Source organism: Corvus hawaiiensis, chromosome 8 (genome assembly GCF_020740725.1).
Source record: "Corvus hawaiiensis isolate bCorHaw1 chromosome 8, bCorHaw1.pri.cur, whole genome shotgun sequence".
Taxonomy (NCBI): Eukaryota; Metazoa; Chordata; class Aves; order Passeriformes; family Corvidae; genus Corvus; species Corvus hawaiiensis.
The window spans coordinates 16,924,521-17,046,416 of record NC_063220.1 but is presented as its reverse complement, the minus strand read 5'-3'; the positions used below and the strand labels follow the sequence as shown (position 1 = coordinate 17,046,416).

Sequence of the window (121,896 nt, the reverse complement as noted above, 5' to 3'; positions counted from 1 at the left end):
ACTCTTGTAGAGTGGACCACAACTGGTTCCATAGGCAAGAAGCAAAATCCTATCTTTTTTGAAAAAACCAAGGCTTTAATGTCTTTCATTCTGCATTCTGGTGTATTTGAGCTTACTCCTGGTAGGGAGACTATTAATATATATTTCTTCTTAATCAAGTGCTGTTATTGACAAATATATTAATTCAATGGCAAGCCATTAAAATGGGGGTGGGAGGAGGAGGCTGAGCATATGACAGAGGAGAAGAGAGGCAAAGGAGGGCGGGTTTGCTTGTCCTGGGGCAGATGGGGTTGGGAGGATCCAGTTGCATTCTTTTGGTATCAAAAGGGGTGCTAGAGAGTTAAAGAGTAATTTCAGTAAACAGAAACTTTGTTAAATAGTAAAATTCCTTGTAGGCAGAGGAACAGGGACAGCCACTGAGGTTACACAGTACTGAGAATTAGCACGTACCTCTGTGCTGGTAATACCTGTTCACTGCTAGAAGCAAGCCAGATTAAGCAATGTTCCTCATATATACCCTTCTCAGAATTTTGGAGGTTTTAAGTGCTCTTGTGATTTCTGAACATGTACTGTGCCCTTGGAGTTGCTGTCCTGACAGTGGTGGGGGGAAATAAAAAGCCTCAAGTTAGAAGTCTGAGTTTTATGTCTCAATGAATTTCACTGGTTCTTTAAGCAAGCAAAATGAGAAACTGCTCCAATGCCTCTGTGTAATCAATTTCAACATTTATGACTCAGACTATGAAACATGCAGTGCTGAATTATTCACTCTGGACCAAGAAGAAAAATAAGACAGCTTCTCTTACTACACTGTGAAATATTGTCGCAGGACAGCAGTGGTATGTTGAACTCCTAAAAATCCTCTTTGTGTTAACTAACTAAAAGTAGCAAAACATAACAGGCTTGGCTTTTGGATATACACAGTTTAATTCATAGTCTTTTGGGGTTTGTTTTTAAAACTGCACTTTTCTTAAAGCACAGGAAAAGCTGAAGTGAAAATATGTGCATTTGTTTATCGGAACAGCATGATGTAACATGATAATTGTTATTTCTGTTGCCTTTGATCTTCAGCACACAAGACAGTACAGCTTCAAGGTTGGGCAGGGTCACAGTCCCGCTGGCTCCTGGGCCTTTGCTATGGATGCCTGAAGTCGTCTTCATTTGACACCTTCACAGTACCCTAAAACACTCAACAAATGATCTGTGTCCAGCTTGTGAATGTCTTGGCATTTTTTCAGAAAGATCATGCCCTGAGACAACCTTTTTGCAGTTTGACTAGCTGTAAATAACCCAGACCTAATGCTAACTTTTCTTGAAAAGAAGCTATGAGGGAAAGCATTTTTCAGCCAAAAAAAACCCAACTAAATCAGGTATAAAACCATTTCACTTGAATTTGTACTTACTGGCTCAATCCAGAAAGCATCATTATTATCATACCAATTTTTAGGCAAAATCACCGATTTTTTTCTTCTCTCCCTGACAGATTAGCAGTCAGCCTGAGGAAAGAGTTATGCAAAGTCTGTATGCTCAGCAAGAAGTTGCCTGGATGATTACCTGAGTAAAATGTCCTACTACAGGCTTCAAGCTTCAGGGGAAAGCCTTTTTGCAGAAGCCTGGTCCTGGCTCCTGAGGACACTTCCATGGTCCATTTCTTCAAAGAGTGGGCTACAGCTCACTGAATGTCTCAGAGGTGCACCTTTCCCATGGCAGTGGGTGGTTACTGCCCTTGCAGATAAAGCAGGGGCTTTACATTTGGTTCTCTTCTCAACTTGAGAGAATTTGAATCCATGTGTCCTATTTCCAAGGCAACCACTTATCCTGGAAGAACACCCTTCTCTCCTTTTGAATGTGTTCTGCCAAACCAAAATTAATTAAATGGAAAGAAAGCATGAACACAAAGACACAAAAAGGCTGCAGGGTTGTGGGCTACAGCTTAGGGCAGTTGTGAGGAAGAGGGGAGATGTTGGATTTGTGTAAAGGATCAGGTCAGTTGGTTCCTGCCCCCAAGATGAGTTGTGTTTGGCACTTGAACAGTAATGTATGCCAGCATTTCTGGCAGTGAGGAGAGTAACCAGAACTCCCTGCTCACCCTGGAGTGCCCTGAGCATGGTGAGTGCTTCCCTGAGCAGTACCATGGCTTCAGCTGGTGAGATGGGGAGTGTTGCCTCACAGAGGAGGAAGATGTCACCCAGTGACAAAGGTATCCTGCTCAGAATCACAGCTTTCTTGCCCACAGACAGAAGCAGCCAAGCATCAGATTAACAAATTGAGAGAACCCCACCTCATCCTCTGTTCTACAGGAAGACGGGAGCTGCCGTGGCATCTGTCTGCATCTCTGAGACTTGGAAACCAACTGCCCCATGGCTGAGTGTTTCCTGCCACCGGGCTGAACTAAAGCCCTGCTTCTGGGTGTGGAGCAGGGTGAAGCAGAGCAGGATGCTGAGCATCTCTGCTTACCCTCAGCTGAGGCAGTTCTGGATGTATAAAGTGGTGCAGCTCAGGGCACCTGGATGGGGAAGTGGAAAAAGCAGGTATCTGTCAAATTGAGTTTTCTCCAGTGCTAGGAGGCAATCACGCAAAGAGAGTCTGGGATCAGGTATTTGAGTCCTGCACAACTCTTTTTTATGGACTTGTATGCTTTTTTGGTCTCCCTCTCTCTCACTGTTTGGTTTTGGGTTTTTTTACTTATCCCAGGTGCCTTGGTCTGAATTACCTCATTTCAAGAATCCTAGCAGGTCTCTGAAAGGATAAGAATTTAAAGAGATTAGGTACTTTTAGTGCAACTAAACATACGAAGTGTCCTCTAGTATACGGAAAAGCTAGTTTAAAACCTGCTTCCAGTTCCTCCATTTAATCTAAAGGTTGTCTGTTCAAGAAGCTTGAGAGGAGTGTTGCTCGTACTAGTACATAGTGATACAAAGAAATACTGCTTTTGGGGATGTGAAAATTTGGCTGTAATGATGTTTTAGCCTGGACATGCTCAGCCAGGACATGTTACAGGAAGAGGGATCAGCATTGGCTCACTCCTGCTCATTGGCAGGCATTCCATGTTACTGATGTCTCTGCTTTTGGAGCCAGAGAGAGGAGGCTGAAATGAAACTTAGGATAGGCAAGGAAAGAGTGATGTGTAAAATCGTGAATCTCGGCATTCTAATCACAACCATGGTTATAATTAGTGATATGGCAAAGATAAAATATGCAACGTGCCTGAGGGACCTATATATCCACTGCTCCCAGATTGCTATCTGACAAGCTAATTAACCATAACAATGTTGAAATACATACTCAGAATGGTTACTTGGGACTGGACTGACTATTCTTTCATTACAGTGAGATGGAGAAAGCAAAGAGAAACTTAAGAGTAAGGGAAGTAGTGAAATGAAGGACCTATTTCTCAACCAGAATGAAGGAGTCCAGGCTAGCAAACCTGCATTACAACTGATGTTGGAGGTGAGTGATCTCCCTACCTTGAAGAGACTTCTTTTCTTGTACTTACATTTTGGAGTGTCTTCCATTTTCTTTTGCCCAAGAGTGGGCACTTTTGAGTCACCAGGCTTTCTGTGGATGCCAGAACAAGAGCATAAGCAGTGGAATGACGATGGAGCATTTCCTCAGGTTAAGCAGAATGAGGCTCCAAATTTGGCTTACTGAATGAACAGCTTTCTCAGCTGTAGGTGCTTGGGTACATAGTGCTGAATGACTACATTTAAATACATCATTATTGTTTGGTGTGTGCTGACAGGTTCTGGTGCAGAGGGAAGAAATCCTTCATCTAAAGGAGAAAAATGCAGAGGTGGTCATAAATGACAATTGCTCTCTCCTGTGAAATGCTGATGTATCAACATGTGTTCTTGTCCTGCCTGCTTGGGACAGAGAGCTGGGATAATGAATGTTTTGTTGGTTTTGACGTGTAGAAGATGTCAGTCATGTGGAAAGTGTTTTCTGGAAAATTTCAGATGGGTTTCTATATTGACTACACCTACAATGGCTTGGCAGGGCACCCTGACAATGCTTTGTACGCTTGCAATGCACTGCCTCACACTTGCTTACGCTTTTGGTCTCTTTGCTGGGCATACTTCAATCCCCTTCTCTGTTGCTCAAACAGAATGGAGTGTTCCAAGGTCTATGAATTCAAATTACTGGTTCTGTCCCCTTACTCGAATGTGGCAATTTGAAGCGGAAGCCGTAGCTCATGCAGGGAAGTTGCACACTGTTGAAACAGTATGTCTAGAACCTTGGAACTATTAAAGAATTGCAAGTGAAACAGGACCCTTGTAAGTGAATTGTAGATCTCTAGCCAGACCCAGTTTCACTCCTGCCGCAGGTGGAGTCTGACATGGCAGAGAAAAGGCCTCTCTGCAGGAGATGGCACGTCAAAGGGGTCTGTTGCCTTTTTCATTGAGAATGTGTATGTACATCAGTTAGAAGGGCTTTTGGGAGTACCTTTCAAACTTTCAACTTCTTTTCTGCATTATTAGCATAGAGATGTATTTATGCCTGGCCTGATGCACCTCTTGAGTGCCTTATGTTTTTGCAGGAGTTGGCTGTTAAAGGAGCTGCTTACAGTGACTGGGAGGCTTGTGGTGGAAGCTCCTCTCTGTATGTGAATGTTGGAGTTACCTTCATTTCCTGAGTAATTGATGAGCAAATGAGAACACTTCCTCCAAACTGAAAATTCATTGTAGTTGAAGTTTAGGGAGCCCCAATGATGATTAAGCAATCCCAAACTATCTCATAAATTGAGAATTGAATAAGCTCATACTTTGTTCTGCTAAGAGATAAATGCCTGCGTTTAAACAAAATCTTTACAATTCCACTGTTCATTCACCCAAGAGCACCTCAGCACATTTTCTGTCCCTCACCACAATTTCTTGCTCTCTTTTTAGCCACTGATACCCCATTGTAGTACCAAACCTGGAAGGAGGGCATGGAGGGGGATTAAGAGACCAGTAGAGCTGTACTTGATTATTGCAGATGGTAAGAAAAGGTCATCACTTGCTTTAATTTTTCTGCCTTGCAAAAGTATGAAATGTCAACATACCACCATATTTTGGTTCAATATTTAAAACTATTGAAAGAAAAGAGTAAGATGTAGTAGAGGTAGCTGAGTATTGATTTTCATTTTAATACATGGGGGATTTCTGATTGAATAACAAAGCTCCACAATGCCAATAGACCAAAATGAAGTTTTGGCACAAAAGGCACATCTTGCAGTGCTTAATCAAGAAAATATCCTAAAAATTCAGATGGAAATCTTGCTGCAGGAAGGATCATTTTTGGCTATGAAGTATAAGAACAGCACCTACATTAATAAATTTTGACATGATATACTTACTTTCTTCTTTGTAAATGACTTGGTTTTTTTGTTTGTGCTTATAATGCTAAATCTCCTCCTTCCTGCAGAACCACAGAGCTTGCTTTTAAGTCCAGAAATTGTTATTGGCTTGTTTTCAGCTGATTCTCTTGACAAAAGTAGAGAGATCTGCCTCTCCCTGGAATGCATTAAAGTAGTGGATATGAATGTTATAAATATATGAAGAAATAAAGACATTTCTTCAAAATAAGTGAGCAGCATCTCCTACCTCAGCAGACACCTTGCCGCCTCCACTCAGCAATAGACAGAAACATGGCTGTTTGCATAGATGCCCTTCTTCTGAGCTGTTGCCTTCCATTTCAAATCTAATCTTTCTAAAGGACTCAGTCATATCAAGTTAAATCTAAACAAAGGAAGGTCTTGAAAAGTCAAACAAAGAAGCAGTATCATTTTACTGCAGCGTCAAAAAAATAAATAAAATATTTGCTATAATTTTTTATCCCCTGTGCAGACAGAAATGCTTTCTAGTCAGTCATGGTGACTGTTTTCTTTTCTCTGGGCTTTCGTGTTGAAGGAGAGGCAGAGGGTAACTCGGGACATCGGTAAGTGGCTTTTCTTGTAACATGAGATTTTCCTGCAGCACACAAGCAAGCACAGCATTTGTGTGTAACTCAGCACAAGCAGTCCTGCAGAGGTGACCACACTTAGTTATTGATGGAAAGATGACACGGCTCCCAAGCCGCGCAGAAGCGGCTCCCCGATGGCGTGCGTTAGTTCACATAGAAGGCATCCAGACTATGTCACTGCCAGACAGCTCTGCCTTATTAGGATGAGGCAGTTTTCTTCTGAGCCTGCGCCTTCCTGGGTTTTTCAGAGCCTCATGAATGGGTGGATACCAATCTGACTCCCACCTTTTTCATGCCAAAGTGGTTATCCTGTTTTAACATAAACGAGAGCCCCTTTCTTTAAGCTGTGTGTTGGCATTTCCTTGAGCCTGAATCTGCGGTTTTCTATCTTGGGAAGGTACAGACTGTGTTCATCGCCATCTGTGGGTGAAAGCTATATTCTTCACATGTTTAGGTTCACAACAAATCCTAAAGTGCTGGTGCAGTAGGGGGAATTTCTACCTGAACCTCTTCTCAATCTGTCAACAGTGTTTTTTGTGACATGGGAACTTCCTGAGGAACCACTCTAATATTAACAAGCAATTATTATTGAGACTACTTGGACCAGGGCTTGAATGGTGCTGTGAAGTAAACACAGATATGAAATGTGGGCACTGCAACTTTGGCATTAAGAGCATGTCTGGTTTTTCACACCAATAAATTCTTTGCTTTAAAAACCTGCCGCAGCAGAAAAAAACTTTAAGGAGGTTAACTGTGGTCACCCATTTCCCTAAAGAAACACAGCATACTAAACATGCTCTTTTTCAACACTGAGCAGACCCTGCGTGTTATGCAAGTGACAGCATTGGTCTCCAGTTGCAGACACTGAAGCTCCATTTAACGTGTATCTGCAGGGCAGCTGGGCACTTCTGCAGGTCTGTGGGCGGAAGTGCTGGAGTCTGGCAGCTCAGCAAGGAGTCACTTTGCTACTGGGAATGCGCTAGAAAGCCTTGTTGATTGAACTTGATTCTGATTTCCACCGTTTGAGGCAGTCTGGCCCAAAATGTTCAGGAAAGAAGGTATCCTGATATTTGCCTCCAGCTTCAAATAGATGGTTTTGCTGAAGCTGACAATTTACTCTTGTTTGTTCTCTGCTCTAATTTTGCAAACAAAGCAGGACTTTCTGAATGCTCAGAAAATGATTGACAATATTGTTCCAGAATAGACTTAACAAGGGTAACTTCTGCTTTTAGAAAAAGAAGTCAGACACATGACTCCTTTGAACATTTTCTGAGACCACATTTGTCAGTAATGGCTCTTTCCAGTAGTAAGCGTAGGCTTTTACAGCACCACGTTAGGAGTGGCTCTGGGGTCAGTGGTGAGGAGGCCAAGATTTGGAGTCCCACTGTGTTCAGTCCCACTTATTTTGTATTAATCACAAAAGGCTGACAAGTTCCCCAAGTGGTTTAGAATTTTTTTTCTGTTGTCTGAATTCCTGTTACGTCTATAACTAACAAAAGAGCAGAATAAAAAAAGAAAATTCCTCTCATTTCTTCTCCAAGTGAGAAGACCCAGTAACTACTCTGGGGGAATCTATCATTGCTATAGCATTTCATTCATTTTTCTGCAATAAACTGTTAATTCCAGGAGGAAGATATTACTCTTCTAGACTCTCAGTCCAATAGGTGATTCGTTTGTCCTAAGGATTTATGTCAGTTCTCTTATCTAAATTTCCCACTTACTTTAGAGCTGTTGTTTCTGTAAATTTTGCCAGGGACATCCCACAACATTTCCTGTTCTAGACTTTCACCAAAGCCAAAGAGCGCAGCAGCTACACCCATAACTTCCTTAGACAGATTCCTGAGAGAATGCATCATCTCCCTTTTCTTGGCTTGCTGTAACATGCTTAACTTTTATAGGCATTAGACCTTTTAACACTTTCTAAATTTATGCTAGCAAAGAGATGGGCAGCACAGAACCCTGAACTGCATCCATCACATTGCTCTGTGTTAAATATACCTGAGAATGCAATGCCTCTCGCCTCTCAGAGATTCTACTTTGTATCAAAGACATGTACTCTTAATTAATAAAAACTGAGAGAAGACCTCGAGCAGAGGTGTTCTGTAAATCATTAAATTCTCAGGTCTCAATCTGCAGAAAAAAAGACGTGTTTAGACTATTACACTTGTGCAGAGCATGACTACCTCCTCTTCAAGGATTATGGCTTTTGGTGAGGAAGAAGCATGCAGGGGGTGTGAAAAAAAGGAAATCAGAGGTGAAACATAATGCTGACCTGCATAATGCACCACTTCTTTAAATATATATGTTTTTATTAGCTACAAAAAGCTTATTTCTCCATTGTAAAATATTTGCAGTAGCAGCCTTATTACCATAACAGAATTCTGCTTCTAGTTACACTTGTAACACTAACAAAAGCTCTTTATAGCTGCTTTTACAATGATACCTGCTTAAGATAAGCTTGAAAACTCTCTAACATTTCATTTTTCTTAAAGACCATTCCTTGGCTGTTCATTATACTTGCTTCCCCACACCTGTTTTCTTGGAAATTCTGTATAAAAGCAGCATATTGGTTTTCAGTTCCTTTTTGTGAGCTTTCCCTTAACTCTGTAGGGCAGAAAGGTTTTGGAGGTTTTTTTAAAATCCTTTTTAACGTTGATTAGAAAACCATTTTGATTAAAGAATTCTCATGTTTGGTCCGCAGAGAACAGACTATAGTCAGAGAATCAGAAGATATCTCAAACAGCTACTGAAGTTTGAATGACTTAGAGTAGATCCACTATAAAGTGTCTTCCATCTGATACTTGCCTTCTTTGGCCTCACAGAGGAATTAATATATTCCCTTATGGTTCCCAGGAAGCTGGGCACGAGCTGCATCAGAGCAAGTGCTTTATAAATTACAAGTTTTGAGGTTTGTTTGGGTTGGTTGGTTGGCTTTGCTGTAAATGGGTTTGCATCTAATCTTGTTTCCACTGGTTTTATTGAAAGTAATACCTGCTAGTTGACCAAATTACAGCAGTATAATTCCCGCCAGAATGTAAGCATTAGAATATATAAAAATTAAAATCTCAGGGTCTCTGAATAATACAGAGAGGTATCTAGCATAAGATAGATTTATGGTCCTATCTGTTCATTTTCGTACTAAGCATCCAAACTCTAAATTCTATTTTAGGTAATCTTATTGTGACCTGAAAACTTAGCTGTTTTCCCTAAACAATCACTTTAAAACTTGGAAGCACCTCCAGAATGGCAGTTAAAAACAGTTTTGATGGTGTTCATCTCTGATGTGATTTCCATGTTATCAGACACCTGGCTTCATAGCTTTGCAAATTCTTTGTCTGAGAGAAAGGGACAGATTTGCTGGTGATAATAACTTTCTTACTGTATGAAGTACAGACTTAATAACTTCCAGGTAGTAAGATAAGGTTTCTCTCCTTCCATTGCTGCAGTTCTTGGCATGGGCTTTGCTGTTGTAGAGGGTCTGTCTCAGGAGCAGTTCCTCAGGTCTCCATCACTGACTTGTAACACTTTGGTTACTGTCTGGTCCCATCTAGACTGTACAGTACTTGGGGACGGGATCCAGCTGCTGAAGCCCCTCTAAGTCCCCTGTGGCTGCACAGTGACAGATGGCTGCTTTGTAAAGCCTGGGTGCACAAATGCAGTCTGATCTCTGCTGGGGCCGTGGGACACCGTGGTTCAGCTCCCCACATGCCAGAGCTGCTGCCGCTGCCTGGGCTTGCTGTGAAACCTTAGGCCAAGGTTGCCCACCTAATCCTCTGCAGGTGGCTGATAAAGCCCTGAGCTGGTTTGTGGCTTAGCTTGACATGCAGAAAAATGGGAACATGAAAGTAAAGACAGCCATGTCAGCCCCATGGGGCTGCTGTGGCACGAGCTGCACGCCTCCCTGCCTGCTGCAAGGCCGATGGATCCCTGCTCCAGCGCCTGTCCACAACAGGAATAAAGGCATACCAGCAATAGTGCTGCTGCTGGCTGCCAACACAAGAAATCCACTGACTGAGGCTCTGCTCACCTCTGCCTGCCTCCAACACATAGACTGGGCTGGTAGTGGAAGAAAATTTTCAAGGCAGTAATTTCTAGTGGCTGTCACCAGTTAGTGGCCACAAACACAGAGGCAGAGCAGAAATGCTTCTCTCATTCTTCCAAAAAATAAATGCCTCATCCATTTACTTGGCCTTACAGTAAAAAAAGAGAGCCTGTTAAAAGAATTTATCTGAAATTTTCTGCCTCTGAGCAGGTAGCTGATATAAAAAGATCAACATTTTCTAACAAAACAGGGCAGGGCTGGCTTTCATTTTATAATTTCAAGAAAACAATCTTTGGCTTTGTAGAAATAAATGAAGCACAGAGAGAGGCAGGGATACTGGCTTTGCTGAGTCCTTTGCTCAATTTTTCCCCCATGCTTTTCTGATCCCTCCTTAATTGATTATTTTGCTATTTAGTGTGGTTATTTTGGTGTGTAGGACTAGAGGACTAACTGGATGGTATCTTTCTCCCCCTACTGCATTTTTAAGATCCTTTGGAGAGTTTTCAGAACATACTTTCATCTCATGTAATTTAAACAGAATCTTTTTCTAGTAAGATTTATGAAGTCTTGATTTTAACTCTATTCCTTTTTTCATGTTTTTTAAAAGTGACATTAGAATCAGCACCAAACTCAAAAATAATCTGAGGTTTTCCGTAACATAAGACAGGGAAAAAAGATTTCCCCTGTTACTGGCCTGCTCAAGGCAGCTGAAGACTTGTATGGCTTCTGATGTAATTTTATCCCAGGCTTTGCTTGAAAAATTAGGTCTTTCAACACCCTCAATGAAGCCTGAAGTGCAGTACATGAAGTTAACCCATCACCTGGCCATCTTTGTCTCTGCTGTCCTGGAAGGAGGGACAGGACTGGCATAGCTCCTTCATACTGTAAAGGTGGCAAATTTTGGTTGAAGTAAATAATGCTTTAACTGTGGCACTTCTGTACCTGGGGAGTTGCTGTCTGAGAATCTTAGCTGAGGCCAGGGTTCCTTTATCGTTGACACTTGACATTTTAAATTCACATCTTTCTATGTCATATAACTTTGAGCCACCAATACTGGCGTCAATTAGATAAGGAGATTAATTTGTGCTGTTGTTGCAATATCTCTCGCAATACTCCACTGGTTTTCTAAGCTGCATGACAGGGAAGAGAGGTTAGGTCTGTCTTTTTCATGCTTGTGTGTTATCTATGCCAGAATGGGACTAACAGCACCGAAGTCCAATAATGTCTGCAAAATACTTTGTCATCATTGCTTGGACATGTTGGAAATTATAATGGGCTTGAAGCAGAGATTTTGGGCCTGGGATTCCTCTCCTTTTCCCTACAGGTGTTGCACAAAGTTCTTGTATTGTGAGAGTGAACAGTCACCTCTAATCCCCGCAGACATGTTCCTACTTGCTGTGTATGTCCTTCTAATGTCAGAACCCAGTATTGGATTAGTGCCAGGGTTAACATTAACATGCATTTCCTTAACATGGAGAAGAGGGACAGCACATGAATATTAACTTTGAAATGCCCCTGGCAGGTTTTGCCAGCCATCTGTCCAAACTTTGCAACAACAATCATTTATTTAGACTGAATATGGTGCTATGGTTAAGATCTGTATCACTTTCCATGGGATCTAACTTGCCTCTCTCCACTGTAACCAGTGCATCCCAGCACAGAGCTTTCTCAAGACATGTGGAGTGCTTAAATCATGTTTTGTTGTGTTTCAGAAAGAGAAGTCTCTCACTCTGAGAGAGACTTGCTCCAGAATGGCCAGCAGCCCAGTGCTTAGGGCTTAGGCACCAGCCAGGCAGCAGAGCCAGGGCAAAACAAGGGCTCTACCTGATAGGGAACAAGAACTTGGCCTGGACATGCCACGAGTGCCTTGAATGGCGGGTTGCTGTTGTTCAAAAGGTTTCTCTCTTTATTTTTATCAAGCAGAGAAGCTTTTTCTTTCAAAGCTAAAGTAAAAAAAAAAAAAATACATACATATATATATAATCTTACTTTGGCAACTACTACCTAAGAGCCTAGCAGTTTAAATTCCCCTAATAACACCTATATTAAGTAGGGAAGGTCTGTTCTGCTACATTTTACAAACCAGGACATGAGAACAACCATCCTGCAAGGTAAAATAACCCTAATAAAACAGAGCACTGACACAGTTCTTCTCCTAGTTGAACCAGGCAAGGCCTCTCTTAGTCTCGTACCCTGAGTGACACAGGCTATAGGCCAACATGGTAGCCACTGAAACATTTATACCTAATCCCCCTCTGTGGTATATCCCAGCTGGCTGGAAGACCTTCCAAACTTCCACCTCAGCCCAGGTAATAGAGGAATCTGGATCTGCCCTCTCATGTCTGAACATGAATTCAGAAATCAGGCTTGTATATACATTTTGAAAAGATACTTCTCAAAATCTTCTAGTAAGGCAAGCTAAAAAGCTATGATTTCCACAGGAAAAAAACACATGAGGTATGTCTTTCAAAGGCCTAACTATAGTGAAGTGTGATAATTGCCAACATGTGTATCTTATTTTCAAAATGTAATCCAGCCAATCTCAGTTAATAAACTGGATCATGTATTTGTTCACAGTATTCTTCTTTTAAAAGAGAAGTCCCATTTATAATAATCTCATACACATGAAAGTAATTTTATTTATGTCTTATTGGTTGGTCATGTTTTTAGAAGATACTTTATTCCAGTTTCACTAAAGCAAGGAATATTTTAGTTATGAATCTATTATTAAAGAAAAATCAGTGACACTTGTTTGTTTTCTAAGCACTGCAGACAAAGTGAGAATTATTTCTGGGTTTTCTGTTGTTCTACAACACTGGTACACCCTGAGCTTGCCCAAGAGCTCTGCCACATGCCAGGTAAGACTTTGTAACTGCAGCTGAATAGCCAGTATCACCTTATTTTCCTCTTTTGTTCCAGTCTTTCCCACAGCAAGTTCACATTTCAGGCATCTGCCAGATGGAAGTGCTGCTTTCACCCAGCACAACCTTGTAAAAACATCTTTCAAACACTGCTCTCTACATTGTCCAGATTGCATAATTCCCAGGCAAACTAAGCCAAATTAATGACTTTCTTTTTTTTAATCCCCACTCCAAAAGAGTAGAAAGCCTGTACATAGGAGTTTAAAGGAGCAAGGACTTGCTGACAAAACCTGTGATGAACTTAACATCACATTCAATTGTTTCTAACAGTTGCAAAACAGAATGTTCTCATTTCCAGTTCATTTCAGTTTTACATCAGATTTACACTAAGCCATGATTGTATTAATAGAGGGAAGTAAATAGTGATGGAGTTTTTGCTGGAATAGATACTTTTTCATCATTGTGCTTCAGCTTTTACATGAGGAACCCTTTTCACTGATCTAGTTTTTGTTGGATTAATATATTTATGTTCCCTATTTTCCTGTATTTTGCAATCCCAAAATAAGTATTTAACCATTAATCCCAAAAGGGCTTTTTAATATTTCTGCCTAGTTTTGCTCCCCTTACTTCCATATTCCTAGCAAGCAGATCAACTGTGAGATATCCATATTCCCTCTGAGCAGTGCCTTGCTTCCCAAAATCTTCCTGGACACCAGTGGATGTCCTTGTTATGTCTGGCAGTAGCTACCAAACTGTGATTTACCAGCCCAGTGAGATTCTGGCAGTTCCAACAGGGCAACTAGCCTGACAAAAATGCAATTGTTCATATAATTTATATGGTTGCAAGCCCAACAGGAGCAGGATAAAATGAAGGAAAATTTGGGAAGGAAATCTAGGGTAAAAGCTAAATAGCTGCGAACACAAACATCACAATCTGGCTCTTGATCATAAACAGTGTTGTTGAATGCCATAGGACTGTTGCAGATGTTTTGTGATGCAAAAGAGAGAGGCAATCCTTGGCATTTGATGATCACCTGTGCATGCCAGGATGCTTCATTCATAAAAACATTAACTTTGCACCCCAGTGGCTATCTGCACATACCATTTCAGCTCTGTTGTAGAAATTGTGCCAGTAGCTTGTATGGGCAAATGGAAATTATTATGCCTTGGCTTTATTCAGCTACAATATCATGAAGGATTTTTCTTTATAAGACTTCATCCTACTTACACCATGTGTTCCCGAATCATCCTACTTGTTTGGCTGTTTCAAAAGAACCACTTTACAAGCTTATCCTTGTGGTTGCTAAATGATAGAATAAAAGTTCAGTTCAAATGCAGAGCTAATTCCACAACATTTCATTTCTTCTAGTTTATTGTTTCATCATGTTTATTAAATGTTTAAGAGGTCAGTGTCTTGTAATACCCAAAGAATGGAAGTCAGTTAAGATCCACATCTAAAACTAATAAACCTGTCAAAACCTATAGGGTCTGAAAATAAACATCAGGTTCTTTTGTGATAATAACTCCATCTTTACAGAAATCTGCACTTCATAAAACTGGAATTGAATTGTTAGATTCATGCATCTGATTACTGTGAACAAGGGTGCTGGGTGCTCAGGAGACTGGCTGGGGGAATGGGCTAGGGCATGCAAAGCCACCTAGTTCTCCATCAGAAAACTTAGTGTGGGTGACAAAAGGCCATATGGAGGTATTGAGGGAAAAGCTGTCCTGAGTATTTAGATCAGTGAAGTGCCACACTTGTGAATACCAATTCTAGAAAGTCAAAATTTTCTAGGTCATTCAGCTCAGAAGTTGGAGGATGAGCAGTGAAAGTCTGAAACTCTGGTTCCTTCCTCCTTTGAGGTGTTTCCCCACCTTTGGGCTGCTCAATGACGCAGAGTAGGCTGGAGAAATTATTGCCACATGCTCATAGTGTTCACTCTCTTTGGCTGCACTGGTCTTGCTTTATGCTGCTCTGGCACCACAGAGCAGCCCTCAGTGCCCTCACCTTGGGTATTATAGCAGCAAGAGGCAGGCAGAAGCCACCGTGAGCCCCTGTGCTGATCTCTTGTAGCCCATTCCCAGTGGTTTTTGTTATTCAAGTTCTCAAGGTTAGAGTCCACCTGGATGCTCAACCAGACTTCAAGAGTCAGGCAGAAGCCAGGACAGAGGAAGGATCTCACTGCAAATTGCACCTTATGGTCTGATGAAAGTCGAAAATGAGTAAAGGAACAGGAGGGAACTTGAAAGGGTGAAGAGCCTGGACTTGCAGGTTATTTTCCTCAGTGTGGATGTTGCATGAAAGAACTGTGGCAAGAGCCTCTGAAAGCACATTTGAAATGCTGACACCCCAGGCAACAGGTTGGACACATGGTTGTCCTGACCTCAGCTAAGGTACATGGAAAAGATTTCCAGCTTCATAATGCATGTCCTTCCATTTGATCAAATGACATAAGGCTGTGTTTTGGGAGGTTATCTAAATTTATTTGTGGCCATCAGAATGTGAAAGGAATGCAGATGGAAGGTTGATTTGTTTTGGGTTTGTTTGTTTGTTTTGTTTTTTTACTACAAGAGAAGTGAGGTCTAGTGGAAACTATTTACTCCGAAGTGGAAACTTTCGTAGCTCCAGACATGTAGGTGCCTAAGTAGACCTTGCTTCCTTGCTCAGGCAATGGATACGATGTCAAACTGACCTGGAGGATTAAACAGTATTTTGTTTAGGGGTACTGCTATGAGAATTTCCAGCGTGGAAATCAAAGGTGTCTTTGGCTTAAAGAGAAAGAAAACTAAGGATTAAGTGTTAGCAGCCTTACTTTTTTTACTAATGAGGACTTAACTGGTTAACTGTGGTGTTAACCCCATGACACTACAAACTGTAGGAGACACTGAAAAGTAAAAATGAGGAAATACAGAAATGAGAGCTTTAACTGTCAAATGAAGATGGGTTTATAGTATTCATGCAGACAATATAGAAAAGTGGCAGTATTTGCCTTTTGTATAGGTCCTGTTGAAATAATTAGTGCTAAAGAGATGAAGCTTTGGAGAGTCCTGATATGCCATGAAATATTCATTTCTAGTAAGTCATTTAAATTAGAAGCATTGAAAAGAGGAATTATTCCAAGACTTCTCACAGTCTGTTGAACTGTTAGATGGGAATAAGGAGGGGGAGTGGGGAAGGAAAAGTTGTTTTGGTTTTGCTTTCTTTTGTAACTCAAAGCCTGAGCTGTAGTTTACCACTATTATTGATGAATCCCTTGCTATTTCACTCATGTAGTCACACGATGCTGACCAAAACTAGGAAGGAAATGTTTGAAACATGTACCTAAGCCCCTTCTCCTGTTTCAGCAATTTGTATTGTGGGATCTAGAGTAATACCAACCAGGAAAACTGCCCAAGGTGTTGGTTAACACTTTGTGGAAGATTTATTACCACCCAAAACATGAGAAATTCTTCTCAGTTGACTGACATTATAGTAGTAGTGAGATCTCAATAGGAAAAAAAAGCATGTACTGTGGCAATGTTTGAAAAAATTCCCATTGCACTACTGTGTTGCCAGCCAATGTCATCCACATCTGCTTGGTAGTAAAAAAGATTTTCAGCATTTCTTCTTACTGAAATGAAACATTTTATATATATATATTTCATTTTAAATTATATCACATACATTTAGTTCTACTTCGAAAACAAGGTTCACACCACTTGTAGTTTGGCTTCACTTCCTATCACTCAATTCTCTCTTTTTTCAATCATCTTTACGCAGAAACTCCACTACGCCAACCAATTTTAAGCAGGATGCCTTAGATTAAATGGGCCCAAGCTTATGCAGCAGAGAATAAAGTGCATAATGCTACAGCTTTAAAGGAAATGCCATCAGAGGAGTTTCACCCACAGACTGGGAGTCTGGAGTCTGACCTACCATGTGAGCTGAGCTCACAGGAACTGCAAGTTCATCACAGTTAGTGCTTTGCCCACGAGGCTACAACAAGCCAGGAGAACAGTCAGGTGGTCACTGGAGACCTTTCCATCACGAGCAAATGGAAAACTACTGAGGCAGGGACATCTTCTGTCCTTGACCTGTGTTTCCAGCTGTCTGTTACCAATAATAATTCTTACTTGTTTGGGTTGGGACTGTGTTATCCTTGGTGCAGTACAAAGACTCAAGTGATTTTTTTTTTTCCTGCTTGAAATGCGTTTGCCTGTGGACACTGGCGGCAGACTGGTCTCTGTTTTATTCTCTTGATAAATCTACAAGAGAGCCAGAGATGCTGGATTTCTGTCTGCAGAGTACCACTGCAATGCTGAACTCTGGTGGGACCACGTTCAACCACAGGACAGATCCCTAAGGTTAAGTGGACCCTCCTTAACCCAGAGGTCACAACTTTGTAGCCATCCAACAGGGTTCCACAATCATTCATCAAAAGTGCTCATAGTTTAAGAGGTAGTGCTTCAAACTCATTAGATACCCATCAGTGTTAAGATGAATCTTCAACTAGACTGGAAAAAGACACTGAGCAAAGTCCTTCTATTTGGAAACAATATTTTTTCTAGAAAACAGTAAGTTTTACCCTCTCTCACCTTCCCTGCATATCAATTCTTCAAATGGCTGAGCAGCCCATAACAGAGTTATTTCCTTATTTCTATCTATTAGCACTCATTTATCATGAGTTGTATCATCTGTTGTATCACACACAGATTGTCAGCTGTCTTTGGGCCCTTCTATTCCAGCTCTGAACAACATTGAGCATGACAGATTCAGGGACTCCAGAAATAGGGAAGAATAATGTCTGTAGAGAACTCTACTAGCTTCTGAACTGTAGCTCTTGGAAGTGTGGACAGAAATCCAAATTCATATTATTTTACCACAGTTTTCCCCATTCACAGGGTCAGTAAAGTGAAACCTGTCCCTCCAAAGTTGTTGCAGTGCTGAGCCAGTTGCCCTCTCAGTAATGCTCCTGAGAAGAATGGGCACAAAATGAGTCTTTTGGGGTGTCACTCCTCATGGGCAGAATAAAAAACTGCCAACAGATTCCTAAATGTACCATTGTTTAGGAAAGACATGTTACCAACAGCTCCATGCAAATGTCTGCCAACTTGTTTTTGCAGACTAGGTATTGCACATGTGCATATTAAACATCATTTTTCTCCTGAACAGCCTTAAGTACTTCATGAATACTATAAAAGAACAAATAACACTTTTAAAGCAAACTTGGTGCTCTGTCACCCCTTTGTCCTCATAGTATACAGTTATTATAAACATAAAAGTGTGACAAAGTAAAAAATAATTAAAACCCCCTACATAGATGTCACTCTGTACTTTATTAAAATTAGTACCTATAGCATAAGCAAATGGAGAGCAACTTTTTCAAATTAACTATAAAGGTGATGAAACCTTTATCTTCATACAGGTTTTGGATTGTTAATTTTGGGAGCACACCTTTTAGATGCAATTATAAGGCTCATCTGGTTTTATAGCAAATAAATAATTACTGTGTGCAAATCTAACCCCAGTGGTGTTTGCATGGTGTTATGTTCTGCTGGACACACAGTTCTGTGCACTCAGTGGCCCTCTTGTACATATCAGATGTTGTCAACATTTTGGCATGGAATTCACTCAGTGCCACTTTCTGGATCCGTGCTCATGGCCCCGAGGTGCCACATTGCTCCTGTGGGCAGAGTGAGCAGACAGTTGCATCATCTTGCTCTTGCACCTGTTCTGGAGGTATTTATTTTCCTCTGCCTCTTCTGTTGCTATATTGATGCTCAGACAGAAAAGGGAGATGGAGTGATTTAACAGTAATGCAAGAGTATTTTACAACATGTGAGTATAAAAGCACTAGTTTTAATGAGTATGTCTGGAATTATTAAAATGCATAGCAGCAGAGACACAAAAGAACAAGTTATTTGTTTTTATTATAACTGGCAATTTACTAAGAAGCAGATTGTTGTTAATGAAACTACTCATATGGGTAAAATAGGCAGGAGTTGGCTCTACAGCTCTCTAAGGCTGAAATTTAATCACTTTGGTTAATTTGGTATTTATCCAGAATATTTTATTACCTTATTGTCCTTCACAAGTAACTCAGTGTGTACATTTCTCTGCTCCCCCTTTTCTGATTCTATGATTGTAGAACCTGAAGGTATCAATTTAAATAATTCAGCAGATGCTGCTGTCTGTAACCATAACTTCATACAGGATCTTGGATACTTTTTCTAAAAAGATTGTCAGAACAAGTCTTCTCTCCTGGATGCTCTCTTAAACCACAGTCATGGTGTGCCACCCAGAGTTGGGATGGCAGAGCCTGGGCACAGAGTAGCTTTGGAGAGAAGATTAGGTCCCTTCCTGTCAAGTATCCCATTTTTCCCTAGAGATGAGTGACTTTAAATACAGCTTAAAAATAAATGCATCTTCCCATGAAAAAACACAGGGAAGAAAACAAGATCTCCAGTAGCTACATAGATACAATGTGTGGGGGAAAATTGATGCCTAATATGGTGCAAATGATTACCTATGCATGTTTTATTTAGCTATGACTCACTTCTAAACAGATCATTCCTCATCCCGCAAGGGACAGAGTGGAGAGAGGGATAAAGAATGTCAACCCAGCCCCAGCTTATCTTGCTGGCAACACAAGAAGGCTTCCTTAAAATGTCCATTTTCCCTCTTCTGTGGTGACTTCTACTGGGACCAACATTCCATGTCCCCCTCTGCACACGATAACACTCTGCATTTCCATGTGCCCAACAGTATTTTTAGCACACGTTACAATTCCCTAGATGGGAAGCAAAACCACAATGCTGTATCTCAGTCCAATGGTATCACTTCAGGCCACAGCCATGAGCTGGTACTTAAGTCATACATCCTTAATTATATCAGATACATACTGGGATCACATTCTGTGCCCTGGAAGGTTGCTGTGGCATGTCATGTGTCAAATCACACCACGAGCAAAAAATATTCACTGCACCTTTTTCGGGCAGTTCTTGCAAAATACAACCTGCATGCACATTCCTCTTCTGTGCGTGTGTAGGCAGCCAGACACCAGCGGTGAACTTGGGCTCTGAATCCCAGGGGTGCCCTGTTGGAGTCTCTCCCAGGGGTTGATTTAGTCGCCCTTTCCTGCACAGCACTTACTTCAGTGTGGTGAGTTCCAGCCTTGGAGCTGGTGCCCGACCTTCAGTCTGAGCCACTGCTGAGCCCAGACCCCGCTCCTGGCCCTCACCATCTTTTCACAGATGATGTACCAACCTTTCTGAGTTTTTCCTGGGTTTAAGCACAACCAGCGCCCCACATGACCACAAAATATGCTCCTGCAAACACAGGGGAAGGTAGGATGCCAGCAGGTAGCTGTAGGGTGGAAAAGGGTGGACAGTTTCTTTCAAACCAGAACAGAAAGCATTCATGAAACTCCAGGTATTACTGACTATCAACAGCACGAGCAACCCACCAAAAATATCCACCTTCCATTTGTCTCACTTGAAGATAGGTACAGAGGAAACTCTTGAGAGATAGAAATCTCTGGCATAAACCATGATGTTTCCTGAGGGGAAACATTGCAACGAGACCTGATGTTCATGGAGGCTTAAGAGACACAAAAAGCATCTAGACAAAGCATGTTCCATGCATTCTTCTGCCCGTATATTTCTGGGTCGTCTCATTTTTATGCCCACTAGGGAAAAATACAATCTCTAAATTTTTATATCTATTTTTTCAAAACCAAACCCTTGTGGGTTTGGGGCTTTTTATTTTTTTAATCTGTGAAATTATTTTAACATTTTGAAATTACTAAAAAAATTCAGAATTTTACCACACTAAGGGTTATAGGATTTTTAACAAGCATGATTTGGTTCAACCTCCATGTTTTTAGAGTTAAGAATATGGACCCTGAGTTTTCTGTAAATAAGCTTTTAGAGAAATAATTCACAGAGTACACAATGACCAGAAAACATGTTTGCTATTTCACAGGGGCAGCTGTAGCGGGAGGAGAAGAGACTTCTGACCAGGTTCCCACCAAATGATGGTGTGAGATATGTGACCTTCCTAATAAAATTCTGGAGCATCTGTTTAAGAGTAAGCTCCCACTGGCATGATTTCAAATCCTGACCAGAAACTAGTTCTCATCCACAGCTGTCTAAAGCCCAAATAAATTAGCTCAGGTTTTTCACATTGCTTCATTCTGAGAGGAGAGACTAAAATGTTTACATATCGTGAGTATTGCAGGTGTGCAAATCTTGGCCACTAAATAGAGCTTGATATGGTTTCATCTATTATTTTGATACAGCTGAACATTTTATGAAGTAGATTTTAGAAGAGAAATTACTGCTGAAGACCTCCAAAAAGAGGTATAGCCAGTGAGTGTTGAAATTCTATCATTTCTCAGAGAAAATAAAATTACTGAGTATTGAATATGTACTATGTATGAGCAAATGTTTCAAGCTTATAATCTTGTGACAGGTCTTTATTCATATTTGGATCTTGTTTGATGCAGTGGAATGAAAGGGTCTAAATTTAAAAACATTTTTCTGCAACCATTGTGACAACTTCTCTTTGTTTTTTAAATAGATGGGGGATGCCTCCCCAAGAAGAGTAGAATAAAGAAGTCATGCACACTAGCTTGTACTGGCACAAGTGCTTTTACGAAGAGTAAATTGCTCACTGGAAAAAAATACAGCTATGAATTTGAAGGTTGTGTTAAATGACTAAGTTCAGCTGAAACCTAATCACAGTCCTTGCAACCTGTAAGTATTCTTAAAACTGACAAAATTAACAAAAACCTACATATCATAATATGAGAGGTTTTTATATATCAACATGATTGCAAATAATTGGATATTGCCTCCACTTGTTACAAATGGAAACTCGTGCTGCAGATGGATCTCTGACTGCAAGACCTCTGACTAGACAGGCCCTCCCTGGCTTTACCTTCCCCATCCTGTCTTTCAGGGTACTTAAAAGGAAAGAGGACAGGGTGTATGTCATGTTTACATTGACCTGCCATCTCCTGAAGCTGTTGGCAGGACATTCTGCAAGAAAGCTCCTGTGTTTCACAATCTCCTAGTTTTGTTTTCTAGTCTACCAGAGCTTAGTTTATGGCAGAGGGCATTCTCTGGCTGCACAAAATAGAGCAAAGGAGTCCACTTGTGGTTATATATATTTGGGTTGATTTGCTCTGTGAGGGGCAGTTTGTTACCACTCAGTGCTGTAGATCACTGAACATAAGTGATCCATACTACTACAAGTTTTCTGAGTCGTTATGCCTTAGACTTTAATGCACATACTCAATAAATACCATAGTGGAGGTAGAGCTGTACCCTGCAATGATTCCTGGAGGAGGAGGTTTCAGTGATCCCTGAAAGAAGGTCCTTCCTTGTCTAAATGGGATTGTTAGAAAACCTTCCCAGTGCTGGGGATTTTGCCTGCCTTTTCACTGTGCTATCAAGCAATATGTTAGCATTTTGGGTAGCATTTCAGATGTTTTCCCAATTATTTTTCTTTATGGTGACTCCATGAGGACAGTTCTGCTTCACCAAAAATTACCATTATTTACACCTGTTTCCAGGGCACACCATCTTTGGATTACCACTCTAATGTGATTACTTACCTTCTTATTCCTCACTGTTCAGGACTGTAATGCTGGAGAAGGGAGTAATGCTGGAGGAAGGTGACAGAGTAAGATTTTGTATAGTTAAAAGAGAGAGAAAACTAAAGGATCTGCAACCACTGCATAAATAAGCCACTTGACACCTTTAAAAGCTTCAACTTACTCTATTTTTGGAATAAATCTAGCATCTGTGCTGACAGCTTACATGCCAAGTTCCAGCTTGATGCAAATTTGAGAAATCCTGAACAAAAACTGCTAAATCTCAGGAGCATATAAACACTACCTGATCCTAACTGACATTCAAAACAGACACTAGCTAAGCTGCAGTATTTATATAGTACACTACTTCATACTCTGAAAGATTAGTTTCTATCTTCTTTAGGCTTGTTTTACCCAGTGTACAATTAGGTCACCTGAAAGGTTATTATAAATAGAACTACTTGGATAAACACAAATGATGTTATAATTTGTCACCACTGTCTTGGGAAGGAGCCTGTGCTCCTGCAATGCTCTCCAGCAAATCAGGCACCTTTATACCCAGTAACAGTAAATTCTGCACTATCAACTGAAAATGTAGGAGACTGTGTGTATTGGGTTGACCCTGGCTGGGTGCCAGACACCCACCAAAGCCTCTCTATGACTCCTCTCCACAGCTGGACAGGGGAGAGAAAATATAACAAAGGGTTCCTGGGTCGAGAGAAGGACAGAGAGAGATCACTCACCAAACACCATCATGGGCAAAACAGATGCAAATTAGAGATACTAACTGAATTTATTACTAACAGAACCACAGCAGGATAATGAGAAATAAAACACGACCTTCAAAACACCTTCCCCCAGCTCTACCTCCTCCCCAGTGGTGGAGCAGGGCAATCAGAGAATGGGCGTTATGGTCAGTTCATCAGACATTATTTCTGCTGCTTCTCAGGGAGAGGAGTCCTTCCCTTGCTCCAGCGTGTTTTCAAGAATCATTATAATTTATACAGGGAACTGGTCCAGCTGTTTGTTTTATTATCTCTTATTTATATTAGAATAGTGTTTTGTAACTCCAGGATTCTCTACTGCCTTACTGTGTGTCTCAGGAACTTCACTGAAGATGAAGGTATTTGTAAAAAAAAAGCCATTAAAATATTTATTTTTTTTAAGGAGAACAAGTGCAGGAAAAATTTAAAGGGAAAAAATTTCTTAAAAGATAATTTGGGAGAAAGTCAGATATGTGAACCCTATTATCTAGACCAGTTCTTTGCTTTTATAAAGTTTCTGCCCCTAGAGTCAAGCACTGTGGTGGAGTTTTTTTAATACAGGGATACTGTGTGGGGTAAGGACAGAAGATGGGATTATTAACCACTTGGTGCACATTTCCTCTGGAGGGGAGAGAAACAAAACAGCATTATTTGTTCATTTATTAAGTAAATTTAGTCACCATTACATTAGTTGTGTTTGCATCACTCCTTTTATCCCACACAAACTGTGGAGTTTTTGTGCTATTTTGTTGGACAAGGAGGTTTTACTAGAATAGACACTGTTTAGGAAGGAACAAATTTTGAGTGAGTATGATTATTTATGTAAAAGAAGCTAGACAATATCCATAAAACACATCTTGATCTTATTCACTTACATTTGTGCTTTTTTTTTAAAGGCCCTTGGTGAATGCACTTCTGCAACATGCACTGAGTGCTGTCTGTAGCCACGTGCCAGTGGTGCCGGGTGTTTGAGTGGCATCCACATTGCACAGTAGAGGGATGCCCTTGGCACTCACCCATAAGCAATTCTTGTGCTTCTGTAAAATCATGAGTTGTGTCACTTGCTGCCTCTGCTGGCACACAGGGAGCTTCTTGTGTCTGAGCCGACATTGACTGAAGAAATGTCCTGAAGCTGCTGCCTTCCCTCAAATCTGCTGTGAAACCTCAGGTGTACTCCTCAGAGGTATGAACATTTCAGTCTGTATGTGTGATGGGCCTGTAGTGACACTACAGAACAGCTGGGGTCTTGTTGGGAGTTCTCTCCCTGCTGTGATTTTGGTCTGTGGCTGCCATAGCACTGCATGGTGTTCCTTGTCTCTACTCTCATAGCTACTCCAGGCAAGTTGCTGAAAAGCAGCCAGTGGGCCTATAGTAGTGCCTAATGGGAAATTTGCAACTGACAGCAGTGGGGGAAAGTTAAGAAAATCTTGTGAAAGAGTTGGGTTTGAAACTGATGGTGTTTACAGGAGACAGGAGAGAGAGCCCTCGTATACTTTTAGAAACAACTGGCTTTCTCACACAGCTTGCCCTGAGCAGGGAAGATGGGAAAGTAAAGCAGCCATTGAAGAGGGAAGGCTGAGCCTAGGAAAGCCAGGCTGACATAGCACCCAATGGGTTCTGCTTGGCCAGGTGCTGAGCTGGGGCACATCAGTGCCTGTGCTACAATTCTGCAGGTGGATCCAAACAGACTCCAGCAGCACATGAGGAACCAGATTTTGGGAGGACTGTCCTCAGGGCTTGCTCTGCTTCAGGAACAGCACCACTAACACTTACAGAGGCCCCCATTCACTTGGGGTTCCCCTAGGTTTGTAACCATAGTTGACAAGCAGAGGTGATTTATCTTACAGACCAGCCTGAGAAGCATGGCAGGAAGATTGCAGATTCATTGGCAAGGCCTGCACCATTCAGTGGGAGGGCAGAATCTGCCCCAGCCCTCTGATTCTAGCTACCATCATGTGTGCCAGAGGCCTTTCTTCCTTAGGAGATTCAAGACCTCCACAAATTTAGACATCTCTCCTGTTTGTAGAAGTTAGCCATTAATAGGAAAGGCAATTAGAGTTAGCTAACCAAGATACTTGAAGAAGCAAGCACTGTATGCTTCCCACTTAGACATTACAAAGGAAATACCACATGATGCATTAAAAATGTGAAATTCTTGACAGTCTGCAAGCATCCAGCTCTTAATCCTGCCCAAACCAACATATGGGGTTAATATCGTCTATGCCAATTGACCTAACGGTTTCAAGGATACTCATGCAAATCACTGTGTACATGATCTTATCCCATATTTATTTTCATTAAAGCTCGAAATCTAGGTATTTCTACCACGTCAAACATGTCTGTGAGCTAATAAGTAATTTCCAAACGCCAGGAACCCGGAGCGCGATGCTTGCTCAGCGAGGCCAGCCCCCTTCCCTGGAAAAGCCGCTGTGCCGGCGCTGGAGGGAGCTGCAGCCCCGGCTACTGCCGCCTCCACCGGCACCCTCCGTTCGCTCCCCAGCACCCTCTGTTCCTCCAGTTCCTCCTAGCTAAAGAGGATGAGCATCTTGAAATTATTTAAATTGTATCTCTCGCTGTCACTTCAGTTCAAGAACGCTGTCTTTTTAAGAAATCGGACTTGATTGTTAACCACTAAGTAAGCGGATATTTGCAAAGCCATGCTAAGCAAATGTTAATTCTAACAGTATTTTACCATTTTAGAGGTCACATGACAAAAGGTACAGAAGCTACTTTCTGAATTAAGCATTATTACTGCTTCCTCATTTGAAACTTCTGTAGCATGGCATGTTTGTTTCTTATTTCCAATTTGAATAGAAATTGGATAAAATTCTGTGCCTAATATCTGCCTCTATCTCATTTAAAAATAAATTCCAGATCAGACATGACAAAGGTAGTGAGTTATCTCCCGACCTTAATGTCTGTCCCTTGCTATACCTTGAGAAAGGCTATGCTACTGTTATATTCTGTACAAGTGAAATTAACTGAAATTTAGATTGAATAACCAACACCAGCTTTCTGGATAGAAGAAATGGAAACCTTAGTGAAGTTGAGAGCTCACTAAGTGAATGCTCTTCATTTGGTGAGTTTTTCTCTCTCCATATCTTTCTTCCAGTGTTTGCATAAACTGCGTTAACACAGATAAGCTCACTCTGAAAAAGCCATTGCATTTCTAAAACAGAGGCTAATGATTTCTTTCAACCCAAAGACCCTGTTCGATGGCAGGAGGTAATATAATATTCACCTTATTCAGGCAGACGAAAATGAGTTAATAACTAACCTAGAAGATCATGTATAGCTTAGGTGCCAGAGTGCCTAAGCCTTTTTCAGTTGGCTGGTACAGCTGTTGTACTGCACCAGTCAGTGATGACAAGGAACCCAAAGTGAAAGCATAATGATGCAGACAAGACAGAACTTCTGATTACCTCTTTCTTCTCTGTACTAGGAATGCCCAAGCTGGATGCATCCCATCTGGTGATGTACCTTCAATCAAAAGTTTACCATTTGCCAAAGAGAAAGATATAATTGTCTGCCAAGACAAACCAACTTGCATGTAAGTGCCTCAGAAGATTATCTGAGTTCTTTGCACCATTTTTTTATAAATATTTATAAACTTTCTTTTAAAGGAGACTTTTCAAGTGCTGGAGGATGGCCAAAGGGTAAGCGAGAGCTATACATTAGTTCATCTAATGTTAGTCACAAGGGAAATAACGTGGACTTAGCTCAGGAGGGTTTGAGTGCACCTTGCATATGTGCTTCTGGAATAGAAGGAGCTTTTCTCTCTTGCAAATGAAGGCACATGATGACTAGAAGAGTCAGCCAAGCTCAAGGCTGACGCATTTTCAAATTTGCAGCAAGAATAATAAATCTAAATGGACTAGCTCGTTAGCAATGGCAGATGGATTCACAATCATTTGGACTCTTTTGGACAAAATTCTTTAAATGTATACCTTAGTCCAACTTCATGGGAAACAGGTGGCTGCAAATAGCAGAGGTTGGACAAGACTGGGGTCATCCCTTACAAGCTCTGAGGTTGTGCACTCTCCAAACAGTCATGACTTGTGAGTAGACACGAACTTTCATCTTCCCTAAAGGATGATGTGGGTAGGTGGCACAGGAGGGTACCACAGGGAGTTAGCAGGCCAGGGAGTCCAGAAGCTACGCTGTCTCTAATTTTTGTGATTCACATGGCAAGTATGGTGAGCTCTCCAACTGAGTCGGTGGAGTAATAGGTGGATTTTGGTGGCGTCTTGTCTGAGTTCTGCTAAAAGGTCACTGAGAAAGATGGTTCTTTGTAAAACATTTCCATTTCAATGAATCAGGTCTTTCTGTTGAAACAGAATGTTTTGCTGAAAACCTGTTGTGTTGGAAAACTCCCAACCATTTCTTTCTCTCCTACTCCCATAGAGAGGAAATGGGCTGTCTCCAGCCTTTGCTTCCTCTTTTAATGTTTCAGCCATTCTGTGCTTCCCCTTATGCCCACTCAGGGTCCATCTCACAAAGCACACACCTGTTAAATGGCCCACGTATTTTGTACTGGGAAGTGTATGAGACCTTCAAAAGGTATGAAGAGAAAGAAGGAGTACTACTCCGTAAGAGAGACACAGTACAGATGTGTGATGGGAGTACCTCAGCAACTGAATGGGAAAATTCAGCCTACCTTTCCTGAAGGTCATGCATTGCTTCAATTCCTGAAATACCAGTTTGCACTGGAGATGTTTGGCACCATTTGACTGCAAACACTAGTAAACCATTTGAGGACCAGGGAAAACCCTGTAACAGCCCAAACCTATCCCCTAACATTACTGAATTAAACCAGGGGCGATTTGGCTATAGCTGAATTTGACTTCTGACTGCAGAGAAACATGTGAGATCCAATCAATATTTGCCATTATGATACTAGGCAGGGAATTTAGCCCTTTTTATTTTTTACATTTGTGTATCACTCCCAAAGGCCAGTCTGTGTGAGTGTATCTATTACTTGTAAGCATTTACTAATCATTTGTGAACAAATGTTAGCATTTGGTTTGGTTCCATCTGTCATTCCTAGCAGCGGTCTGTGCCTGGCCACGTCATTGCACAGAGATGTGCCAATGACTTTTCCCCTTCTGACAACTCAAACTCCTTGGATAGAAAAGATATATTTGTGAAGCTTTTTAAAATAAGGTGTCAAGAAGGTCTTATTCCAGTTGAAAGGGTCAACATCCTGCTAAGGCAGGACTGTTCTTCCATGAATACGAGAAAATCATCCTGCTGTGTTCCCCACACAGTTATTCAAGGGTATTATTGCAGTGTGCATATGTTTATCAGAGCCAGCAGTGTGGTGTGCCAGCAGGGGGTCAAATGAGACTGCAAACTCCTCCAGGAACAGCAAGAACTGTAGACCCAGGCAGCATGTACTTGGGCATTAGCATCAGTTTTCGGTTGAAATTTACCTTTGCCCCTTTCACCAAAAGATATGGTGAAGTAGCTGGCACCATTTGATTTAAGATTTTTAAGTAGCTTAGAAGAGATGTAAAAAAAATCAAGGAAAGCGTCCTTTGAAATACAGGCATTGAGTGTGTTTGGCCCCTTGTCAAGGTTCCCAGGCTATCTGTCCAACAAATTCATGAAGTCTGTAAAATGGCAGTTGCATACTTCTGTTTAGTTTTGAAAATTGTGTATGTTGTGTATCCCACCAATCTTTACTGCTAGAATGTCTTTATCCTGTTTTCTGACTGCTCCATTGCCCACTACCCCAGTTCATCACTTTGGCAACAAATTACTACAGGGTCTACATGCATTGCCTCATTATATACAGCACTGCTGCTCCCAGCTAGCATCCATCCACAATAGAAAACTGAAAGCCAATTTAGAATGTCTTTCCCAGCTGTAGTTATACCTTTGACTGCCTTGTGGATCTATGAATGATCTTGAAGTACTTTTAGTTTCAAACCCTGGGCACCAGATGCATGCTAGCTACATTCCTTAGAAGTAGGGAAATCTGTTTGCTTCTCCTTCAGTAGACGGTCATTTTGCTTTCTTACAAAAATAGGAAGAAATTTTTCTTGTGCTTATTTTCATAGTTGTCATGAGTCAAAATATTCACCTGAATTCGTTTAGTTCAATAGAGCACTTCAAACAGCACAGGAAAGCACGGACAATAGAAGTTGATGTCTTTGATTTTGAATTAGCTTTTTGTGAGATAACCTCGGCAGAAAACTATTTCAGTGTTTCTGACACTGTCAAAAATCAGGCCTTTATAGCTCAATGGAACTGAAAAAAATATGAATTTGTTTCTATAATTGCCTTTCTACATATAATTAATTCTTTATTTCATCTCTCTTTGCAGGCTCAAGGGAGCAAATCCTTCCATGTTTCAAGCTGGCACAGCTCTACAAAAGAGTTGTGCCAATTATTTCTAGCTGGGGACTGCCACTGGGTGTAAAGCTGCTTGTACTGAAGCTGTTGAAATTACTATCATTATGTTATTTCTTGGCATGGAAAGGGAAAAGATGAATGAGTGTTTGGGGGGCTTTGTTTAAGTGAAACAGGCCACTTATTCAGGCAAACTGCTGAAAGCCACTGGGAAGTAAGCACAGTGAGGAGAGTGAACTTCTTGGAAAACCAGATCGCATATTTAATTTCGTAAGGAGACAAAGCCATTTCTTAATGAAACCTAAAAAACCTCCAGGTCTGCCAGTTTCTTCAGAAAGGAAAAGCCTTTTTGAGTGTGTTAGATTAACACTGCAGTATCCATTGTGCCTTTGCTTTTATGACTCTTACACAAATCTTTCCCACAGCTCCTACAGGAGCTACTTGCGTAGTGCCAATGCTCAGAAAAAACATCACATGGTTTTCCTCCATCTGAAAAAGAATTTTGAAGATTTGTTGCAAGTGGTCCATAATGCTATTCACACTCTGTTCCTAAAGCTGGGAGAGAAACTTTTCTTCAGACACAAAATTAGAGTGCTCAGAAGGAAACTTGTTTTGTCTGGCAGCTAGTGGTCTGAAGAACTTAAATTGGATGTAGGTTGGGGTACACAACATTGTCCCCCTCTCACGCACCAAGCTCCTGCAGCTGCACATACCCAGCCAGGTGGCAGGACAGTACCTCACAGCCAGTATGTGTTACAATCTGGTCTAGATGTTGTATTGCAACCAGTTCAACATAGCACCTCTTCTGAAGATGGTTTTTCTTCACACACTTGCAGCAAAGCTCCAGCACAGCCACGGAGCTGCACTGAGGGTCTGACAGTGGGTACCGCCTCAGGCTCTCCGAGACGGGCACAAACGGAGGGCCAGGACCCACCCCTGCACACCCCTGGCACCGCTCGGGCTTTGCCATCAGAGACAGCACCACACTCACACATTCATTCTTCGCGATACGGTGCAGTCCTTCGCAGTAAGGTTTTGACTCCACGACATGGTGTAGTGGGCACGGTGTTATTTGGTCTAAGGTTGGACTTCATCATCTCGAAGGGCTTTTTCAGCTTTAAAGATTCGATGATTTTTTGTGTTCTCTCGTTGGAGCGTGACCTGAAGCGGCGAGGGATGTGCCCTGGGGCGACAGGGCGGTGTGAGAGGTGCCACTGACAGCACGGCCTGGGCGGGAGGAGCACCACCCGGCGTGACGGGGGCGCGGGCATGCCTAGCGGTATCCGCCCCGAGGGCCCTTCACCCAGCTGTATATTTATAGATATATTTATGTTTACATTTATTACTCGTCTATTTCCTCGTCACCACTCTCGGGTCCCGTCAGTGCCCCACACCGGGCCCGGCACCCCTTGCCAGGGCGGCTGCGCGCGGTCAGCCCCAGCCGCAGCCCCGCGCCGGTTCCTGCGCCGCGGAGTTTCCGCCGCCGTGTCCTCCGCTCTCCCCGCGCCGCGCCCCGGTCGCCAGGCGCGTTTCCATGAGCCGCCTATAAACAGCATGGCGGCGGCGGCGGCCCCTGCTGCTGCCCGCGGTCTGTAGGTGGCGCGGCGGCCGAGGGGCTCCCGGGCAGCGGCTCCGGCGGCGCCTCGGCTGCGCCGCGTCCCGCGCTCCCCCTGCGCGCCGGGGCCGCGGCGGGGGCGGCCGGGCTGCGCTGCGCTGCGCTCCGCCCCGCCGCGCGGGGGTGTCTGGGCGCCCGGGAGCAGCACGGCTGCTGCAGTGCCGCGGCGGCCCCGCGCCGAGCGGAGGAGCTGAGGGTGCCCGCGGGGGCTCCTCGGAGGGAGGAGAAGAGGAGGGCGCGGGGTCTGGGCACTGAGAGGCTGCCGCGAGCAGAGAGGCGGCCGGGAGCGGGACCATGTCGCTGCAGAGCCCGCCGGCTGCCGCCGAACTGCCCCCCGGCCCCGGCGAGGGGCATCCGCCGGGCGCGGAGCTGAGCCAGGGCAGCGCCGCGGCCCCGTCAGCCGAGGAGGGCGGCGAGGAGGAGGAAGAAGAGGAAGAAGGGGAGAAGGAAAAAGAAAAGGAAGAGGAGAGAGAGAAATTGCCGCCCATCCCGTCGGCGTCCACGGCAGCTGCCGGGGTAGGTTCCGTCAGTGCCCGGGCAGCCGCCCGCGGGCCCGCCTGTGCCACTCCATGTTCGTTTGCCGTGTTTGCCGCTTTATTTGGGAGGGGAAAGGGAAGGGGGAAAGCATCATCCTCATTTTCTTTCATGTTCCTTTCCGCTGAGAGGCTTTCATTCAAGTTTCTTAAAAATAACAAGTGCATCTGTAAGCAATGACATAATGAAGCTATAAATTCTCCATCCGCTTATAGTTAACATTTTACAACGGTCTGCTCTGTCGGGTTAGTCATGACTGAGGGTTTGCAGCATCGTGAATGTTCATTAAGGGTTCTCGGGGGTGGAGGTTTTCAGCTCTAATGCACTTAATGGCAAAAGAGGTAGCTGGGAAATACTTCTGTATTTTTAGCTTTTTCTTTAAAAAATCTTTTCCGGTTTTTACTTTGTGTTGAAGCAAAGATGACAGAACATTTTGATGAAATGATGAATGAGTTAATGCAGGAAAAAAATGGGGAAAGGGTATTTGCCAGAATAACTTAATTTCAGAAACCTTTCTTCAGGTTTTTAATTTTACCAGAGTTGTGCTTTTCTTCTGCTGACCATACAATATTACAAAACACAAATTTTTCCAGGCATGAGTTGGATATCATACATAGCTTAACATTAGAACTTGTGGTAAGTTACTTCAGTCCAACAACAGAACAAAAATGTTAACTAATCCTGTAGTAACACGCTTAGGAGATTTTAGTTCAGCGGTTCTGATAAGCATCTGACTTACTAAAAATTATCATTTCAATTATCATTTATTTAAATTCGTAATTTTAATTGAAAAGATTGAGCATATAACATTTATGACTGTCAGGAAATAATTGTGGTGTTAAATTAAGTAATTGTGTGCAAACTCCTTGGAGCAATTCTGCCAATTTTGTGTTTTGCCTAAACCTTCCAATCTTCTGAAAGACTTTCAGCTTTGTAAATCTGTCAGAATGTGCAAGAATATGTTCATTCTTGTGATTCAAATACCAGTGTGGTGGGAGTAATGGACGAGTGCCCAGGAGTTATTTTTACCTTTGAATATCTCCACCTTAGACTTTGAATGGCAAATGTCAGTCCCTTAGAATAAAGATGCAAGTGCTGGCCTAAAACGTGTCAGGCTTAGCTCAGCTAATTAAAAATGTTTGCCCCTGCACGGCTATGTAGAATTCCAGCTGCCTTAAAGAACCTGGAATTCTTTGTAGCTGGACATCCATCATGTACCTCTGAACTGTCGCCCACAGGCAGAAGCTGTCTAAATGGAGCTGCTACAGAGGAGCTCAGACCTGGCTGCGTGTGGTTGTTTGTCAACTGCAGGGCGGGGTTTGAATTTACCAAGAGCCTTATATGGGGTTCAGTAGCATGTTACACGGAGAGAGGAAGTTTTGTGGGCAGATGTCATGGGCATTTCCAAAGGGGTGATAGTCTGGGTGTCAGCATTCAGATTCTGGAAGGAAACTTGGGGAAAGCTAAATAATTTGCTCCCTAATAAATAGTAACAAATAGAGACTTCTGTAAAGGAAAACCAGTCCAAAGTTACACCTTTCAAGCTACAGATGGAAGGGAAAATCCTGCTTCTTGTTCAGGCTGTTGCAATTTCAGTTGCCTTTTGGTGATCTGAGTGTACCCTGTGTGTTTTTGGGCAGGGAAGAAAATATTTTCATCCTCACTAGTCTTTGCTTGCCAGGTACATAAGGGCCTTGAGTAAGCAATGTTAGGGCTAACATAGGATTTTCAAGAAACTCTTCTAGATAGTCTTTTGTATCTTCCGACAAAGCAGTCTGTATGTGCTCTTTGTAAACATTTTGACTTGCTTTCACCATTGCATCTAACTTCAATAATGAAAAATACAGTTTTATAAATGCTAGTACCTTTCCAGTCTTATGGAGGGCTTAATGTTTTGGAGAACTTCCACTAAGAAGCCAGCAGAGTTGTGGGTTATTAATATGCTCTTAAAACAGAACTAAAGATTACTTTGATCCACTTACTCCCTTTAAGCATATTCATTCCTTATGGTGGGTGGGAGGGGGACTGTAGATGTTCAGTTTTCTGATGGCAGTGAGTTTGTGAAATCTTAGGCTCTAAAAGCTCAGTGACCTCCTACAAAATTTTTGAGTATGACATGGTGCTGTGCACTTGCCCTAGATTACTCCCTCAGGAGTTGTCAGCGTTTCTCATTAATGAGCATGAAGTTTCCCAGTATTCCTCCAGGGCCTTCCAGTAAAGCCTTTGTCCATGTGTTTGTCTAATATTGTTGAAACAGGATGATGGAGTTAAAGAGGAGATGCAATTTTTGTTCTTTATGATCACTGCTGAGGGAGGTGGCATTAAGAAGGAAGTTTTTTTAAAAATGTTCACCCATGGTATTTCAGTGGCATGGCTGGAGGAAAACCTAGAAAGCTAAGTCAGTCAAAAAGGCTGGCACAATAATTTATTTAATAAAAACTCCTTTTCTCAATTTTCTCTGCTATCTATTCCCTAATAATCATAATTAGACTAGTCTGTGCTTCAGAGCTTTTCTGCCTAGAGCACACATTTTATGACAGAGCAGATTAGCCTCACACCTGGGTTTCTTTAAAAGTCCTTTTTCAGTTACTAATGTTTGTCCAGGGTCTGTTCTTCTCCAATCATGTGCCAGGTGATTTTTAAGAATCATCTTAATGATATTTCAAAGGTTATAGACTAAAAGGAAATATTAATCTGAAAATTACACTGGTAATTACATTTTATTTTGGAATGTTTGTTGCATATAGGGAGTGTAGAACTAGAAATTGAAATTAGGTAAAAATACCAATTTTAGAAATTGAAATTTGATTTTTTTTGAAAGCCAGAAGTCCTGCTGATTGTTCAAATTTATAATTTAATGAGTTATAAGCCACAGAAAAATAGCTGTATGTGCCACAGTTATTTAAAATTCCTGGCAGTGTACCAGCTTGTGTACACTGCGGTGTGGTAGGTTTATGGGTTGTGTTATTACTCTTCTGGTGGTATTTCAGGATGTTGTGGTGGAAGTGAAGTGTTTTCCTTAGAACTTTGGCTGCATGTCTTTGTCCCTTAAAGGGAAAGGGAAATGTACTGGTTCAAAAATTTTGATAGGATATTGCTTTAATTATTCTAGAATGTGCATTCTCATTTGCTGAATTAAAGCTTTGATTTGTGCAGAAACGTATTTCTAACTGAGAGCACAGATGCCAGATATCAAGAAAGTGAGTGTTTAGGTTACTGTGAGGTTGCAAATCGTGATGTGCAGGAAGAGTGTGTATATTTTTTTGAGTTGATCTACCTTTTCCTGGTATCAGTTGGTGACTTGGAGCTGAGATGAAAATTAAAATATTCACCGTGAGACTTCTGTCATCTGGGCAAGCCTCTGAACCCCACCTATGCTTTGCAAATTCTGTAGTAAATAACTATATCTAATAGCACCTGGTGCTGATTAGCCAAACAGACTAATTGGCACAATCCTTTGAAAGTCTGGTGTGTAATTTCACTTCTGTTTGCTGTTGAAACACATTAGGGCTCAACACTTCCTAGCAGAGACTTGTGCAGGCTCCTTGGTGACAGCATGTACAGACAGGTGCTTAAGCAGGATGTCTTTCAGCACTTTGTCAACAAACGTTTGTTGGTCAGCCTTTTTTCAGTGGCAGGAGATGCTGACCATTTTGAATCACTAGTGAGTTTTACCCAGTAGTCGTAAATTTAGTATTACTTACTTTACTTAGTAGTATTCAATTATTATTAAAATTTAAACAGTATTTACATTTTTTAACAGGTTAGAATTTTTGGCCCCACATTTCAAGTCTTGGGAAATTTGTCTAAACTACTTCAATATATTGGGGCTATTTGGAAAAAGGAGTATGTGACACTTTCATGTGTTTAAACTGAGCTGGATGTAGTGAGGAAGATAAAAGTAGATAGATATTAGGATACAGAAAGTTAGAATATCATTGACAGCATTCTCATTGTGTTGTGTTTTCCTCACAGTAATCCAAGGATATCTTCATATCCTGCAAATTAATACTTGAGGTTTTTAATGTAATGGAAAGGAATTTTATGGTACCTCTCCTGAATCAATTTGAAACAAACTTGCAGGATCATTATTTATGTCTTATTTAGTTATTACCAGTCTGATTTCAAGATAAAAGTTATTTAAGAATTCTCTGTAATACCTCACTGGTAAGATTACTCTAGCAGTAATGTGTTGGCCCTTTAGAGCATACTGTTGTCTTAATTACAGGGGTTGGAGGAAGGAGCCAAAAATCAGTTTTCCACTTTCAGCAATTTCATCACAACTATCAACCAAAAGAAGGAAGGCATCGGAAACAGAAATTCGCCTACGCGACTTGTTTTACCCAACATCAAAAACGGTAAGAAAAACAAAGACCTGTGTTACTTAGTTCCCAAGTTTAGAAGGTGCTCAAATTTCTGCCAGTATTTGTATTGTGGTAGGGCCAGAAAATCTAGAAATCTAGATTTCATTAAATTACACTGTGTTGTACGTTGTACAGGCAGTGATATGTATGATAGTCCATAGCCGTCAGTAGAGGTTGTGTCATAGAGAAAAGTTGGATAAGAAAAAAACAAATAGACCTGGAGGATGAAATAACTATTTGAAGTTTTAGAGAAAGGTACTGATTCGGTTGTCTATCTGCAGATACTCTGTCTAGCTGCAATCAGGCAGTGCCTCCAGAAATTGTCAGAACTTTGAAGAAAATTTTTTATTGCCATCTGAATGATGTCGGGAATGAGGCAAGCATAAGGCTTTTCAGGGAGACAGTTGCTGTTTTTCAGTGAAGATGAAGGCCAGTGATGGCACAAAATAAAATGCACAGGCAACAACTGGTAAGTTCTGAAGAGCATTATAGGTGAGAAGGAAGGTGGTTGTGCTATGATGATGTAACAATACTTGATGAAGAGCTAGAAAGTGGAGCTCTGTATTCAATATGGCAGGCTAGAATCATGAAGCCTTCCAGGTCTAACCACAACATCATAAGATGATGTTGTGGTTAGACCTGGAATTTTTAGTAGGTTTTTGGGCTAGGATATGGAATTTCAGTAATTTGGAACTTTTCATAAAAGGCTGTACAAACATTTGTCAGGTTTGTGTTGATCTTGTCTCTGAGCAAGTTCCCTTTAGGCTTATGTGCTGTGGTTCATGAAGTCTTTAATAGCACAATTTGAGGCAAGGAAGAGACTGCACTGAGAGATCTCTGTATTGTCAGTTTGAAACAAAACTATTGACAAGTATTGTCAAAGTTGTGCAGAAAAAGGTGGCTTATAACTTGCAGCACTAGATTCTTACTAAAATAATCTTTTATTAGTGCTAGCTATATTGAAAAACTAAAAGTCAGTGCAAGATTTCTTTTTTTTTAGCAGTTTTTGTTATGGAGTAAAGAGGTGCTTTCTACTTCCAAAACAAGGGCAATCATTGAAACAAAAAAGGTTTGAATGATACCTCAGACAGGATTTGTGCTTAGTTCAAATCACTGTGTACTACACAAAGGAAACCACAGGGGCTGGAGATGGCCAGTAAAGAATTCTCCCCCTGCTGCATAACATACCAGAAATCTGCTTCTCCCCTGACCCCCCTCCTTTTTTTTTGGTATCTGGCAAGGATGATAAACTTTAAACACCACTCTCCTGAAGTGCCCTGAGTTTTGCTGCGAATAATGCTGTCCCAGTTGTAATTATTGCCTCATAAGTACTTAGTTGTTAATTTTCACCGCACTAATGCATGGCAATATTTATTACAGTCAAGTATATATTCTTGAAATAGAGCTCAGTGTGTTAAATTGAGCAGATGCTCTGGTAGTTTCAGGATCAGAGTAACCTGCCTGTATAAAACCAGAATATTTTTAGTAACAGTCAAAGGTGAATTCAAAATATTTTGAGGTGGTATGTGTATTCTGTGGAGACATTAACAATTGAAACAAATTTATCAGTTAAAAATGCTGCTTTTGCTAATCTGGCATTCAGGAATAATGCTTGGTTGGTGTTTTGCAGATGATCTATACACGTGCTATCTCTGAACACGTGTAGATATATATATGTGCATATACTGGTAATACTTCAGGTTCAAGTTCAAAGAACATTAATTTCATTGAAAACAAAGGTGTGGAAAAGCTAATGCTGGTAAATACAGCATGAAAAGTAGGGGGACTACATAGTGTCTACTTTGTGTGCTATATAGCTGCCACATATAGTGAGTCTTCTAATGTAACAATGATCTGGTATGAAATTTATGTATTAAATAGATTGGTCTAGTTCTTTTCTAATGTTGCAAATACAAGTTTCTTTGCCTTATCTGCCTTGAAAATTTTCATCTGCCAGCAGCTGTGTTGGTCACCACGAAAATAGCTGCAGTATTCATTTACCCTGACCTTCCCTGGACTACTCAATTCTGCTTTGTATCAACGAGATTTTCTTCACCAAAGTTTTTGGTCATTCCTTAAGCAGTCATGAATTGCTGAATTTTTTTACTTGATGTAACTGGGCAAGAGGCCAGAAACTATTGGTTTTTCTTGTCTTGTAATATTGTGTTTTTGCTGTTTATCAACTCAATACATAAATTTTCCCATTTCTACTCAATGAAACTCAAGTGATGGATCTTAGTTAGTATTCTTTACTGGCAGAAGAGCAAATAAATCTATGTACTAATAAACTTGAATGATGACAAAGCATACTGAAGTTGGCCATGTGTGTTAAAGATATTATTAAAACCAATTTTAGTATATCTAAATCAAACTGCCTATATTTCAAAGAAAACTGCATTGCTGACAGGGTGCAAGTTACCAGCGTAGCACCTGCAGCCTCAATTTACTGAAGTGAGAAGCAGCATCTGCCAGCAGATGTCTCTTCTACAGAAGTAGAAAGAATATTTTCCTCATTTCAGTGTATTCAGTTGATTATAACTCAATGTTTAATCCATTTAAAATTGAGAAGACAGAATGAGAGTTAAATCAAAAAAGCTTGTTACTCTCAGAGTATAAAAATAAGGCAAATTCTTAGATTCTTTAAAATCAGTCCATCCTGCTTTCAGAGAGTGATGTGCATTAAGAGAACATTTGCTTGGATGGACTGTTTGGCACCTTGGCTTGAATTAATTTATTATCTGTGTGCCAGCTTTGGTTTTTTTCAGTTACTACTCTTCCCTTAAAATAGTTTAAATTCCAGCTGTGAGAATGGCAAGGTTCCATATCTGTAATCGATGCCATTCTCAGAGGATTGAGGGCTGGTCTGATCTGTTATCTCATGAATGGTGGCTGAGTTAAGTCACAGGGACAGTGTCTCTGTCATGAGCATGAGTGAAAAGAATCTGCTTTTGGATTCATGGGATTTTTTTAGCATCTGTTTGCCTGCTGTGATAAATGGAGTAGGCAGTGGAGTAGTGATACTACTTTGATGTTTAGTTAATTTAAAAAAAAAATCTTTGAAAAGGCTTAGAGGGGTCTTAGAAAATCCTTCATAGAGGATTTTCATTAAATATGTTTGAATTTTGAGGACACTTTTATTTTATATAGTGTATTTTATCCCAAACATATGTCACAATTCATATAAATGCTTTTAAAGATGAGCAGTATAAATCAGACTACAAGAGCGCTTTGAGGATATTTATGGAGACGCTGTCGGTAAAATGCGTGTTGGAAATGCAAGGGAAAATTTTTTTTCATGTTTTGGGTGGGTTTACCTTGGCTGACTGCCTGACACCCACCAAGCTGCTCTATGGCTTCCCCTCTTCAACAGGACTGGGAGAAAATAAGTTGAAAAAGCTCATGGGTTGAGATAAAGACTGGGAGTCCACTTCCCAATTATTGCCATAGGCTGAACTTGAGGATATTAATTTATTGCCAGTTAAACAAAACTCAAAACACCTTCCCCTTCCCTGCTTACCACACCTTCCCTTGTTCCCAGTCTCAACTTCTTGCCAATTCTGCCAGCAGCCTGATCAGGCAAGGACTCTTGACTGGCTGCAGGGGAATCTTTGCTCCAGACCCTGGAGCACCTCCTCCTTCTCCTTCTTCTCCACTCACGTGGGTGTGTGTAGGGTAGTTTCTTTCTTTTTTTTTTTTTCCTATTTTTTTTTTAAACCTTCCTCTCTCTCAGCTGCTGTGCAGGTTTTTTTTACCCTTTCCTAAATATATTGTCACAGGGGTGCTACCAGTGTCACTGCTGGGCTCAGCTTTGGCCCATGGTTGGGTGTGTTTTGGAGCTGTGTTGGATGCAGAGGCAGCCCCATCTCTCCTCTCACAGTAGCTGCACTGTTGCCAAGTCTTGCCACTCTAATCTGATCAAACAGTCTCAGATCAAATAGAAAGTAAGGAGTAGAATAGAAAGACTTTGGCAAAGCACTGCCAGTTGTACTAGAATAGGCAGCCAAATTTATTGAGAAGTGTTCAAAGATTCTGTTTCACCACAATTCTCTGTAAGACAAAAAAAATTTGCCTTTCCCATTTAGTTTTTTGGAGAGATTCTTTAAGGAAGCTGTAGATGATCCACAGTCAGCTCTAGTTAAAATTATATATCACAGTGTAGAAAAACAGACTTGAAGTCTTGTCCTTGTATGACAGTTGCACTTTGGCATGGTTGTGCGTGAGATTTTTCTTAGCTGTAAGGAGCACCAGTGTTGCAGTTTGTATATTAAATATTTACAATCTATATTGTAAATACAATAACGGGCAACACTGCTATTTTTATCAGTTAGCCAAATTTTCCACCATGTCTGCATGTGCACATGGTAAGAGAAGAATGCTTTTTTAAAGAACTAGAATCAAACAGTGTGAGTTTTCTTTTTTCCCTGGTACCTATATATTTGTATTAGATGCATTGTATTTATTCTTCTTTGCCTTTCTTTTAAGGGAGAGACCTACCACCTCTTTGCCTCGATGTAAGGCAAAAGCAGCGCATGTCTATAGACACGTTACCCCAAGAACTGAAAGCACCATTTCCTCCTGAACCTTCCCTTCCAATTCGAACCAAAACTGTGAAAGACTTTCAGTAAGTTATACTGGTGTTCCTAGAGGTGTATTTTCTTCCTTTCTTTGGAATTCTTTTCATTTTGACCTAATTCATGCATTTGATTTTGTTAATCTCAAATGAGGAAACAGTTTCAGTAAGACTGACAAGGAGTTATTTTGGCTATGATGGTGGGATTGATAACGCTGTTACTGTGAAAACTATCAAAATATTTTTTCTAGCTTGAAATGTTGTTCCACACAGAAAATGGCAAAACATATACTTCAGAATTAGAATTAGAAATGCGGTGATTGTTTAGTTTTGGAAAAAAAATACGTATGGCTTATTGTAGGCTAGCAAATCCCTTGCAGTCTTAGATGTTTTGGTTATAATGGGAATTATTTCTCTCTTCCACATTTGAAATTTTGTGCTTCCAGTGAGGAAAAGGAATGCTTTTTGATTATTCAGTGTATATTTGGTGGGAAAGGAAAGAGGGTATAAAGGAAAATTTGCAAAGAGGTGATCCTCTGCTCATACTCAGGTGATCTGAAGAGCTGAATTTTTTTTCCATATTCAGATTTTTGGATCTATTGACCACTGCTTCTGGACAACCTGTGGCAGTGTTTCACCACTCTCATTGTGAAAAACTGCTTCCTTATATCTAATTTAAATCAACCCCCCTGCAGGTTAAAGCCATTAGCCCTTGTCCTGCTCCTTTGAATCCCCAGCTGTGAGCCCCTACCACCTCTCCATTTCCCCTCTCCCACGATTGCCAACCTCCAGGCAGGGCTAGGTGCTTCTCAGTTGGATCTGGCAGCTGCTCCCTGCACTGAGCTGGGTTTGGGTTTCCCCATGCTGAGGATCTCTTTCACAGCCTGCAGCAAAGCAAGAGGAAGCAGCTTTCAGGGGAAGGCCTTGCACAAGTCCAGGTAGATGATATCATTCTTCCATCATCCACCTTCCAAGATCCACTGTAACCCTACTGGTAGAAAGCCACCAAATTTGCCCTTAGTGAAGCCATGCTGACTGTCACCAGTAACTACCTTGTCATGTGCCTAAGATTAAATTCTATTCGAAAAATTTTTAAAGAAGTAAAATTTTGTAGAAATTCTAGTGAATTTGAGTAGTTTAGGAGCCTTCATACTTAAAATTACTCTGAGAAACTTTATCATGTCAGTGTAGCTGCAGCTTAATTCTGTTCTGTTCTGCTAATTATTTGTCCTAACATACTGAACTGTGACACTGTGAATTAGCATTTTGAATAGAAGACATTGCTCAGGTGTATCAAACACAAACTATGCTTTTGTTCTCTTACAGTACCATGATTTTTAAATGACAAGGAAGATGTTAGAAAGCTACGGATATTATACTTGTCTGTCTTCTAAGTGTGCTTAGTGAGAAAAGCTTAAAGTTACAGTGCATTTTAAAGTCTAAGTGGCTGGAAAGATCAAACCATTACCAGTATTTGATTACATTTTCTCTAGGGATGATATGGAAAAGTCGAAGGCATCGGGAGATTGGAAAGCTGTACATAATTTTTATTCTACAACTTTTGATTCTTTCTTGGAGATAAATGCTGCATTTAAGGTAGAAAATAATTCCTAATGCTGTTTAGTAATTACAGTGCTTTGTATCTTCAAAATGTTTACAAAAATATCATTTAAAGACTTGCAGACAGGTATTCAAGACCACTAAGACCAATTTTTCATGACCTCACCTGCCTTTTGTAGACAATCTGTTATTGCATTGATTTATTGATTCCAGTTTAAGCAATTGTATTTGGAGTTTGTGGAGCTTTAAAATTGCAGTATGTAGGTTTTTTTGTGACACTGTGACTGTGTAGGTACTTTCTACACAAATTACAGTTTTAAAACCTCCAAGCTAATGCGGGGGCCCAGGCAAATCTGGAAACAGAAATTCCCTATCCCTAAAAAAAGGTGTGATATGGGCTCTGTTATAGCTGTTCATGTGTTATGATGGCATACTTGGTTTTCCTAGGGAATAGTTATATTTATGTTTCCGAGTTCATGCTAAATTATTATTTCCTGCCTATTACAGAGCAAAATGTGCTTATGATATTTGATATGGATGGTAGGGCCTAACCCATGGCTTTTTGTTATTTAACAAATATTGAATGCTTAAAATTTTGTTGCCTTTGTCTGATAATGGATCAACAACAAATGTGAAAGATGAAAATTCAATGTAATTCATTATTTGAAACCCTCTTACATTTTAAAAATAGAATGACTATGTAAGTATGTGTAGGATTACTATTGTTTTGCTCCATCTTTAACATACTAATTAAAGAAACTTACATTCTTATGTTTTGATTATGAAAATACTTCTATCTGAATGTGTTTTCCTAAGCTTGCTGTTAAACTTATATTTTCAAAGATAGCTATAAAATATTCAAAATGCTTCATTATTATCTAACTTACAGAAAGATACCAATTCTCCATTTAATACCATTGAGGACTCTGGAATCGATGCAAAATTTGTGAATGTTGTCTATGATGCCTTATTAAATACTGTAAGTAGAAGAAAAGAATTCATGTTTTATACCATTTATATCAAAAGTTTTTCCCAGATAGGCACGGTTTCTGAAGAATCTCTCAAAACATACTTTAAATGATCCCATGAGAAGTACTGCAGAATCATGACAGCTGCTCTAGTAAAAGAGGAGGAAATTTTTCTTACTAGTAAAGCATAGTTTATATTGTGGTAGTTCTTAAAGACCACATATCTTAAAGATATGACATGGCTGTGATGGGACACTGCATGGGGGGAAATAAAGAAAATGTGAGGATGGGGATAGTAAAAAAGTAGGCCCTGTGCCTAGTATACAAAGGACAGGAGTAATTTAGAAATCATACTTTAGAGTTTTTAAGTTGGTTTAAGTGTTGAAAGGCACCATTGGCACAACCCCAGACCTCAGCTAGTATATCTGTGAGGAAGATATTTAGGAGCTCAGCATCATAACACAAAAGATTTCTTAGCTGTCTTGAAATGCAAGCAAAGAAAACTTGCTTGTTTGTACAAAATCTGGTATTGAATATGTATAATTACTTCAGATATGATTTTTCCTCTCCTTTTTTGATAGCCTCAAGATATTCAGAAGTCAGTCCTAAAAGGAATAATTAATGGTCTACTACAAGAATGGACAGGGTAATTATAATAAATGTTTGCATCAGTGCTGTGCCAGCACTTCAATCTGCTATACGTTTTGTCTTTATTGTTTTAGACAAAGAAAGAAAATGTTGTGATGCAACTTACTTGATACATAAGAACTTAATCCCTTTTGGCAAATCTGCTGAAATACATCTTGAACTCTGTAAGCTGACGTTTAACCTCTGAGAGGCAGATCCATACCCAGCCATACATTCCTTCTCCAAATCTCAGCCGCTTGTTGCCAGGGCATTTCTTTGGACATCTTAATTGCAAGATGAATTAAGGAATTTAACTAGGGTAGAACTTAACACTCGTTACCTACCCCCCACAGCAACTAGGACAAATCCCTATCGACAGTTTGCTTCACAATAGTGTTCATGTGTGGCAGCACCATAGAAAGAACAGTGCAGGATGCAGAAGGAGATAGCCCAAAAGCAGGAAGTTTTCGTGGAGGTGACGTCTTAGCATGAAGAAATAGAAGTGAGAATGCATGATGTAATTCATAAAAAGGTGTAGCAAGAGACAGTGGCTTGTTGTGACTCACATGTGACCCAGGTCTTGGCTACCCTTGTCTCCAACTTATGCTGCTTTTTGTGCTGTTGCTGGATGTGCTTGTGGTTATGCAAAAACCTCGATAAACACAAAGAAGTGCAGAGGCTGCAGTGGTAGAAGTGTATGGAGAATTCTTGCAAGACATACTGAAGAAGGGCAAATAAACAACTCTGGTGTCACTCGAGATAGAAAATAATGTGGAATTCCCTCTGTGGAACATCTCTGGCTCTTCAGTTCTGACCTTTTTTTGGCCTTCTCTCATGTTTTTAAACATGATGATAAATAGCCTGCTGCCTTTAGACAATTGTCAGAATCTGTAAATGGCCTTTTCAGTTTTTGAGAGCAGTGAAGATTCTTAAACATGGTATTGTATATATATTGGCAAAGCAAAATAAAGTTATCCATGATTTCATGACTCTTAATGTCTGTAAATTATGGATATATATGGTTCTGTTTATTATTTCATTTGTTCATAGGCCACGAACAAAAGATGATCTTAGAGCATATTGTATACTTCTACAGGTAAGAAAAACACCGTATTTTCATGTAAGTACCTGTGTGCTTATTGTATAATCTATAAACCAGTATACTGTGCAAACAAGTTTGTATAGCTGAGATACTTCACATCCAATTTATTCTTGTAAGAATGTATTAAAATACGGGAAAAGTGTAATGCATGATGGGAATGGGAGCTTAAGGGAAGACAGTTGATGGGGAAAGTTGCATAGATTAAAATTGTGCACTAATAGACAAGTAATTGTTTCCTCTTATTTTCTGGGTTGAAAGAATAAATATTTTACCTACTTATTTGTTTTTATGTCATCCTCATTCCCAGATTTGCTTTATTAGGATGCTGTAACTCTGAAAGTTTTAGTATATGTGCTTTCGGATATTGCTGTAACTTTCTCCAGTGTTGCATTTTATCCAATCTACCTGGCTGACTTTCTCCATTCTATCTGACTACATTGTCTGATTTCTGCCTGTGGTCACCTTTTACCTTTGCTGCTATAGATGGCTTGCATTTGTAGCAGATTTCCCCTTTACATTTTGCTGGTGTAGATAGCTAACACCTCTGGACACAAGAAGCAGTTTCTGCTGTTATTTGAGAAAATCAAATGGCAATTTAATTTATCAAGACAATAGTTTTCTTCTCTGGGGTGGTATACTAGCTGTGAATTAAAAAGAGTATCTCCTGCTGAAACGTGGGAATGTGTGAACACATGGAATAGAGGGAAGATTAGTTTGGATTGATGTGGGATAGAGAGGAGCTATAAGAATTCGTATTACTGATATGAAAAGCACATCACTCAGAGGAGTGTAGTTTTTGTTACAATGTAAAAATTAATCCAGAATATTGAGTACTGCCTTTGGGCTACCTGTGGGCTTTCTTTTGGGGGGAAAAAAAAAATCATACTTTCACAGTATAGCAGTTGGGTATTTTTTATTTGGCTAGAAGTTGTGAGTTGTTTTTTCCCATAGTTTTACCACTGTCACAGCTATTTTGTGAATTACTTTCATGTGTAATTGTACTGGCAACAACAAACATAAGAAAAGATCCTAATGACTTTTTTCCCTTTATGCAGTTTATTAACCTAACACTTTTTTTAATCTTTTTCAGAATCCTCAATTTAGTAACACTTCTACTTATGTCATCTATGCTCACTTGCTAAGACAGATAGCAGCCTTAACAGAAGCTGACCATCATTTCCTAGTGCACTGGTCTAAAAAGTAAAAAAAAAAACCAAAAACCCCACATGACAAATTCCATTTCTAGGATTACGATTGTTACTGTATTTCCATTGATGTTGACTGTTTTATAAATTACATGAAAGTTGATTTAATTGACTAAAGAGATTGTTTTTGTTGCTTTCAAATACATATGGACATAGTCCACTAAGTGATACTGATTTATAGATGCAAAATGTATATAATGTATAAAAATTATTATATTCATAAGAAGCAGCCTTAATCACAAGTAACTTATCAGAGTTATTTTTTGATAACACGTGCAAAATAACTTGTGTGTAAATTTTTAGTTATATTTTTATGTGGTATTATTAAAACAAACATCTTTATGATTTTTTTTTAAATTAAGTTTTATCTTGCATAACTTGCAAAAGATACTGTAATGTTACTACATTGTACAGAAACCACAAAGGAACTAGAGTCCTTGCTTCCTAGTGTGATAGAGGTGGTGAGAGTGTGGTTAGGGCATTAGATTTGTAATTAATTGAAATAACTCTAATAACACCTCCCAAAAAAACTCTAATAACACCAAGTTATGGGGATAACTGCCCGAAGACCAGCCCCTAAGATTGCCTTCCATGTACTGACTGTGCAAAAAGTTAGTTTGAGGTAAAAAAAAGTTTGGCCATATTCACAATTTCCATATCTCCTAGGAAATCTTAATTAAGGATTTTCTTCTCTGCAAGAGTGGTAATTCAATTTCCCTCCCCTTCCTTATGTCCAGATATGCTTAAAATTGTGGTAAAATATTATTTCATTTGAACTGCATTTGCAAATAAGGTGTCCACTTTTGGTTAAGGATGCAATAGACATATGCTTTTAGTCTTAAAGCATTTATTAGAAATGGAAGCCATTAAAATAGGAATGCTCTTGTTTAGCATAGGCTATTTTAACCTGCCTATACATATATGTGTATTGTTGTGCTATTATGGAACTGGTGCAGCACGTAATTTAAAATGTGCACCTGGCACAAGCATATGAAGCATATGCCACTTTTTTATGTAAAAGGACCAAGTATCTCAAATCAGAATTCCTTAGTATTCAGAGTGTGGAGTGAAATAGATAAGGATTTTTTGTTTGTTTACTTAAAGTCAAGAACAGATAATGATTCTGTTGCTTTGAAATCTGTTAACAAACTCTAGTGTAGACAGTAATCACAAGAGACTAAGTGCAGCATGTTTGTTTTAGGATTTCACAGAAGAGGTTCAAGCAGGTGGTGGATAGGTTACTGCAATTTATTTCTTTACGGCTGTTTCCTGCAAAACCTGAAGAGTTTCCACCTATGGTGAAATGTACCTGGTGGATTCCATCAGCAACAAAAGTCCTGGCTTTATTTAGTAGGTATTTTGCTTGAACTCTGTATGCATGTATATGTTTATATATGTATATTTGTGTGTGTATATAAGGTTTGTTTTATACAGACACACACATATTGGGTGAGGATAGTTTTTACTGCTCCTCTTCTGGGGGAGACTAACAATGATTGTGGCATAGTATAAACTACAATAAAAGGCTAAAGAGTAGTAAGCAACAGAGTCTTCTGTTGTAAATCTTCCTACTCTCTTTCCAGTAGAGGCTCATTGCTGTGCACAGTTTTCCTGTGACAACAACTGAAGATCTGTGGATACTGAAAAGCTAGAAGCAGAGAAACTCTCCAGCTTTCTGAGTGTTTTGTGAAAGTCCTGCTTTCTCACGCAGGCTAGCTGAAAACAGTTTGGGTTTTTGTAAACCAAGACTTTATCTAACACTTGCAAGCTTGTTATGCAGTATTGTTATGGTACATTGGAGAAAATGTTTTGAAATGGGTGTTGTAGAGTCTTAACCAGTCATTCTGGGAGGTGGTTGATCAAGGGACCAATAATCTTATGCCATTCTAGTGAACCAAGATATATAAATGAGTCTGTAAGTTCGTAAAGGGTTCTCTTCTTTCGGACTTAGCTCTGTGTCGTTATTCTCGCCGTCCCTGGTACAACAGTGACATCGATCATTCAAACAAATCTACACAAGTGACCAATGGTTAAGGCTTCCCTTAGATTTATAAAAGAAACTCTTAAATGTGGAGCTGCCAGAATTTCCTCTGTAATTCACCTACCCCCACAGAACTATTTAGCATCTAAAGAAAGTTAGGCAATGCATGTGCCTCTTACATCCAAAACTACATCTTAAAAAAAGTATAAATCCCTGTTTGGCTCAACATAGAGCACAGCAAATTTGACTACTGCAAATGTAAACCTTCTCAACTGCTGCCAAATGGTGATTAGAGCACTTTCTTTCTCCTTTTTAGGAGAAGACAAAACCAGAAATGAAAATTAAAATTGGAATTAAAATTTTTTCACTGTCAACTTAAGACTTTTACTTAAAAGTATTCTGCACAATCCTGCAGAGTTAGGTGCACAAGCTAAATTATCTAAAACAAGAGACATGTTTTATAATCATCTATGAAAGAGTTACTAGCTCCTTAATTCTGGAAAAAGAGCTATTTAGTAGATGAAAAGACACTACTTTGTGTCTGACAGACCAAAATTAAAGTATGCTGAAGTGTTAATAGAGAACTTACTGGCCATTTGACATTATGTGAATGTCATTGTATAATGCGATAGCTTAAATGTGAATTGGCTTTCTTCCTTTGGTCAACTACTTAATTTTTGTGCAGGTCTAGATGGTATACTGGAAAAAATGTAGATTTTCTAGCCATAGCTGCTTGAAATGATATGGATTTCTTAAACACTTTCATTTATCAAACTGCTTTTTTCATCAATTTCAGCAGAACATAGTATCCTTTATCCATGAGACCTTAATTGAGTGTATGTCAGTTAGGAAGCTAGAATCAAACTGATGCTCCCTTATCATAAATGGGCAGAACTAGGGATTTACTGTTTTCTACAGCAATTAATGTGATGTCCTGTGGGGTTACGTTGTAGCTGTAATTCTGTAGTTAAGACTTGAGTTCTGTAGCTAGGTTATTAATTTTTCAGTATTATTTTAGACTTGGCTTAAAGTTTCTGAGATCACTGGTGCTCGTGATGCCAAGAAATGAGATATGCTGAATCCAGGCATTGTTTTAAAAGACTTCTGTGTTCTTTTTAGATGCTGCAAATAGTCTGATTAGTCCTCCTATTATTTCATATACGGATTTCTATAATTCTACGCTTGATCATATTGATCTTATGGAAGAATATCATAACTGGCAATGCTATGGGAATTCTCACAGGTAAGAGGAATAAGTGCATGTTTCTTGTTTGAGTAGTACTTCAAAGCACTGTGTCTAGTATATCTATATTAAATATAGTGGATGGATAGTGTCTGTATATATGATATGCATACTGTTTATGTGTATGGAGATCCACATTAAATAATGTATTTTATTGAAAAATATAGCTAATATTTACTTGCTGCTGCGTGGATGTGAGATTGACTGGAATAAATCTCATTCTGTCTTTTCAAACTGGAGAAAATACGTAAAATATGGATGATAATAAAGTAAGTTTATTAATTACTGGCATAGACTTCTAACTGTGTCTTACTAAAGACATATTTTAGCCTCCAATACATTCATAGGCATTTTCCTTGCCTCTAGCAGCGGTTGGGGAAAACTTGGAGACCATAATTTGCTCCACTGAATCAGGTATTTCAGGCTACGCTTCTGTCTGATACCTGATAGTCTTCTTGAGAAGGAAAAAACCAACTAAACAAAACAAACCACACAAAACCCAAATGACAAAAGATAAGTATTATTAATTTCAGTTTCTAGCAGTACTTGCAAATAACAGTTTGTTCTACTGAATCAATTATCTCTATAAACAAAGTGGAAAAAAAAGCAGCTATTTGCAAATTATTGTCAGTGGAGGGATTAGTTATGAATGATAATTCACTCCTGTATTCTTAAAATGAAAATAATATGCTAGATGCTAAAAAGAAAATATTTAATCTTCTTTTCTCTTGTTAGGTTTTCTTTCTGTCAATACCCATTTATTATTTCTATAGCAGCAAAAAAAGTTATTATTCAAAGAGACTCAGAACAACAAATGATAAGTATTGCACGGGTAAGTCCCTCAATGATAAATGTCTGTGTCTCATCCCCACCACAAGTATTTGTCAGACTGATATTACACATGACCTGTCATTACAACTTCTAGAATTTCTGACTACCCTGAAAAAGAACTTAAACCATTTTACTATGAATAGTCTACAAATGTCCATGCTGGGTTCTCTCAGTATTTTTTTTTGTGTACTTAGTTTCAGGATCCTTATAGATAGCAGTGTTGTAGAGAAAGAGTAATTGACTTACTTTTTTTCCTCTTTTGAGAAACCAGCATAACATGCTAGCATGTTAAATTAACAAGATGATTAAGGAAGAAAAATTCTGTGAAAATTTTGGACTGTTTTGTATTTTATTCTTTGAAGGTGTGTTGTCATGGAAGACCAAGATTCAGCTGTATACTTTCAGGTCATGGAAGAGGTACTGCTTCTGGGCAGCCTCTTCAGTTTGGAAAGAGGCGTTGTCTGCCTCCCTCAGTGCTAATTTTCTACAGGTGACAGGTGATACTCTTTCCCTCAGTGCTCTGTGTGGCAGCACCCCCACCTGTGCATTCCGGTCTTGCTGGATATGCCTTGTGAAGAGCTAATTAAAGCACAAGCCACTTTCTAGAATCTTATAGGTATATTTTTAACAATTTGGGAAGTAAAAAAAATTGTTGCACAATTGCCACCTTCTTGTTAAACCTCCCAGTAAGTTAGTTCAAACATAGTGTAAATGGTATCTGTAGCAGGAAAGAAATTTCTCTCCATCTCCTAGAAGATACTGAAGCAGTTACAATGTTAGGGAAATGTCTTTAATGCACAATACTGAGAAGTTTTTACAGTTAACAAGTGTGACACCTTTTTTTGAAATGAAGATACTGCATGTGTAATGTTTCCTTCTCATTCAAATAGCAAAGCCTTGTGGATAAAGTCTCTCGAAGACAGAAGCCTGACATGAATATGTTATTCCTAAATGTGAAAGTGAGGAGGACACACCTTGTCAGTGATTCACTTGATGAGGTAACAAAAAAATATAATTAAACTGTGTGTTGCTGCAGAGTAGCTATTGAACTTAGATTTCAATTCAGTAAGTCATATTTAAATCTTTTTCACTAAGAGATTGGGAATACCACTACATAATACTAAATAAAAAGAACTTCATTACTGTCAAAATTGCAGTGCTGCAGGACAGATTGGGCTAGACATTTTGAAATTCGTTTCCTATGCTCATACTGCTCCATAGCTAAGCCCATAACAAATATACATACTCTGCACATGGTCTGTATTTGTGTTAGTAATTTTTGTGTTAAAAATACAGTGCGCAATTATCAGATTATGTAGGACTTGAGTCCATGAAGCAGCATGAATAGGATGTGACTAATCACTAATGAGGTTGTTCTGTTCTAATTCTTGGAATTTTTTATTCTTTTCCTTCTCTATCCTGTAAGAGTAATTTTAGGCTTTCTTTTCTTAAATTCTTAACTTGATTTTAACTAATTTGTCACATTCTTGAATGTAACTTTCCCTTTTTTAGAAATAAAACAGGTGTTTCCATTAAACTAGGCAATTGTTCAGTATCCACTGAACCTTGCTCATTAACATTATGTAATGAAATTTAGTTCTGTCTCTTTCTCAACATTGAGAACAGCCTGATGATACTGAAGAATAAGTCCAGGTAGTGAAAACAACATCACACAAATTATGATTACTCATGTCAGAAAATATAAGTTTAAGCTTTATTCTCCTATTTTAAAACCCGTCTATTTTGGCCTTTTCTCCTATGAAGAAATATGATTGGTAGTATTGCTTTCTCTCAGGCATTGTAGGCTTTTTACCACACTAAAATAACCAAGAGCAATTTCAGAAGTTTTTATAGTCAAAATATTCTCCTGTTTATTTCTGGTGCTTTCTTCTACCCATCTCAGAGATAAGTAAGAACATATTATAGATTCATATTCTCAAAATTATGGGGAATGGCATGTGGAGAGGGAAGATGTCTTACTTTTATTTCAAATTTTAAAAAATAATTTGCAAAGAAAAATCACTTCAGATAATAAATAGCTTGTTTCAAGTAACACCAATACCTATAGTTACAAAATTTGTGTAATAGGAATTTACTTGAGCTGCTAGCAACATGGAGATTATTTTATCACAAGCATACTCTTGACTGGTTTAAACATTTGCTCTGGAGCTGGACAGTAATTAATGTTTTAAAGAAAACTTGTATGGGGACTCAGTCTGAAAGATCACTGCTAATTGTAAAAGGCTGTAATCTAATTATTTGCAGGTTTTTTGTGGTGAAATGCTGTCTCTTAGGAAAAAGCAATGAAAAGAGCTTGTCACCATTGTCTGAAAAACAGTTTTATAAAGCAGCTGATACTTGCTGGCAGGAATCTTACACAGAACCAAATGGTGTCCAAATATTGAAAGTTTATCTTATTCCCTTATTTCTAAATATTTCCAAATTATGTCTAATTACTTTTTAAATTTGTCATTTCTTCCTGGTAGCACATCTTCTGTAAAAGGTAAAAAATTATACAGGTCTGAAATATTCCAGACAGACTCAATTCATTGCATCTAATTGCTTGTTAAGTCTATTTGTACAGCACCTAACTTCTTTTCAAGCCCAGAGAGTGACACCATGTGCAAAGTAGTTGATGGTGTCAAGTAGTCATAATTGTCTTGCTTCGGCAATTCAGTCATTGTTTTAATATAGTTTTGACCTATTAGTAGAAAACTATGCAAATTAATAGTTTAGGCAAAGCAAGAGCAGTAGAATAGAGGCTGAGGTGTGTTCTCTATGGCTAGAAGTAGTGACAATATGTTAAATCTCCTTTTTCTTCTTCCCTACCTATTTCACAATAGCTAGCAAGGAAGAGGGCAGATCTGAAAAAGAAGTTAAAAGTCACATTTGTAGGAGAAGCTGGTCTTGATATGGGTGGCCTGACAAAAGAATGGTTTCTTCTTCTGATTCGGCAGATTTTTCACCCAGATTATGGTGAGTCCTCATAAATATTCTTAAGTACAATGTGAAAATTTGTTCAGACTCTTGTGTAAGCACTGCTCAGCAGTAATAGAAAAGTATTTGCATTATAAACACTGTTTTCAGCACAAATCCAAAACATAGCCTTGTACTAGCTATCAGCTACAAAGGAAATTATCTCAGCCTAAACCAGCACAAGGGTTTAGCAAATATTCAAGTGGAGATAAGGCCAAATGTATTGGTTTATCATCTACCATCCTTCACTATTTCTTCACATGCTGCATTTTCTCTTTCTGCCCTCAGTTGTCTTCATATTGCTAGTTTAGAGAGTTTTCCTGGTTTTTGTAAGTAGCTGCAGCTGGACACTGTTACTTTGGTCAGTTCTGGCAAACTGCTGACCTTGGTCTCCCATATATCCATGGGGTTTTTTTGGTGCTGATAGTTGCACTGAGAGTGCCTGCAAGTTCTGGTACTGTTTCTGTGATTAGGATAGGTAGAGGTTAGCTTTTACTTGAATCGTTGTCATCATATTGTCTGTTTGTGGTATCTGTGTGGCCAGTATTCTTAAAGGGGTCTGAAATAATCTCAGGAAAGAAAGGTCTTTCAGTTAGGAGCAGAGACAGTATAGGCAGGTGTGAGCCTGAATGAAAAAGCCTCCCTCTGCTGTTACCAGGACCTGTGAGCCTGTAATGACATGTCATGCCCAAGGGAAAAAAAAATAAGACTTTTTGGTTAAGTAGGAGATTGTAAGACATGAATGAGCAGTCATAAACAAGCAGTTCCATCCACTTGTGTTACAGTGGTGTAGATGGATCTGGGTGAGTTTTATTCACCACTCTAATGAGCTTTCCTTTGGGCGTGGATACATTACTGATGACTTAGTGGGTTGAAGTGTGACCCGGATGGCTTTTAAATTGATTTCCAGGGACTTGAGCATAACACCTGAAAATCATTGGTAGAATGCAAGAGCTTGCCTGTCTTTGCCTGGAAGTGTTCATGTGCCTTAAAATCATGGTCCTTTGTTGTTTATAGGACTACTTCTAAAGGTACAGAATTTTAAGTCATAAATATGTCATCGTATCTGCTGAGATTGTTATTTGCCTGTACCCTTTTTGTAGTAAAAAGGGGTCTGTGTCGAGACATGACGTTGGTGATAGCAACCTTAATAGGAAACAATTTATCCTGCAGAAAGCGTTCTGTAAGTTTGACAGTTCTGTTAGTAAAAATGCTGTCAGCAGAGCTTGGTAACTGATGAGTTTGGAAACATTCAGAGTAATATATTTTTTCACTATCTCTGGCAGGCTTCCTTACTTTAAAGTGTAAATTCTTTCATTGTTACGACTATCAGCCAAGTGTGGGAGGAGTTCAGAAATATTCTTGTCCCTTGGAAAGGGACTGTATCCTCTGCTGTCTTTAATGTTGAAGATGCAAATAACATGTCAGAAGCTTGGAAGGGAAAATGTCACTGTTCTTGCCCTTTCCAGGTTAACTGATTCTTCAGATTTAGCTGTGGAATTTAAAAATTCTTAATTAACTCAGCGGCTGCTTGTGTGTTTTGCAATGCTTTCTTTATCTTGGTGTGGACAATTAATAAATGGGATTCAAAACCTACTTTGTTCCAGCATCCCTATAATCTTTTAGTGTGTGAACCTTGCTCTGCCTTACATGCAGCTGTTCTGTTGTTTCTGGTAATGGCAGTGTCCAAACCTTTTGTGATGAGCACCTTTTTGAGCTGGAATTCAAAAGATAAATTGCTCAGGAGAGTGGGGGGAAAATCATGAAGGCAGTTCTTTGTCTGTAATTTGTCATAAGAACTAGATGTCCCTGAAACAAGTTGGATTTTCAGTCTTTGTTTTTTTTATATCAAAAGGACTTTATTTTTTTTCATTTAAATATTTTTCACCAACTTTATCTTCAAACAGGGATGCAGTGAGCTGTTGCATGCAAGATGTGCTTAGAAGTATTCCTTGCTTTGGTTTGTACAGACCATGGCAACAATAATAAACTCGGCCCATTCAATCCCAACAAACTGAAACAGTCCATCACGTTTTATCCCAATTACTTCTGCATTAGAGGCACGCTTGTGTGGAGTGTGTCTTGCTTCTCTGAGCAATACTTCCTAGGCATTTCAGAGCTGTTATCTGCTTTCATTATGTAGGATTTTACTTTCTGCCACTCTTTAAAACAGAATGTTCTGTATCTGACGCAAATAGCAGTCAAACTCATCTATACTCATGATTTGAGTAGGATCTAGCTTGTCATTTAGACCCATGAGTGGCTTTTTTAGGGTACATGTGGTTTGGGGCTTTTTTAACTTTTCTGGTATAATTTTTTGATAGAAAATATGAAACATACCCCTTTGCTGGTAGTGTGTGTATAACATAAACCATTTACAGTTTTCTGTTCCAAGAAGGTAAAGCTTACAGTATTTGTATCATGGGATTCATGCCAGCATTTTTAGGGATTGTCATCTGCTACTGACCTAGGAAGAAAGGAGGAGATAAGTGGGTTTACATTACAGTAAGTAAATTTTTGGTTAGACAGTTAAATGTTTATGGCAGTACAGATGCTGGAGTGCAATGAAGAAACAGATTGTACAGACAGTGGAGAATATCCACAACTGGAGGCCCTGAAGAATGTGTTGCACCAGCACCCAGCAGGGCTGGTGGGCTTGAGCCCACTTGCTTGCTTCAGGCTTGGCACTGCCCTTGGTGCTTCCTCCCAAGCATCTTCCTGCAGACTCCTGCCGTGGTGGGAGCAGGGTCCTGGGAACAAGCATGGAGATGTGGGCACTCTGAGGAGCACTTCTAAGGGTGCATGGGTAAGAAAGGTGAGGCTTTGTACGACTTCTTACAAAGCTCAGGCTTTTTAAGGGCCACGTTGCCGTTGTGCAGGCATGTTCACCTACCACAAGGACTCGCACTGCCATTGGTTCAGCAGCTTTAAATGCGATAACTACTCGGAATTCCGTCTGGTTGGAGCCGTATCCTTTTCTGTCCGCTAGAATGTTCCGAATGACAGCCATTCGATGAGCTGGTGTGGGGAGGAAATAAGGCACTGGCTAGAGCTCCTTCAAAGGTTGTATATACTCCTGTGTTCCATTTAAAATGTATTTTTTTGAATATCGTTCAAGCAAGAACTAAAAATAGGAAGAAAATGGTGGTGTGTGGGTATGTCGTACATTTCACAGTCAGAAAATGCTAAATCGACGTTAAACATGCATCTTCTTTGTGTATAAGTTGTAATTTTTTATGTACTTAAGCCTCTTCAGTTTCTTTCAGTAAATATTAATGTGCCTGTGTGAAATAATACTTAAGTCCCCATTGAGCAGTATGTGGCTTTTGCCTATTTTATTACAAAATGGAAGCCACATGCTATTTTGAGCACAAGTTTATTTTCTAGGTTTTCTATTGTGCCTGTATATGAAAACCTAAGACAAATGATTTATGGTAGTATATGCTTATAACTCCACTGAGGTGAGGAAGTAGTGTCCATTTACTGATTGCAGTTGGATCAGATGATGGTTGTAAGTCTCTTCTAACAGAACTATTCTATTCTTGTGAGAAGTTGAATTGGGATAGTTTCAAATTTGTTTCATGGGATCCACTTAAATGTGCTAATGGATGAGCTGTAGTACCAGTGCAGGTTTTTCTTAATGCTTTTATATTTACTTAAAAGAAATAGTGCTTTTTTGAGCTCTCACTAAAAAATACATATTTATCTTTCTCTGTTTTCATAACAATACTTTGGAAAAAATTATTGTAGATATTCTTGTATAGACTATTATGAAGAAGATTCTCAAGCATTCTGTCAATGTGCATCATTTGAACCGTGTTAACCACTGCTTAACCGTAATGCAAAACTGCATTTAAAATTGTCAGTCCAGAAAAAATTAAATAATTTCCATTCCTTCTCTTTGTGGAGCATGACTCTCAGAATATTTTTTCCAACCTGCAAAAATACTAACTATAATAAGGATGTGTCAGATTTGCCCTTAACATTTGACATATATAGCTTATGGGACTTGCTGTATATAACAGCATCACCTTGGATATTCGTTTCCCACCTTGCTGTTACAAGAAATTATTGAGTCCTCCCATTGTTCCCTGTGATCATAACACACTTGTAGGCATCTGTGGTGTCACATTAGATGACCTGTTTCAGATTATGCCTGTAAGTATTACATTTTTTAAGAGAAGAAATTATTGATATAAAACCTGATTTATTTATATTTAATGCTTGAGTTATGAACTATTTGAAAACAGCTTTTTTTTCAGCACAGGCTGATAAAGTCTCCTTTTCTTCTGCTGAAAACAGAAAATCTCAATGTTTTCTAGCATAGCATGCAGTTTAAATGTACAGCTTTTTCCAAGATACTTTCTGTATAAAACAATGCTTCTGGCACATGTTTGCAAAGTGCATCACTTAGTTTTTTAGATTTACTAACAAGTTTTTTTTTGTATTGCAGGAATTGGCGCATGGACTAAGTGAACTTCTATCCTATGAAGGCAATGTCGAAGAGGATTTTTACTCAACCTTTCAGGTCATTAAGTGCACCAACCATAAGTGCTTCTCAACCTCATTCCGTGATTTTTCCCAGTGTTAAAATGGCAGTGGAGTGGCTCATTGCTGTGTGATTGCTGATGGTTTGGAATATAACTGCACGGAGATCAGAGCTTGCTCCAGGGGCAGCGCTGCCCAGGATCTCTGGCTCCGCGATGAGACTCTGAGCTGTTGTTCCCTGGCAGCATGGGTGGATCCCAGTGCTCATGGCCAGGGTCACTTGGCCAGCTGCTGGTGCATTTCCAGCTCTTTGCTCTCCTTGACACCACCACTTTGCAATCAATGACCAGGCTTGTGAAATTCATCTGGCTGCAAGACAATCCCTTTTCTGTCTAATGCAGAAGATAGTCAAAGCTTACTTGGTTATTTTATGCATTTTGTCCAGGAAATCTCACTTCAGCAGTAGCCTGTTTTTACAGTTTTGCCTGACCTCTGTGTTGTAACTGCTATTTCAGTTAAGGAAGCCTTTTTCAGTTACTCTTCATTTCAGAACACACATACTAGTTAATGAAATTTCATATTGGTGGTACTTAGCTCCTAGGTGAACTACATCAGAACAAATACCTTCTTAATTGTATTTGCTGTTCCTATACTGTTCTTTTGTATGCAAAACTCCATGGCTCCAGAGACTGCAGGTCAGTTTGACATGCCACTATGAAACAGGGTTGATATTCTTTGAATACTAATTTTCTGAGCAATGTGTTGAAAATTATAATATTTAACTTGTAAAAACCTCACAACTCTCAGAATTGCAGCATTTGCTGAAGAGAGAGAGGAAATACATGACTTCATACAAGCTTTGTTGTTTGTAAGTGTAGTTCATTTTCCAGTGCTGACCTTGACTCCTCTTTTTCTGTAGGTTTTTCAGGAAGAATTTGGTGTTATAAAATCTTACAACTTAAAGCCAAATGGAGATAAAATTCCAGTCACAAATCGGAATAGGAAAGGTACTTCAGTGTATATTAACTACACATAGTTTGCAGATTTAAGTTTGTCCTTTTTCTCCTTTCTATAAGCCTAGGTTTTCATTAATGAAGTGTGAAAATGAAATGGCTGTAGTTCTTTCTGGTATGCCTACCAATTTAATGGTATCTAAAATTAAATGCATTCATTTTTCATAATTCACTACAATTTTGGAAAGCAGAACAGGTGATTGATTAAAATTATTATCGTGTAACAATTTTTTTTTTTTTTTTAGAATATGTGCAGCTCTATGTTGATTTTCTTCTCAATAAATCAATCTACAAACAATTTGCAGCTTTCTATTATGGATTTCATAGTGTCTGTGCTTCATATGCATTACTGGTAAGAGTAAAGTGGAACATAACTCTTCACTTCTATTTCAAGTATTTGACAATGACTTAACTAAATTAAAACAAATTGCCCTGGATGATTTTAAGACTTGGAAAGAGTCTTGATTGATCAACAGACTTGATTAGTCCAACATAAGTAGAAGAAATGAATCAGGTAATCAACTGCTCTCTGTAGTGTTTTATTGCAAAGAGATAAAGCTCCAGAAGACAGGTTTATTACTATGTATTCACAGACACTTCACAGGCTCTCCTGTGAATGTTTACAAGGTTTCTTTGTATTCCCTACATTTAGGAACTGCAAAACAACTGTGTCTGAGGGCTCCTGAGTGACTCCTCTGAAAACATCTATTGCTTTTTGCTGGAAGAACACTCAGTAAAGCTGAGATTAAACATTCTTCTACTTTCAGTCCTGTTTGGCTGTTGGAATGATTTTGTAATTTACAGCATCCCTTCTGCACTGAGAAAGAAGAGGCAGTTTCAATTTGCCTGGTATTTTCTAAATTCCAGTGACACCTGGCAGCAAAGCAAGTTTTGCCCAACCACAGGGAAGGTTCTGGAAGGACAGTGAGATTCCATTGAAATGCCATGACATGCATCCATGCAGCTTGATGAAGGGGTAGTAAATGAATAAGTAGGTTCTGCAGGTGTAAGTTTAGTGGGTATTAAACATGGTTTATTGTTATAAGGATTCACTTTGCACAGCAGTGTGTACAACTAAGAGTCAAGTCCTGTCAGCCTCTGCTGCTCAGCTACCCACACTAGGACTTGTCAATGAAGTGGAAGTTGAAATCAAAATTGACATCAAGACCCTCCCTCTGGATTCCAGATGTACAAACTTAATTTTCTTCCCGACCCATTTGTAGTCTGATCAGATGACAGGCAAGTCAGTGTAATAATTGTAAGAATGATGAAGAAGTGAAGAGCAAAATATGCTGAAATATTGTGTTATCCTGTAATTAAGCTTTCTACTATATACAGCAGTAAGAGATTCTTCAAAGTGCTGAGGGATTAATTTTTCTATAATCAGTGTGTATCCAAGTTAGAGACTTAAAATGAATGATATTCTGTTAATTTTTCTATAATGACAAAATAAAAATGTAATCTTAATCTAGTAGCATAATTTCTCATCTTTTTAAAAAAATTAAACTTTTTTCCTTGATTTATGGCAGCTACTTCGTCCAGAGGAGGTTGAAATTCTTGTCTGTGGCAGTCCTGAACTGGATATGTCTGCTTTACAGCGAAGTACCCAGTATGAGGGCTACCAAAAAACTGATCTTACTATACGGTAGGCCTGGGTTTTTATTCTAATTACCAAGTTTAAAACATCATGGAATGTTAGACTTCCAGCAGTAATCTCTTCAAGGGTAATCTGAGAATGACTGAAGTTTTAGAAACCTATTTCCAAGTAACACAAGGACACTACTAAATTATCATAAGTAGGAAGAATTAGATCCTTAATGGTATGTGTTTACTGAATATCCTTAAAAGATTATGAGCACATTGAAGTAGAGTAGTTTGAAAAGAAAAGCTCCAAATCCTGCATATGAAATCTCAGTATTTTTATTATCCAATCTTCTAAAAATACTTTTTTTGCCCAATTCTCTTTGATACTAAGGACATTTATATTAGTGAGTAGAAGGCATTTATATTTTTATAGATAAGTGGCTTGAGGCATCTTTTGGCAAGACATCATTCCAAAATTAATAAAACATTGTACTTGTCAATTTGTTGGGAATTTAACCTTGTATATTGGGGTACTACTGATGTCCTATATATTAATTAAATTATTGGTAAGTGATATTTATCATGTAGAACTTGTGGTTTTATTATCATCTTCATACTATTTTTTTACTATGTTGCATCTTTCAACATTTTCTTCTCCCTCTGCCCTGAGCATAGATACTTCTGGGATGTAGTACTTGGATTTTCTCTAGACCTTCAAAAGAAGCTGCTACATTTTGCTACAGGAAGTGATAGAGTACCTGTGGGAGGAATGGCTGATCTGAATTTCAAGATTTCAAAGAGTGAAACATCCACTAATTGGTAAGTAATGTTTTGGATTTTTAAATTTTTTTTCATTAACCTGTTTCCCAAGAGCCCTTATTGCTCTTGAATGTCTTTTTAAAGAAGAGTAAACTAATGTGCTGAAACATAGATTTAGAAGAAACATAAAGATTTTAGTTACAGTCTAGCTGTGTTGAGATTAGTTAGAGTAGGATGGAATTTGGGCCCAGCTAGAGTTAAGAGAGCTGGACCTGAAATGGGTTTAAGATGTTAGTAACTGATTACCAAATAACTGATGACCTGTCATTTATATGTTTGCTTAGCTGTGCTTAGAACGAGGAATAGAAACATTGATAAGTTGGTTTAGGGAACAAGGACAATCACCAATTTCCTCCCTTGGTGGGAACCTGTTCAAAAGTCACACAGGAGGAAACTTAGAGGTCACTAAAGTAACTAGGATTGTTAAAGTTCAGAGAGGCGAAAAGGTCAAACTGAGGAAGATGAGTTACTTCATCTCTTTAAGACCACTGACCCAATTCAAGACCACCGATTCAATTCAGAGCACACACTACGCACGCTTAATGACATGTAAGCTCATTTCCATACAAAGCGGAGAATGGGAGATGTTAATGTTATGAATATGCATTTGTATTTTGGATATTCATAATGTTTGGAAATAAAAGGTATTGTGTTTGCTTGGATCGGGGCCCTGCATCTTAGGGAGCTATCCCACGCAGTGCCTGGCGCCAAATAAACATACACTTTCTAACTCTAAACTGTTAGAGAGTTTTTGTCCGTCTCAGTTGGATATCGATATTAGATCGATATTCAGATTTTGGTAAAGCAGTGCAAGGAAGAAACTGCATGGACTCCTTTAGTTTGCCTTCAAGTATACCCATTTATTGATTGCATAGATTTAAAAGTTGTTTTTCCAGTCAATGTTTACATTTGAGGACAGTAATTATTTATAGTGATTATTTACATGTTTTCAATTCAAATAAATTATGTATTTAATCATTCCTAACATGGCAGCTGACCTAATGAAAATATACCTTGAACTACCGTGAATTTTTCTGAATTTGTTGCGTTTGATGGCATTATTTATCACAACCTCTGCAGTTAGAGAAAATGCTTGCATTCTGTCTTGATGGTCTAAATAAGAATTTCAGCGTGTGGCTGTGAGGGTGTGCAGCATTCTTTAGAGCCTCTGGTGAGTGGCTGATACAGAAGGTGCTCAGAAGATACAGGAGCAAAGCAGTTTTGCAATTTCATTGTGATTAATTTGTTCATACCAAGTTCATATGCTTCTGGCAGCGTTTTATTTTGTGTTGAATTTACTTGGGATACACTTTCCTATTAGTATTTTTCTTCTTAAGACTGGAGAAAGTTTAAGCGATTTGAAAACTGTATGGAAAAACTTGCTGCTCTGAAGCTCACTGTGAAGCAGTAATTACTGGCTTTATCTAGATTTCTCAAACATTTAGAGTAATCAAAATACTTAAATGGAACTATATTTTTCAAAGTCTGAATTTTGCTGGGTTTTCTGTGAAGAGCTGATCTAAATGCATAAACATAATACATTTTGAGGTTTTTTTAAATTGAATTTATCTCATTACTGAGGTATTTCTAATGCTTTTCTCAATGAGCTAATGACTGGTTCCAGTAACATTAAAGGAACATGAAGATCAGATGAAAAATGAAGAAAAATCAGTCAACATTGAATCACTCTTTGTTTCTTCTGTAAATTGTTCTTTTTCTTAAAAATGAGAAAATGTGTTTTGAAATAGTGTGCATTTTAAACGGCTGTAGGGTCTGTGTTTTGCAAGATAATTGTTGCTGTCAGACTGCCTGCACAGGAATGAATGTAGACACCATCATCATACTGCTCACACAATAGGATCAAAGAATTTAATAGCAATAAAAATTGTCAAATTAATAAAAGCTTCTCAACTTCCCAAATTCTGAAGCCAAGACTCCAGTCCAGTTAACAGATCTTTGCTGATCATTTAAAGGGCAGGGAGGGGAAAGTAGCTTGGGTTTCAAGACTTGGGGGTTCCACCCCCTTTTGAGAGTGTTTGCCAATGATCAAAGGCCAAGTTGGGGTCATTCAAAAGACTGAGGGATTAAATTAAAAGAGATCTAGAGGGCTTTTGAGTCACATAATAAAATAGGTGTGTCCAAATGTCAGATTGAGCTTCAGCTCGTTGTCTTTCTCCTGTCTCCGCCCCTCAAGTAATCTGCTGTAGGAGAAGTCTATATCCTTGACTATATCCGTGTGTGTCCTCCAAGTCACTTGAGAATTTAAAGGGCAAGGAGTTCCTGTAGCTTTTTATCACCTGTGGTTCATCAACTTAAGCTATTCTAGGGAGAAATAAAGTTTCCAGTGTTTCAGTCAGGCATTCCTTAGTCCTACCTGCAATACGTATATTCAAGCTCTTTCTCAGGAGAAACTTGGAACTGAAAGTGTTGGTATAGCTGAGACCAGAATTTGTGAACTGTTGTTTTTCCAGCATTTCATCATTTCTTCAGAGCTCCCCACTTAGGTCTGTAAAGATGTGTTCTACCAGGCTGTATTCGGTATCCTCACAGATACGTAACTGTGGTTCTTCTAGGTGTGTCTGTACCTACTGCAGGACCCAGCTTCCTTTTCCATGTTGTGGATTCTGACTATACCCAGATTTTGTGTTTAGAGAAGTCATGTAGTACCTGGAGTTTCCATAATCCAGAAGGGAATGTTTCCAACTTGAAAAAAAAATTAAGATGGGGGAGGGAGTTGCAGGCAAACAAGTTCACCTTAGGTACTTATGACCAGCAGTGGTGTTACTTGCATTCAACAGAACTTGAACCACCATTAGGATAAATGTTCCTTTTACAGGATTTCCTACTTAAAAAATAATTAACTGAAAATGTGTAGGCAATTGGCAGTGTTCTGGTTCTATTGCATTATTATTAAATGTGTTTTGTTGGGTATTTTTTAAATTATTTTAGGTTACCTGTGGCCCATACCTGCTTCAACCAGCTTTGTCTCCCTCCTTACAAGAACAAGAAGGAACTGAAGCAAAAGCTGATCATTGGCATTTCAAATGCAGAGGGGTTTGGTCTAGAATAAGATTAAATACTCCAAGAACAGCATTTTTATGTAGCATTCACTCTCTTCTGATTGTGCCTTTAAGCTTTTCATTTTTATGTCTCTTGATACTGTGCGAGTTTTATCTCATTTAGTTAAATTTTTTTTATTAAATATGAAGTGTATGTTTTTTCTTGAATGGCAATACATCTACTGCTTGCTTTGTCACAGAAAGTAGCTTTCTTTGTACAAATGCTCGTCTGTTTGAAAAACAAAACCCAACTAAGACAATTCCCAAGTTTTAGGTTTTTCTTAATAGCACTTTATCATTAATCATAATTCCTTTACATCAAGGTATCTCACTGGGAGATAATATACAGAATATTTCTCTTAGTTAATCCCAGTGGTAGATTGTTTTCAATTAACATTAATAATACAAAAAAAAATAACATCAGCATGTAGCCATTTTTTTCACAAAGGCAAATAGGAATTTTAGTCTTTATAAAATGTATGTAGTTTTATTATTCTGGTTTTCCTTCTCAGTGAAACCAGCTGTCTAAGAAGTATGTAAATAACTGCCTGTGAGGAAATAGGGTTTTGATAGTGCCATTTACTGCTATAAAATTATTTTTTATGAATAAGAGGTTTTAGATGTTGTATATTCAGCTTTTACACTTGACTGTACAAGAGAGTTAAAAGGTATTTTTTCAGCTTGAGGGGATTCAAGTTCAAGCTACAGGTATTAAGGAACTTGTGTGTTCATTCTTAATAGCAAACTAGCCAGATCTACTGTAGCATTATAGTAAACAAAACTAGATATTTAAAATAAATTCCACATCTGGTGAAATGCTTTAGGAAGAGAATTATATCCACAACACATGGAAAACTGATATAGTGTATCATGCTATCATTTTTTGCAGCAACTTTGCTGAAAGTCTTAAATAAGCTCTGACAAAAGTGAGTACAATAACATTGCAGAAAAATATTTCAACTTTCATTAACTTGGAGATCAGCATTTAAAAACAATGTTTTGTGTTTTTCACTGCACAAACTACGTGAAAAGAGTTCTTGGTATGTCTGCTCTGAGTTAGTAAATTAGCAGCTGGGGAAGAAATAGTTCTAAAATACTGAAATAATTGTAAGTCTGGGTTTTATTCATTAAATGGAAAGAATTTATGAGCATGCAGTATTGTATTTTTAAATATGCATAGCTACTGTGTGTTCTGTAGATTTTTCTTTCAGCTGAATAAGGCCCAGATCATTTGAGACACTTAGGCATCTAATTTGTCAGCTTTCCCCATTGACTTCTGCTGGGGCATGGATGCATAAATATCTTGTAGTGTCTGTTCTCAAATACTATATTAGTCTTCTTTTCTCTCTCTGTATTATTTACATACAATCAACAGATTTACAAATTAATCTGCCTAATTCATGCTTTCAAAGCTGTTGTGGATATTCTTCAATAACTAAGTGTAAATTTTATTTTTTCCTTTCTCCTAGAAAAGTTACTGGTGATTTTACTGATTTTAAAGGCAGAGATAAATATTAGGATATTTTAGAATATTTGGCACTTTATTCGTTGTGCTGTTCTTGATACAAATAATAAAATTTCCATTGACTTTAGCCTGGAACTATACTAGGTTAGCACAAAGAGTGTTAAAAGCAGTGCTGAAAAATTCTGCATTTTTACATTGTATGTCCCAAATGGAGATTTTAAAATAAATCTTAACTTGCAGGATTTCAGGTGTTAAGAAATAAATTAAGCTTTCCCTGTTGCACTGGATGAACTAGATAGCTGCAAGCAATGTTAAATTTCTAACAGCTGAATATGGATGTAAGTAAGAAACCTGGAAGCAAACACCTACCCCCATTTCTCTCTCTGTAGAATTGGATTCATAAAAGGTTGGCTTATGAATAAATAGCTATATAGTTTATCTGAAAACATGGCAAATTAGCCAAAATATTTTTTTAAGGCTTAAGCCCACTTTTAATAACTATTTCTCTACTATTGTTAAAATAAAAGCTTTATCTTTTCTCATTTTCACTGAATTGCACTTTGCCTTCTGTTTAGTTTTATTTATTGGAGCTTTTTTTGAGATAATGTGTAATATTACCTCAGAATTCTAAAAATGCTATTGTATTTGCATCAGTTTTTAAATCAGATTGTCATTCAAAGACATTTTATATATTTCCTGATGTTGATAAATAGTAAATTTTGTATTTGTTAAATGAAAGCGTTGCACTGTATTTATGAAATAAGCCTCTGATAATTTTAAAACTTTTATTCAATGATGTTTTGTTGTTCCTGTGTCTTGCCCTGTAACCTAGCAAATCTTTTTTTATCTTCATCATTGTTTTGTACTGTACAAAAGAAATCTGGTTTGTACAAACTTGTTCATTACTAAGTATCTATTTTTATGTATCAAAATTGTCCAGTCATTAAATCAAATAATTCAATTGCTGACCTCACTTGTATGATTTCAGATTTTCAAAACTGGTCATAATGGGTTTAAAATTATGATCAACCTCTCTGCTTTTGGTTTATTTTTCTTTTGAAAAGTTCTCTGTACCATAACTGTTCCGCTAAAACATTGCATGGCTCACTGAAAAGAAACTAAGTTTCAACAACCAGACATACACCAAGACTTATATTTCATATTTACAGTCAAAATTACAGATGTTCTGGTGTATCCCATGGTGTAATAATGCTGTAAAATAGCGTGGATCCTCCTCATGGATCCAACAACTGGGGTTGTTCCACGGGGAGAAGAGAAGGCTCTGGGGACTCGTCATTGCAGCCTGCCAGTACCTTAAGGGGGCTCATAAAAAGGAGGGAGAGGGACTTTTGATATGGGCAGATAGTAAGAAATGGTTTTAAACTGAAAGAGGGCAGTTTTAGATGAGATGTTAGGAAGAAGTTCTTTCTTAGTGGACAGATGGTGAAGCACCAGAACAGGTTGTCCAGAGAAGTTGTGGATGCGCCATCCCTGGAAGTGTTCAAGGCCAGGCTGGATGGAGCCCTGAGGAACCTGATCTAGTGAATGGCATTCCTGCCAATGGCAGGGGGCTTGGAACCACAAGATCTTTAAGGCCCCTTCCAGCCCAAGCCATTCTATAATTCTGTGATTCTAACTTAATTTTCCTTATTTTGTTTACTACCTCGGTTACAAGATTACTTGGAGGTGCAAGAAGAGGCAAAGCCACAAGCTGTTGTATGTTTTATCTTTCTTTTTTTTCTGCCTAATTTGAACATTAAAATCAGAAGGGACAGGTAACAAGACCATTGTGCTTTCATCACAGGTCCTGATCACAGAACTGTTACCTTTGTACCACTCAAGTTACCTACAGATGGCAGCAAAGATGAAGACTGAAACAGTTTGAGAGGTCAGACGTTCCTCTTAACTAACAGTAGATATTATAAATGCACATAATGAAGAAAGAAGTCATATCTTATAAATGTATATCACAAATAATTGCGGATTTGCAAAGTCAGCAAATATAAATTGGTTTTTAGCAAACAAATATGGAGAAAGGAGAAGCAGCTTCTTGGAACTAGTGCTGGGGTTTGAAAGTGTCTTTTCTTTCCATGAAGAGTTCTGTAATGTGTTTTTGAGACCAGTAAAACTCTGGCAAAACCTCAGAGAGGAGATTGATTCTAGCTGATCTCTGACCAGTCAACAGCCTCAAGACTGATATTTGGAAAGAGCTTAGCAAGCCTGGCTTGCCTTGTCCTGTTTCAGCCAGGGATCGAATGGCTGGTGCTGGGGCTTAGAATATTTGATTTTTTGGCCAAAAGTGGTGAGATTCCTTCTCTGTAGTTATAGTTGGTGTTGGTACTGGTTGACTTGCTCCAGAAGCAAATATTATACCCACTGTTAATCTTCATAGCTGTGGTATTTAATATTCTTTCAGAACCCCTTCTTGAAAAAATTAAAATATCTTAAAGGTCCCTCAAAGCCTCTGTTTTCATGTCCTGACTGTCAGACAATAATGTGTTTTTCCTTCTAGAGCACCTAGTTCTCTTCCAATAAATTTGTTTGGGTCAAGTAACTTTTCAGTCTATTTCTAATTTATTCTTTTACTTCAGGGTCTGTACTGGTATATGTGTTACTGAAATTCCTTGCACTTTTAAATATTCATAGTGTATAAGAAAGTAATAACAAGATGGCCTGGACTGACACAGCTGTTTCACTTGTGTTAGAAATGTTCTAATTAATAGTGAAGTAGGTTTTGTTGTTAAATTAATGAGCAAAAATGGCCCCTAGCGATCTGCACCTTTCAAATTGTTAATTAAGTTCTTCCTGAATTCTTTAAACCCCAATGGCTTTATGTAAAATACAACAGATCAAGGAAGATGGAGAAATTTTTTCTGATAATCTGGTGAAGTAGTTGCTCATTAGACCCTGGAAGAGTGGGAGAAGTTCACATAAGTTGGGCAAACTAAGTTCTGGACTCTTCTGCACTACAAGAGTTAATAACTATATGCATAATAATAGGATATATCAATGAATGTCGTGTGTTTTGTATTCTACTACATCAAGGCTTCATTTACCACTTTTCTTTCTGACATCAGTTTAATGATTTGGTACTTGCAGTGAGTGATGAATAGACTTTTACTTTTTGGTGCAGTATTTTCTTCCCATGAGAGTCGTCCTAGATTCTGTAGATATATGGTGTTCAGGTTTAATTTAAGGGCTTATTTATTTTCTGCTTTAGTTCTATAACATGATTTCTTATTAACCAGGAGAGATTAATCTGTTCTCTCAGAGTTGTTAGTTATCTTCACACCAGGATCTCTGGCTGCTTCTGTACTATGGATAATAACAATCTAGCCTCCACTGGCATTACCAGAACAGAGCTATTTGTAGCTATGTGTATGTAATTCAAACATCTTATCAATGGGTGAGTTTACTCAGTGTACATTCCATCTCTGCTCTAGCAGAGAGCTAGAACATTAATTTCTTTTGCTATTTGTTTTGTGTCAGTAGCAATGCTGTGGACATCAAGAACTGTGTTTTGTCCTCTGGAAAATCAATCCAGCTGGATATAAAGTAGCTAAAGCACAGTCATTTTTGAAAGCCATGGGGTTTAAACTCAAACATGTGGGTCTTGGGTTTGGTTGTCTTCTGGTAAATGTATGTAACCTCACACTCCTGGTTTCCAAAGACTGTGGTGGCAGCATCTGTACTGCTTGGGAGTTTTAATAGTTGGCCTTGATTAGGAGTAATGTGCCACACTGAGCAAAGAAGGAACTTAATTTTGTCATCTTGCTCATCTGCTTTAAAGAGGGATCTTTTCCCAAATCTTCCTACATGCCAAGATGGAGAAGTATCCTGCTCAGATACTTGAACACCCTGACAAGACATGTTTTGTGATATTAAATGCATAATATTAATTCTTTAACATATTTTAATAGAAAAGTTATTTAATCATATCAGATAAATGTGGTCTGTGTAAAACATAGATGAACGCAGTAGCAGAATAGGAGAAATTTACTTTGTTAAGAGAGCATTTTGATGGAATTGCTTTTTAGTTGGAGAAACCTAATTTTATTTCCTTAGATGGTGAGGTTTAATTTTTCTAGGGTACAATATTTTAGAGAGTTTAAGAACTGAAATTATTTTCTTTAATTCAATAGCTATGTTAGATAAAGCTAAAATTTGAGTAAACAGTAATATTTTCCTACACGTACTGCTGTGTAGTGCTTATTGCATTGTCTAATTGTACTGATATCAATAAAGTGTTCTTCATCACTTTTCTTTTGAAATTCTGACTTTTCTGGCAATTTTTACCATGGAAGAAAAGCTCTCCCAAGCACTGAAAGCAGTTGGTATTCATTCAAACTGAAAGTTTTAAAGTAATACCAGACATTTGTTCCTGTTGCTTATAAAGAAGCTCATTCTGTTTTGGTTTGGGTGGCTTTGCTTTAGGATTCAGAATCTATTCAATATCATATTTCTGCATATTGGTTGAAATGCATTAAGCTGTTACATCAAATAGCACATTCTGGAAGGTGAAAACTCTCTTTCCAGTAGCTTCTGCTGCTGGAAGTTACTGTAAATATGTGAAAAGGATTCCAAGTTAATAATTGCTTTGTTAGTTGCCAGATAGGGGCTGAAATCTCCTGGGGTATTACAACCAAGCTGTGTTTGAATTACCAGGGGGACGTTTGCTTTCATCCTATTGATCATCTCCTTGCCCATGCTGGCCCAGTTTCTACTGGTGATGGGTTTCACATCCTTACAGGGGATGTTTTAATACATTTCTTACACTGACAAATTTAACACCCTTTAATTCTTCATTACAAAAAGCGAAGCCAATTTCTTCAACAGGCTATAATGTTGGCCAAGAAGTCTCAGGCACAGAACTAAAATCTCAATTAAATTAGTTTAGAAGACATTTATTTTCCTATATGGGATTTTAAACGTTAAACACCATCCTATAATCAAAGGTGTTGAGGCAACATCAACAGCTGTGTCTTCTGTTCCTCATTCCCTGGTTGTTTTTGCATAAACTGCTGTAGGCATGTCACAAAAACATGGGAAATGTGTTAGGAGTAAGTTTTTACATGAAAATGATAGCGTTGGAATTTTTCTATCTCTTTGCTTTCATCCGCATGTGGTAGCTGTAGTTGTGTGTGGTTTTCATTTGTAACTGTTGGCAGTGGGTACACTGCAGCTGGGAATCTGAAGGTGTAATTGCTTCCATCGTTTTTCACATCATTGCTCAAAAGAAAAAATGAGCTTTCTGTGTTTCTCTTCCCTGTCTTCAGGGCACCTTGATGCATCGAGACTTTTCCATTTTATGGTGCAAAGGTATTCTCAGTTTATCTTTTTTCCTTGAATTTCTTAGTTAATGTGTTGCTGGTTTTATTGTTAGGGCTTATTAATTCTGTATGACATAAGCATGGCTGCTATGCTTAATCATACATTCAGTTAGCATTTTCATACTTGTAGGTGTACTGGGAAGATGAAATTGCTACTTTCATGCAGCACAACCAATCCTTGTTTAATTTCTCCTGTCATTACTTACAGCAACAATCTGCATTACTTGTATAGTTCTGCTGCCCTTCACCATGTTCAAGATCTACTGTCATTCATAATACAGTAGGAATGTAATTGTAGAATGATAAAGAAATAGAAGCTTTCACTTTGAATTTCCCTAGATTATAAAATCACCTCTTTGGTTATTTGTGACCATTTTTTCTAGGGGTTTAGTTTCTTTTTCTTCACTAGATACCAGGTTTTATTTTGTATTTTCTCAAGACACAGGGTAACTTAGGGGAATTTAACAGGCATTTTAGAACTGAGTTGTCACTTGCACTCATTAATTATTTGACTTGTCTGTCCTTATCCTAGCTACATGCAGTGTCAATCCTCTATTTGCAGCACATTTTCATAAATCAAAGTGAGTCTAATATTAAGGAAGGATACATAGGTAGCTGCTGCAAAAAGATAATGACTTTTGTCTGTAGGGTGCAACTTTTAAATATATCTCTGCCTCTTCAGAGAAGAAAAGAAAGGCTGATTAAAAACAGTGATTCAAGGTGGTGGCAGGGGGAAGTGGAGAGAATTGCTGTGCTGCTTCTCTCATTTTTGAGGAGCTAGGCAGAAGCTACATATTGAAGATATCCTGGAACAAAAATCTCTGAGGGATAACACTGCGAGCTTCAGATCAGTCATTGTAACTAAATCTGCTGTTCCTTTTTGTTGCCACTAGCTTATTATTTGAATTACCTTGGGGATGTTTGCTTTTTTCCCTGCTGATCTTGTCATAGCCCATGCTTACGTAATTTCTATTTGTGATGGCATTCTCATGCTTTGATTGTCAGAATTGAGCCCCACTTAGGAGGTGAGAAAGAAGCCAAGGCTTGTCTTGGACATGGGATATGAAATCCCACCCTTTTCAATAATATGTAGAAAGCTAAAGAGTTTAACAGAATCTATCTCAAGTCTGTCTAGAGGGACCTGTTTGTGAGCCAGCCAGATCAGTGCTGGTGGGAGACCTTGTTTGCTGAGCCAGCACAGAGGCTGCAGCAGGGCTTGGCAGTGCAGCAAGCCAGCTGCAGCCCTTCCCTTCAGCTCTGAATGCTTCCCAGTTTTTCACTTTGAAGTCATTGCCACTTGTTTGTGTCACCCAGTTAATGCAGGCTAGATCCCAGCTGAAGCTCACTGGGTATCTCGGCTCTGTGTTCCATTCATGATTTCTCAATCTTTATCAAATGGGTTTTGGTAGAAATTGATAAGCGGAGGTGAGCAAATAAATTTGAAATGTAGGCTTGTTAACAAATTGATAGGATTAGTAGGTCAAATACTAGTAATTTATTTTGAAGAAAATAATTATGAAAAGCAAGCCACAATTTATCTGCCTTTTTTAGGTTTCACTTGCTCGTGTTGTGTTTTATGTTGCCAGAGAGCTCTCCTGTAAAATACCCTAAATGCAAAACCCTGGAGTGCTAAATTTCTGCCATTAGCATTCTTCCCTAATTAGGTCCATATAAGTATCTCTGCAATTACTTCACTCAATTTGAACCCCAGTTTCTTTTCAGGTTGAGGGTTAGATGAGAAAACCAGGAAGCAGGAGATGCTTGTGTTTTGGATAGATCAGGTACTACTACCAAGTTGTCAAACGAGTGGTTGGTGACTTTTCTTGGGTTTTTTAAATCAAGACAGTTTTGGAAATGTGCAACATTGATATCATTGCTTCATCTGTCTCAATTATTGCAGGTTAAAGACAAAACATCTGCACCAAACACCATCTTAGAGCTTTTTACTGGTAATAGCAAAGAATTTTTCACATAGCTAATCAAACCTAAAAGCAGTGACATAAAAAAAAAATGGAAATTTACTGTTTAGATCAGAGCTTCATCACAATTATTGACTATTACTAGTCCAAAGCAGTTAAATAAAGTAGTGTCATATTACCTTAACATATGGTACATGCTGGGCATTATATGTCCATTATAACTTACAACCCTGGGTAACAGCTTTCCCAATCTCCCTCACTATTTTAGCATAGGCAGAATGTGAAGAGACAACCACAGAAAATACCAAACCACATTGGCAACTTGCATGTAAAGAAAGCAGATTTGTTCATTTTTTATGTATGAAAGGGCAGGCTTTTTGGATTTGTTTTGTTTCAGTGGTTTTATTGGTGGGGTTCCCAGACTGCCCATAAGCAGAGCACAGGCTGGCTATGGCTGAAGGAAATTAAAAGCTGAGGTAACTCCAGGGCAATGTCCTACTTTGTAACTGCCCCTGACCTTCAGTACTACCTCTAGCCAATAGTTTAAGTGCTTATTTCACTAATGACTTACTTTTGTAGCAAAGGTGTCTGATTTTTGCAGTAAGATAAATACAGATATATAAACAATATACATCAGAAATTACATTTTATAAATTGAGCATGCATAAAATACAGCTACAGGCTTTTGCTTACTTGCAGCTATTCAAACCTATAGTAATTGTCTCTTGTGCATTCAGACCCTACCAGAGGTTTTCATTTGATCGACAATTGCTGATAAAATTTAATGGCTAATTTCAGCTGATGAACTTTGTGGGGAGAAATACTTGATTTACAAAGTGAGGAAGGTGTCATGCTTTTCTGTCTGTCCCATTCGACACTCAGATCGTCAGAGCATTTACCAATGATGGGGGGAATTGGCATTCCAGTCTTCTGAAGGCAAGACTTGAATCTTTGTTGTCCGTAACCCCTGAGTTCCTAAATCTGTGGTTTGAATCAGGCAGAGGAAGGCTGGGCGTCTCCTCCTCTAGGTGAGCACACTGAGTCATTCAGAGAGAGCAGGGCAGGGTTCTCCCACCATCATGAGTGCTGCATGAGCTTTTAACTTCTGCACTTGCTCTTGTTAATCATCTCCAAGTGGAATAAAGGCTTCACTTCTGCTTCAGTGGGAACCATGGCCTACTTCCTCACCTCAGGAAAATAAAATAGCCCCAACTGCACTTTTATTTTGATTTATCTTGGGACCCCACCTGGAGTACTTTGTGCAGGTCTGAGGCTCCCAACACAAGAAAGACATTGACCTGTTGGAGTGAGTCCAGAGAAGGGCCACTAGGTTGATCCCAAGTCTGGAGCACCTCTCCTATGAAGACAGGCTGAGAGAGTAGGGGGCTGTTCAGCCTGGAGAAGAGGAGTCGCCAGGAAGACCTTGCAGCACCTTCCAGTACCTCAAGGGAGCTGGAGAGGGACCTTTGACAAAGGTATGAAGTGATAGGACAAGAGGAAATGGCCTTAAGCTGAAGGAGGGAAGGTTAGATTAGATACCGGGGAGAAGTTTTTTACCGTGAAGGTGGTGAGGCACTGGAACAGGATGGCCAGCGAGGGTGTGGACTCCCCATCCCTGGAGATGTCCAAGACTGGGCTAAATGGGGTTATGAGTAACCTGCTCTAGTGGAAGGTGTCCCTGCCCATGGCAAAGGATTAGGAACTAGATGATTTTTAAGGTCCTTTTCAGCCCAAGCCATTCTATGTTTGTATGATTTGATAAAAATCTTTCTTTCCTGTAAATCTTATGGTTTGTTAGCTAAACCAAAATACTAATCATGCTCAGGAGTCATGCCTGAAACCCTCCCTCCTACTTACAAGGCAGGTGTGAACCATGGACAAAAGGGACTGTTAATGGGAAAGCATTCTGGGAAGTGTGGTAAGTCTAACAACTAAATTACCATTCTTCTTCATGTCTCAGTGTGCAATTTGCCTGAGCAATGTGCAAAAATAACCAGAGCCAGAAATACCTTATTGGCTGAAAATACAGAGAATACTTTGAAAGCCATCATGGAAAATCGTCCAGTTATTACATAGCACTAACTTCTTTCCTTATTACTGAACTCTGAAAATTACATGTTTTATCCTAATATCAGCACTACAGTCTTTGGGCTGCATTTAGCCTTCAAACCTTCATAAACCTTTGAACAAGCCTGAAAGGATTATTTTCTCTGGAGTAACTGCCTTCTTTCTGGGGTGCACTGGTGTTGGGTCAGGCTTGGAGCTCAATAATCACTAAGTGGAGCAGGCAGGGAACCTCTGGGTCCCACACTCATTTGCCCTTCACATCAGGTGTGGGATTTATTTCCTCATGCCAGTTTATTATGTGAGAGAAAGAGATCTTATCACCAATTCTTACTTTTACTTTTTAATATTCAAGTCCACATCCCACACTTGATAGTAATTCTGTGTGAACAAGTGAGATTTAAGGCATCCTAAAATTTCCAATTCTATAACATATGGAGATATTTGTAAATGTAATTTCTTAGTGGGTATTTGCAGGAGCCATACCAGCTAGTGAAAACTCATGAATGCTTTCTAGGCCATTTGGTCTGCAAAACTCTCTGCTGGATTGCAGATAATTGAAGAAAGAATAAGTTTAATTGGTTTTTGCAGATTTTGTTAGTAGAAAAACCTTTGCTTTTCATGTGCTGGAGGAGACCATTCCTATGGCACTTTAAAACTATCTCCATCACTGAATAATAGGCTATTTTGCACAAAATCATGCTTAGGTTTGAACCCAGCCTGGATTTCATGACTTTTGGTTCTCTGTTCTACTCATTAGCTGGGTTTTTTTTTTTCATATAGGTAAAAGAAATACAGAAAGTCTTGAAAAATACTATTTTGAAAAATACGCATTTAGAGCCTCAATGAGGCTTTGATTTTTTAATATGCTGAAAAATTCTAAGCTGAAAACAATCCACTTTGATTATAAAGCTTCAAGCAGTTTTGCAGAGATAGGTGTTGAGAATACTGTGTCATTTGCATTATGGAGCATATCCTGTTAAAGTACTTATTCAAGCCCATGAAAATGTTCACTGATTTCAGAAGGCTTTGGATGAATCCCATACTTGCCAACTTGTAAAAATGCTGTCATTACAGAACTCAAGTTTTGACTGTAGAAATTTCCATTTGACAACTTGATTGGCGAAGACTTTAATACAACTATTTATATACTTGGTGGTTTACAAAATACATTCCCCAAACTTCTTAGTTCTTTCCTTATTTATGGAAATCATAACTTCGTGCATAGACTTGTAATCTGCACAATGAAAAGGCATATTTCAGTCTTTATTTTCTAATATTTCTCCCCTTTTTCAAACTTGGATGTTTTGTGAATGTTTATATAAAGCATAAAGCACACCAAAACCACATAAAGCTGTTAGCCCCTCTGTATATTCCTAAATTGCCCTATTATTAAGTTACTTCTTATAATACCCTTGAAACACAAATACTTTCAGTTTTAATTGAGGAGGTGTTTGTTTTCAGGTAAATAGCATTCCTGTAGGTTTTCCCTTCTGCCTTGAAGTACTATTGCACCGAATATTATGCATATTTTCCAAGGAACCTCTCATTTTTTAATGAAGTGATTTTGGTCAAGACAAAGAAAATAGATTGAAATGGACCAGTAACTCTCCAGTCTGAGGGAGGGACCATAATCAGCTGCAGGAACACTGTGGTTCTGAATATGCTACGAAGAAAAAAAAAACCAGCATGAGCACTTCTGTGTCTGTTTCCCATGGGTATTTATGCAGCATATATTTAAACATTTTTACATGCATCCTATTAACTTAAGAATTAACAGTACCATGAATTAGCTGCTCCAATTCTGTGTTTGGGCTTAACTGTGCCTACTCACATTCCAGTATAACTCCCCTGGCTCTAGATGAAATTCCCTGGGGTGCGTTTGACAATTCCATTCCCTTCCAGAACTCCACATCACTGGTGTGCAGTTGCCCTGAGTATGCCAACAGACCTGGCACTGTTCTGCAGGCGGTGCCTTCCTTACAAACACTCTCTTCCAAAACTGTTGACCATTTTTGAATGTTTAGTTTGGAATGATGAGGCTGAATGAATGAAGTAAATAATTGTCCAGCATGTTTAACTTTTGCGGTTTCTGCAGGTACGTGTTTTTATTGGTGTCTCAACATGGGCTTGTATAACTCATCACCTTTAACTTCATCAAAATCATATTTTGGAAATACTTCCAAGACAACAACAAAAAAAGACTACTTTTCCAGTCTAACTGGTTTTTTTTCATTTATTCTGAAATAGTTGCGTGTTTGTCCACTAATCACTTGATCTGTTGCTTTTTTTTCCCTCTGTTTCAATAGGAGATGAGGTGTTTGCCAGTTGTCCTCTAAACTTGTTGAAGAATTTTGACTCAGTCCAAGGCAAGAAATGCTGTTGATAGGTTGGCATGGAGTTCATGTGGAGAGCTTGCTGGAGTCGTGTGTATTGTCAGCACTAAGAGCAGTGATTCACAGCAGTAGCAGAAGGACATCTATTCAAACAAGCAGAGCCATCCTCCATCATAAAGGTGCAAGTTCACACTAGAATCAAGTTCACACTAAGAATCTGCCCCTAAGGCTTTATCTCCACATAAATCCTCACTTCAGTGTGAATGGAGTGTTTGCTCAGAAGAGTGTTGACAGTTTAAAATGTAAAAAAAAAAAAAAAAAAAAAAAAATCTGTTCTTAAAAACCCCTGAAAGTATTTCATCTGCAGAAACATATCTAGTCTTGCATTATAATTTTTTTAACCATTTTTAAATGTTTTCTTTATCTAATTCCCATTGACCGCCTAATATCCCATACCTTTTAAATATAATAATGCTTTCTTGAAGCACAGTAGAACTTCCACTTGATGCTGGGATTTGTACATTGGATTTGTGCATTGTGGACGTCAAACTACTTATAGTAGAGTAACCTGGTGTCTGGCACTCACTCTCTAAAGCTGGGTTTGTGGGCTCTGGACCCGCTGGTGGTCTGGTTCATCAGCAAGAGCTTTCTCCTGGCAGAGGGCTGTGCCTTCAGTCCCAGTCCCACAGTATTGTAAAACTGTTCAAATGGAACAATAATTTAATTTACCTTTATTTAATTTAGCTTTGTTAAAGGTGAACTCTCTCTCATTCAAGTGTGAAATTGCTGATTTTGAGGTGGTAATTTCCCTTGTTTGTGCTCTTTCAAGTCTTCTGGTAACAATCTGGGGGGGGGACAGAGGTAACCCAACATTGCTGCTCCGGGATGGAGCCAAAGCCTGTTTGTGAGCTGGACTGGATTTGCAGCTGAAGGAACAATTTCTTGTACCAAGGCTATCAGCCTCTCAGTAACAAGGCTCTGGGAGTAGTGTGTTAACATGACTTGGCAATCACAGGCATGCTTCAGGCAAGCAAAAGCACTATTTTGGATGGTTCTTGAAGCGCCTTTCCAATCCTCTCACTGTCATGTCTCATTGGAGACACTTCTCTTAAAGGTTACCACAGCAGCTTGCAAAGGGATGGGGAATGAAGCAGAAGAAACCAGAGTTTATGTTCTTTTTACCTAAAATTTCTGACTTTGCGAATTTAGGTTTGCATTAGGCCTTGTCTGTGCCAGCAACTGCCTCTGAGCCTCCATGAGCAAAGCGCATTTGGCTGAGCCCACTCCCCAAGGATCACACACTTTTCTGCTGTAGTCAGACTTCGGAGCATGAACAGACGGATGAGAAGGGAAATGGCAGACAAGGTAAAGTACCCTTTTCTTCCCCTGTGCATTCCCAAGTCCTGTGTTGTTACCAGTTCAGTAAGACAGCGAGTGATCACATGATTCAGAAGATTACAAAAGCCAACTCATCTGTCGGGTGGCAGGAAAACAAAATGAAAAAACAAAACCAAAAAGAACAGACTACCAAATGGAAATGCTTCACCTGCCACATGAGCCACAGCACATCGTAGGAGCCTGCTCACCCCCCTGGTGCCAGTTTACTGCTGAGGACACAGCGTCAGCATCTTGAGCAGCTGGTGCCAAGAGGCAGCATCTCATACAAATTGTAGGGTCATGGATGCAGCAATAACTCTGCAAGGATTTCAGTAGCAAGGCCTGTCCTGTTTCCATAAGACTGGCCATGTTGCTAAATCTGATCTGAAAGCTATGTATCTGTTGGTAAATTATCCTTTCCTAAGCCCTTTTCCAACTTCCACAAACTTTCTGCAAAACCAGAGGGGGATTTAACCACTGTTCTGCTTTTTCAAGTTTGCTTAGGATTAGTAGTATAAAAATCAAATAGGAATGTAAGGAAAGTACATCTTCTTGGCAAGGTACCTCTGGGGAATAGTCAGCTAATGCTGAGATTAAATTCAAAGCTGATACATGCATGATGAGTCTGGTTAATACAATTTACAAAATTATGTCATATTTTAACCTCAGTCTCTGATACATTTTGTGTGTCTGCCTGCTCTGGGAGATGAGTCTCTTGTGAACCACTGAGGTGCCAAAGTCCTTTCCAGCAGCCGGATGCTGTACGTGGTTATGTCAACCTGGCAGGCTATTGAATTCCCACCTAGGAATAGCAGGCTGTGGCGTCCACTGGTATATTGGGAGTGACAGTTGCTTACTAATGGCTCTAATAGTTTCATCACAGCTGGCATTCTATGAATAAAGATACAAATCTAGCTCCGAATGTAACTCATTTCCTGCTATGAGACATAAATATGTTTGTGGGAACTTAGATAACTACGTGCATTCCCATTACAGGTGTGTTTAATGGGTAACCATCCAAAGATACAAAGGTAATTATCTTTCCTATCTTGCAGTACTTCACTGAAGTGCATGTGCAAGGTAGCAAAAGAATGTTTTATAAAAATGTTCAGTTAGAACAATAATAATGAATGTTAAAGGTGAACTCTTGTTCTAATATGAAATTGCTGATTTGCAGAAGGAATAATTTCTCTGGAAATCTTTATGTAAGGTCCAAATGATAATGTATTGCTTTATAAGTGGACTTTTCAGGCTTGCTGCAGAAATCTCTAGCAGGAATACAGGTTTAGATGAAAAGAACAAGTAATAATTCTTGATAAAATTCTGTAGACGTCACATTATAATTTCTGTGGGACTCTTTCTATAAAACTCAGGCTTCATTTTTGTATTCTATGAGATTTTTCCATAAAGCAGTTTTTAGGGGTTTTTTTGTATTTTTCCTGTTCTTTTTTTTCTTCTCACAGGCAGTCATACACCTTGGTGAGTAAATGCAAGTGATTTGATGGAAAATGAAGGGGTTTTGTGATGAAGGAACTCCCCTGAACCTCCAGAGATCTGGAAAGGGCTTTTGTGCAGAGCACCTGGCTCTGTATCAGGGCTTTTGTGTGACCCACGGCAGGCAGCAGCTGGCACCCAGGTGCAGCCCTGCAGGGCATGGGGAGCAGACAAGACATATTGGACATAGAACCTGGCTCTGGGCAGAGCTTGGTGGCTCCACACTATCCCTCCCTGCCAGCCAGGAGGTGCAGGAGCAGTCCTGGTCAAGGCTGGGGGCACCAAGCAGCTCCTGGTGTGACCACAGCTCATGTTCACCTGGGTTTAGGCAGCCTCACCAGCATCCCTCAGACCTGCCCAGCTCCTCTTTATCTGGTGAGCAGACCCTCAGCTCCTGGGGCAGGTGTCACCTCCACTGTCCACAGCCTGCACACAGCAGTACCCACCCACCTTTGGTAGATCATGTCCCTTTCCCAGGATCCCATCCCAACCACAGCAATATTCCACTCACTCTCCATAGCTTTTTCCAAGGCTCCGGTGATGCTCTTCCCATCTCAGTGCAGCTCCCAGACAACTCCTCCAGAAAACGCCTGCATAAATGGAGGCAGCCACAGACCTCTCTCTGATAAAGTAAATGTGATCGTTTTGCTTTCGGGTTTAGTACAGCCAACTTGTTCCCTGAGCTGCATAGTTTGTGTCTGACAAGACTTTTGCAAACATTGGTGTGCTTTGTTACTGCTCTGGCTTGAAAACAAATGTTGTCAATTTTCTCAAATGAGGCTACAACACTGCTGGTAAATATTGACCCTACAGTATAGATAATCTCCCTAGGCTTCAGTTTTTTCCTATGAAAAAGTGAGAGCAATGTTTTATAAAAGCTCCTGATACTGAAGGACAGCAGACAGTGCCTTGTTGCTTGGTGACTGGTCAGGTAACCTCATCAGAACTAACCTTCCCCAAAAATATTACCTCTGCATGGAGGTTATTATTTGTTTCAAGAATGTCTATATATCTGAAAGGAATAATAATACACTGAGTAGAATTAAGATAATGCTGAACATAGAACAAACATGGCTGAGATTTCAGCTGGGATATGAGACTGTCTTGATGCCAGAATAAACACACTCCAGTTTTACTTTGGCCTTCCTTTGGAAAAACTAGCTGCACACCCTTGGCTGCCAGCTTCTGTTGGCTGAGTTGACACATTTCTCACAAGTACAGATTTAACTCAGCCAGTGATTACAACAGATTTTCTTTGCCTTTATATGGTTGGTTCACGTTTCTCTGCATCTAGCTTAGCCTCCTCCCAGTTACGTTGTTACAGCCTAAGAAATTTGTGTTTCTGGGCATCCTTTGCGATTTCTTGTGTGGCATTGATGCTTTTAGGCTTAAGGAGTGCTAAACCCACGACTTGTAGTCAGTTGTTGAAAGCTGATAGCATCAATAAAGAATTATGCTGCAAAGTATTAGAGCAGCCCACCTTCCCTCACAAGAAGTATGTTGTTCTTGATCACTTTCCCCCAAGACTGATCCATATTCAGGTTCTTAAAAAGTGTTATTAAATAAGCATCAGACTTCATTTATGCATGGAATAATTATTTACTGAAATCTGTACCATATTTAAGCAGAAGGTTGTTCATATTTCCAAAGAAAGTTTTCCCCAGGACAGTAGTCTCCAGGACTATTAGCATTGCATTGGCAGAGTAAGTCTGGAAGCTGGGACACACATCTCTGTGCTAATGACTTCTGGTTTGTACAGTAAGAAAGTGCAGCCTGTCTCTATACATGATGGTTGTTTTTTGCTACAAACCAGCATTATCTCAGGACTGTTTTGTTTCTTCATGGGAAGCTTTGCAGAGGGAAATAGGATAATGTCCTGAGTCGGTGAGAGACAGCATAATAATAACACAAACTTGCAGCCAGCCTCAACTTCTGTTATCCCTGGGTCAAAGCAAGGTGCTAGGCTTCCAGAGTGCTCCTCTTGTTCCTTTTTACCAAGTTGCCTTTTGTCTGCCACCACTTCCTTACCACAACAGGCCTTCCTGCTCTTCAGCAACTGGTGAGGTGCAGTCAGGTCTGCACTGTTTGGCATCCCACTTGCTGTAGGCCTGGCGCAGCTGTTAGGAACATTGGCACCACGAAATTCCCTCTTTGTAGTGACAAAATTCCCTAATAAGGATTTAACAGAACCAGAAAACAATGCTGGAAAAGGCAGCAAAGGGCAGGCAGGGTCAGGGATGTTTGGGAAAAAAATCCAGATGCTGCTTCAATAGGAAAAAGCTGTGGCCAGGAAAGAGTCCATCCCTGCTTAGCCAGGAGCTCATCTGTGTTGATAATTTGCACCAGATTTCTCTGCTTTCCATACCCTTGGGGATGAGGGGAAAGAGAGAGAGACATTGTGAACCAGAAGCAATGTGAACGTAGGTTGGCTCAGCCTCAAATCAGAGGGAGCTGCTAAAAATGAGGGTATTTTGATACCAAAGGTATGGCATAGGTACTCCCAGCTGGCTTTTCTTTGCCTGAAATGGCCGAACATTTGGTGCTTTCCTTTCTTTCAGCAATATATATTTACTTCACAATAAATATACAAAACAGTTTCTTTAGAGAACATAAACCTTATCAACGTTTTATCTTTTCGACACATTCAATTAATCCCAGTCAGAGCTACATTAATCCACTACTGGAACATTACTGTAATTTCTAGCCATACTGATTACACAGAATGAGGATTTTGGCCACTGAAACAAAAACACTTCATACAACTTTCCTATTCCTAACACTTCAGGAAGAATTGAGTGAGGTGCCTGCTTTCAGATGGCAAACACTTAACCAGGAGCACTAACAGCTCCAATCTAATTCAGAGTCAACAGGGAGATTCTGACTGGAGCCCTTCAAACTTCAGGGCTGCATGGAAGGTCTGCACTTGGAAGAGCAGTATCACTCTTAGTGTCTGTGTTTTGTGTTTGTGATGCTGTGGACCCTCTCTGTGTCTGAGTTTGTATCACAGCTGTGTAGCTCTGGGATAGAAATGTTCATTGCTGAAACTTAATTGAAAATTTATTGTTTATTGTAACTACCCAGAGTTGGCTTTGGTTCCAGTGTCAGTGGACGAAACCTGTGTGGTTGGATCACATGAACGGGGCTGTCTGCAACACCAGGCATCACTTTGGCTTTTTGGAGGAGAGTTTGTGTTTTCTTATCCAGAAAGTGAACCTATTGGTCCACATACCAGCTTTCTGGAAAATTCTAGCACCTTACCTCATGGCTCATTGCAAAATAATTCTAATAGATCAGCTGGGAGGATTGTATCTTTTCCTACACTTGCTATGAATGTTTTAAGCAACATAAAAATATTTTTCCTAAACAAAATCTGTTCACTTTTTTTTTTTACTGTTGTTAGATTGAAAAAAACTTAAAATATTCTTAGGGGGCTGAAATGACAATAGGACTGCCTGTCAGATAACGACTCCCAAGGTATTTCCATATTTAATAGTTAGTAGATATGAAGATAGAATGAAAGCTACTGTGATTCAATTTTTCAGCAATATTGCTTTTAAAGAAGTTTAAAAACTTGCTTAAAGGCCAGTTGAAAAGCTTGCTTGGGGAGGCAGGAGAAAAAGGGAAGGCCTCTAGTTCATGACATGGTTTTAGTTCATTAAACTGCGGAGTATTTACATTTTTGTTTGCTAAATGCAGAAATAACACATCTCTTTTAGCTGAGAGCCGAATCCAGGAAAGTGTGTTGAAATACAAAAAGCACAGAGCCAAGAAATGGCTTATTGTGCTGCAGCAGAGTTTTCCTGTGTGTTTATGGAAGATATTAGTGGGAGAACATGTTCCAAAATAGATTAAGAAAAAGAAGGTTCTCACATTTGAGAGCCATTTCATGTAGTTCATATATGGCACAGGATTTTGTCAGGAGTTGCATTTCTACTATAACCAGACAAGTTATCTCTGCTTTCTGCTGCAGAGGTCACAACAAAAGCTTACAGCTTCATTACCACCTCCTTACATGCCTACATTAGTTCTTTAAGTGTCATATCCTAAAATCCAAGTTTACACATGCTTCTGAACCAGGCAGATGGAATTGAAGCACTGTGTGTGTGCTAACACAGCTTGGTGGTGGCTGTTAGTTTTACTGAAAGCAGAGGTTCTTCATTCTGCTGGAAGTTTGCTCCATGGCATATCCAACACAGAGTCTGAAATTTGCTGCAGGGCTTCAGAGATCCCTGTAACATTTTGGTGATGCCTAGGGACCCTGTGCCTGAGCTAGACGAGTTCATCCTCTCAGTCCTAGGAATAAAGTCAGCACCTAATTATAAAAAATAAACAAACATAAAGTTGAACCAGTGGCACTTATCTCCAGCCTTGGAAGAGCTTTCACTGCTGACTTTCTTTTGAATTAGTGATAATTGGATTTAAATGTGATAATACTTTGCTAATAGGATAGCAGGAGTGATCCAGGTCATACATGAAGTTTATAGATGGGGTGAATACTGACATTCAAAGTCGCAACGAGTAACCTCTTAAAATACTGGCATTAAAGAGAAATTGTCAGGGGGGTTATTTTTTGAAAGGACAATCTGAGGTGGTGTTTTTGTAAAAACAAAGCCAAGGCAATGGTGACATGCCTCAGGGTCATCTAAAGTGGGTCAGAATGGGGATGGGGAGGAACCACGCAGGGCACACAGGAAAACTGCCAAGTGCCAGGACCTTGTTCCCTTTCCTGAAGCAGGAGGATCAGCCTTCAGAAGTTTAGGAAATCCTGCTGCAAATGAAGATAAATGGTTATACTGAGCTTCCAGACAAAACCTTCTCAAATCTGCATATTGGAAGAAACTACACTGAGAAAAATGGACCAAAAACTGTACCTAGTGTTACCCTTCACCTTCCCAGATGCAAAGAAAGGTATGTACAGTGCACATTCAGGCTCCCATTTGTCGAAGTACTACCTAAACAAGACTTTTGAAGCTCAGTGTGGACTAAAATTCTCTATTGCACAGTTGTAGCTGTCCACATCTGGGCTCTGTGGTACTTTCAGCATAAGCTGCGTACAAAAAAATGGTACTACTATATTGGGGAAAGAAAGGCAAAGAGGGAATGAGAATACCAGTGCCTTTACATGCCAGCTCCAGCAAGCAAATCTAACTTTTTGCAAACAACCTTCATTGCTTTAAATTCATCTTAGGAGAGCTGAGGCAGAGATCTGATTTTGGCAGCACAAGCAATCTGAGAAAAGACTTCGCTGTTGATTGTTCAGTCCCATCATGAAATGTCCAAATCAGCCCATCAGATATTTATTAATTAGCTTCACTATAGAGTAAATATCTTTAGTAAAACATAAAAAGTGCTTGGGCAATCCCATTTTAGGTCTAATCTAGACTTATCATTAGAGTAAACTTCCATTGAAATTTCGTGGGGGTTCTGTTTGTGGTTTTTGTGGGTTTTTTTTTTTTAACTTGAAAGGTGCTCAGAGAGGACAGAATTGTTTAGTGAATTGGATCCAAGAGCCATTTCATCATGCTCAAGGCAGATGTTATCAGGAAGGATCATTTGTATTGGCAGTCCTTCAAAGGTTGCCCTCTAACCATGCTCAAATCAGGTGAGTCCCACAGAGAACTCCTACTTGATTCTGGCCATGGCTTTGGAGTCTGCAGCCACACAAGCTGGAAGATAACTGTTAAATTTTAACAGACATTACATTTTCTGTCTGATCTATTAAACTTGGGTAACCTCTGATTGGTAAATACATATTTTTAGACATCTGCACGTTACTGAACACTAACTGAGACTGATTAAAAAATTTCATCTCCCCTGGGGCTTAAATGCAACTTTTTTAGTAAAAAATTCGAATGGTTTAGTTTTTAATGGATTGTAAGATGCTGGAGCATTTTAAAGTATCAGCAAATGTTATAAGTTAGCAATTCTTTTTCTTTTTCATCTCCTCTCTGCTCTTCTCCTTGAAGGAAGGAAAATTTTTAAAAGAATACCAACAACAATTATTTTGTACAAGTTGTGAGGTACTCTTTTAACTCCGTGCTGGGCAGGTGACCCACTGTTCAGCAGCCCAGGAAACTGGTACAGACTCTGCCAGTCATCAGATTCAGATTAAAAAAGAAATGGCAGTGCTTATTTGCACTTTTTTTACAAAATGAACTCTGTGGGTGAATCACATAAACAAAGCACCAGTCCCAGAAAATAATGTTGCTATTTATTTTACTCACAGTGGGTATTTAGAAATTTGCTCATGTGAGAGAGCGAGTTGTGCCCTTCCTGCACTCTTGCACCAGGGCTGCTGCAGCCTCTCCAGTTACTTTTGCTTGGGGGCTGGGGAGTCTGGGGGTGCGGAGAAGGGGATCTGGGACTCAATGCAGTTGTAACGGCAGGAAATGTTCTTTACATTTCTCTTTGTGTGTATGTGGTATCTTTGTTTGGTTTTCTGTTAAGGAAAGTTGAGTTGAAAGTAGAGGGAAAGGCTGGTGAGATGCCTTGGGCATTTTTGAGCCCTGATTCTCATGGACTCAAAGGTCTGTTCCAGAGTGCTCCAAGGCATTGGCAATGCACAGCTTTGCTTCTGTGGGGGGTGGATCTGCTATGCAGTCCCATCTCATGGGCAGGTCTGTGGCCACATTGATTGGGGTGAAATGCTGGAATCATGCAGATTACAAACAGCATCTTCCCCATCTCTAGAAAGGAGTAACATACCAGAGGGAGCAAGATCTTTTTTATTCTTTTCTCATGAGGGAAGCCTCAGGTCAACTCTAAGATTCTGCTTATAGGAAAGAAAGGTCAAACATACTTGGTGGTTTTAGCCAACTTTTACTTCTTTTCTTTTTGAAAAGATTTAGCACATACTTAACGTGGCTCTGTAAAGCTGAGAATCTTCTTTCCCTGATGTCTCCAATCTTCCTTCCTGAGCATCAATTTTCTGAAGCACATCACTTTGTCTTTATCTTGTCACTGACTGAACATTAGTTATTCTGAAAATGCCCTGTTTGTGTCTGAAAGGATTTGGTCTGGCTGCCCGACAGAAGGCTGTGAAAAACAGCCCCCAGCTCTCTCTTGGTCTGTCTCATGCCAGTATGGAGCCTGGGCTGTCACTACACAGCCATCCCACAGAAGATGCTGACAAGCTGTACCACCTTCACTTCTGAAAATTGACAGAGTCAGAGGGAGGGATGGGAAGGATATTCTGCTTTTCATAGAAGCTGGACATGCAACAAAGTGGGTGCTGTAACCTGAACCTTTGCACCACACTATAGCTGGACAAAGAGGCTGCACAGACCCAATCAGTGTGGTATCTGCAAGATAAATATTTGGACCGAAGCAGGCTCTTAAGGCTCTCTGTTCATGTGCCACAGACTGCAGGCACTGGCAGCTGTGCCAGTGACACACTGAGCTGGAAGTTGTGCTGCTCAGGTGCACGTGCTGCCCTGTTCTGAGCTAGCATGAAATACAAAAGATCTTTGTGAGCTCCAGTTCTGTGCCCATGACACCTGATCATCCTCTGTACTCAGAAGGAAGTAGGCACATTTTCCACAAATTTACAAGTATTACTGAAGTTGGGCATCATGGTTACAGTTGTGCTTTAGGAGATTCCTTCTTAAAAACTTTTTAAAACCACAGCCTAAGAGATGCACCAATACTTTCTCCCTGTGAAGACCAATCCTAAAGGGCAACCCAGGGAGAAATATTGCTTGTACAGGCTCTCTTGTGCTGTATTTTCTCTTTCAAAGGTATTTTTATTTATTTAAAAATACATTTGTCATGTTCAAAAAGCATATCCACTGGTCTTCTCACTGTAGGATTTTCCTACATGGTGACAATGCTATGCAAAAAAATGTATTTTGCATTCTTTCCATTTTCTGAGGCCAAAAGAATGTAATGAAAATCATGAGCTGAAAGATGCACCAAGATACTTAAATTCACTGGAACATAGATCCCATTCAGGAATGTATTTTTATGAAGTATAAGAATATCCTTTATATAGAATAGACCATTAACTAAAAGACCCTCTTTCAGTTTAAAGTCATTGCCCCTTGTCCCATCACTATATTTAGAATAAAGTCTAATTTTATTTTAAAGTTGATATTGATGGAATGTCCACAATAGCAAATTGCTACAGCAAATCAATGGTCAAATCTTTGCAGATTACTGAAAGCATTTATTATCAGCTCCTAGTTCTTCAATCTTGTCCCATGGATAAGTTTCTGGTCCTTCTATTATCATATTTCTGATCTTCATGTAGGCACTGAAGAATCACAAGAGGTGGATGTTGGCAGGGACCTCTGGAAGTTGTCAAGTCCAAGTCCTCTGCTCAGAGCAGCTGCAGCCAGGGCTGGTGTCCAGGGCTCTGCCTGGTCCAGCTTTGAATATCTTTGAGGGTGGACACTTCAAAATCTCTCTGGGTAACCTGTCCCAGTGTTTCACTACCCCCCAGTGAAAAAGTGTTTTCTTATGTTTAAGGGGAATTTCCTGTATTTCAGGTTTTGCCCATTGCCTCTGGTCCTGTCACAGTCCTGTCACTGTAGAGAAGAGTCTGGCTCATTCTTCTTTACTTCTCACCACAACTATCAGATATTTATCAGCAATAGTACAATGCTCAGTTAATTATTCCCTGTGATCTCAAATTCTGTTTAGAATCCATTTCTTTCCCTTTCAGTGACCACTGCCTAGCTTCTTCCATTTTGGACAAGTTCATCCCCATTTGTAAAAGTACATTAATCATTCATCTTGTCAGCTCATGCAGACTGAATTGTAGCAGTGGGTTTTCCTCTTTACAGTTTGCCAGTTTTCCATCTTCCTGGTAAATTGTCATAAATGAATTAAAATTTTTTATGTGTTTGAGATTTGCTGAAGTGGTTCAAGTGGAGGACCACAGCAAACTTGCTTAACTCTTGCTCTGAAATCCATGTTCCTAGCTGTGTAACAAGGGAGAAGAGTGGGAATGGAAAAAGGCAGAGGAAGAAGGGACACTGTTTGGATGACTGAATTTGGTGAGGGACTTGGAAGTTCATAACAATTTTCAGTCATTTATTGTTCTTATTTGGTGATTTTATACTAGGAGCAGAATTTACTTGCAAGATCTGGCAATAAGATGGTTACAATTTATTAATACAGCTTTGTTATTTGAAAGAGAGATTAAGATAGAAATGAGTTGACAGTCTACCCACAGTTGCACTTTACAATTCATAATGCCGTACACGAATAGGAGCAGTCTATTCTGTAAACTTGCTCAGGTTCCACAGATCTATAGATCTATAATAGACAGGCCAGTGACTCAAGGAAATCCTGCTAAAAGATGCTGTAGTCATGGCTCAGAAAAACCCACTGAAGTCACGACCAATGAGTATGAGTCACGTCAGTGTGAGCACCATGCCCCTCATCATGCACCAGGCTTTTATCTGGTTGCTTTCCTCTTAGTGGGAACTTGCAAAATGCCTCACCTCCCAGGAAGACTGGTAACTGCTAATATGCAACCTTAGATTGTTGAACTCAGCCTGAACCCAGTTTATTTTTATATCTGCAGAGAGGACATGAATTATCTTTCTGACACCAGATCTGAGTAAGCAGATGCACTCCGTGTGATCACACGTGTTTTATTGCAGGAGGCAGCAGCTCCAGCACTTCCTCCCAGCACTCTGCTCCTATATATATTCCTGCGTGGCATGGATAGGTTTGCATGGGCACGTGGGAAAAGGATTGCGTGCCCTGGGGAAAAGTGTGTAGGAGGGAATTCTTCTCACACAGCAGAGTCCACAGCTCACAGCTGAGAACGACCCTCCATTGATTAGCCACCACTGCAGCACTATTTACAGTGGGGTTTTCTGTTGCCTCTGTTTCTCTCATAAGAAACAAAACTGCATATGTACCATAGAAACTGTCGGGAGCAATATTAAACAAAAGCACACTTTAGAAAAAACACTAATTTTAGAATGATCATAAATATTTCTACCAGACCGACCATAAACAGCACCTTAGAGACCATGTTCTGTTTATATAAATCCCTTCTAATTTAGAAAATGTTGAATTGATAGACTGAGACAGCCATAGACAACAAATGCATATTTGAGAAAACTGCTCTACAGTCTCCTGTGACCAAAATTTCCTCATTCGTACAGTGTTCAGTTTTTGTTTCTGATTAAAACTACTTACATGAGTTGCATGCCATATTTTTTATAACACTCTATTCATTGTGAGTTTTCACATTAGAAACTTTGCTCAGGCCCAGAGGTTACAGCTGGCAGCAAACAGGCTGCTCCTTCAGCCCTGCTCCCAATTGTGCAGAGGGTTTCTGCCCAAGGCTGGGAGTCCCTCGGTGGGCGCAGAGCTCCAGGCTGCAAGCTCTGGGCACCAGGGACCACGCAGGGCTGGAGGGTGAGCAGACTGCAGCTCCCAGCAGTGAGCTGCTGCTGCTGCAGCACAAACCAGCTTATTCATTTACAGCAGTCAAGAAAGTACTGGGATTGCACATGGTTCAAAAGCACTGCTGTAACCAAACCCGTTGGTCTGCTGAAAACTGAACCCAGCTGAGAAAGAGCCTGGTTTGCCGCTCTGTTTTGCAGTGTCCTGCTCTTGTCACTGTCTGGTCCCACAGCTCCAGCAGAAGGCAGGAAACATAAAGGAGATGGAGGATGGCAGGGCAAATGCACCTTACAGCTGGACTGATTTAGACTTGTTGAGAAATCATCATGCTAGAAATTATTCCTCTAAGTGTTGCTAAACTTTAATCTTGGTCTCAGGCCATGTAAATCTCATTATCTGCCCAGAACAGATGATTATCTCTGGAAATATGTTCTGCCATCCACAGGTTATAATTGCAGTTGGAGGCTGCTTTCAGATCTTCTTAGCACAAAAAGATATAATTTAATGTTAGTTCTGTACAGAGGCTGTGTATGCAAGAAAACCATGCTCCTCATAATCTGTCCATTTGATTTTCGGGTTGCAATGGATTGTGCAGCAGGGTTGTCCGCTTAAAAATCATCTTTTATTATCACAGAATAAAGCCTGTGACTGTCTTTTTCTGATCAAAAGGAGAGGTTACCCATCTGTGAGCAGGTTCAAAGCTCTCAGATATGGGAAATAAGGGAGTTGCTGAGTTTCAGAATCTTCACCCAAGCCACTACTTGGAATGGCGCTGGATTCCCCAGTGATAATGAAACCACATTCCACAATACAAAAGTGTTACTATATAAATTCTACAAAAGTATTATTAATCTAATATTTCCTATCCTGTTGCAGGAAACAAGAACCCAGTTGAGCCAAAACCTTGTTAATGAGAAGTTATTTGCCAGATTTACATGTCCCATTAAGATGGCTCAGTATTTTATACACTTGCATTATTGTACTTTTCTCCCTGAGTTTGAGCCCAGTTTCCTGAAATAAAAGAAATTTCATACAAAATGTGAAGGCATGATGTGAGGAACAGTAGCTGAGGGCTCTGAGGACACAAATACCACTGCTGCATCTCATTTTAGTGACATGGATTGTGGGAAAGGGCAGCTCTTCTAGAAGGATTTATAAGTTTGTGTGATGGGGGCAAAGTGCAACTGAGCTACAGTATGTTCTGCATTTTCTCTCTGATATCCTCATACTCTGATATCCAGATTATGTTCAACTGTCCTTGGCCGTGCTCTGTGCCTTAATATTATAATAGCATAACAACATTCTTAGCAAATTTACCTAGTTAACCCAAATAAAGCCAAACTCCCAAGAATCTGCTGGTTTTGGTGGTTTGCTGAATCTCTGTTTCTATCAGAATGTTTATTTTGGTGTTTTGCCCATCTGCTAGACCTCTCTTACTGCTTTTTAACTTTATTACTCATTGTTGTTGCTGTGCACATAATTCAGTGATGGTATCATATGGTCTTGACTGCAACTTTTCTAAATATAACTGCTTAATATGGAATACATTGAACTCACTGGGTGGAATAATGAATTCTTCAGAGAACTATCCAGAAAGATGTTTGTCAAGAAGTGACGAGGTGAGCACAGGGTTGTAAAAAGCACTTCTTGAATGCTACTGTCTCACTGGTCCTTTCCTGATTTTCTGTAGAGAGAACGAATGTTTCTTATAGCATAGAATGTTGCCTTCACATGAAGTCTCTCCCTTATTAAAAGATACACTGTTTTTGGAATTCTTCCTTTTTTTGGTTATCTGGCATCCAAAGGAGTGAAGGAAGAGTTTGGATTTGTGTGCGCTGAGCTGAGGTACATGCAGGGGAATTTTTTAGAAGGGGAGGGGAGCATAAGGAGCAATCAGGGCTCACTGTCTACAGTGGATTTCAAGAGTAATCATAGAATCATTTAGGTTGGAAACGACCATTAAGGTCATTGAGTCCAACCATAAACCTGACACTGTCTAGTCCAGAACTAAACCATGCCCCTTAGCAACACATCTACACATGTTTTTAATACTTCTGGGGACAGTGACAACCACCCCTCTCTGGAAGCTGATCTAGTATTTCACCACTCTCATAAAAATTTCTTCCTTTTATCTAGTCTAAATCTACCCTGTTTTAGTTTAAAACTGTCTGTGGTTTGGAGGTTGAAATAAAGTTGTTGTGTGGAGCATAAGAGTACCTTCTGACAGTAGGAATGTGAGCTTGGGGCCAAGCTCTGGCATGGGCATGTGGAATACTTCTCATGGAAATCAAGTCCAGGACAAAGTGTTTTTAATGCAGCTCCAGCAAGGAAAACCTCCCACTGAGCAGAGCTGGTGGGCTGGGGATAGGAAAGGATGCCTAGCACTGACACTTCTGGCATTTCTCCTCACCTCTTAAACTGCTCTTCTATTTTTTTTTTAAAGGTTCATTTAGTTCCAGTTTAGTATCTGAGAGATATGATATGACTACTAGATCCCAAAAGCACACAGAGTCCAGAGGGCAGACTATAAGGCCTCATACACTTCATTTCTCAAAGATTAAAGGCTAGAAACACACCTGTTTTCTGACTCTGCAATAAGTTAAAATTATGGGTCCTTCTCATGTTCTTCATATCTATGCTTTTAAACCCACAACCTGACCCTGCATATTTTGGGGGTTTAGTAGTCTTTGTGCTATAGGCTGGCCTGGCAGAAGACACAGACCCCCTTTTCCCCCTCTGTTTGTGAAGACTTAGGTGGCTGTGGTGCCCAAGAGTCTGCCAGTCCCTAGGAAGCTACTGGGGGTACAGTCTTTTCCTGAGACATTTCTTTTTCATTACCCAATTCTGGGTAATACTCACTGCCCAATTATTCAGAAAAAGGGTGAGGTGGGATAGCCTAGATAAAGAATTGTGATATAAAAAATATGTAAATGAAGCTATAAAAACATTCTGAGTGTGTTCACCTTTGCTGTCAGCTCTCTAAAAAGAAGAGTTTTAACCAAAAGTAGGCAAAGCTCTGCTTGAGGTGGGCATAAAACAGTTTCTGTTATGAACTCCATAACAGAGGCATCAGCTGGAGGCAGGGGCTCATTAATCCACAGCTTGAGTAAGTGTATGTACATTTCAGATGATGTCTTATTTTTAAATTAAAAGGAAAATCCTGTTCATTGAAAATGAAGCTGAAATGTTGTTTAAATGTGATCTCTTGTGGGATCTCCTTGGAAATGTGGTAGTCATGTCCTTACGGTACTCTCTGATAAAGTGAATTTATGAATACGTATTTTGCTACATCAGCATCACTGCAATTAGAACAGATGACTGTGTTTTATTTCCTATTAGGGAAAACATTTTGTGGCATCTCAGCTACATTTAAACAAGGTATTTATCAAGAGCTTAGACACATGCTTCAGTGTTGGCTGTTTCTAGCCATTGTTAAATACTCAATAAATCTATACATGCTTGGAAAAAATGTAACTTTTCACAGCTAAGAACTGTATAGAAACTCTGCAAAACCATATAAAGAAATTTGCTCTGGTTTTTTTTCTGGAAAAGGCAAATTGTGTATGCATTTGAGAGAGAGATTCTTCCATTTTTCTCCTGTTGCAGGTAAGTGGAGGAATACATTCCCCCTGGAAAGCTTCAGGAATTGCTTGTGTATTTTATCCAATGGCAATTTAAAAATACTTAAGTGTTCATAGGGCAGGGCAAGGCAAGCTAATACTTTAAACAGTAGACTGTTATGATATATTCCTTTTTTTTATTATTATATGCAAGGCAGGTTTTTGTCTATAATGCATGGTGAAATACCCTGAAAATGTTGTTTCCAAGCATTTTCACTTAACTCCAAAGGGAACATTAGCTTGTGGGTCGGAGGTGCTCCTGGAAAATATTTATTTATTTTCTTGGGTTTGAAAAGGAATCAAACTGGATGTCCTCTACTGGAGTTGAGGTAGTTAGGGACAATCTAACAATGAGGGTGTAAGACACCAGTGGCTGCAGGAGCTCCCTCAGTCTGTGCTCCACAAGGCAAATTTTCCGTCTGAATTATCCTCCATTCCGTGTGGTCTCAGTGAAGAGCCAGCACCAAACTGGTGATGATGGCATTGACGGGCTCCATGCCTATGAATGCTCCTTACAGCACTGGATGCCTGCAGTGCTGTCAGAGTCCTGGAGGAAGGAAAAGTGCTGAGCAGAAACTCAGTAACTGTGCTTCCAGAAGGACCCATTCGTGGTTAAGTCCCTGAGAGGCAAAGAGGGAGGAAATGATCCAAGCTACCAAAATCCCACTTCCATTTAATCTAAGTCTCTCTCTGGTATCTTTATATCCCTCTTTCTGTTTCTTTTATTTGAGAGAAATGGGAATCTTGAAAGGAGATATGTAGGTTTTAATTCAGGCTTTTAGGAAAAAGACTGAAAACCAAAAGCATCAAAGCATTTGGCAGCAGTGACTTAAGAGAAAATTTTGAAGTACAATTTAGTAAAATGCAAAATAGGTTATTGAGAGGAGCAAGACTTGACACACTTTCATATCGGCTAACTTGAATGGTTTCCATAACCATGTAGCTTTTACAGAATTATTCCTGAAATGCCTTGTTTCCCCTTAGGAAGAGCACAGGTAGTCTCAGTTCTGAATTTAGGGAAAAGTTGTTGCATGTTTAAGATCCAGTAATAGCCTTAGCAGCTTTCACATCTGCTCTCGAATGTGACCCAACCACCCCCCGCCCCTCCCCGCATGGCCACAGCACTCTCATTCCACTCACATCTTTCCCTACTTGGCCTTCAGACAGTCTCTTCTGTTTACATTGAAACCCCAGCACTTCAGTTCTGATGTGTTCAAAATAATATCAGTCTTAAAGAGAATATTTGGAGAGTATCTTTATACTAAATAAATAATGAAATGTGATTTTGTAAAATTAGAACATCCATAAAATATACTGTCTTTATTAACATCTGCAAACTCTGTTCAGGGTATTACGCATATTTAGGAGATAAGGAAAGATTATCTTGCCTTGACCTTATAATGCACTGCGAGGACAGCATGTCATTGCTTCAAAATAGGAGAAATACGTTGTGTTGCATTCCTTAAGCCACAAACTAGGAGTTTCTTGTTCTTGTGTTGACCCTTTACTGATTCATCTTTTACAAAGAATCATGTAATTCCTAGGAAATTGTTTGGAAGGGGACACCAGAAGGGAAGATGCCACACCCCAGCTCCATGCAGACTAACATGTCTCACAGAACAGCCTATCTGTGCAGCCCAGTCTAGTGAGGGTTCACCCTCAGCCTCATAAAGAGCTATTTCCAGCCATACAGTGCTAAAAAGAAATTAGAAATAACTACATTTTGGAAGAAATTACTTTGACTTTGGTTTACACTGCTAATTACTGTAATTTATAACAAACACTAACTAAGCCAATCACACAGTTAACTGCTGGTTCCTTTTATGATACTGGTATGCAGTGCTGTTTTGCTCTTGTTTTAATGAATGTGGCACCATAACCCCATGGTGGATTCATTTTATAAATCAAATCATTTTTGATCAGACAGTAGATTTTAACTCTGCAGTTAGACTGACATCAGTACGGCACATCTGTGATACCTGATCAGCTGTCTGCTTCCAGTTCCTTCAAAGCAACCAATAAGCCAGAAACGCATGAGAACTGGCAGTGATTAAAAAGGCAGAACAACTGGAGAATAAGGTTTAATTGCTAGTGCCTCAGTTGTGCCAGAATAATACTATGTGCACTGACTCATCAGATTCAAATGATTTCTAACTACAGTGCTGTGTTTTGTGAGAACCAAGAGAACGTTTGACATGGAGAATAAATGTGAAATTTCTCACAGCACTTAGGTGCTATCCCTGCCCTGCCACAGTGATTCCATTTGTGGTCTAAGTATGATGGGATAGCAAATTTCAGAGTGCTGCAGAAAGCCTTTATGATGGCTGTCTTTTACACAGTGGTCTGTGATTGTGAAGCCCTCAACCTGAGGACCCAGGTGTGGTGATTTCCAGAGTGACGTTGCCAATAAAGTGTTCTGCTGAATCACCTCCAACCCCTTCACCACTGTCTTTCCTACAGATGAAGTGTAATTACTGCTGACTCACACTAGCACATACAGCCTGTGAATTTCAGGCAGTGCAGGAGGTGAGAATAGCTCCACTGCAAGTTTGGGAATTGAGGGTGTATGACAGGAAAATTGCAGGAAGCGCAAGAACAGGGGCAAGCACAATAGCAGAATTATTGTGTCCCCTGGCCAACAGAACTGAGAGCTATCCAAGAAAAATCTTGTTTACTGAATGTTCAGAATAGAGTTGGAAATTCAGCTGGAAATTGAAAAATAGCTCCTTCTGCTTCAGAAGCAGTCTTTGCACCAAGAATATATTTGCTAATTGTCTTTGAAATATTCAGGCCTGCAGAAACATGAAAACAGGTGAAATGGTTTCAATCAGCCACACCTCTATCTTCTACTCCACTCCTTGCTAAACAAAATCTAAGTTTGATTTGTAGCCCTGGCCTTGCTGAATGAAGGAGTAGAACGCCTGTGAAAGAAGTGAGGGATAAAAATGTATGTATTTCTCAGTTATATTTCCAAATCAGTGAAATTAGCTGGAGGCTCTCAGTACTCATCTCCCCATCACTGGTCCATCTGTCAAATGTAGGAGTAAAATAGATGTCTAAGAGGAAGCAGATGCTGGCAGTACAACTATTTCAGCATCTCCTTAGAGCAGAGGAATATTTCCTCTGGAAGCACTGAGCTGCAACCCAGCCCTCAGCTACTCAGCTTTCCCCTTATCCCTGTGTCTGGAGCTGACTGGGCTCTGCTTGGCAGCCGGCGTGGGAAGAGAGGAGCTGTGGCAAGCATCAAGGGCCGGATGGTGGAAAATATCCAGGGACTTCAGTCCACGATCTGTCCTTTTTCACTTTTGTGCTCCTTGCCGGTTTGAGAGGCAGTCACACATACCCCAATTTTATTGAAGGCCAGAGACACTTAATTTGCACCATTATGCAAAGGAAAATCCAAAGTGTCCAAGAAATCATGTGGGCTCATGGTGTTGAAAAGGAATGCCCTTTGGAGAACAAAAGATGCTTGAACATAAGGAGTGGAAGTCACTTTCAGCAGGACTGGTATGAGCTTAAGAGGAACTGCCCTACTGACACTTCTCCCTCACCAGTGTAGTCACAAACCCAGCAAATTCATCGTAACACCATAGGTTATTAGTGGGAGGCCAGAGCTTCAATTGGGAAAGAATGGATCCCAAACCTCTGCAGATTTGTCTCTAGAAAGGTGCACAAATAAACCCTTACATAAATTTCTTCAGGAGCTACTTTCTGTTCTCACAAACTTGTGACTCAGAGCAGGAAAGGCAAGAAATTGCTCTGACAAAAATTGAAACCATAGATGAAAAAAACCCACCACTGTCCCAAGATTATTTTAAACCTGTGGCAAATAAGCCTCTGGCACCTAAGCCTCAGGTTATGTACCTGTGAATGACACTGCTCTATTTACCAAAAGAACAGTATAAAATAAAGCTAAAATACTAGGAATTTATTCTGGTTTCTAGTCACACAAGAGTGGTGTGGTAACCCTGTTGTCTGAGAAAATCCTTCAAAAATGTCATGAGATACTTTTTTTGTAAGTACTGCTCTAATAGTTATGCCTTGAGGGTTTAAAAAATGCTCCGTAAACAAGACAAATTGGAAAATAGGTAGAAGAGTGTCTGGAAAATATCTGCAGGCCACTGCAAAAAGCAAGCACTAGAGCTGTTAATCATGTTCCAGTAAGAGTGGAAAAAATGCTCTTCTTATTCTCTTTATTGTTTTAATTAAAGATTTTTAGCTTTGTACATCAGAGACATCAAGTGAAAATCATGAGTTTTTACTCTTTCCTCAAACCACTGCATCACTAACAACTGCAGATATCAGTAAAGCTGTGACCCAATCCTTTCCCTGGCCTATAGACAGAACCACTCTTTTCTTGTCTCCTGAAATAACACTTCAACAGGTCGCCATGCCAGCAATGAGCATTTGACAAGGCTTTTATCCACAGCTTCCCTCTCCTCCAGTTGCTCCTGTAGCTCCAGAGGAACTTAGGCCTCCACCCCTCTGGGCTGCCCTGCAATGGGCTTTCTTCTCCTCACTCTGCTCACACTGCAGCTGTGTCCCTTCGGCCCTTCTGGCTTTATGTGCAGGTCAAGGACTATTTTCTCTATTGCTAATCTAAAAACAGAAGGTAGTAAATACGCTTTACATTTTTAATTCTGCATGTCAGCAATGCCAGCATTAAATCTCAGAGCTGAGAAGTCTTTGAAAAGGCTCCCAAGAGGGATAAGCAAACACCAGAGGGGCTAAAATAATCTATATGGAAGGGGGGGGGGAATATTTTATTTTGCATTTGGAACTCACTCTGCTCTTGCTGCCCTAACATGATAATTAACTATAAATGTATATCTCTGTCTAATTATTCCTTGTAAAGGCATTGCAATATGTTCACCAGTGGCTGAGGAAGTCTTACCTCTGAACCACAGGTCCTAAATGGTAAAATTCTCCTTCTCTAAGGAGCTTTTAGTCCAGGAAAGGTGACTGATTATATGAAATGACTACACGTGACTTCTCTTTGTGATTCTGTGATTCAGATCACCTCTCTTTGATTCTGTGATTCTTCATCACTGCCATGCTGACAGAAAGTAATTCCTTCCCATACTACCACAAGAGACAAGAAAGACAAGGGTGCACGACTTCATGGCCACCATGACCCTGCCCTGGGCATTATCCTGGAGCTGGCAGGAGTAAGATGGGAGTTCTAATAACCAGCTAGCAAGATGGCATCACAGAAACACTTTTCATCCCTCTTTTTTTCCCTCTTCTGAGTAATGACTGAAGCATGAGGGGGAGAAATCCAGCACAAACTTCTCTGTCAGTCAGCTGCTTGAGGCTGTAACTACATGACACCTTAACTTGCACATGCCCAGAATGTACACTTGTAGCATTTGTATGACATTTTATATTTGAGGTAGCGTATTTTTCACTGTATAGAATAAAATGCAATGTTATTTATGTAACTGGCCTTGAGAATAATAATACAATAATTGACATTTGCAGTTCACCAAAAATAAAAAACACTGTTTTTTTCTAATTACTAGCTAAAATGAGCATCAGAGTTGAGTTCTTTAGTATTCAGCTGCTTACAGATTTTGCAATAGAGGAGCAGACTCTTTTGATGGAGAGTATTGCCTGATTGCTCTCTTCCAGATGATAGGGATGCTCTGTACCATAGCTGTTACTCCAGCAGGGTCTGCACTGCATTCAGCACAGCCCCAGCTTCTTCTCCATTGGTGATTGACTTCATGTTTTCACCATAGTCCAATGCACAAAGTTGGGCAACTGGTCCCAGTACACCTAGGATGCAGAGATAGGGGCCTGTGAAACATGCCTTTTGTTTTTCTTCAGCATGATAAAGGTTTGATTTGGAGGGGAAGGAATGTAATTCTGTTATTTAGCAAATAACCACCATGTGTGCCATACAAGCAGCACCTGCTATGCCCATTTTTCTCAGGTGCTGCCAGTGCAGCACTTACCCACCACCCCAGGATGATACCAGGCTTGCAGGAGATTTGCTTCAGCAATAACACCTATCATGAAAGCATCATTTCCATCTCCTGCTACAGGAAGTGGCTTTTAGCTCTTGCCCTTTGGAGCTGTGACTGATCCTAACTCAAACTGTTTCGGTTTCTGGGGTCATCTCCACACCAGCAGATGGTTCCTTTGTGCTGGGATTATACCCTGCCTGGTGTCTTTCCTGAAGGAAGATGATGACAGATCTCTGAAAGTGATATTGTCTGGAAATTCAGACACCCATGGTCTTTCAGAACATTATGGCAGGTAAGAAAAAGAGGATTTTACAGCCTGATAGGAAAAAAAGGAAAAGAAACTCAAGGGCTGGGGAGGGTGGTTGGGAAGTTAACTTTTCCTGATTCCCAACGCAGAGCAAATTAAATGCTTTTGGTGGTGCAGCTGCTGAGGTGATAGTTACAGACACAAAGACCACGAGCTGGTTTGGACTATGGAAGAGTGTGACTCTTCCAAGAAAACAATAAAGCTGAGCAGAAAATATTAGGAGGTTTTCCATTACTTGCCTTTGCTAGATGGAGAGTTTGAAGGGTATCAATATTTGACATATGACTGTGTCACCTGAACACAAAAATCAGCTTTGACTCTCCCACTCCAACTCTGCAGCTCCTGTGTGTTTCTGTGCTGTATCAGTGTGTGGCCTGAGTTTCTGATGGGTAGAGGGGTGGCTGGTGATGATTGTGGCTGAACTCTGAATTTATGGACAGATCTGTTTTCCTAGGGTCAGTAGATTTGCTATGGTGCTCAGAGCCAAGTCAAAGATGTCTGTGCTGTACCATAACATTCTTTACACCTCACCTGATAGACCTGCAGTGTGTAATTAGCTTTAAATTGAGAACAAGGACTGGGGGTTTTGCTTGTTTGGTTTTTTGCTTTGCTGGTATATTTTGGGTTTGTGTTTGAGACCTCATGAGATTTCTTTGTATATCTCTATAAATTCTATTCACTTTTGGGCTAAAGTAAGCCAGCTGCATGCTTTGAGAATTTATTTGTCTCCTGATTCAATATTGATTTAGCTCCAGGCAAGGAAAACTGGAGGGAGTTTGTGAGTGAGAAGGCAGGAGAAAAAGACAAAGCTTTGTGAAGAAAAGCACTTAAAAAACGACAGACAAACAAAACCAAAAGAACCCACACAAAAAAAGCACCTCACCCTGACCTGCCCCTGATTTCAGTTAATGACACTTGCTGCATACTCTGAATTCCTCTGTTAAAATGTTGTTTTCTCAAAGAGATATCAGTAAGAGACATTTTCTGAAAAAAAGAATTGAAATACTTGCTTTTGGTATAACAATTTCACAGATGTGACTTTATGTTTAACTACAGTCACGTGTGTGATTCAGGGATGAGTGGACTATTTAGAGCGGGAGTTTTGCTGTGTGAAGGTTTTTGTTTTGTTTTCCCATTTCTGCAAGCCAGGGGAATTTGCCCTGACACTCTCACTGCCAGCAAGTCTGTAGCAACAGCTGCTTTTATGTTGTTCCTTAGAGTAAGGTTTGAGATGCTGCAAGTCCAAAAGCATATAAAATATTACAGTGACCTGAAATATGAAGAGATAGCAGAGGTTTTTCCCCAATAACACCTTTGAGGCAAATACTTTTTATTTTATTCTTCCTCATTTATTTCTTTTACAGTACAGTAAACTGTAGACCAATTTCTTTGTATTGCACCCTTACATAGTTTCTGCTATGCTATGTTTGATTGCTTTTTCAATAGTCCTTCCTTTCCCCTGAATCTGGTTGTTAGCTTATTGTAACCATAATCTTGCTGACAGTCCCTGCTGTCACAGAGCCAAGTCTTTAGCTGTTGAGCAGCCTTGTTTTTCCCCTGTGCTCAAAGAACGCCGGGGCTATAACACAGGTACACGACTGCTGTGTGTTCAGGCTGCAGTACCTAAGGGTATCTTGCAGTTACCAGGGACTGAGCAGCCCCACCTGCCATGTTCAGGCTTTGCCTTACCAGAATTAACCCTGGTGTTTTCTACCTCACTGTTTGAAAGGTGCACTTACCGAGATCAACACTGGGCCACCTGCAGTGAACACTGCAAAAACAAATGTCAGTCGGCCTTCTCTGCACCAGTCCTACCAAGCTCACATGAATTTTGTCACTGGAGCAGAGAATGCTGCACTTCAGGGTAGAAGAAATGAAAGCTCACCAACTTAATGACTATTCCAGAAAAGAAGTAAAACAAAGGCTGGAGTGTTAGAAGCAGTTTGCAATATAGGGAGGAAGAACAGGAAAAAGACAAGTGTTTTTAATGGAGGAAATGCCATCGTTAGAGTAAATGGTTGGTGAAGTGCATCAGTGATTCAATCTGCCCAGCTGTCATAAGCTTCACAGACAGGCTCTTGAGCACTGAAATGAGCTGTACATTCCCTGGGCCTTTCTGGATGAGATGGATGAAGTCAGCTGAGCAACAAAAAATGAGTACTGAGCTGTGCTAAGTTTTTCAGTGGTGATATTGAGGACCACACAATGAGGCTTTTGCCAGAGCTAGTCAAGAGTGATATTTTTGCATTAAGGAAAATCCAAAGCTCTAACAGGTTATTTCCAAACAAGGATGGAAAGACAAAGTACTCATCTTAATGAAATGAAGTGTTACATAGCCTAGAGAAGGGATGTGGGGAGAGGAGAGAAACCTGTTCTTTACTCTTAAGCCATTACAGGCTTTGGCAAAAAGAAATAGATGTTTCTTCTTTTGCCTATGCAGAATAAAACAAGAAGCTAGGAGCTTAATTTTAATCAGGCCAAGACCTGAGGAGACTCTTAAAATGAGGAAAGAATAACTGGAAGCCACCATCACTGAAGGGTTGTAAGAATAGGTTACATGAATGCCAGCCAGGAAAGGCTGAAGTACAGGTGGTTCTTGAAACAGGAGCAGAGACCTCTCAAGAGGATTTAGCACATTCTTGCTTTCTTTTATTTTGGCCTCACTGAAATATTTTATTCTTGATTACATTTCATTTTAAATCTCAGAAGTGTCTGAGAGAGATGGGAGTTGTTGCTTTATGCATATTTAATACTGTGACATCTACCACATTACCATTAATATACCAGATTTACCATATAAATTGTGGTAATTTGCTCAGCTATATTTAACTACAGAAAAAGACATTCACTAATTGCCCATGAAAATTCTAATTATGTTCTCAGGAAATGTTCAGACACTGATCTTCCAGGGTGATAGATCTCTGTTAATAAAAAACACCAGCAAAATTTAATTTAATTTTACATGGCAAAATTAGATCTAGCTTCTCAAAAGTGAGCACAGCTATTAGGAATCCAACTTGAAACACTCATGTTTGAAGAATAAAGTCTGTAAGTGCTGTGCCACCCATAGGCTATAACTGAAAGTCAGACACTGCAGAGGTGTAAGAGTGAATCCAGTTATTCACTGCTGTCACACTAGTGGTGGAATTACAGACCGACAGTGCAGCTGAAAAAGTGACTTCCTAAGAGAATGAGATGATGTCACAGGTTGAAAGCTTTTTTTCCAGGGACCACATCTGTTTCAGGTTTTGGGACAGATATGTCTGAAAGGTCAGCATCTAAGATGCCAAGACAATTTTCCAATGATGATGTTTTTCTCAGTGTTTGATAAAAGATTTGTAAGACTAGTCTTTTTCTCAATATACCTTAAGTGTTGCTAATACCTTTCTCCAGGAGCCTGTTACCTTTTTGATGGATGTGAACTTTAGCATTAAACAACATGAGCTGTTTTAAAAGAGCGAGGAGTGAAACTGTGTTGCTTTAGTAGGGAAAGGAGAAAGAAGAAATCCTTTGCCCTTTCAGCTGAGGGAGGGCTTTGAAGCTGCTGAGCAACACTGCAGTGCCACATTGACTCTCTGCTGGGCAAGTAGGACCTTGCAAGGCATCTTTGCAAAGCAGCTGGCTTAAAGACAAGGCTTGCTCAAAGGAATCTGTCTTCTGTTATTTTTAAGTGATTTATGTCTCAGTCAAGAGCAGGGCATTTGGGCTAGCTGGTCACAAAGCCTGGCTGGAGGATAAGAAATGCTGCTTTTCCTCATGCTAGAAGGCTTCTGCTTTACCCAGTAGCCTTGCATCTGGTTTGTTGAAGCCAAATTTCACATCGAGGCAGAGCAGCCTTCAAGCCATTTGAGTTACAAATCTCTCTTTAGTTCACTTCTTTGTTCCAGAGCAGGGACCTGGTGGTGCAGTATATAAGAGTTCCTGCCCACTAGGACCCAGTGTACTTAGTAATTGAGTCTGAGATTGGTAGATGGGCTCTGTGTCCAGCCATGTGGAAGCACTAAATTAATTCCTCAGGTCGGCAACTTGCTGTCAGCTTCATATCTTCTGCCTTTTGGGAATTGCTTTTTCACAATTAAAGCTAGATTTCTTGCTGGAAACCCTTGACTTTGTGTGCAGCAGACTGAATTAAACTGCATCTGGTCAGTAAGATAATGTCCTGAGAAATGTGCAGCTCTCCATGGCTGTGGAGGAGAAGCAGGGGTGCACCAAAGCCCTCTGCCCACTCCCCAGGGGACAGAGGGCCCTTGGAAACCACCCCCACCCTTATCTCCATTCTCAGTGCCTGTGAGGTTGGGGCCATGGTGCTGCATCAGAGGTGCATGGCTGGCTCAGAGCAGATGCTTTATTTTGCCAGGAATCCTCTGGTACTGATGGCAGTTCGTGGATTCCTGGGTACAACCTCCCACTGCCCTGAACAGCAGCATAGCTGCAGGAGGCACAATCACAATCAGCCAAGTTAAGGTGAAACCAAGCCAGAAAACATTTAGAGCTGCTGTCTAGATTCACCCATCCAGTCATCACATATGCTTTAGCTCAGCAGGTAAGTCTGGCCTTCAGATTAAGACGGACTCCTGCCAGACTTGCCCACAGCAGAGGAAGATCCTTGGCAGAATCTGTCAAACCAAAATATTCCAGGTAAATTTAGTGAGATAAAGTGTTTTTTAAAATTATACAACTTGCAAGGTGAATAGTTTTGAGGATCTCTCATTTAGTGAAGAGCTTGGATTTCATCTTCAGGGTAATGCTAGCTTCTGACCTGAGATGCCATACCACAGCCAGCTTTAGCAGATCCCATGGCACAGAACAAACTGCTTGTACCTTGTATCACAACTAAGTTTGTTTTACAGAAGTTGAGAAAACAGATAGATTGAGCTGACACAGTGAGAACCAGATGTATCAAAATAAAATTTATTCTTAAAATGGCTAGTTTACACATAACAGCAAAGGTTACACAAGGAAAAGTGCAATTAGTGGAGAAGGCTTATTTCACCTTAGTACTTAACATCTCGCTGCACTGCAGGTAGCTTCACACTCAGGCTATTATACTGCTCAGCCATGGACAAAAATGTAATTTATATTTTGATGTTAACACCATTTCTGTATAGTTAAAAGGTGTGCCAGTATTCACACCTGCTGAGCATGTACTGGACAATTTCTCACATAAGTCTTGCATGAAACCCAGACAACATTTAGAGTTTGACAGTTCAGAAAGCTAAATTATAGGCATACAGATACAAAACATATATTAGTTTACTAAAGTCTAAAAAAAAATAAACTTCAAAAACTGAGGTAAAATAAACCACAACAGTTTTCTATGTGCAAGCCTATATTCAGTCTAGAAAAAACTAGTAACAACCCCGCTCTTTTAAAGAAATTAGCTCTCACAAAGTGCAGCTAATTCACTGTCTTCAATATGAAGGACCTTGCCTCTGCTACTTGTGAAAAGTCATGGCTAACATTGCAATTAGGAGCAAGATACTCAACCATCAGATGCTTAAGATTAGATCAGGTGACGAGTGGAATCACCTAATGCTACTACAGACTAGGAAATTAACAGATTGCTTTGTTTTGTTGCCTAACCCTATTTTTGACATATTAGGGTGGCTTTAAAAAAATTTTAAAGGCACATTTTTATTTTAACATTGAAAGGCAACCATCTGCCTGCAAAGTAAGTAGGATGGTGAAGTCAAGGTTACATTTGTTATCAAATGCAAGGCTTCACAAAGACAGTAAAGACAGAGATGCCTTCTTAAAGCAGCACTTCTACTACTCACTTTCCATCATTTTCTTTAGCCTCCTTTTTATCCCATAGGTCTTTCTCTGAGATTTAGAAAAACAGCTTTGGAAAGAAGTAATTAGAACATTGCACATCTTCAAGTTATGTAGCACACTCTACCTCTTCCCCTTTTCCCACTTTTCCATTATCCTCTCCAAGTTTCTTAACATGTATTGAAGCTGCAAATCTTTGCCATGCATCCCTACCTGCCTTTGCTACAAGCATGTAGAGGGTCACAGCAAGCCTCCTGACAGCATCTACTGCACTCCTGATAGGTACAAAATGAGTTGTGACATTCTGTTACCATCCCTGTGCACACACACATACTCTCACACACAGTTACTACGGCTTGCTGAGATACCATTGCCTTCCATACTACTTTGCAAGTCTCTCTCCTAGTGACCCAGGAGAGCTGACAGTAGGAAGAAAGCAGCATATATTTGAGATACAGGCAAGCTATTCCTATAGTAGGTGGCATACACGAGTTGCACCTTGGTCTTCTTTCCTTCCAAGGATAAGGTTTGGCTAAGAACTTCAGGAGCATAATATGGTTTAACAAGTCCCACAGACTAACAAACTTGGGTTTGTTCAGACAGCAAACAAAACCTGCCAGGTGGTTTCACCATGCAGTGTGTGAACCAGAAAACTAGCACTGTTCTGTTGCCAAAGGGAAGGATGCTTCCTCGGTAGTGTGGATCACCAATATGGTGATGAATTTTCAGTCTGACCCAAGCTGTGCCACTGGGGAAAGAGGCCACTGGACAGCCTCGGACTGCCTAGCAGATCAGGTTCTCTCTCTCGTGCTCTCCTCGTAGTCTGAAGATCTACACAGTCTTCTGTGGCAGATGGTATCTGAACACCATCAGGCTTCCACTCTGCGTGTACAATCTTGTAATTCTGGCCCTGGTTATTGTCCCAGAAGGTACGTTCTCCACTTTGGTAAGAAATGCAAAACTCTATCTTCTCTTCTGAGGGAATGGCAGGAGGAAAATCAATGGTAAATGAGAAGGTATCATTTTCAAAATCACTGTAAACATTGTTCATGTACACACACTCAACATCTTTGTAGGTCTTCCATGTATCGAAAGTAATACGAACCTGAACCTTTTTTTCGAAGCTGACATTTTTTACTTTCACAGTGCCTGACAGCACCTTCTCTTGCAGGGTGCAGCTCTCCAGGCAAACCAGGTTCTTCTGCAGAAGGTTCCTGAAGTCCAGGTAGTCAGCTGAGGGCTGAGTGAAACCCAGAATCAAGTTTTTCTCCTCATGCAGTTTTAAGTCGGATGTTATGTCCTCAATGCCTAAGAGGTCAAACTGCAGATCCCACTCAGGGTGCTCTTGGAACTCAGAGAAGGTGTGGATCACTGTCAGGGACAGCCCCTTGGAGTCTGCAAACACAACGTGCTTCTTGGCTCGGGCTGGCGAGTGGTTCCAGTCGCTCTTCTGAGCTTCAGAGTCACGTTTCACATGAAGGCACGGCCGGAGAGGTTTGAGTCTGTTCACAAAGTTGTTTCTTTGGCAGTCATCGAGGGGGCTGAGAAAGCTCTTCAGCGGTGGAGAATGGGCTATGCAAATTCGCACGGCCATATCCGCAGGCATGATGGAGCTGGGTAAGGGTCTCGGGTCTAAGATCTGTATCATTCTGAACCGAGAAGAAACACAGGATGTTACCATTTATTACATCAGATAAGAAGCTTCTCAAGAATGCATATTTGCTTCATCCATTGTCTTAATTATTCATGGCCTCACCTCTGCACAGCTTTAAACAATACAGCCTAAATCAAAATTGACAGTTCTACCTAAGGAACCAGGGTGAGACTAGTCAGTCATTTCTTGCGAATCCTAAACTACTTCAAATCTATTCTTCTGTCTTTATCCAAACCTCTGAAAAATAGATTTTAGTGACAGCTAATTGAACATATTTTCTTGAAAATACAAAAAAGAACATTCTAGTACCAAGTAAAACAGATCCAGTTAAAGTGGAAGTGCTCATCCACTTGAACTTCCCTCTTAGAGGCCCTGAGTCAGGTCTTAAAATTCCAACAAGCTGTATCAGCTGCTTCATCTCTCAGCACAGACAGCACTATATTAAGCAAGTTGCCTACCCCGTCAGAGCATCAAATGGGATTCTATGTATCTCAATGCAGAACCATCATTCTGTGGCTCTGAACAACCATTAGATGATGTTTTTAGGTGCTTGTTTGGTTGAATAAAAATACCAAAGCACCTTTAGAAGTATTTTTTACGAGCTATGAACCCAGATCTAAGTAATAGGGCTCTTTGCGCTGTTAATGTTAACTGCTAAGTGAAGCAGGGGAAAAAAGTTGGAGGAGAGGGATATACTATCTTTTCACCTCATTAGGCTTCAAGAATTGGCTTAAAAACAACCTTTTATAATCCCCAAAGACCAGGCTGAAAGTCTACTGCAAGTATTCAGTAAGAATGCTACAGCTTTATTTGTGAAGTTACTCATAACCCTCCCTCTCAGATGATGGGTATCACAAATACTATGCAAGGACATAGCCCACTCAAGGCCAGATAGCTTGAATATTTGTAAAAAGGGGCTTCAACTGTAGCACATCCCTGCTGACACGGACGCAGTCCTTGCTGGAAATGCAGAGTTTTGTTGAGTCACTGAAAGGCATTTGCTTTGTCACTTAAATAAATGGCTTTCTGCTTCCCAGGGTTCTCACTGGTATTCCAGAGCCCTGCCAAAAATAAAGCAGAAGCTGTGCTGGCCTCATCTTGCTTTTTTTTATTGTGGAGATATTTACCATAATAAGCAGTAGGAGGGGAGTACTCGAATCAAATTAATCAACTTTTCCTTTGCTTTATTAGGAAAAGAACTAAGGTCTCTCTGCAACTTTGGTGACCCGAGCTTTTGCAGTGAAAGAAAAAAAAAAATAAAATAAAATAAACCCACCCAACACCGAAATGGCAAAGAACAGCCAAACATGCAAACCCCACGCCAGAGCCGGAGCAGCCGCGGGCAGGGCGCGGCGGGGCCGGCCGGCGCTTACCTGGTGCGGTGCAGTGCAGGGGCCGCCGCCGCTCCCGGGCCGCGCCCGCCGCGCCGCCGCCTTTATGGGGCCGGGCCGCGGCCAAGGGGCGGCCCCGGCCGGGCGGCTCGGGGGGGCTGCGGCCGCCGACCGGGCGGACACGCCCCCGGGCGCCCTTTCCTTGCCCGGGCGCGGAGGTGTCCCTGCTCTCTCGTCCTTCGGGAAGGGCAGCAGCAGCTGGGGCACGCACGGGTACGAGGGGGGCTCGCTGTAGCACGCGCCTCTTCCAGCAGCCAGGGAGCAAACGGGGATTCGCTCCACGGGCTTTCCGTGTGCGGTAGATGTTTCACATGCCGAAGTGGGGCTGCTTCAGGGCGCTGCTAAATGACCTTGCCCAGTGGAAAGAAAGTATGGAACAGAAGTGGAACAAAACCCATGTTAAATTATAGGCTTCTCAGCTTCGATGGAAAAGAGTTGGGACCCTAGGTTGTAAGGTAATGCTGCCAGGGCCAGAATTCCTGGAATATAACTGCCTTTGTCCTCAGTGAAAAAGTATTTTTGAACTTTTAATGTGAATGGTGTTGATAGCTTTTCACTTCCCACACCTGGTGATCTGTGCACTGTCTGAGGATGACAGGCCCTGCTATAGGTCCTACATTTTATCTACTGCCTTTTACTAGAAGAAAGGGACAAAAACTGGTGGAAGGCAGCCCCCGCAGCATCAGCCGCAGCAACACTGTGGCACTGCTGGTGTCCCGCCTCCCAGAGGCCCTGTGCTAGACGAGCCCTTGCAGAGGCTAGGGACAGCCCACAGGTGCCAGTGTGCTGTCTTCTGCGGGCTGTGAGTAATCCGACTAGAGAAGGTCCATCCCTGAGTTACTGCTCGTCAAAGATCATGTCCTGGTTGCTAACTGACTCTCTGGGTCTTCTGTGGATCAACAGTTCCACTGTCACCTTCTTGCTGCCCAGCTGCTCTTTCCCAAGAGCGGTAGATGACTTGCAGTCAACCTGCAAGATGTGATAGGGGGTCTGTGAACTGTGATTTTCTGAGTTCACAGCTTTTACCAGTAGAAGTGACCACATACAAATGAACAGCAGGAAGTCCTGTGCTCTACATGTATCAACAGTGATGAACAGACAGTATAGGATTTTTCTGTTCCTGATTTGTGAGCAAAAGAAATTACAAGCTCTGCTGCTTGTGTGTGAGAAGATAGGGTGTGAGCATAGCAGATGATGACAAGAACACTTCCATCTTGTATTCAAGCTACATACAAGCAGAGGGAACAAACAGTCATGAAAGGCTAGAGGCCCCTGCTGACAGATGCATGGCATAATGCATAATGAGAGTATTCACAGGACAGTAACACTTCAATTTCTTAGTTCTGCCCCTTGGTGACTGAAGTTCCTGCCTTTTGTGACAGTACATGACATTAAGTGTCACCCAGATGAAGCCTGAAGCAGTAACTGGCAATGCAGACAATGCTTTGGAAGGTCCTGCTCTATTCCCTGGAGCCAGTTACTCAGGATGACCTTCCCTGGTCCTCCACTTCTCAAGTTGCACCCCTGCTGCTCACATTGCTCCTTTCCCTTCTCTTATCTTTTAGTGACTGCTGGCTCCCTCTCAAAGGTAGATGATATTTTCTCATTGTTTGTCTAAGGAAAGTGATAGAAAACAGCATCTGCGTGTTGGAAGCTTTGCTACTAGCCTTACTAGTTGCAAGGGGTTTCTTTTTCTTTTGGAGAAGCTACAAATACTTTCAGCCCCAGCCATCTACCTGCAGTAAGCCAGGCCAAACATCCCCCATGGGTATAATGGAGGACTGGTCACATGGCTGGCACTTACCAAATGTCTTCTACTTACCCATCATAAAAAAATGAGTGAATAACTCTGCAGTTTTATGACCCTGTGCTACTTGAATCTTTGTCCACGCAGCTTCCCACACATACTGCTGTGTTATCAGGGGTCATGTGCAGCAGCTGGGGCTGCTCTATCACACTATCTGCAGGCAATAAATAAGAGCTGCTTGAAACCTGTAAAAAAGGAGTCATCTCAAGGCTTTGCTACACATATTTCTATGTTGCTATGTAGTAGCTCATTGCACTGTTGGTGCTATAAAATATTTTGCTCCTGCTGTGTAAAATACCTGTTTTGCCCAGCTTGGGAAACATCATGAAAGATTGTTTAAAGTGATACCTTTGGCAAAAAAACCAGTAGTGAGATCCAGAGATGTCACAGGCAGATCATTGCCCAAGTCAGTAAATATAGACTGGATACAGTAACTTTGTGCCTAATTGGTATCTGGAGCACATTCGTGGCCATGGACTGGTGTCCCAGTTCCTAGCTGCCAATACAAGCAGAGAGCATTGTGCAGAGCCAGAGTAACTCTTTCCTCATCCAAGGAGGCATCCCTGCATTGAGGCAAACTGACAGGGTTATCTGAGTTAGCACAGCAGTTTGTCCTGTCAGTGATGGTTCCCTAGCTGTGCTTTTTATAGAGGACTCAGGTTTCCAGATACTTTGGTTTGGCAGCTTAAAATGTAGATCTGTCAGTCTGTCTTACCTTTCAAATGGGGCTGCTAAAATGGGAACACCAGAGGAAAAAAATTACTGTCTTACTGTGCATTTGACAGCACTTTGTGGCATATCAGCTTTTCTGACACTTGCAGGTGCACAATGGCAGAAATATATTACTGGAAGAAGCACAGCTGATTATAAAATCAAGCCCCATCATAGGGGGCCGTACCTCCAACTGCTTCTGTAACAAGGAAATCCAAATCAATCACCCAGACTAGATCTTTGTCTTTTCCTGAAAAAGTGGCAAATTAAACGTAGTAAGTTAATTGCAACAAATTATCTATAGAAAACACAGTTTTATTATATCTACCATAGTTTCACTAAACCTTAAATGTATGTTTTTAAACACAATTTGCAGCCTAGATGGTCCAGATGTAATGTAAGGCACAAGCTCGCTTTGCAAGGCATTTACTGAGGTTGCTCGGTGACAAACAGGCAATTGGGTTCACACTGTTCCATTCAAAGACAAATATGTAGTATTAGCTCCACAATGAATGCTTTTATATGCAGATGGTCCTCTGGGTCTTGACATTCTTCATCTCACCTGAACTAACCAAGGCCTTTCAATCAGCAGTTCTGAGAACAGATAATGAGTGATTGTGCCTTCCTGTCACCTATCACACCGCAATGGGCTGCTCTGGTCATCTGTTTGCTGACCCTTGTCATTTTATGAGAATGAAAGAACTGCTTTTTTTCAGCCTCTGTTCTGAAACTGAGTAATTAAGCAAGGGTTTTGTGGTTTATTCTGACTTTATTACTTTCAGGTTGCTCTGCTTCTTTGCTATCCTCCCCCACAGCTTCAGAAGGGAAGAAAGGAAATATATTGCGGTGGAGGATATAGAAAGAGGAGCCTTTACCATTTAATTAAAACCTTTTGAAGCAAAGATAAGCAAATATTTCCTCAGAGCAAAGTTAAGTCATGACCACATTTATAGGTTAAAAAGCCCAGAGAGAAAAAAAAATATCTCAATTTCACTAGCATAGTAATGCATCTCTTGAGAAATTCTTGCTGTTTGCTGGGTGGGAGAGCAATGCTAGCTCAATGCAGTAACAGTATGCAATTGAGCAGGGAAGCTTTTGATTTGGTTTTGGGCTTGAAACTAAAATGAATTACTAGATCAGAGGCACTATACTGGGGTTATTAGAAAACAGAAAATGTCCACCTTATTTTGGCTGGTACATATTTTGTTCCTGCAGCATCACACAACACCTGTGAATGAGACAGATCTTTAAATAATTAAATTTAAAGAACAACTGTGTAATAGATAGGGACAATTCTGTCACACAAGGTTTACAGCAGCCTTTTTTTTCCTTGCATCAAGCTGTTCTGTTCAGTATTTGCTCTCTGCTACTAAGACTAATCTTTGTAAATGTGAATTATCTATGAAGCTGGGTTGCTTTCTTGTGACCATGAGGCAAATAGTAATTTTTCAGGTACATAGAAAGTCAGTTGAGCCTGTAAGCCTTTGAAAATTAAAAATTACTTTTAATGATTTACCTGATGAAATACACTGAGCAGAAGTCTTACTAAGTCTTACTAGAAGGTTATATTCCTTACTTGCTTCTCAAAACCGTTTGGTGAACTTTGAAAATTACTAATGGTTGGGAATATATACCAAGGAAACTAGTCCTGGGAAACTCTGTTATTGTTTTAGGGATTTCTTCAGCACCGGCACAGTCCATACAGGAAGAAATAAATTTTTGATATTTTTAGAATTTTTATTAGCCCATTTCTCATGATTGGGGGGGTGCTCAACCAGATCTAACATGCTACAGCCTTTGGGAACCCTTCACTGAGATACCTGTAAATTGTGGTCACTTGTTAATAGGCAAATCAGAGAAAGTCTGGGAAAAAATATTGCACTGCCCCCACTGCAATACTGCCACAACCATCCACTAGAGAGGGGCAAGCAACATGCAGCCAAATGCACACACAAAGATGGATGGGGTTTATGTTTTCTTACAGCAACAGGACATGGGTCTAACTCTTTGGGCATTGGTAGAGGGTCTAGGTCTCACTCTATTTCAGTCAGTAGTTCAAGTTCCTGCCACTCTTGGAACTTTGTAAGGTTAAATTCAAAGACATTTAAATTTAGGGCATTTCATTCCTTGAAACTGAAACCTTTGGACTGAATTAGAAGCTAGAAATTGATTTAAAATGTCTAATCTTGTTAAGGCTGATTAATGATAAATTAGTCAATTGTAGATGAGTCATCACTTTGAAAATGTATAGTGGAAGAGTAGTGCATTGCTTTCTGAAACAAGGGACATAGAAAAAGCAAGAAAATGTATCTCAGGCTGCTCAAATGTTTAATGTAATGTGATTATATTAGATTCAGGATATTTTGAGCAAAATTCCTTATACTGATTTTATGCAAAATGCAGCCTTTTAGAAGTATAATTGCTTAGCTAGTATGTAGTAAGATGAAATAAAGACAGTGCCACATTATTTATAAATTGCTGCAACACAGAGTAAAAAGGGAAAGAAAACTGAAAGAAGGAAGAGCATAAATGTAGGTATTCATTCTTGGAATAACCTGAACTTTCCATTGAGTTTTTTACAAGAATGCAGAAAACAAAATACATACATATATTTTATACATGAGTGTAAATTTGGCTTATAAATACAGACCAGTTTCGCTTTTGAAAATGCAAAGGCTCTCCTAGATGTCTGAAATAAATGCAGTATTTCAATATTACAACATTCTTTTTCTCCATTTTTTGTGAACTTTATTTTTAACCACACACCCAAGATCGTTGAACCTTGATAATCTGTGGCCAAACATTTTATAAATATAAATCATGTTGCTGTGTGTAGATTATCAGTGTTTATTCTCTTTTTTTTTTCCTTGGCCCAGGTGAAGGAATTACCTCTACTGAATAGTCTTTTCCAAAGAAAACAGTAAGTGAAATGCTGCTTTGTGCAATTTGCTTAATGCTGTGTGAACAGGCAAATGTTGGTTGAGCAGACACTTCCATCAGCTATGTGGGAAGTATTCTCGTTCTTTGCAATTTCTCAAGGAAAAGTGGGATTTTTTTATCCACATGTGCACAGTTCCCTACAGACTTGCAGGAGCCACATGATTATTCAATATGATTTCCATTCCCGTAACATTTATGTTGAATAAAACCTTCATTCTGAATAGGCATTGCTACATCTGACAGTGGCCCAACTAACAGCTGCAAGATGTTCACACAGTGTTTAGAAGCCCTCGAAGGGTCTGAGTAACACTGTTTTTCTTGTTCTGCCACCCAAGAGACATGATCCATTTCTTTATTTTAAGTTCTCTGACAAGGTCCTTTTTGTATTGTGTATCACAAGGGAAGAATGGGGCTTGGAAATCAGTAGACTGAAATTCTGTGCCAAGTTTTTCTTGGATTTTCTATGTGGGGAAAAAGCTCCCCTATGTCATAGGTCTAAGAGATGAATGAATGAATCTTTTCTATTTCAGATTTAGTTTGATTTCTAACCACTTCAGACAAAAAATCTGAGTTTCCCAGGATCTGACCTAGTTATCCCTTTTTGGGTGCAGCATACATATGTATATGAATGTATATTTTCCCCCTTTCACAGAGGTCAGATTTCATGCAGACATTCACTTCATTTTTAGATTTGCTGGAAAGAATGAAGCTCTTCAATCCAAGTGCTGTAACATCATCAGTTGTCTTTCATCCTGCAGTGGAAGGGGGAATAGTTATGGTGCTGAGTGTAGAAAGATTTGTGGCCTAAATAACATATTTGCAATAAATTGGTTTCTTTGTGTTATTCTTAGATGCTGCTTCCCAGAACACAGATGGTTTACTGTCAAAATGTGCTTGCTCCATATATGCAATAATGCTTACAGTAAGTTTTGCAAGCTTTAAAATGGTTTTAATTGGTGAGAATAAGCTTGCATGCTTCTCTGGAGAATTGCAGTCACAGAATAATGGAGGTTGCAATGGGCCTTTTGAGGTCACATAATCCAGTCTCCTCCTCAAAGCAGGACTAGCTTCAAACTTAGATCTGGCTGCTCAGGTTGCTTGTCCAGCTGAGCTTTTAATACCTTCAAGGACAGAGAGACCACAGCTTCTCTAGAGAACCTGTGGCAGTGCTAACCACTCTTGTAATTTTTTTCTGTTTATCTGTCTAGAATTCCTTTTCTGCAACATGTGACCACTGCCTCTTTTCCTTTTGCTGTACATCTCAAGGAAAAGTCTGGCTCCATCTTCTTTCTGTTCCCTCTTAGGTAGTGGGAGGCTGCACTCTGACCCACTCTAACTTTTTTTCTTCAAGTTCAGCAAAGTCATCTCCCTCAGTCTCACTTTCTGCAGCACATTCCAGGCCACTAACCATCTTGGTGACCTTCCCCTGCACTTAAGGTGCTCAAATGCAAACCTAACCCCTACACATCCTTCCTGGCTAGTTCTTTTTAACCAAATTGTGTTAACCAGGCAACTGAATGGACTTTGTTCATTGAGAAAAACACAGCTCATGCACTAACTTCATCTACTCTTCACTCTGCTGCAAAGGCAGGGATCTCACCTTGGTGACAGATCTGCATTTCCTAGTCATAATATACACTTTAAGGGTATGAGGAGTTGACGGCTTTCATCTGAAGAGAAATCACTGAATGTGTTGGGGAGGAAAAGGAAGTCTCTTTTTATTCCAACTAGGAGAAAGGAAAAAGCTTCTCTTAACTCAGAGGTAGTTAGAAATTTTTCTTTTTAACAAAGTTCTAATGTTTAAAGGAACAAATGTTCAAAAGAATGTTTCTTGGAAACATAACATTTAAAAAACATGTTAAAAACAAAGCCAACCTTTCTCTTTGCCTTCATCAAGTAGTTCTATCAAGGATCCCTTTGCAGAGAGTGAGATGGGACACAAAATAACACATGGCATCAGTGGCATGGCATTCATGTCCTTCTCCAAGGTTAGGGAAAACCCATCCTGAAGTTCCTGATCTTTTTTTACACACCCTTATATTTCTCTGCAGTATATTTATGTATGCAAAGATGCATAGCTCTAACAGGAGAGGCTCAGAGAGACAGAGTCTAGTCAAGGCACTTTTCAGTCTATTCATAGGACAGGAGCTGGCTGTCACCAACCCACGGCCTGGCCATATCAAATGGCTGTGATGGGAGAGGAAGTTGTGGTTCTGTCCTTTGGGAGCAAGTGAGGGAATGGAGGGAAGTAAAATACACAATAAATCTTTTTCCATCCCATTTAAATTACTAACTTTTAAAATCTCTCTGTACCCCAAGGGAAAGAAAAGTTGCTCCATTGGTAGCTTTTTTCCTCAGGGCAGTGATCATGAAAGAAAATAAACTCTAGTTCTGTATAAAACAGGTAGCACAGAAATGATGCATTCATTTTATTACTGCCATCATATAGTACACATTTGGCTTCTCCAGATAATAGCCATATTCATAATTTATACAGTCTGCATTTGAATATCCCATGAAGAAGGTATTTAAGGAGAAACTTCTCTGCTACTCATAGCACAACAATGTTGAAAGCAGGATGGGGTGTTGGTCAATGGAATGTCTCTCTTTTAGAAATTACACCCTATTATCAGGGTTGCTAGCTTCAAAATCAGGTTATGCATGCCCTGCAGGTGTAATACCAGAAAATAAAATAGTATACCTGGCCCTTTTATGTAACACAGTGTAAGTGCAGATAGAGGAAGAGAAGTGATGATTCATTATCTGTTCATCCAAATACCAAGAATGCTGATTCACATACTACCTCCTAAAGCTTCACAAGTCTAAACATATTCTACAGTATTGTCAAATCATCTGTCTAGATGCTGTGCACAAGAGCTTGGCTATGCTTTCTGTAATTGATCTTGTTCTAAATCAAAAGATCTAGATCACCTTTAGAGTTATTATCATTTAATGTCTCTTCCAGTGTGTCCTACTTCTACCATCCCTTGTTATAAGTCTTGCAAGTGATATAGTATTTGTTTTGTCCTCTGTGTTTTCAAACAGCACATGGAACTTTAAAAACATGTGATGTAGTCGATAGCATACTACAGCTTTTTATTCCAGGCTTATGCTTGTGCCCTGGTTTTTATGATAGCCATATACAAAAATGAAGGCAAATTAATCCTTCTGTCAGGAAAAAGTCATTCTGTCCAAGACAGGAAGCTTCCTAGCCTCAGACATTTATGGTTTTTATTTTTACATCAGTTTACTGAAGTTAGCAAAATGTTCTTTCTACCATTTTCAGCAAAATAAGACATTAATCTCTATTTTGTTTAAACTGTATAAACCTATTAGAGTTGGATGAAAAGTTGATAAAAAACCAGCTGTTCCTAATGAAACTGCATGAGACCTACTCCATTGTAAGCACATCAAACTGGTGTGAAGCATGAATAACATCTACCATGTAAATATAAAAAGTCCCTGCCATGATTCTCTGGCTGACATTTCTAATGATACGTTCTCAGCTAAGTCAGTAGAGATATATTCTCTTGCTTTCGTGGTTCTTTGAGGTCCTCTGTTCTTAGGATCATTTCCTTTCTTTATCCATATGAATTTGAAAGAGTAATTATGCTCCTGAAGATCTTTCCCTGAACAATGTTACCACACTCAGTGAGTAACCCTTACAATGCTAACTAATAACAAAGGTGGGAACTCCCACTTGAAACTCCTACCAGTCTTTTCGTGATGGGGCAAGATGATGCTTAGAAACACATTCAGTGGGATGTGTTCCAAGTTTAGGGACAATTATACTTTCACTGTGCATCATCCCCAGAGCCACAATAGTTTGCAGAAATTTAACAGAGCATGGGGTTCCTTTGAATCTGTGGGTTTCTGTACTTCAGTACCAGCATAATTTAATCACATCCAGTGGCAAAAACCAACTCAAATCTGTTGTAATGCTGAAAAGAAATGCCACAAAAAACTTACCGTTTCATGAAGTGTTGCCTAACATTTACTTCATCTGTCTGTATTGTTTATGGAAGAAGGAGTGGCTCAGCAGACCAGCTGAGCAAACCTACTTTCCCTGCAGATTCGTATCGGTGTAATTTTAACAGTGGAATGATGATATTTCCATGCCTTACCAAAAGAGTTAGGTGGTCAAAGATCTGAATTAGAGCAAGACTTTACAGCAGGAAGGAAACATGACTTACAGATAAACCAGACTCTATACACGCCAACAGCTTGGAGCCAAACTACCGTAGAACTCTTTGAGGTGCTGCTATGTCACACAGTATTTTAATTACTACCAAAATGTATTGTGTCTCCATTGTTGATATACAGTATCAAATCTAAACCCAGTTTTCTTCCTAATTCTTCTGAGTAGATGAATTCAATAACTCACTGAGACTTCACTCTTGCAGATAATTGCCTACTCAACCACCTTAAATTTGCCTTTGCTAGCCTGGCTCAGAGGGCCGATGATAGGATGGCTGATGAAAAAAGCATGTGCATGGATTTAGACAGGGTGAGAGAGATACAACCATACATCCTGAGAAAATGCTTAGTTTGCTTGCTCTTTTTTAATCTGAAAAACAGGGCACTGATATCCTGCCAGGCAACACTTTTGAATAGGAATGTCTGGAATTACCTACTAAATTTGGTTTAACTTGGAGTAGGAGGCAGAGAGCGGGAGGAAATCATGATGGAAAAAAATGGATGTCAAGCTAGGAAAAAGTTGGGCTAGAGGCTCTGTATCTCAGAAGCTTTCTTCTGTCTCTGGGCAGAGTCCTGGAATGGCTATGACAGAGCCTTATTTTTATGGGGTCATACACTTTCTTCAAAGGGGACCCAGAAAGCAGCACTGCCAGTCCATATTGGTCCTTTTCTCCCATCATATATGTCATAGTTTAAATGTAACATGTGCCAAGAAAGAACCAAGAAAAAATAATTTAGATACATTGTCTAAATATGAAGGGAAATTTTAAGTCTTCATAAATTCTGTGTTTTCACTGCAGGCAAGTGTTTTGTAGGCACATTTGAGTTTATCTAAACATCATTACTCTGATAGAAATTCAATCTTGGGTGTTATTAGAAAAAAAACCAAAAACTTTTAGTGTCCTTGAGAGTGCTAAGCACAAGGTCTCTAATTCAAAGGTGATGTTGGCCACTGCCCTTCCTTTACTGTTTCCTTCAACTTGTGCCTCAAGTGATGCAGCACAAAATTTAGGTAAAGGTGACAGCTAAAATGACACATGACATTTTAAGAGGCACGTTTTCCTGACATCCTATTCCTCCTTCCACCTCTTTTTTTTTGTCCCTGCAGTTAGAGGAGCTGTGCTAATCACGAGTGTCTAACAGCTCCGTGTGCTAGTCTTGGGGCTGGGCTCACATATCTGCACAACAAACTCTCCACACTGGAAAACTCATCCCTGGACTGAGGCAAGGCGGGTCACTTGAGGGAATATAACAAGGGATTCAATGTGCCATCCTTGCCCAGAGGACACAAGGGGAAGAGATCAGATTCATCCTTGCCTCCTCTCACTTGTAGCTAACAGAGGACAGGCAAGAATTGATTCAGTAAGTCTTTGTAAGTAATTTAGGGTCATGTTAGGGGTTTGCTGAAGACAGAGCAGGACTTAAGATGAACTCCTTTGTCCTGCAAAATGACTAAGAGCACTCTTGTTCTCAGTTGCAGCTGAGAGGCAGCTTACAAGGTGAGCAGCCTGTGAGCTCCAAAGAGGTGCCTCACACAATCAGTGATTTAGTCTTACCGTATGCTAACACACCAGGTGCAAAAACAAGGTTCCTATGTCACTTGGTCTGCTGCAAACACGTGCCAATTTGGCAGCACAAATGCACAACTATTAACATGCAATTTAAAGGAAAGTGTCTACACCATATTCAGAAGCAACTTAAAAATAGGAGTCTGTTAGTTTCATATAGATAAACTTGGAAGACTGACATAAGATAATAAAAAGCACATAGCAAATGAAAAGAACATTCAAATAAATCCCTGCAGGTTGCTGTGGCCCTGAATTCCTTCTGAATTTAGCCTGGAATGTCCATGCCCCTGTCAAGTTGTCGTTGGTACACAACACAACCAGTTCAAGCTAAGCTTCAAACAGAAAAACAAATTCCATTATGTCTTCCATATTTTTCCTTGTTAATCACTTGATAACTTAAAACCTTCCAATAGCTGACAGAAAATTTGCTAGTTAAGAAGTTGTTTAGAGATCCTTGAATTGAAAGATAGAATGTGAAATGAACACTAGTCAAGGTACCAAGAAATTATGGGAGGTCTTTCTCTGTGACCAGTCCCTGGAAAGGTTATTATTGTTTGGGGCTTTTTTTTTTTTTGCAAACATACTTTTTCCTAAAAGAGAAGGAATATAATTTTTCTTACTAAGTAGCCACAAGGTGCAGATAATTGTCAGACACTGGTGAAAATATTTCCACATCACCTCCCAAAATTCAAAAAATTCTTAGACTTTTTTTATATGGAGTTTTTTATTGTTTGGGATTCTTGGTTAACATTTATGTAAATAGTTTCATTTAGTAATTTTAAGTGCTGTGGTGTTTTGCAAAAGAAAAGGGTACAAAAATAGCCTGTGTGCAGAATTATAATTTAATTTGCTAGCCATATTTCTATTGCAGTTTTTAGCATTAAAAAAGCACCATATTGGCCTGAAAAATCAAGGTCTTTCACTGATTTTAAATTTCTGGTTTTAAACTTCTTGACACATAATTCACATATGTTTATGGTGGTTTCTCTTCATTGAACTTCTTTTTCCCTAAACAATGGACAGAAGGCAGGGTTTCCAAAAGGTACCATGTTCTAAGATTTATCAGGGTGCTTGGCACCAGAATTAAAAAGAACAGCAGACTTTGCCATTACTCGCAATAACCACATATCCAGCTGCTTTACACAATTCCTCCCAATATAGACACAGAGGGGCTCTATCAAGCTTTGTGACATTTTGAATTTGGAATGCCTGTCCAAAGAGTATAAAGTCACCTAAGCTTTCCCATTTGTGCTGGGAACAGCTAGAGCAGAAGCAGGGGTTTAAAAGCGGACACTGGCAGTTTGCCTGATTAAAAAAAAAAAAACCAAAAAAAAACAAACCACAAAAAAACCCCTGCCAATAAATCTGTCTAAAGTATTTGGACAAAGTGTAACTTAGAAATTAAAAAGAATCAGTAACCAGGCAATTTCAAAATACAAACACACAATCTTGGATTCCTTGTTTCTTTGTCAAGATAAAGTATATTTCCAAAGTAAGTCAGTAACTAAAGGTTAAATCTGGTTCTTCAGGCTGCT

At 39.8% G+C, this 121,896-nt stretch overlaps 2 protein-coding genes and 1 long non-coding RNA gene across 18 annotated transcripts; 2 read left to right on the top strand and 1 right to left on the bottom strand.

Annotated features, from left to right (window-relative positions):
- The first annotated feature begins 2,815 nt into the window (after positions 1–2,815).
- Positions 2,816–26,727, top strand: LOC125329511. Its single transcript, XR_007205182.1, has 5 exons — positions 2,816–3,447; positions 4,884–4,974; positions 21,401–21,576; positions 24,079–24,365; positions 26,625–26,727. It is a non-coding gene; the product is annotated as an uncharacterized LOC125329511 (long non-coding RNA).
- Positions 26,728–31,258: 4,531 nt separating this feature from the next.
- HECTD2 (HECT domain E3 ubiquitin protein ligase 2) lies at positions 31,259–66,501 on the top strand. 15 transcript variants are annotated; one of them, XM_048310690.1, is made up of 21 exons: positions 31,267–31,667; positions 35,914–36,043; positions 40,532–40,670; positions 42,113–42,215; positions 43,069–43,158; positions 43,729–43,793; positions 44,825–44,870; positions 45,967–46,076; positions 47,283–47,431; positions 49,182–49,305; positions 50,041–50,137; positions 51,027–51,134; positions 52,980–53,112; positions 55,992–56,080; positions 57,112–57,270; positions 57,566–57,640; positions 58,520–58,607; positions 58,859–58,965; positions 60,143–60,258; positions 60,873–61,016; positions 63,966–66,501. In XM_048310690.1, the coding sequence occupies exons 1-21, from the start codon at positions 31,446–31,448 to the stop codon at positions 64,084–64,086; spliced, it is 2,415 nt and encodes an 804-aa protein (XP_048166647.1). In that variant the 5' UTR covers positions 31,267–31,445; the 3' UTR covers positions 64,087–66,501. The 15 variants fall into 15 exon arrangements, 11 of the variants coding, with proteins under 11 accessions (XP_048166653.1, XP_048166651.1, XP_048166652.1 ...); XM_048310691.1 differs by lacking the exon at positions 31,267–31,667 and adding an exon at positions 36,331–36,518 and having other exon boundaries at positions 35,953–36,043; XR_007205067.1 differs by lacking the exons at positions 55,992–56,080; positions 57,112–57,270; positions 60,143–60,258; positions 60,873–61,016; positions 63,966–66,501 and having other exon boundaries at positions 31,262–31,667; positions 58,859–58,884.
- A 38,715-nt stretch (positions 66,502–105,216) lies between these two features.
- On the bottom strand, positions 105,217–109,167 carry PPP1R3C (protein phosphatase 1 regulatory subunit 3C). Of its 2 annotated transcripts, none has more exons than XM_048311868.1 (2): positions 109,121–109,167; positions 105,217–107,742 (listed from the first exon to the last, which is right to left on the bottom strand). In XM_048311868.1, exon 2 carries the CDS (start codon positions 107,739–107,741, stop codon positions 106,797–106,799), a length of 945 nt encoding a protein of 314 aa, XP_048167825.1. In that variant the 5' UTR covers position 107,742; positions 109,121–109,167; the 3' UTR covers positions 105,217–106,796. The 2 variants fall into 2 exon arrangements, with proteins under 2 accessions (XP_048167825.1, XP_048167826.1); XM_048311869.1 differs by having other exon boundaries at positions 105,217–107,749; positions 109,123–109,140.
- Between the last annotated feature and the right edge of the window lie 12,729 nt (positions 109,168–121,896).

Bases quoted from the DNA above. Each gene is read 5' to 3' on its own strand.
- HECTD2 (XM_048310690.1), top strand. From the start codon at position 31,446: ATGTCGCTGCAGAGCCCGCCGGCTGCCGCCGAACTGCCCCCCGGCCCC. The intron at 31,668-35,913 runs GTAGGTTCCGTC...TCTTAATTACAG, and splicing joins CGTCCACGGCAGCTGCCGGG to GGGTTGGAGGAAGGAGCCAA. The intron at 56,081-57,111 runs GTATCCTTTTCT...TGACATATATAG, and splicing joins AATTCCGTCTGGTTGGAGCC to CTTATGGGACTTGCTGTATA.
- PPP1R3C (XM_048311868.1), bottom strand. From the start codon at position 107,741: ATGATACAGATCTTAGACCCGAGACCCTTACCCAGCTCCATCATGCCT.